This window comes from Hakea prostrata, chromosome 3, assembly GCF_041222555.1.
Source record: "Hakea prostrata isolate BN-2017 chromosome 3, UWA_Hpros_2, whole genome shotgun sequence".
In the NCBI taxonomy this organism is placed as follows: Eukaryota; Viridiplantae; Streptophyta; class Magnoliopsida; order Proteales; family Proteaceae; genus Hakea; species Hakea prostrata.
This window is the reverse complement of record NC_142602.1, coordinates 66177600-66321778: the sequence shown is the minus strand read 5'-3', so window position 1 is coordinate 66321778 and position 144179 is coordinate 66177600. Positions and strand designations below refer to the sequence as shown.

The 144179-nt window shown below is 38.5% G+C and overlaps 2 protein-coding genes, 2 non-coding genes and 8 pseudogenes across 5 annotated transcripts; 8 read left to right on the top strand and 4 right to left on the bottom strand.

The window, feature by feature from the left end:
* Window positions 1-1106: 1106 nt before the first annotated feature.
* Window positions 1107-7494, bottom strand: LOC149022811 (putative CoA ligase CCL11; annotated as a pseudogene).
* Window positions 7495-7840: 346 nt separating this feature from the next.
* Window positions 7841-26482, top strand: LOC149022810 (uncharacterized; annotated as a pseudogene).
* A 5645-nt stretch (window positions 26483-32127) lies between these two features.
* Window positions 32128-36692, top strand: LOC149022809 (glutathione transferase GST 23-like; annotated as a pseudogene).
* A 4091-nt stretch (window positions 36693-40783) lies between these two features.
* Window positions 40784-47360, top strand: LOC149022808 (glutathione transferase GST 23-like; annotated as a pseudogene).
* A 4923-nt stretch (window positions 47361-52283) lies between these two features.
* On the top strand, window positions 52284-56732 carry LOC149022807 (glutathione transferase GST 23-like; annotated as a pseudogene).
* Window positions 56733-79860: 23128 nt separating this feature from the next.
* LOC149022805 (uncharacterized) lies at window positions 79861-106355 on the bottom strand (annotated as a pseudogene).
* On the top strand, window positions 86152-86258 carry LOC149022806 (small nucleolar RNA R71). The gene has a single exon (XR_016172573.1). It is a non-coding gene; the product is annotated as a small nucleolar RNA R71 (small nucleolar RNA).
* Window positions 106356-107315: 960 nt separating the features above from the next.
* Window positions 107316-107414, top strand: LOC149022804 (U6 spliceosomal RNA). Its single transcript, XR_016172656.1, has one exon. It is a non-coding gene; the product is annotated as a U6 spliceosomal RNA (small nuclear RNA).
* A 1682-nt stretch (window positions 107415-109096) lies between these two features.
* On the bottom strand, window positions 109097-115128 carry LOC149022803 (LOW PSII ACCUMULATION-like protein). Of its 2 annotated transcripts, none has more exons than XM_089147348.1 (5): window positions 114857-115126; window positions 111684-112256; window positions 111558-111608; window positions 111100-111269; window positions 109097-109632 (listed from the first exon to the last, which is right to left on the bottom strand). In XM_089147348.1, the coding sequence occupies exons 1-4, from the start codon at window positions 115051-115053 to the stop codon at window positions 111128-111130; spliced, it is 963 nt and encodes a 320-aa protein (XP_089003474.1). In that variant the 5' UTR covers window positions 115054-115126; the 3' UTR covers window positions 109097-109632; window positions 111100-111127. The 2 variants fall into 2 exon arrangements, with proteins under 2 accessions (XP_089003474.1, XP_089003475.1); XM_089147349.1 differs by lacking the exon at window positions 109097-109632 and adding an exon at window positions 109647-109800 and having other exon boundaries at window positions 114857-115128.
* Window positions 115129-120042: 4914 nt separating this feature from the next.
* On the bottom strand, window positions 120043-120711 carry LOC149022802 (uncharacterized). The gene has a single exon (XM_089147704.1). It carries the CDS (start codon window positions 120709-120711, stop codon window positions 120043-120045), a length of 669 nt encoding a protein of 222 aa, XP_089003830.1.
* A 13592-nt stretch (window positions 120712-134303) lies between these two features.
* LOC149022801 (putative glutathione S-transferase) lies at window positions 134304-140170 on the top strand (annotated as a pseudogene).
* A 2596-nt stretch (window positions 140171-142766) lies between these two features.
* LOC149022800 (putative glutathione S-transferase) lies at window positions 142767-143612 on the top strand (annotated as a pseudogene).
* The last annotated feature ends 567 nt before the right edge of the window (window positions 143613-144179 follow it).

The following is a 144179-nucleotide window of genomic DNA, read 5'->3' as shown; positions in this document are numbered from 1 at the left end:
GTAGGAAATTTGAGAATAAATAGTGAGTAAAATAGGGGATAGCTATCAATGTAGGGTTGCTAGAGTGGTAAAATCCATACTTCTTAGTGGAGAGGTCATGGGTTCAACCCTATTGATGACAAAGCTCCCTCTGAAGATGTAATCGAGGTGCGCACAAGCTGGCCGGATGAACCTCAGACCCAAAAGAAAAATAGCGGATAGCTTGGGCATGTTTGGCTTGAGAGATTGAAAATTTCTAACCAAAGAAATTTTTCAAGCAAATGTGATCTTACAATTTTTTTATTTTTATTTTTTATTGGTAAAAATATATGCAGAGAAATATTTTAGCTCAACCTAGTTCTCTTTGCAAATAATTTTTTTTTTTTCATATATATTTTAGATAGTTTTCATTGGATGTAGATCCTCTATAGCAAAGTGGTTGGGAGGCCATGTATCAGACATATAGTTATGCATCCTTATGTATGCGATTATTTGACTACTTCCCCCCCCCCCCCACTTTTTCACTACATTCATGACAAAGAATTCACAATGGTTACAAAATGGGTGAATTTAATTCATCTTATGATATGCATTATAGTAGAATGGTACAATTTGGGTTCAATCAAATGAGCCAATTTCATGTATAGTAGTCTCTTTTTTTTTTTTTTCTAGGTTGGGTGGGGTGTTTAATTAAAAAGCAAATTGCACTGGCACCCCAAAATGGAGGCCTGAAAGCATTGATACTCTACTTTATGTTTAAAAAGTATAAATACCTCAAAATTGGATTTTTATTGGATACATTTGTCAAATTTATCACTAAAAATAGTTAAATCATTGTTTATTTTAAAAATATCACTATAATAAACAGTGTCTGAAAGGTTTTCAGTAACAAATTGGACAAATATATCCAATGGAAGTCCAATTTTGGGGTCTCTGTGCTTTTTAAACATAAAGTGGGGTATCAGTGCTTTAAATCCTCCATTTTGGGGTGCTAGTACAATTTGCATGCTTTTAATTAAATTGATGATCAACCATAATTAAAACTCTAGTATGTCTTTGCGTTACACACTAATCATTTAGCACCTTTGAGAAGATCATTAAAACACAAAGCCACAATAGAATGACAATTACATCTTACTCACAAGAGAATAACCTAAAGCCTTGGCCATGTCCTTGAGCACAAACTTCTGTATCTTCCCAGTAGATGTCTTGGGTAGCTCAGTGATGAAAACCACAGTTTTGGGCGCCATGTAATGTGGCAACTTTGATCTGTAGAACTCGATAATGTCTTTCTCTGATGGCTTTTTTTATTGTAACGGCTTCAAGCTTACAAAAGCACAAGGTGTTTCACCCCAAAACTCGTGCGGCCAAGCCACCACAGCCGCTTCACTAACTCATGGATGCGAATTTAATATCGATTCAACCTCAACACTACTTACATTTTCTCCATCACTTATAATTACATCATTCATCATGTCCTTGATCTGATACCCATCTCGGAGTGTATCACGGCCATGTCACCCATATGGAAATAACCCCATTTCTTAGCCTCAGCTATTGCACTCGGGTTTTTCATGTAACCTAATGTAATGCTCCCACCTCGCAACACAATTTCACCGATTGATAACCCGTCTTGTTTCACACTCAATCCAGACTCACGATCCACCACATCCAACTCTGACAGTCCAGCGGTTCGCACTCCTTGTCTTGCCTTCAACCTTGCCTGGTTTACCAAAGGCAACCGATCTCACTTGGGTTTCCATGCACACGTAATCACGGATCCACCTGTCTCTGTCATCCCAAACCCATGGGTCACAACAAACCCCAAAGCTTCCCTTGGAAAGGATACTTGAGGATGGCGGTGACCCGCCGGTGTTAATTTGGATCGGGTTTGGGAGCGGTTCTTGGTTTGATTCATTTGCCTTCATGTAGAGAACAACGGGTGCACAACACATATGAGTAACCCGATAACGACGGATCGCAACGTAAATTGTTGCTCCATTGAATTTGTGAAGACAAACATTAATTGCTCCAACAGCAGCCAGGGCCCAAGTATAGCTTCATAATCACAACTTTTATGATGTTTATTTTGGAAAGGAAAGCTATGAAACATTATACATATATATATATATATATATATATATATATATATATATATATATATATAATAGGTAGACAACACAACTACCCATTTTTCTTTAAAATCCATCTCCAAAAGAAGCTTTTTAGAAAGATTAGGAAATTAGTTGGATACGTGCTGCATAATTAATCATCAAAACCTGCAGCGAGCTGTCAAGATCAAGATCCTAACCTAGATTTCAATATCGACCGTCGCTGTTCAAAAAGTGTGTTTTCACACTTTTGAGAAATGAACAGTAGTCGAGATCTCGATCTCAATTGTTCGCAGTATAGTGTTGCACATTAATTGCACAATACTGAAGTCAAACTCAGAAGATTACTTGTTCATTTTAATGTTTCTTTCATCGTATAGGAGACTAAAGAAAATATTTTGATGCATTTCATCTTCAATAGATCATAAATAAGGTATATTTCATCATCTTGTATTATTATTATCTTAGGGTATCTTTTATTAATCTATGTGATTCTGGCTAGATTTAATCTAGCATGTGGTATCAGAGAATACATAGAATTAATTTAAGACCCATAAAGATGTTGATTGATGAATTTAGGGTTCCAAAATTGAACCTATGAATTTGTAAATTTTCTCCCTTAGATTTTCATCCAAATTGTATGATTTTTGCTATATAACTGTTTTTGTACAACGAATCTTAATAGACGCATCAACCTTTGATGATCCACCTTCAATGGTTTTCACTGGCATAGACGCTTTATCGTCTTCAACCATATACACAGATCTTTATCCATAAGTAAAGCCTCCATCTTTAGTTTTCATAACTCGAAACCCTTTCCTCTGCACTTTTCTACCTTGATTCGTGATTGACCAGTCGACATCTTTCACAGATTAGATCTGCGGATTATTAGTTTTTACCAAGAATACCCTATCATAAATCCTAATTGCAAAAGAAAAGTAGCCTAATCGATGAACCTAGCGCCCACATGTGTCGGTTCCGGTACCTGATACATTTTTGTTGAAGGTCGTTCAAGCTTTTCCTGGGAGTATGGCATGAGTTACTTTTCCTGATCTTAGGCTCTAATACCAGATAGTAGGATTAGAGTGATCAATCAAACACAATCAAATAAAAAATAAGAAAGAAAATAGACACGGATTTTACCCCAGTTCATCTCAATGTGAGGCTACGTCCAACATTATGTTTCTCACTAAATTCTTCTCAAGGCAACTATATCAGATGTTCTAGACCCCGTGTCTGTCGATAATACAATGTGAAGCATGAGCCGTAGTTAACACTAGCAAACAATCCAAATCAAGCTGTCATGATTGGAGTGAGATCAAGAGATCTCTTAGAATAATAAGAGATAGAAATTAGATTAAATCTAAAGAACAAGCTCCAATTCGGAAGTTAATTTTTTGACATTGAGAAATGGCATTGTGGAAGAGAGAGTAAATGCAAAGCTCTGCATTTTTCCCCTCAGTCGCGAGAGAGAATTAATTCGCATCAAATCATTCATTCGAAGTAAAACTTTAAAAATAATATTATTCAAACCAATCGATCAAACTAACATTTCTAATTTTAACGTCTTGAAAACACCCAAATCTTACTGAAAACAAAACAACTACAGATTATGGTAATTGTGATTATAAACTCTAATGGAAGCAATATTAAACTTTGCAAGTTTTAGGGATTAGAAAAAAAAAATTGACTTGTCAATGGTGGGTTAGTAGAGCGGTTAAAAGCTTAGACTCCCATGGGGAGGTCTTGGGTTCGCACACATCCGGACGTTTCATTAAAGCTAGCTAGCTACAGTTCGTACATTACCCTTCCTGATTTAGCTCATCATCATCATCATCAGGTAACTTATCATGAGTAGGATTTGCTTCAACACCATGCACCGGTGATTCAACATTTTTATGCTTCGCTTGAATGTCGTAATCTAGGGCGTCCTATGTTTTGAGACTAATCCTTGGACAATGCAGATAGGGGTAGAAGAAAAGCCTAAGGGCCTCTTTTGCTCATTTTTACTTTCCCTTTCCCCATCGTCCAACTGCAATAAAATATGCAAATCAATTTGAGTAAAAAACGTCATTTAAGTAGCAAGGAAAGGAACATTATCATAGATCATACCAAACAAAAATATAGAAAACTCAAACCAAAGCTTGGAATCTGCTTGTAACTTAAACCATTTCTATGTGAAACTGACAGAGAAGTTATCAAAATTCAAAGGTCAACATGATAATCTTATTTTCATTTAGCATTTTATCTAACACGACAAAAACAATTCTCCCATTGAAAAGTGGATGCGCAGGTCTGGTGGCACTAAAGTTTTGGGGGAAAATCAACCTAAAGCTAACACAATGATTTAAATGATGAAATTATTAAGACTGAAGAACATAGTGTATTTCATTAATGTGTAGAATAGATACAAATACAGTATTTATAAGTGTTGCAACACTCAAATACCTACACATGTCTCTATATTCCCCCCCCCCCAAACTAGGCCAAGGTTGAAGACCGAGTTTATGACACAAAGCATGAGATTCCTTGCGAGCAAGAGGCTTAGTAAAAATGTCGGCAAGCTGTTGCGAAGAAGGAACAAAATGTGTAATCAAGTGACTGAGCACCTCCTTCTCTCGAACAAAATGGTAATCCGGCTCGATGTGCTTGGTGCAAGCATGGAAAAACGGGTTAATCGTCAAATGCAAAGCACTCACGGTATCATTATATAAAATAGCAGGACACGGCTGTGGGATCCCAATATCATGAAGTAGAAAACTCAACCATGTTAACTCTGTTGTTACCGATGCCATAGCAAGATACTCAACTTCAATAGTTGACCGAGACACCGTTGGTTGTTTCTTTGCACTCCAAGATGTACAATTGCTTCTTAAGAAGGTACAAAAACCAGTTGTGGATCGCCAGGTAGTTGGACATCCAGCCTAATCTGCGTCCCAAAAACAATACAACCGAAAAGAACTATGTTGATGAATGTGGAGTCCATGATCAAGAGAGCCTTTGACATATCTCAGAAAACGCTTTAACAAAGCATAATCACCCATAGTCGGTTTGTGCATAGCCTAACAAACAGAATTCATCGAATACGAAAGATCTGGTCTGGTCATTGTAAGATATTGAAGCACACCTACTAAGCTTCTGAAATTCTTCACATCTGAATATAATACATCATCAATAACATCTGTGAACCGAGATACCATTGGAGTCGGCATAGGTTTAACATCCTCCAAATGAGCTTTGGAAAGAAGATCATGAGCATACATGGACTGAGATAAAAAGAGCCCAGTCGATGTGGAAGACACTTTGAGACCCATAAAATAATGTAATTGGCCCAAATCTTTTATTGCAAATGGTTCGCCAAGTTTTCCAATAAACTTCAAGATGAACAAGGTATCATTACTAGTTAATACAATATCATCCACGGATAAAAGCAACAACAAGATTTTACCATTGGCTCGATAAATGAACAATGAACTATCAAATGGACACCACGTGAAGCCAAACTCAAGCAAGAAACTGCTTAACTTATTAAACCAAGCCCGAGGAGCTTGACGGAGCCCATATAAAGACCGATGTAACTGACACACAGCAGCAGGTTGAGGGACGTCTACAAACCCAGGTGGTTAGGTCATATACACTGGTGTCGTTAAAAAACCGTGAAGAAACGAGTTCTTAACATCTAACTGTCGAATAGTCCAATGCATTGTAGTAGCAATATAAGTACCAGCAGAACAGAACCAGGCTTGATTACGGGACTAAAAGTCTCAAAAAAATCAACCCCTTCTTGCTGAGAAGAACCCCGTGCTACTTAACGAGCCTTAAGACAGGGACCCTTCATCCTGTAATTTGGCTTTAAAAATTCATTTACAGCTAACTATGTTCATGTCAATAGTACGTGGGACTATGGACCAGGTCTTGTTTAGTTCTAATGTCTTCATCTCTTCTTGCATAGCAAAAAACCAGCGTGGATGAGCTAATGCTTTTTTTTCTTTTTCAGATGAGCTAATGCTTCTTTAACTGATTAGGCTTAACAACACCGGCTTGAGACCTTGTAACCACAGAATGGCTTGAACTAGGATTTAGATTGAATGGGTTGGGTTGGAACAGTTGTAGTGGAATCAGTAAGTCTTTGTGCAGACAAATCACAAGGCCCATTATTAACATTTGTAACCAACAACCCATCAGATCCCAACCATGTACAAGACTCATTTAAATTTAATCTACTAGGCCCAGAATTATTTGCAAACACTAAAGTACCCAGTCCTCTTTACAACAACTAAAGCATTTGTCACAAAAGCTGCCGCCGCTAGAGATCATATTGGAGCTTGGTCACTCAAATCATCAAACCAAGGCTGATTACACAGAACCAACAGAATTAACAGTAGACTCCATCGCAACAACAGAAGTAACATGATCATCATGATAAGACACCCATCCATCAGAATTACTAACATTGAATCCCAAAACATCTAAACCAGAGGTAGAAGACTGAAATGGAAAATGAGTTTCATCAAACACCACACTATGTGAAACATACACCAGACCTGAAGCACGATGATAACACCTGTCGAGCGAGGATCAAATTTATTAGCAGCATATAGCCTTAAATAAGGATAGCAAACTCCAAGAACTCTCAAAGCAAAGTATACAGGATCTTGTCCAAACAACAACTTCATAGATGTTTGCGTACCAAGAACTTTAGAGGGCAACCGATTTATTAAAAATACTGATGTTAGAAAAGCTTCAACCCAAAAACTTAATGGCACAGATGCATGAAGTAGCGTAGCTAAGCCCAATTCAACCAAGCGCCTATGCTTCCTTTCAACAATATTATTCGGAGCTGGAGTACCACTACAGCAGGATATATGATGGACTATACCAGTAGTAGCCAAATGAGCTTTGAAAGCACCTAAGTTAAACTCACCACCCCCATCAGATTGAACAACCGTTTTTCAACCATTGCTTGAATTGAAGAAAGCATGAATAAAAATCAGACTTATGATGCAAGGGTATAACCAAGTATAATGAGAATAGTCATCTACAAACAAAGCATAGTAACGAAATTACTGTTGACTACCTACCGGAGCTTTCCCTCACAAATCACAGTGGATTCTATCAAGAGGTGCTATAGACCTGGTAACTGAACTAGTATACGGAAGCTGAGCACTTTTACTCATTTGACAACTACCACATACATGTTTTGATTTACAAGTTACAGAGATCAAACCATGAGATTTCTAAAAAAAGAAGTAATCCGAGTAAAAGGATGTCTTAATCTTTGATGCCAAATATTTTCTACAGCTGAACAAAACTGAGAAGAATAGAAAACTTGAGAACCTGAACCAGTATCACCATCATCAAATACATACAATCCATCAACACTCTTTCTCTCCGATGCCAACATCATCCAAGTGTGAGCATCCCTGACAGAGAACCCAGAATCAGTAAACTCAAATTTGCGAGTGCAAATATTTCTAGAGAACGCCTTAAACCCTCACATAATGCAAAAAGCAAACTAGGCTAAAAACAATTAACTTGATCCATTGCACAAACTAGTGTCAACATTAACCACGTCAAAATCAGTCCAGCAACTGGTTTGAAACCTCGTTGAGCCGAACCAAAATATCGGTTTTACTTCACTTAAAACAACCACAATACCACAAGAGTTTAATCAACGGTTACTCGGTTTTTGGACGACGTGGCTTCATTGCCACCGTTCGCAACTCAATGCCGTGCTTCAAAATTGAAATATGACAGCTGCGCTGGAGTCTAAAGAATCACGTCAATCCAAGAAATTGCTGACTTTTGTCAATGCAGGGTTGGTAGAGTGATAAGATCCATACTTCTCAGTGGAGAAGTCATGGGTTCGACTCTTGAGGATGACAAGCATCCCCCTGAGGATATAATCAAGGTGCGCGCGAGCTGGCCCGGATGAACCTCAAATAGCCCCCCCCACCAAAAAAAAAAAAAAAAAAACTACTGCTGACTTTTGGAATCAATCAAATGGATTCAAATACAAGTTTGAAGTGCATGAACCTATCCATCTTATCATACACTTTCAAGGAATTTGCATGCTTTACCTATCCTGAATCTCTATAAATTGATGAAGGGAGAGAGACAAAGATTAATAAAACGGATTCGCAAAAGGGTTTTGGAGATGGGAAAGGTGAAGTTGCTTGGGACTCCTAGCTACTAGCCTTCCTAGCCGTAGGATTGAATGGGCTTTAAAGATCAAAGGTGTAGAATATGAGTACATAAAAGAAGACCTAGCAAACAAAACCTCCCTTCTTCTGCAATTTAACCCGATTCATAAGAAGGTTCCTGTCCTCATCCATGATGAGAAAACTATTGCAGAATCACTTGTAATCCTTGAGTACATCGATGATACTTGCGAAGGGTATCCTTTACTGCCTGCAGATCCTTATCATAGAGTTATGGCTCGTTTCTGGACTAAATTTGCAAATGAGAAGGTAATATATTATTAGTGTAGCTCTTCGTCTTCCATGAATCATTTTTAGTTATTGTTTTGGATGAACACCATGATGGATCATTTTTAGTTATTGTTTTACTGATTAGGATCAAGAGATTCATCTGAACACCATTGTTCATTTACCATTTACATACATGATGCTTATTGATCTTTAGCTACTCGATCTTGCTGAAATTCAAAATAAAATTAAAAGAAGTTAGAGTTGGAAAAGCTTGATAAGAAATCATTTAAAATACAGAGAAAGGAGTTCAAAATAGACTTGATTATTTAAGAAGAAAAAAAACAAACATAGCCTTGATTTTTCTTGTACCAAACTCTGTGTCTGGGCCAAATAATTTTTGTTTGCTGCAGCGCCGGTATTAGGTGATACCAATATTTACATTTTTTTTAATGAAAAATAATAGTTACATATTTACAACTGTTTGGTGATATATGCTGGCATCCAAAAATGTATACTACGGAGAGTTTAATTGGGGGCCCTTTTGTCATGGATATATTAACCAAAAAAAAAAAATGTCATAGATATAATAAATTTTTTCAGTTTATCAGTCTAAGCTAGAAATAATATGTTAAAAAACTTGATATTCTCTAGAATTCTTTGAGTCAAAGGATCATTCCTTCTGGATTGAAAAAGAAAAAGTCAGTGTTATTGTAGTATAGTGGCGAGAATTCCTGCCTGTTACCCGGGTTCAATCCCCAGCGACAGTGATGTTAAATGTTTTTAAATTTTTGAGGCAAACCTTTGAACTCCAACAACCCCCCTTCCCCTTTGTAATGCCAGTTCATTAGTATGCTTATTCCTGGCCAAACTTCTTCATTTGGATTACCCAATTACCAGAAAATATGAAGTAGTTCTTATAATTCAAAATCTCCCGGAAACAACGCTTGATTAGTGACTAGTTCAGCAAATATGACGCCCCACAAACCACATAGCCACTGGTATTGAGTAATGTGCGGCGTAAGAAGCACTTCAGGTGCTTAATGCCAGAGGGTCAACATTTAGTGTGTGTACTTCTTGAGTGGAACCATGACTGCTCGAGCAAGTCCAAGGTTTGCTATTTTAAGCATCATTGTTTTATGATCCATTAGGACAGCATTTGTTTTCTGAAATAAAGGTGGGGGTGGGAAAATTCTTGAAAAAAAAAATTCCTATTTTCCTTTAAATCCTAAAAGTGTTGATTGTTTGAGTGTTTGGGTGGAAAAGATAGAGACAAATTTATTTAGATTAAGGAAACTTGTTTGGTGAAGTGGCAACTCAATTTCCCACCTCAAGCTTTTTTAAAACGCTGATAAGTTGATTTCATGCATATTATTTTATATGATTAATTAACTATATTTCCATGTATTTACAATTGTTTTATATCAATTTACCCTAATATGATATGAAAATGAATATGTTGCACCCTTCCCTTTAATTTCTATAATTTTGGTGATTTTATATATTTCCTAACAAATTCTAATAAAGATTTATTACTTTTACATGTAGGAAATTATCAATCAAATCTGGGTATTATTGCAAGAGTCCTACTTCAAGTCAAAAACATAAAGAGAATGAGTCCTTGCATGCTTCTACGTTTTATTTCCTATTTAGGATTTGATCAAAGAAGGGAAAAGAGGAAGAAGAATCCAATTCAAATAAGAAGGATAGAAGAATCCCGATTTTGAGTGTCTCTGTCCAGTTTTGATCAAGATATTAATCGGATGGTCATATGGTGTCCGATCGAGCTGATTTTTGGAGGAGAGCTTCATGACGTCTTGGTCTTCAAATCCAACGGTGGGATTATGCATTGGAGATCTCTAAGTTAGTCCGATTTATACTAAGGGTGTCGATTCGGTACGGTAACGGTAATTCGGTACGGTATGGTACGGTATTGAATTTGAAAACCTCAAACCATAACCATACCGTACCATATTTATACGGTACGGTATGAAAACGGTAATTTAAAAAACGGTACGGTATGAAAACGGCATAAAATCGGTATGGAAAAACGGCACGGTTCGGTATACGGTGCGGTTTTGTTACGGTATTGTCTTGCTTCTCTGTTGCCCTCTTCTTCTTGTTTTGTCACTTGTAATGGGTTTTTTATATGGGAACAATTCTTGCTTTTTTTAAAGTCTAGATATGTGATGGTGGAAGAAGCCACATATGCTGATATGCAATTGCTAAAGCTGCTGAAATGCTTGAGCTCAGCATTGCCATGATCTACAAAAACCCATAAAAGAGCAATCATTAAATCTATCCATTATTTTCTGTCTTTGCTTGTCAACCAAGGGAGAGGGAATTCTTCTCTCAAGACTTCCAATTCATTCACTAGATTTGCCTATTCCATTGCCCCTTCTGACTATGTCTACTTCAGTTTACTTGACTACAGTCCATGTCCACGTTTTCAAACAGAATAAGAAAGGGTAGTTAATAATTAATTAGATCTATAACATTTGATTAGTTACTTACCTCAAGCATTATATAATATCACTCTCTATGCTCCCAACACTGGCAGTGTTCTCTATCTTTGTGACTCTTGTCCTTTGATTCTTCGAAGTGAAGCATGACTCTCTGACATAAGTTTAGGGTTTAAACTTTAAAAGGGTTAATATCTTTACGGTATATGGTACGGTAAATGGTAATCGGTAATCGGTAAAACGGTATTTACCGACGGTATGACACTGTTTACCATAACCGTACCGTACCGAATCACCAAATTCGGTAACGGTAAAAACCGTACCAAATTTGGAAACGGTACGGTACGGTAAGGTTTAAACGGTTCGGTACGGTACGGTTTAACGGTTTTTTAACCAAATTAACACCCTTAATTTATACATCAAAACACTCCTTGGTTAAGTCAAATAAGAACTCTGAGTTTGATTTAAACTGTTTGTTTAATTAATCTATAAAAGGATAGCAAAGCCAAGGAACTGGAGGAGGACGTCTTTGGGAGCTTTGGAAGAGCGTGGAGGTTGAACCAGAAGACGTTGGATGGCTTTGGAGATCTGAAGCTTGGGAATAAGTTTTTCTTCATCTTCTTTCAATGTTCTTGAACTCCTCTGTAATGTTTTTAGTTTCGAGTATGAACTAATTTAGTTTTTCTAGGGATCAAATGTAGCCTATCTTTGAATTCCCACTCTTGACTTCATCAATATAATTTTGAATATTGTTTCCCTTGATTGAGTTTTTACTTCTATTCTTCATGCTTTTGATTAATTGGCCACTAATCAACTGATTTGTTAATCATAATGAACTGAGAGGGGATTTATGTGTTTAGTTCCTTGGAGTAAAAGCCATGAATTACATGTAGGATAGAGATATACTTACATGGTTTGTAGTTGTTACATGGGAATCCACAGAATTTAATGATTTCTCAGTTGTTGTAACCCACATAGAAATATAGTGGGTTAGCAATTGAGGGAATTTCTATTAGTACTCCAGAGAGACTAATAGATAGGAAAGGGAATCTCGACTATCAATCAGGAAAATATTTCTCAAATTATAAAGAGGGAGAAAAGGGTGGGAATGCTTAGTTATGGTGAAATCTGACCCCTAGGTCTTTAGCAATTAATAATCTCAATTTAACTTTCAATTTGCAATATAGTCTAGAATAATTATCTTCCTTATTATTTGTTCAAATAAAATTGGTATAATTAATTTGGTACTTAATCTATAGTCTTCGAGGGATCGATCTTTTATCATTATATTACTTGTTACGACAGCGTACACTTGCATTGTACTTTTTCACAACAAGTTTTTGGAAATATGTGGGACTTGTGAAAAAGTAAAAGTATGAGACACAATTAACATTTTTCCACATTTACCTTTTCTTCTCCCTCACCCCATTACACATAGGGCCCACATATTTATCTTTCCCACCCCACCTTTGCAAACAAATGCAGCTTAGAAGATTGTGAAGCTTCATATCCCTATGTAATACTCCACGACAATGGTAGAAATTTTATTAAAAATAATAAATGTAAATTACTGCATTGACCTCACTTATAACCATTAGAGCCACTGAGTCACATGTCCTTTAAGAACAATCGCAAAAACAAATGAAAGCTATTTTCATGGAAAAATAAAAAACAGGTGGAGCCTTGTTTTTTACTTTTGATTATGTTTTCAACTTTTTAAGTAGAAATAAGTTGTATAAATTATACTAAACACTGCTATTTCTATTTATTTGGATAAAAATAAAAAATAAAAAATAAAAATCATGCCAAAGACTGCCAAATGAGAATTAGAAAAGATAATAAAAGTGATGTTTTACCTTGAAATGCACAGTTCCGTGTTTCCTTTCGAATTGTTCTTGTCACACCCCACCCAGCAGGATCCGGTCATTACCCGAATGCCCGTGGGGGTGATGCACCGCAAGATCTAGGTTCAATGACAAATCCAAACAAAACATGATATAGCATAATTAAATGGACAAGAATAAATCAAGTTTATCATACTAAGTTATCAAAACCGAAATAATAGTTACAATCATCCATTACTTCAAAATAAAAGTATAACATCAGAGTTTTGAAAAGAAAAGAGAGTAGTTTTCAACGTAGCAAAAAACTAAACTAGACTAGTTCTCTAATGGAATCCCACCTAAAAGAATAGCCTTGATACTGGCATGAAGCTCCATGTGCGTCCACTTCTTCTTCGGTCACTCCTTCAAGAAGATATACTAGCAACGAATCCTCCATTTGGAAGAAGTCCTCATAACCTGCAGCATAATTTAATAGAAAAAGACATATAAAAGGAATGAGTTCAACAGATATCAGTGAGGTCAACTCAACATCATATCACACATTCATTCTCAAGATTCCACACCACATATATAACCTGAATATCAATAATGTAATTAATGACAATGATATGATATGTGAATGATTATGCTCATAACTCTATCCTGAAGTCTCTATGGTAAATACGCATTAAGTCACACACCAGTCTTCTTTGGGCGGTCTCATCACTCTTCCCTCATGGCTCTGATGCACGTCTGTTGGGTTCTCCGCGGTTGTTGTGTAAAGTCCTGTCAAGCCATGGTTGGGGATTAGGTCACCACTCTCTCACATCACCATTGGTATAAGATCTGGCGCGTGTCAAGGATTACTCTAAGCCCAATGCAAAGTTATACGGTCTCGTACTACATATGGTCCGGATATCTCCCCTCACGCCTAGTGCTCTGTTGGTTCAATACCTTCCCACCTATGAATGAAATCCTCAACGGGAGGCATCTGTTGGACCCCATTCATTAACCCAGTGGTCATCCACATATAATTGACAGGATGATCTCCATGTCTTCTCATGGGTCATTTCACCGGTCTTGAGCGTCCATGAGCCCTTATCTATTATATGCAACTCTACCTCTCTATGATGATAGTGAGCCCTGCTTGACACAAGGACCTAGCCACCAACATCACGGGTTAACCGGCTTCAATACCCCTGTCAAAAGGGTAGTAGTACTCATGAGGTCACCTAACCAAACACTTCTAGACATGCCCTAAATATGTAAATCAATAATCGGGAAAGAGCCAAGGACACCATAGGAATGCGTCCCATACCGCCTCCTCTGGTATCCTATGGCAGAAATGCCAAAAGGGCATTCTCCATTCCCAACCACAATACAAGCAATCATATAATGTCACTAGGACAATGGGTGAACTCACAACCTTAGTTTGCAACATGAAATAAAATGAGAAATTTAATTCAATATCATCCATATATTTTCATAACAATAATTTAAGTAAAAGAAAAACTCAATCCATTCAATATCAGCCATCTTATACACTCTCATGTCACTATTCAAAGATATTGAAAGATAGAATATATAATCACAAAATAACACTAAAGCAAACCAAGATATTAATAATAAAAATTAATTAACATAATTAAACATGCAAGATAAGGTTAAGTATATTCCTCACCTTTTACATTGTTCTTCCTCCAAATCCAAGAATCCACTCCCACAAATTAGTGATTAAAGATATATTAACCTATTTATGCAAAGAAATAATTATCACAAATTAGAGCCAATTTGGATTTCAAAGGATATCCTAAAATCTTCCCACGAAAACCAAAATCTGAAAAACTAGGTTAAAAAGGGTAATTCTCAACCTCACTAGTGAATGATCTCTAATTCGCCACCAATTCAAAGTCTAAACGAAACGAAATTTTGGGAATAGTTAATTGACAACAAAAGGATCTTACGGGTACCTTTAATTTTATCCAATTTGACCAAAATCAAAATGCCCCAAATTTGGCTTTCATAAATCACCCGTGGGTGAACTGGGGAGTCAAATTCTAAAATCTTTTGCAAGGGAATAAAGCATTACTCCCAAGCTCAAGGGGAACCTTAATACAATAAAAGAGGATTATCCAATGTACCAAACATGCATTCCTTTAAGATCTCTCAAAAGGAAAGAAGAGAAAATACTCACAAAATTGTGAATAAGAGAAGGATTAAAGAAAACTAGCATTTCCTAATGATTTTGCGAAGATTCGGATCATAAAAACCTTCGGAAGGATGGAAGTCGCTCCTCTCTTTCGTTTCTCCTTTTCCTGCAGCCTCAAAGTCGTTCTTGTAAAATAAAATGCGGCTACGGATGAATTAAAACATAAAATAGGGTTTAAAAATCCGAAATTTCGTTTTTGCCCTTAAATAGAAAATAGGGTGGAGGTTGGTTCACCCAAACGGCCCAAACTTCTGTCAATGGTTGGACCCCCAAACAAACTCCGATTTCAATGATTTTTGGCTTGTTGGAAAGGTCTTTTGACGATCTTCAATTTGATATCTTATTCGCGTCAATCGGATTCTCCATCACTGATCTACAGATATTCCAAAATTACCCTTTTTACACTATCAAGACTAATCTTCTCTCTTCACTTAAACTCTAGGAGAGTTTTTGAATCATTATAAGGGTCATCTACCAACATTGATTCAATTTTCAATCCTTCGTGATCGAATTGGATGGTCCACGATTGTCGCCGAATCAAGGCCCAAGTTCTCGGTCTTAAAACCATGGGTTAAAGGGGTAGAAATCTGGGGGATTTCACAGTTCCTCTCTTCTTCTATAACAATCGTTAAATTAATTTTTTTTCTTCTGATTTTGTTATTATCAATTCCAAATCCAAATGATGAACTCTTTATGTTCCCTTTACACTTTTTAACCACAAAATCATGTAAGGCCCCGCAAATAAAAAATTATTAAATAAAAATGGGACCTAAAATGGTATTCTATGCCCCCCCCCAAATATTTGTGGTCAGCAAGTGTCGCTTCCCATCAGGGTCGTTGATCCAGACTTCTCAATTCTTTAGCGTTGGTTTGAGAGTTGTGAGAATATTAAGGAAAATGCAACAATGGCAGGGTTCCTAGAATATTGGATTGCTTTTAAATCGAGACTGCCAATGACCCAAAAATCGTTCAAAACGCTGGTTTGACCGGTTGAACCAGCAAATCACAACCCAAGAAAACAAACCCATTAGCCATTGACATAGCACTCAAGGTCTGCAATCTAGATCATCATTTCACCAAAAATAAAATAATGTCCAGACTATAAAACACTAACTTCAATTTAATTCGATATTAATCCATAATCTTTAATAAAAGCCTCCATCATCTCAACTTAATCTTTATAAAGGGTTGTCATTAAACTCGATGGCACCTACCCATTATAGCCTATTACGTATTCGTGAAATAAAAAAAGTCAATTAACAAGCAAAACAATGCAAAAGAAATACTGTAGATTACATAATCTAATCAATTACAACTTTTGGTCACAAGAAATTGGACTCTTTAGAAAAACAATGTCAAGGAAAAATTAGTCATTTTACATTAAAATAAATAAGCGAAGTTTAATACATGATTGACTTTGTTGATCTCATAGAGTATGTAAGGGACATCGATTACACTCAAATGCAGGACCGGCTCACAAGAAACTGATGATAAATATGTATTTTGAAGGAGGGGTGCGGAGGGAGGTAAAGGTGAGAGGAACTAGAACGCCCCAGGTGCATCAATATGTAGAAGTTAATTGGGTTTTCAATGTGATGGAGGTGGAGGTGAGAGGAAATAGAACGCCCCAGGTGCAGCAGATTCTAGAGGTTTATTGGGTTTCGCCTGTGATGGAGGTGGAGGTGAGAGGAAATAGAACGCCCCAGTTGCAGCAGATTCTAGAGGTTTACTGGGTTTTTCCTGTGATGGAGGTGGAGGTGAGAGGAAATAGAACGCCCCAGGTGCAACAGGTTTTAGAGGTTTAATGGGTTTTGCATGTGGAGGTGGAGGGGAGAGGAAATAGAACGCCCCAGGTGCAGCAGGTTTTAGAGGTTTAATGGGTTTTGCATGTGGAGGTGGAGGGGAGAGGAAATAGAACGCCCCAGGTGCAGCCGATTCTAGAGGTTTATTGGGTTTTGCTTGTGATGGAGGTGGAGGTGAGAGGAAATAGAATGCCCCAGGTGCAGAAGATTCTAGAGGTTTATTGGGTTTTGATTGTGATGGAGGTGGAGGTGAGAGGAAATAGAACGCGCCAGGTGCAACAGGTTTTAGAGGTTTAATGGATTTTGCATGCAATGGAGGTGGGGGTGAAAAGAAATAGAATGCCCCAGGTGCAGCAGGTTCTAGAGGTTTAATGGGTTTTTCATGTGATGGAGGTGGAGGTGAGAAGAAATAGAATGCCCCATGTGCAGCAAGTTGTTGAGGTTTATCGAGCCCTTCATGTTTATGAACTGGGTGATTAACCAAGGTCGGACGGATGCAAAAGAGCATTGAAAACTGAAGAAAAAGGATGAGAAAGAGAAATTGAAGACCACACTTCCCCATCATTGTAAGGTAAGGTTCTATCCTTGATGCCTCTACAAATGGGAAGGGGAGAGAGAGATATATTTATAGAGTTGTAAGGTGGAGAAAATAGGAGTTTGTGGTTCTATTAATATACCCAATTTCACCACTTCACAACTACCACCAACACTAATCCACTAATGCAGTTCTTCTTTTCTATCAATAGGTAACCTATAGAGTCAGGAAACAGTTCCAGCTCACAAGATTCTCATAACCATTTTAAAGAACAAGTTTAGCAAAGAAATACAAGCTTTCATCTTTTATTTAATTATTAGACCTTAGCACATAAACATAATGTATAAGCTAAAGTCCTAGGCGAAGCTTTGTCCTGAATGACATTTACAGTTATTTGATCTCAAGAAGTCCAGCAGTATCAGTAGCGTCTTTGTTCTCCTGGATCCTTTGGCTTCGCTTGAGATTCTTCAATTTCTTGAAACATTTTCACAAAACTGTTGCAATCTGCAACATAGGAAGAAGGAAACCCACATCAATAATCAATGAAAAGAAAATAATATTTTATAAACCAAACAAAGCCAGAGAACTCACCCTGATAAAATCATTGTATTCATTATGATGACATGGAGAAGTAGAAGTGCAAATAAGAAGAGTTTTATTTTTCCTTCCATTTGGCATTTTTAATTCTCACTGAAACTTTCGGTTTGGTGTGCAAAATCGTTCCAGCAATTGGTTTGAAACATTGTTGAGCCAAATCAAAATACCGGTTTTACTTCACTTAAAACAACCACAATATCACATGGGTTTGATCAACAGTTACTGGAGTTTTAGACGACGTGATTTTATCGCCGCTGTTCGCAGCTCAGTGTTGTGTTTCAAAATTGAAATAAGACAGCTGCACTGGAGTCTAAAGAATCAGGTCAATCCAAGAAATTGCTGAAGTTTGAAACCAACCAAATGGATTCAAATACAAGTTTGAAGTCCATGCACCTTATCCAATCCAAGCTCCAGTGCATGAACCTATCCATGTTATCTTACACTTTCAAGGAATTTGCATGCTTTACTTATCCTGAGTCTCTATAAATTGATGAAGGGAGAGAGAGAAAGATTAATAATACCGATTCACAAAAGGGTTTTGGAGACGGGAAAGGCGAAGTTGCTTGGGACTCCTAGCTACTAGCCTTCCTAGCCGTATGATTGAATGGGCTTTGAAGATCAAAGGTGTAGAATATGAGTACATAGAAGAAGACCTAGCAAACAAAAGCTCCCTTCTTCTGCAATCTAACCCGATTCATAAGAAGGTTCCTGTCCTCATCCATGATGAGAAACCTAGTGCAGAATCACTTGTTAACCTTGAGTAGATCGATGATACTTGGGATGGGTATCCTTTACTGGGTGCAGATCCTTATCAGAGAGCTATGGCTCGTTTCTGGGCTAAATTTGCAGATGAGAAGGTAATATATTACTAGTGTAGCTCTTCTTCTTCCATGGATCATTTTTTAGTTATTGTTTAACTGATTAGGATCAAGAGATTCATCTGAACACCATTCTTCAATTTCCATTTATATATATGATGCTTATTGATCTTTAGCTACTCGATTTTGCTGAAATTGAAAATAAAATTAAAAGGAAGTTAAGAGTTGGAGAAGCTTGATGAGAAATCAATTTAGCTAAATTAATCAGTTAGATGTTCTAGTAGATGAAAATTGGCTACGGAATTAGGGGTGGGGAGGGGGGGGGGAAGGGGGGTGGGGGGGGGGGGGGGGGAGAGAAAGGAAGGGGGGGGAACCTTGGCCGGGACTTTTGGTTGAATTTCTTTTTTTTGTTTTTTTCCCTCCCCCCTTTTCTTTTAAAGATTTCCCCTCAAATTTTTCCACACCCTTTTTTTTTTTTTTTGGGTTTTTTTTTTTTTTTTTTAAAACCTTATAAATATAAAAAAAAAATATATATGGGGGTTTTTATTAAAATCTATATTATCTATATATTAGGTTTCAAAATTAGTTTTTGCATGTCTTTTATTTAATTGTTTTGTTTGTGTGTGGGACCCTTGAGGTAAGGGTGGTAATGAGGCACCATGATTAAAGAAGGCCCTTCATGACCATGGTTAAAGGAGGCCCTTCATGACTTTGGTTATGAGGCTCTTCATGACATTGGTCATGGGTCTTAAAGGTCTTGATCATGGTGATGAGGTGGGCTAACTTAAATGGTGGAATTACTCAAATTCTAACTCTTGACCTTTATTTCTCATTTCAACTTCATGACCATTCATGACCATTACCATGAGTGGGGGTTAAGGTCTTTGAATGGGTTAAAGCCTATTCATTCCAAAGAAGTGAATATGAGAGTTACTTCCCCAAGTAGTGGGGAGGTTAGGTCAAGGGGGTTTATTCACATTAGTGGAGGAGGGACAAACCATTGATTCTCCATTAGTGGAGAATTGATTCTCCCCTTGTGAGGAGGTGTGGTTTGGGCCTATATAAACCTAACCCTTCCTTGCATATTGTGTGCTATTGTGACTCTCCTCACTCACATTATTTGTTTTACAAAGTTCATTTCTTTCTTGAGTTGTCTAAGTGTTGTGCTCTAGCTTTTGGTTCCTTTAAGGGACTAGAAGAACTACCTCATCTTCTAGTTGGAGGTTGCTTTATCTTGGAGGTGGTGGTGCGAAGAACCCTTGGTAGTAGGGTGCATCAATTACCTTAAAGACAGCATCAAGGTGTGACTCAACCTCATCGATCGGTGGTTCATTAGGTTGCAACTTCAAGCTTTCCGGATTTGCTAAAGACGATCTTCATCTCTCAATTGTATTGCGATTTCATCTTTGTACGTTTGAAGAATTTGTAATACAATTGCCCCAACAAGTTTAAGGTAATTGATTTGGAAGATCCAATGGCAAGTCTTGTAGATGGCGACTTCAACAAAGACGGAGACAACAACATTGAGGTTGTTGATGGAATTAACACCGGAGGAGATCCTTTAAACAATACCGTTGAAGGTAATGTCAACAAACAAGGTGACGACACTTTCGTTGCCATAGATGGTATGAGATATCCATTCCTTGCTACTCATGATTCAATCCCCACTAATGTAATTCCAACGAGTGCAGATCTTATCCCGGATTTGGGTAAGATGAGGATTGTCACTGAGTTCGACAAAATCGAACAGTTTGGAGGTCAAAACTTCAAAAGGTGGAGGCAAATGTTGCTATTTGCCTTAGCCCAAATTGGGGTGGCATTTGCCTTGACTGAACCCATGCTAGAAAAAAGTATTGATCCTGTTAAGAAGGGCAAAATGATGGCTTGGATTCAAGCGGACTACCAATGCAAGAATCGAATTCTGAATGCATTATCTAATGACTTATACCATGTGTATAGTTCATTAGAATATGCTTATTCGATTTGGGATGCTTTGGTTAAAAAGTATTCTCTTGAAGATGCTGGTTCAAAGAAATACTTGGTGGCTAGCTTTCTAAATTTTACTATGAAAGATAGTGACACAATATCAACCCAAATTGATTTATTTCAAATTGTGATTGGGAAGCTAGCAAAAGAGAAAATGGTCTTACCTGAAGAATTTGTAACCGGTGCCTTGATTGAGAAACTTCCACCTTCATGGAATGCTTTCAAGATGTCTATGAAACATAAGAAGACAGGATTGACCTTAGACCAGTTGGTTGTAAGGATCAAGATTGAAGAAAGGAACCGGTTCAAAGACAAAGGTGAAAAAGACCTTGGAGAAAGTCGCCTAAAAGCGAACTTGGTGGAAACCAACAAGCAAAACAAAAAGAGGAAAAGTCATCAAAAATATGATGAGTCTTCTAAGAAGAAGAAACTGACTTGTTTTGTTTGTGGAAAGGTTGGCCATTTTAAAAAAGATTGTAGGTTCAAAAAGAAAAAAACTGAAAAGGTGAACCTAGTTGAAGATGATGTGTTTGTAGCTATGATCACAGAAGCCAACCTGGTTGAAAAACCAAAGGATTGGGTGTTGGATAGCGGTGCTACAAGACACATCTGTGGTGATCTCAATATGTTTTCCTCTTATTCCATGGGCACATGGGAAATTCCCAAAGTGCCCATGTTATGGGAAAAGGTAAGGTGACTTTGAAACTCACTTCGGGGAAGACTATTGTTCTCACCAATGTCCTTCATGTGTCGGATATTAGGCGAAATTTAATTTCAATTCCTTTGCTTAATAAAGTAGGAATGAAGTTAGCTTTTGAAAGTGATAAGGCAATTATCACTAAAAACAATGTATTTATGGGAAAAGGATATCTTAGTGAGGGATTGTTTGTACTTAGTATTTCCAATGTTGTAATTGAAAAGGCTAGTACCTCTTCTACTTACTTTGTTGTTTCGTCTAATTCTTTTGATTTGTGGCATGGTAGGTTAGGTCATAGTAGTGTAAAATATATCACCAAACTATGCAAGTTAGGGATGATCACCGAAAAAGGTGGAATCTCCCAAGGACAAGTGTAAAACTTGTGTGGAGGCTAAGTTAACCAAAATGCCTCACAAGACTATGGATAGAAAGAGTGATCTCTTGGAATTGATCCATAGTGACTTATGTGACTATAAGTCATATGAGTCAAGGGGAGGAAACAATTATGTTATCACCTTCATAGATGATTATTCTAGATATACCATAAGGATGAGGCTGGAAAGGCATTTATATCTTACAAAACGGAAGTTGAAAATCAACTTGGCAAGAAGATTAAAAGACTTAGAACCGATAGAGGGACTGAGTATCTTAATCTTGATAAGTTTTGTGAGGAAAATGGAATTATCCATGAAACGACCGCTCCTTACCAACCGGAATCAGATGGGGTAGCGGAAAGGAAAAATAGATCTCTTAAAGAGATGATGAACTCCATGTTGTTGAGTTCTAGTGTACCACTTGATATGTGGGGGGAAGCCATGTTGACTTCATGTTATCTATTAAATAGAATCCCACATAACAAGACCGGTATGGTTCCATTTGAAAAATGGTTTGGTAGAAAACCAAGTATAAAACATTTACGTATTTGGGGCTGTTTGGCCAAGGTGTTATTACCGGATTCCAAGAAAATGAAACTAGGTCCCAAAACATGTGATTGTGTGTTCTTGGGGTATGCGATAAATAGCACGGCATGCCGATTTATGGTAATTAAATCCATGGATGATGTTATTGAACCAAATAGCATCATAGAATCAAGGGACGTTGAGTTCTTTGAAAGAATATTCCCCTTTAACTCCGCCTTACCTATAAGTAAGGAGAGCCAATTGATCAATGGGGAGTTGGATCCAATTGAAGAGACTATCAATCAATTGGGTATTAGTGATGGAAATCAGTCAAGAACAAGCAAACGACTCAAAAGACCCAAATATAAGGATGATGAGTGGCTTGTTTACTTGGTAGATAAGGATCCTCTTAATTATAAAGAGGCTATCACATCACTAGATGCCATCTTTTGGAAGGAGGCAATCAAGAGTGAACTTGATTCAATCTTGGCGAATAATACTTGGGAATTGGTAGATTTACCAATTGGCTCTAAAACTTTGGAGACCAAGTGGATATTTCGAAAGAAGTTAAAAAGTGATGGGTCCCTTGATCGTTTCAAGGCTAGACTTGTTGTCAAGGGATTTAGGCAAAAATCAAACATCGATTATTTTGACACATTTGCCCCTATGTCAAGAATCGCCTCAATAAGAGTTATGTTGGCAATTGCGTCAATACATAACTTGGTCATCCATCAAATGGATGTAAAAACTGCTTTTCTAAATGGTGATTTAGAAGAGGAAATTTACATAAAACAACCAGAAGGTTGTATTATAAAAGCACAAGAGCAAAAAGTTTGCAAGCTTAGAAATCCTTATATGGATTGAAGCAAGCGCCTAAGCAATGGCATGAAAAATTAGACAAGGCTCTAATTTCAAATGGCTTTATCATCAACAATGCCGAAAGGTGCTTATATAGCAAGTTTCACGGTGGTAAAGGCATATTTATTCTACTATATGTAGATGATATGTTGATAATGGGGACGAGCTTGGAAGTAGTGAATCAAACTAAGCATATTTTGATGTCTAATTTTGACACAAAAGACTTAGGGGAAGCTGATATGATTCTTGGGATCAAGATCATCAAGCAAGGGAATTGTATTTCACTATCTCAAGCTCGTTATGTGGAAAACATACTTACAAAGTATGGCTACCATGAACTTTCAGCAGTCAAAACACCTTTTGAGGTGGGATGTCATTTGAAAAGGAACTTGGGTGAACCAAAGGAACCAGAAAAGGTATGCACAAATCATTGGTTCAGTTTCATATCTCATGAATTGTACACGTCCAGATATTGCTCTTGCGGTAGGAAAGTTGAGTCAACATACTCAAAATCCATGTAAAGCGCATTGGAGTGCAATCGATAGATTACTAAGGTACCTAAAAGGTACTATAGACTATAGTTTACACTATAGTGGTAAGCCAACAGTTTTAGAAGGGTATTGTGATGCTAATTGGATTTCGGATACAAACGAATCCTTAGCCACTAGTGGGTATGTGTTTACACTAGCAGGTGGTGCAATCTCTTGGAAGTCCACAAAGCAATCATGTGGAACAGGTTCTACCATGGAAGCTGAGTTCATAGCTTTAGAGAAGGTAGGAACAGAAGCCAAATGACTTAAAAGTTTAATGGCGGATATACCATTGTGGGAAAAACCGACGCCATCGGTATCACTACATTGTGATAACCAAGCAGCTATTCACTTAGCCAAAAATAAGATGTACAATGGTAAAAGGAGGCATATACGCCTTAGACACAATCTTGTGCGACAGTACATAGATGAAGGAATGATAGCTATCGATTATGTAAAGTCAAAAAGGAATCAAGCTGACATGTTCACAAAGGCTATGTTTGTCAAAAACTTGTGTATTGCATCTACAAGAATGGGGTTAATGCCTAATCCTCAGGTCACATGATGGATACCCTACCTATGTGAAGAGGCTAAATACCTGAATTAGGTTCAAGGGGTACAAACGAAGTCATGGGAAGACCAGTTCAGTACTACCATTTATAGTTATTCCATTCTAGGGTGTAGATGAAGGTAATAGTACTACCACAAGGGTAAGGTTGAGCGAAGCTCTTAATTAGTCTAATCCCAAGGAATGTGGGGGTGTGTTAGTTGTGGTGCACATCAGAGACTAACCTAAGTGGATGTAGGTGGTTTGGCCGCCACTAATGAGAACTTATAGGCGAGTGCTCTAAACATTCATGAATCCAAGATAAGGGACATGGCCGGTTCAAAAGTCCAATGTGTAGTGTAAAAGGTAGCTCCAAAAGTCGACCTTTAGGACATGGATGATGGGGCGGTCAGCTACACTAATGAGGAAAGGTTCAAGGAGTCTGACTCTACCCGTACTTTGTAGCGCGACTCATTAGACCTAGTGTAGGTTCAAGTCCGAAAGACACCTACAACGATGTGTCCTTTAGTGTCTAATAAAGTCACAACACGAGTCCTTTTTTGCAATTTTGAAACTTGTGGGGGATTGTTAGGTTTTTTATTAAAATCTATATTATCTATATATTAAGTTTCAAAATTAGTTTTTGCATTTCTTTTACTTAATTGTTTTGTTTGTGTGTGGGACCCTTGAGGTAAGGGTGGTAATGAGGCACCATGATTAAAGAAGGCCCTTCATGACCATGGTTAAAGGAGGCCCTTCATGACTTTGGTTATGAGGCTCTTCATGACATTGGTCATGGGTCTTAAAGGTCTTGATCATGGTGATGAGGTGGGCTAACTTGAATGGTGGAATTACTCAAATTCTAACTCTTGACCTTTATTTCTCATTTCAACTTCATGACCATTCATGACCATTACCATGAGTGGGGGTTAAGGTCTTTGAATGGGTTAAAGCCTATTCATTCCAAAGAAGTGAATATAAGAGTTACTTCCCCAAGTAGTGGGGAGGTTAGGTCAAGGGGGTTTATTCACATTAGTGGAGGAGGGACAAACCATTGATTCTCCATTAGTGGAGAATTGATTCTCCCCTTGTGAGGAGGTGTGGTTTGGGCCTATATAAACCTAACCCTTCCTTGCATATTGTGTGCTATTGTGACTCTCCTCACTCACATTATTTGTTTTACAAAGTTCATTTCTTTCTTGAGTTGTCTAAGTGTTGTGCTCTAGCTTTTGGTTCCTTTAAGGGACTAGAAGAACTACCTCATCTTCTAGTTGGAGGTTGCTTTATCTTGGAGGTGGTGGTACGAAGACCCTTGATAGTAGGGTGCATCAATTACCTTAAAGACAGCATCAAGGTGTGACTCAACCTCATCGATCGGTGGTTCGTTAGGTTGCAACTTCAAGCTCTCCGGATTTGCTAAAGACGATCTTCATCTCTCAATTGTATTGCAATTTCATCTTTGTATGTTTGAAGAATTTGTAGACAAACCCCAACAAAACTGTGGGGGGGGGGGGGTGGGGGGGGGGGGGGGGGGGGGGGGGGGGGGGGGGGGGGGGGGGGGGTTTTTTATTATTGTTGGGGGGGGGGGGGGGGGGGGGGGGGGGGGGGGGGGGGGGGGGGGGGGGGGGGGGGGGGGGGGGGGGGGAGGGGGGGGGGGGGGGGGGGGGGGGGGGGGGGGGGGGGGGGGGGGGGGGGGGGGAGGGGGGGGGAGGGGGGGGGGGGGGGAGGGGGGGTTGGGATATGGTAATGGGTTGGATACCTTTATGGCTCATTGCCTTGGAAGAAGTTTGGAGGAATGAAACTACTTGATGCTGAGACTCTTCCTTTACTCCATGAATGGTCTCAGAATTTCATCCAAGTTCCTGTTATCAAAGAAAACCTACCACCCAAAGAGAATGTTGTCAGTTACTTCCAGTTTGGCCAAAAATACATGCTTTCATTGGGAGCCAAAAAAAATGATGCTTTTCATTGTTGTATTTATGCTTTGTTTTTTTTTTTTTTTTTGCTCTATTTATGCTTTCATTTTCTGTAAGAGAATGCTAATAAATTATCAGCCAATTTTCTATATAATTAGTAGAAAATTTTTGGGAGAAGAGGAGATGGGTTCTCTTGATATAATTGAGAGGGATTACAAGGAACAATTTAATGCTATTTACAGGAATGTAGAGGCTAAAGAAGCTAGAATGGTTGAGATGAGATAATATAAGCTTTTGAAGCTTGCCAAACTCATAGAACAGCAAATGGGTTCGTGAGTTCTTCATCATCACTTGGGCACCAACACCATCGTCACCATAACCGAGTAGCAAACCATCACTGCAACACTAGAACCCAAATCTTCTCTGCTCCTTTATTCTTCTCGCTGCTTTGATATTTCCCAAATTCTTTTCCTGAAAAATTTGCCTTTCAACGTTTATTGAATAAAATAATATTTAGGAGAATGTATTTTGAAATCCAAGAATGCTTTTCAAATTCCATTTAACGATTGGGGGGAGGCTTTTTATTAGTTTTGTCAACTATTACATTACATCGTTTTATCCGAATCAACGTGGAAGAGATACAAAAGATGAGAAGGTATGAGAGAGACCAAATCAAACCGACTATCAGGAAGAAGACATGGAGGAAACAATATTGATCGACGCCGGAGGCACTCACTTCACTCTGCATGATGAAAAGTTAAAGGATTGTTCTCGAATTTCGTCTGAAGATTCACCACAGGAGGATATTTTACCCACCAGAAGTAGAAGAGAGCCTCGATTAGCATGCGAGAAGGCCGCCGTCCCATGAAAGAAACTAAAGAGAAAACGTGTGGGGAAGGAAGAAGTTGAAGAAGATTGAGTATTTCGGTTTTAACAATAAAATTAATGGACAATAATTTGTGATTCTCAAGAAAATACTTTTTTAATTGAGGGTACTTTGGGTTTTTAAGAAAATATTTAACAGTAAATAATTTTACTAGAAAAGTTAATAGAAGGGAAATGTTTGATATATTTGTTAGGTAAGAGGAGAAGTAAATGATATTATCCAATTAAGAAGGGCCTAAGTACCATTTGGTCAGATAAGAGAGGAGGTAAGTGATATTTACCAAATTTTCTAAATTTTCATTTTGAAACTCCTATCCATAAGACGCATTTGGCTAATTGCGCAACACTAAAGCTGCCTACGCGTTTTGTTTTTGTTTTTGTTTTTTGGTTTTAGTGGCGTTTTTTAAAAAAAAAAGGGTAACTCAAGATTGACAGAATTAATCTAGATCATAGACAACTCAGTGTTGCACATTAATTGCACAGCACTGAAGTTCAACCCCAATAACACACCCACTAGAATCCACAGAAATGCTTTTACTTTGCCAACTGGTAAATAAAAAAGTTTCTCTCTTCTTCTTCTTTTTCTTTTTTCTTTTCTTTTTTTTTTTATTGGTTTCAACGCCTTCCCCCTTTCATTCTTGCTTCTCTTTTCTGTTTGATTCGTTAGTTGCTTTCTAAGGTTTTCTATAGATCTGTTGATCTATTCGATTTTTTTCTCTTTGTTCTTTCCACCCTACATTCCTGCTTATTACTGAAATTCTACCATAGGTGTGTTTTCCTCTATGCTTTTTATTTTTATTTGGTATATTTTGCAATAAAAAAAATTGGTAAATAATCTGTAAAATAGCATTAATTTTTTACAAAATAAATTTTCTTGTAAGTTTTAAAAATTTAATATCAATCAACACAAAATACAAACTTATAGGTGTGTCAATCGGGATGTCATCTTGAGTAATAATAACAAAACATTAATACATAACAAAACCCAACTCCTAATGATGATAAAGAAACTGATAAAGAGTCAAAGAAAAGGTCTCAAAAATCACAAGAAAACCTCAAAAAAGATGCACTCTACAAATATCACCCAACTTCCTTGGATCTGAGGCAAACCTTTGAACCCCAACAACCCCCCCCCCCTTTCCCCTTTGTAATGCCAGTTCATTAGTATGCTTATTCCTGGCCAAACATCTTCATTTGGATTACCCAATTACCAGAAAATATGAAGTACGTAGTTCTTACAGTTCAAAATCTCCCGGAAACAACGCTTGATTAGTGACCGAGTTCAACAAAAATGACGCCCCACAAACCACATAGCCACTGGTATTGAGTAATGTGCGGCTCTAAGAAGCACTACAGGTGCTTAATGCCAGAGGGTCAACATTTAGTGTGTGTACTTCTTGAGTGGAACCATGACTGCTCAAGCGAGTCCAAGGTTTGCTATTTTAAGCGTCATTGTTTTATGATCCATTAGGACGGCATTTGTTTTTACGAAATAAAGGTGGGGGTGGGAAAATTCTTGAAAAAAAATTTCCTATTTTTCATTTAATCTTCTAAAAGTGTTGATTGTTTGGTTGCTTGGGGTGGAAAAGTTAGATACAAATTTATTTAGATTAAGGAAACTTGTCTGGTGAAGTAGTAATTCAATTTCCTACCTCAAGTTTTTTCAAAACGCCACAAAATATGTGGGACTTGTGAAAAAGTAAAAATATGAGACACACAATTAACATTTTTCCACATTTACGTTTTCTTCTCCCTCACCCCATTACACATAGGGCCCACATATTTATCTTTCCCACCCCACCTTTGCAAACAAATGCAGCCTAGAAGATTGTGAAGCTTCATATCCCTATGTAATACTCCACGACAATGGTAGAAATTTTATTAAAAATAATAAATGTAAATTACTGCATTAACCTCACTTATAACCATTAGAGCCACTGAGTCACATGTCCTTTAAGAACAATCGCAAAAACAAATGAATGCTATTTTCATGGAAAAATAAAAAATAGGTGGAGCCTTGTTTTTTACTTTTGATTATGTTTTCAACTTTTTAAGTAGAAATAAGTTGTATAAATTATACTAAACACTGCTATTTCTATTTATTTGGATAAAAATAAAAAATAAAAATCATGCCAAAGACTGGCAAATGAGATAAAAGTGATGTTTTACCTTGAAATGCACAGTTCCGTGTTTCCTTTCAAATTGTTCCTCTCTTATTCTATAACAATCGTTAAATTAATTTCTTTTCTGATTTTGTTATCATCAATTCCAAATCAAAATCATCTCCCCAAATGATGAACTCTTTGTGTTCCCTTTACACTTTTTAACCACAAAATCATGTAAGGCCCCGCAAATGAAAAATGATTAAAAAAAATGGGACCCAAAATGGTATCCTATGCCCCCCCCCCCCCAAATATTCGTGGTCAGCAAGTGTCGCTTCCCATCAAGGTCGTTGATCCAGACTTCTCAATTCTTTAGTGTTGGTTTGAGGGTTGTGAGAATATTGAGGAAAATGCAACAATGGCTGGGTTCCTAGAATATTTGGATTGCTTTTAAATCGAGACTGTCAATGACCCAAAAACCGTTCAAAATGCTGGTTTGACCGGTTGAACCAGCAAATCACAACCCAAGAAAACAAACCCATCAACCATTGACATAGCACTAAAGGTCTGCAATCTAGACCATCATTTCACCAAAAATAAAATAATGTCCAGACTATAAAACACTAACTTCAATTTAATTCGATATTAATCCGTAATCTTTAATAAAAGCCTCCATCATCTCAACTTAATCTTTATAAAGGGTCGTTATTAAACTCGATGGCACCTGCCCATTATAGCCTATTACATATTCGTGAAATAAAAAAAGTCAATTAACAAGCAAAATACTGCAAAAGAAATACTGTAGATTACATAATCTAATCAATTACAGCTTTTGGTCACAAGAAATTGGACTCTTTAGAGAAACAATGTCAAGGAAAAATTAGTCATTTTACATTAAAATAAAATAAGCGAAGTTTAATACATGATTGACTTTGCTAATCTCATAGAGTATGTAAGGGACATCGATTACACTCAAATGCAGGACCGGCTCACAAGAAACTGATGATTAATATGTATTTTGAAGGAGGGGTGTGGAGGGAGGTGAAGGTGAGAGGAACTAGAATGCCCCAGGTGCATCAATATGTAGAGGTTAATTGGGTTTTCAGTGTGATGGAGGTGGAGGTGAGAGGAAATAGAACGCCCCAGGTGCAGCAGATTCTAGAGGTTTATTGGGTTTTGCCTGTGATGGAGGTGGAGGTGAGAGGAAATAGAACGCCCCAGGTGCAGTAGGTTTTAGAGGTTTAATGGGTTTTGCATGTGGAGGTGGAGGGGAGAAGAAATAGAATGCCCCAGGTGCAGCCGATTCTAGAGGTTTATTGGGTTTTGCTTGTGATGGAGGTGGAGGTGAGAGGAAATAGAACGCCCCAGTCGCATCAGGATGTAGAGGTTTAATGGGTTTTGCTTGTGATGGAGGTGGAGGTGAGAGGAAATAGAATGCCCCAGGTGCAGAAGATTCTAGAGGTTTATTGGGTTTTGATTGTGATGGAGGTGGAGGTGAGAGGAAATAGAACGCGCCAGGTGCAGCAGGTTTTAGAGATTTAATGGATTTTGCATGCGATGGAGGTGGGGGTGAAAAGAAATAGAATGCCCCAGGTGCAGCAGGTTCTAGAGGTTTAATGGGTTTTTCATGTGATGGAGGTGGAGGTGAGAAGAAATAGAATGCCCCAGGTGCAGCAGGTTGTAGAGGTTTATCGAGCCCTCCATGTTTATGAACTGGGTGATTAACCAAGGTCGGACGGATGCAAAAGAGCATTGAAAACTGAAGAAAAAGGATGAGAAAGAGAAATTGAAGACCACACTTCCCCATCATTGTAAGGTAAGGTTCTATCCTTGATGCCTCTGCAAATGGGAAGGGGAGAGAGAGATATATTTATAGAGTTGTAAGGTGGAGAAAATAGGAGTTTGTGGTTCTATTAATATACCCAATTTCACCACTTCACAACCACCACCAACACTAATCCACTAATGCAGTTCTTCTTTTCTATCAATAGGTAACCTATAGAGTCAGGAAACAGTTCTAGCTCACAAGATTCTCGTAACCATTTTAAAGAACAAGTTTAGCAAAGAAATACAAGCTTTCATCTTCTATTTAATTATTAGACCTTAGCACATAAACATAATGTATAAGCTAAAGTCCTAGGCGAAGCTTTGTTCTGAATGACATTTACAGTTATTTGATCTCAAGAAGTCCAGCAGTATCAGTAGCGTCATTGTTCTCCTGGATCCTTTGGCTTCGCTTGAGATTCTTCAATTTCTTGAAACATTTTCACAAAACTGTTGCAATTTGCAACATAGGAAGAAGGAAACCCACATCAATAATCAATGAAAAGAAAATAATATTTTATAAACCAAACAAAGCTAGAGAACTCACCATGATAAAATCATTGTATTCATTATGACGACATGGAGAAGTAGAAGTGCAAATAAGAAGATTTTCATTTTTCCTTCCATTTGGCATTTTTAATCCTCACTGAAACTTTCGGTTTGGTGTGCAAAATCGTTCCAGCAATTGGTTTGAAACATTGTTGAGCCGAATCAAAATACCGGTTTTACTTCACTTAAAACAACCACAATATCACATGGGTTTAATCAACGGTTACTGGAGTTTTAGACGACGTGATTTCATCGCCGCTTTCGCAGCTCAGTGTTGTGTTTCAAAATTGAAATAAGACAGCTGCACTGGAGTCTAAAGAATCAGGTCAATCGAAGAAACTGCTGACGTTTGAAACCAACCAAATGGATTCAAATACAAGTTTGAAGTCCATGCACCATATCCAATCCAAGCTCTAGTGCATGAACCTATCCATGTTATCTTACACTTTCAAGGAATTTGCATGCTTTACTTATCCTGAGTCTCTATAAATTGATGAAGAGAGAGAGAGAGAGAGAGAGAGGAGAGAGAGAGAGAGATTAATAATACCGACTCACAAAAGGGTTTTGGAGATGGGAAAGGCAAAGTTGCTTGGGACTCCTAGCATCTAGCATTCCTAGCCGTAGGATTGAATGGGCTTTAAAGATCAAAGGTGTAGAATATGAGTACATAGAAGAAGACCTAGCAAACAAAAGCTCCCTTCTTCTGCAATCTAACCCGATTCATAAGAAGGTTCCTGTCCTCATCCATGATGAGAAACCTATCGCAAAATCACTTGTTATCCTTGAGTAGATCGATGATACTTGGGATGGGTATCCTTTACTGCATGCAGCTCCTTATCAGAGAGCTATGGCTCGTTTCTGGGCTAAATTTGCAGATGAGAAGGTAATATATTACTAGTGTAGCTCTTCTTCTTCCATGGATCATTTTTTAGTTATTGTTTAACTGGTTAGGATCAAGAGTGTTCAGAATGAATAAGATTTTAACGTGGTTCGATCTTCAATGTGAAGTCTACGTCCATAGTGAAATCCCCAATCAACTATGTTTTGGGGAGAACCTTTATTATCTTTAAATAGAGATGGTAGTGTACATGATGTAGTATTTTACAATGAGTGGAGTTCTATAGAGAATGAGAACTTTTACAATGCTTAGGACTTTTAGTCTTTCTGTTATATTGAAAGACTAATATCCGATAACACTCCCCCTCAAGTTGGATCGAAGATAACATCTGAGGTCAACTTGGATAATAATTTTTGGAATGTTCCCTTGGATAAAGCTTTTGTGAAAATATCTGCAAGCTGCCCTTCACTTCTTATGAATGGAGTTGCAATAGTTCCATCTTGGACTTTCTCACGAATAAAATGACAATCAATCTCAATGTGTTTGGTTCTTTCATGAAATACTGGGTTGGAAGCAATGTGAGTAGCTGCTTGATTGTCACAGAAGAGCTTCATAGGTTGACTAAATTGTCAAATCCTAATTTGAAGAAGAGATCTGATCCATACCAATTCACTAGTTGCAGATGCCATTGCTCTATTCTCAGCTTCAGCACTGGAACGTGCAACCACACTTTGTTTTTTACTTTTCCAAGTGACTAGGTTTCCTCCAATAAATACGCATAAACTAGTAGTTGATTTTCGATCAATAGGATTACCCTCCCAATCAGCATCAGAGAATCCTTCAATAATAGTGTTCCCATTTTTCTTCATCCATATACCTCGTCCTGGAGATGACTTCAAGTAACATAGAATACAGTCTACCAATTCCATGTCCTTTGGTAGGAGCATGCATGAATTGGCTCACATAACTCACTGAATATGCAATATCAGGTCTAGTAATAGTAAGATAAATTAGCCGTCCTACTAATCGTTGGGAACAACCAATATCTTGCAGAGGAGTAGAATCACTGACCACTTTGCTATTATAGTCCATGGGAGAATTAGCTGGTTTCACACCCATTTTTCCAGTTTCTTTTAGAAGATCAAGAGTATACTTCCTTTGACAAATGAACAATCCCTTATTAGAGCTTGCAACTTCAATACCAAGAAAATATTGAAGTTTTCCCAGATCCTTGATGTCAAAAGTTTTACCCAAATATTGCTTGAGAGTAGTATTTCCTGATGATTATCTCCAGTTCCGGATAACTAAGTCATCAACATAGACTAAGACAACAAGCTGGTACCTTTAGTAGTTTTCTTGACAAACATTGAAGAGTCTGATCCACTTCTTTTGAATCCAAAAACTAGAAGGGCTGGTACTTAACTTCTCATACCACGCTCATGGTGGGGGAGGGGGGCCCCGGGGGGGGGGGCACCGGGGGGAGGGGGAGGGCGGGGGGGGGGGGGGGGGGGGGGGGGGGGGGGGGGGGGGGGGGGGGGCCCCGGGAGGGGGGATTGCTTAAGACCGTATATTGCCTTCTTCAACTTACAGGCAATACCATCTTGATGTTTCAATGGATGACCTGGAGGAACTTCCATGTATACTTCTTCTAGCAAATCTCCTTGTATGAATGCATTCTTTACGTCCATTTGAAAGAGAGGCCATTCACAATTGACGGCTATTGACATTAACACTCTTACAATGTTCATCTTCACTACAGGTGCAAACATTTCCTTATAGTCCACTCCATATGTTTGGGTATATCCTTTGGCAACAAGCCTAGCCTTGTATCTTTCGATTGTACCATCACTATTGTATTTTGTCTTATAGACCCATCGACAACCAACTGGGTGTACACCATTTGGAAGTGAAACAATATCCCATGTATGATTCTTATCAAGAGCCTTTAGTTCATCTTCCATAGCCTTCATCCATACTGATGAATTCTTGGCTTCAAAATAATTAATTGGTTCCTTATGATCCTCAATGGTAGTTAAAAATGCAAGGAATTGAGGAGAAATAGGATCATAACAAATATGAGATTGAATGGGATATTTTACTGCATGATATGTTGAGAAGTCATGCAATCTAATGGAAGGTTTAGAGACTCGAGTTGACCTTCGAACTTGTATAGATGATGTCTGCCCATTCTCGAGGTGGAACCAATATTTGTGGTTCTTCTTGAGTATCAAGATTGTTTTGTTGTTCAATGTCGATTGATGAGCTATCTGACATACTTGGTAATGGGATAGGAGCAAATTCCTGCACAACAAGTTCGTTATAATGATCCATATTCTCCCCCTGAATTTGACTCCTGTCGGGATAAACTTGTGAGTTTCATTAAAGGAAACATCACAAGAAATAAAAACTTTCTTGGTGGAAGGATTATAACATTTATAGTCTTTTTGTGATGTAGAGTAGCCCAAAAACACACACTTCTTCTGTGAGCGAGGATCAAGTTTGCTACCATGCTAAAAGTGAACATAAGCAACACAATCAAAGACTCTAAGATGAGTCATTGTAATTGGACGATTATAGAGAACCTCCAGTGGAATCTTGAATTGTAACACACTACTTGGAAGACGATTAATCAAATAACAACTTGTAAGAACAGCATCATACCAATAAATTTTGGGAAGATTTCCATGGAAAAGTAAAAAACGAGTCACCTTAAGCAAATGCCTATTCTTACGTTCAGCAACTCCATTTTGTTGAGGTGTGCCAACACATGATGTTTGATGCAAGATTTCCATATTTCTGAGATAGGACTGAAAATGAGTATTTGTATACTCTGTGCCATTATCTGTTCGCAAGGTTTTAATACTAGTCTGAAATTGAGTGTGAACCATATTGCAAAAGTCTTGAAATATTTGCAAAACTTCAGTTTTCGATCTCAATAAATATAACCACGTGGCTCGTGATTTATGATCAATAAAAGTAATGAAAAATTTAAAACCATCTCTAGAATCCACAGGAGAGTGCCAAACATCAGAATGCACAATCTCAAAACACGTACTGGAAACATGAGTACTGTTTGGAAAGGGCAACCTATGTTGCTTAGCAAAATGACAAGCATCACAACAACTGGAATCAAAAGAAAATGATGAATTCAAAAAATTTAGAATCCTATCAGAAGGATGGCCCATACGCCAATGCCAAAGTTGGGATTCCTCAGGGTTTCTCAAAGAAACCAAAGCACTATTTGGAGAGTCCAACACATAGAGACCATGTTGCAGGCGACCTTCACCAATCGTCATTCCGGTTCTACTGTCCTGAAATATTACTTTGTCCTTGGAAAAGATCACATGGCAATTCAAACTTTTAGTGATCTTGCTAACTGATAGTAAATTCATAGACAAAGATGGTACAAACAATGCATCTAAACACCATTCTTCAATTTCCATTTACATATATGATGCCTATTGATCTTTAGCTACTCGATCTTGCTGAAATTGAAAATAAAATTAAAGGAAGTTAAGAGTTGGAGAAGCTTGATGAGAAATCAATTTAGCTAAATTAATCAGTTAGATGTTCTAGTAGATGAAAATTGGCTACGGAATTAGAGTGGGAGAAGGAGTGGGAATACGTGATAGGAGATTTGGGATGGCAAAAACAGAGAGAAAGGAGTTCAACCCTTGACAGCGACATATGTTGAACTTCTTTCTTTGTGTTTTTTTCCAACCCACATCTCTTATAAGGTATTCCCACTACAATTGCAACTCCAGCTCTAACTCTTAATTTGGGATTCATTTTCATCTACTAGAACCTCAACCGATTAAACAACAATATATCTGTTCCTTGGGAGAATCTACAAGGGTTTAGGGAAAACAGAAGCTAGGTTAAGGGTAGTGTTCGTTTTTAATTATTCATGTGTTGTTGTGATGAGTGTAGGCTTTGGTAGGTGTATGGCAAGCGTGTTGTGCCCAAGAAGAGGAACAAGACAGAGCTGTAGAGTCTGCACAAGAGAAGCTGAGGATTCTTGAGAAGCAGGTTGAAGGGAAGAAATTCTTTGGAGGAGAGAAGACTGGATTTCTAGATATGGTAATGGGTTGGATACCTTTATGGCTCATTGCCTTGGAAGAAGTTTGGAGGAATGAAACTACTTGATGCTGAGACTCTTCCTTTACTCCATGAATGGTCTCAGAATTTCATCCAAGTTCCTGTTATCAAAGAAAACCTACCACCCAAAGAGAATGTTGTCAGTTACTTCCAGTTTGGCCGAAACTACATGCTTTCATTGGGAGCCAAAAAAAAATGATGCTTTTCATTGTTGTATTTATGCTTTTTTTTTTTTGCTCTATTTATGCTTTCATTTTCTGTAAGAGAATGCTGATAAATTATCAGCCAATTTTCTATATAATTAGTATAAAATTTTTGAGAGAAGAGGAGACGTGTTCTCTTGATATAATTGAGAGGGATTACAAGGAACAACTTAATGCTATTTACAGGGATGTAGAGGCTAAAGAAGCTAGAATGGTTGAGATGGGATCATATAAACATTTGAAGCTTGCCAAACTCATAGAACATCAAATGGGTTCGTGAGTTCTTCATTATCACTTGAGCACCAACAGCATCCTCACCATAACCGAGTCGTAAACCATCACTGCAACACTAGAACCCAAATCTTCTCTGCTCCTTTATTCTTCTCGCTGCTTTGATATTTCCCAGATTCTTTTCCTGAAAAATTTGCCTTTCAACGTTTACTGAATACAATAATATTTAGGAGAATGTATTTTGAAATCCAAGAATGCTTTTCAAATTCCATTTAACGATTGGGGGAGGCTTTTTATTAGTTTTGTCAACTATTACATTACATCTTTTTATCCGAATCAACGTGGAAGAGATACAAAAGATGAGAAGGTATGAGAGAGACCAAATCAAACCGACTATCAGGAAGAAGACATGGTGGAAACAATATTGATCGACGCCGGAGGCACTCACTTCACTCTGCATGATGAAAAGTTAAAGGATTGTTCTCGAATTTCGTCTGAAGATTCACCACAGGAGGATATTTTACCCACCAGAAGTAGAGCATGCGAGAAGGCCGCCGTCCCATGAAAGAAACTAAAGAGAAAACGTGTGGGGAAGGAAGAAGTTGAAGAAGATTGAGTATTTCCGGTTTTAACAATAAAATTAATGGACAATAATTTGTGATTCTCAAGAAAATACTTTTTTAATTGAGGGTACTTTGGGTTTTTAAGAAAATATTTAACAGTAAATAATTCTACTAGAAAAGTTAATAGAAGGGAAAGGTTTGATATATTTGTTAGGTAAGAGGAGAAGTAAATGATATTATCCAATTAAGAAGGGCCTAAGTACCATTTGGTCAACTAAGAGAGGAGGTAAGTGATATTTACCAAATTTTCTAAATTTTCATTTTGAAACTCCTCTCCATAAGACACATTTGGCTAATTGCGCAACACTAAAGCTGCCTACGCGTTTTGTTTTTGTTTTTGTTTTTTGGTTTTAGTGGCGTTTTTTAAAAAAAAAAGGGTAACTCAAGATTGATAGAATTAATCTAGATCATAGACAACTCAGTGTTGCACATTAATTGCACAGCACTGAAGTTCAACCCCAATAACACACCCACTAGAATCCACAGAAATGCTTTTACTTTGCCAACTGGTAAATAAAAAAGTTTCTCTCTTCTTCTTCTTTTTCTTTCTTTCTTTTATTTTTTTTATTGGTTTCAACGCCTTCCCCCTTTCATTCTTGCTTCTCTTTTCTGTTTGATTCGTTAGTTGCTTTCTAAGGTTTTCTATAGATCTGTTGATCTATTCGATTTTTTTCTCTTTGTTCTTTCCACCCTACATTCCTGCTTATTACTGAAATTCCACCATAGGTGTGTTTTGCTCTATGCTTTTTATTTTTATTTGGTATATTTTGCAATAAAAAAAATTGGTAAATAATCTGTAAAATAGCATTAATTTTTTACAAAATAAATTTTCTTGTAAGTTTTAAAAATTTAATATCAATCAACACAAAATACAAACTTATAGGTGTGTCAATCAGATGTCATGCTGAGTAATAATAACAAAACATTAATACATAACAAAACCCAACTCCTAATGATGATAAAGAAACTGATAAAGAGTCAAAGAAAAGGTCTCAAAAATCACAAGAAAACCTCAAAAAAGATGCACTCTACAAATATCACCCAACTTCCTTGGATCTGAGGCAAACCTTTGAACCCCAACAACCCCCCCCCCCCCTTTCCCCTTTGTAATGCCAGTTCATTAGTATGCTTATTCCTGGCCAAACATCTTCATTTGGATTACCCAATTACCAGAAAATATGAAGTACGTAGTTCTTACAGTTCCCGGAAACAACGCTTGATTAGTGACCAGTTCAGCAAAAATGACGCCCCACAAACCACATAGCCACTGGTATTGAGTAATGTGCGGCTCTAAGAAGCACTACAGGTGCTTAATGCCAGAGGGTCAACATTTAGTGTGTGTACTTCTTGAGTGGAACCATGACTGCTCAAGCGAGTCCAAGGTTTGCTATTTTAAGCGTCATTGTTTTATGATCCATTAGGACAGCATTTGTTTTCTGAAATAAAGGTGGGGGTAGGAAAATTCTTGAAAAAAAATTTCCTATTTTTCATTTAATCTTCTAAAAGTGTTGATTGTTTGGTTGCTTGGGGTGGAAAAGTTAGATACAAATTTATTTAGATTAAGGAAACTTGTCTGGTGAAGTAGTAATTCAATTTCCTACCTCAAGTTTTTTCAAAACGCCACAAAATATGTGGGACTTGTGAAAAAGTAAAAATATGAGACACACAATTAACATTTTTCCACATTTACATTTTCTTCTCCCTCACCCCATTACACATAGGGCCCACATATTTATCTTTCCCACCCCACCTTTGCAAACAAATGCAGCCTAGAAGATTGTGAAGCTTCATATCCCTATGTAATACTCCACGACAATGGTAGAAATTTTATTAAAAATAATAAATGTAAATTACTGCATTAACCTCACTTATAACCATTAGAGCCACTGAGTCACATGTCCTTTAAGAACAATCGCAAAAACAAATGAATGCTATTTTCATGGAAAAATAAAAAATAGGTGGAGCCTTGTTTTTTACTTTTGATTATGTTTTCAACTTTTTAAGTAGAAATAAGTTGTATAAATTATACTAAACACTGCAATTTCTATTTATTTGGATAAAAATAAAAAATAAAAATCATGCCAAAACTGCCAAATGAGATAAAAGTGATGTTTTACCTTGAAATGCACAGTTCTTTGTTTCCTTTCAAATTGTTCCTCTCTTATTCTATAACAATCGTTAAATTAATTTCTTTTCTAATTTTGTTATCATCAATTCCAAATCAAAATCATCTCCCCAAATGATGAACTCTTTGTGTTCCCTTTACACTTTTTAACCACAAAATCATGTAAGGCCCCGCAAATGAAAAATGATTAAAAAAAAATGGGACCCAAAATGGTATCCTATGCCCCCCCCCCAAATACTCGTGGTCAGCAAGTGTCGCTTCCCATCAGGGTCGTTGATCTAGACTTCTCAATTCTTTAGTGTTGGTTTGAGGGTTGTGAGAATATTGAGGAAAATGCAGCAATGGCTGGGTTCCTAGAATATTTGGATTGCTTTTAAATCGAGACTGTCAATGACCCAAAAACCGTTCAAAATGCTGGTTTGACCGGTTGAACCAGCAAATCACAACCCAAGAAAACAAACCCATCAACCATTGACATAGCACTAAAGGTCTGCAATCTAGACCATCATTTCACCAAAAATAAAATAATGTCCAGACTATAAAACACTAACTTCAATTTAATTCGATATTAATCCGTAATCTTTAATAAAAGCCTCCATCATCTCAACTTAATCTTTATAAAGGGTCGTTATTAAACTCGATGGCACCTGCCCATTATAGCCTATTACATATTCGTGAAATAAAAAAAGTCAATTAACAAGCAAAATACTGCAAAAGAAATATTGTAGATTACATAATCTAATCAATTACAGCTTTTGGTCACAAGAAATTGGACTCTTTAGAGAAACAATGTCAAGGAAAAATTAGTCATTTTACATTAAAATAAAATAAGCGAAGTTTAATACATGATTGACTTTGCTAATCTCATAGAGTATGTAAGGGACATCGATTACACTCAAATGCAGGACCGGCTCACAAGCAACTGATGATTAATATGTATTTTGAAGGAGGGGTGTGGAGGGAGGTGAAGGTGAGAGGAACTAGAATGCCCCAGGTGCATCAATATGTAGAGGTTAATTGGGTTTTCAGTGTGATGGAGGTGGAGGTGAGAGGAAATAGAACGCCCTGGTGCAGTAGATTCTAGAGGTTTATTGGGTTTTGCCCTGTGATGGAGGTGGAGGTGAGAGGAAATAGAACGCCCCGTGCAGTAGGTTTTAGAGGTTTAATGGGTTTTGCATGTGGAGGTGGAGGGGAGAGAAATAGAATGCCCAGAGCAGCCGATTCTAGAGGTTTATTGGGTTTTGCTTGTGATGGAGGTGGAGGTGAGAGGAAATAGAAAGCCGACGCCGCAGAGGATTGTAGAGGTTTAATGGGTTTTGCTTGTGATGGAGGTGGAGGTGAGAGGAAATAGAATGCCGCCAGGAGAAGATTCTAGAGGTTTATTGGGTTTTGATTGTGATGGAGGGGGGGGGGGGGGGGAAAAGAGGGGGGGGGGGGGGGGGGGGTTTTAGAGATTTAATGGATTTTGCATGCGATGGAGGTGGGGGTGAAAAGAAATAGAATGCCCCTAGTGCAGCAGGTTCTAGAGGTTTAATGGGTTTTTCATGTGATGGAGGTGGAGGTGAGAAGAAATAGAATGCCCCAGGTGCAGCAGGTTGTAGAGGTTTATCGAGCCCTCCATGTTTATGAACTGGGTGATTAACCAAGGTCGGACGGATGCAAAAGAGCATTGAAAACTGAAGAAAAAGGATGAGAAAGAGAAATTGAAGACCACACTTCCCCATCATTGTAAGGTAAGGTTCTATCCTTGATGCCTCTGCAAATGGGAAGGGGAGAGAGAGATATATTTATAGAGTTGTAAGGTGGAGAAAATAGGAGTTTGTGGTTCTATTAATATACCCAATTTCACCACTTCACAACCACCACCAACACTAATCCACTAATGCAGTTCTTCTTTTCTATCAATAGGTAACCTATAGAGTCAGGAAACAGTTCTAGCTCACAAGATTCTCGTAACCATTTTAAAGAACAAGTTTAGCAAAGAAATACAAGCTTTCATCTTCTATTTAATTATTAGACCTTAGCACATAAACATAATGTATAAGCTAAAGTCCTAGGCGAAGCTTTGTTCTGAATGACATTTACAGTTATTTGATCTCAAGAAGTTCAGCAGTATCAGTAGCGTCATTGTTCTCCTGGATCCTTTGGCTTCCCTTGAGATTCTTCAATTTCTTGAAACATTTTCACAAAACTGTTGCAATTTGCAACATAGGAAGAAGGAAACCCACATCAATAATCAATGAAAAGAAAATAATATTTTATAAACCAAACAAAGCCAGAGAACTCACCATGATAAAATCATTGTATTCATTATGACGACATGGAGAAGTAGAAGTGCAAATAAGAAGATTTTCATTTTTCCTTCCATTTGGCATTTTTAATCCTCACTGAAACTTTCGGTTTGGTGTGCAAAATCGTTCCAACAATTGGTTTGAAACATTGTTGAGCCGAATCAAAATACCCGTTTTACTTCACTTAAAACAACCACAATATCACATGGGTTTAATCAACGGTTACTGGAGTTTTAGACGACGTGATTTCATCGCCGCTTTCGCAGCTCAGTGTTGTGTTTCAAAATTGAAATAAGATAGCTGCACTGGAGTCTAAAGAATCAGGTCAATCGAAGAAACTGCTGACGTTTGAAACCAACCAAATGGATTCAAATACAAGTTTGAAGTCCATGCACCATATCCAATCCAAGCTCTAGTGCATGAACCTATCCATGTTATCTTACACTTTCAAGGAATTTGCATGCTTTACTTATCCTGAGTCTCTATAAATTGATGAAGAGAGAGAGAGAGAGAAAGATTAATAATACTGACTCACAAAAGGGTTTTGGAGATGGGAAAGGCAAAGTTGCTTGGGACTCCTAGTATCTAGCATTCCTAGCTGTAGGATTGAATGGGCTTTAAAGATCAAAGGTGTAGAATATGAGTACATAGAAGAAGACCTAGCAAACAAAAGCTCCCTTCTTCTGCAATCTAACCCGATTCATAAGAAGGTTCCTGTCCTCATCCATGATGAGAAACCTATCGCAAAATCACTTGTTATCCTTGAGTAGATCGATGATACTTGGGATGGGTATCCTTTACTGCATGCAGCTCCTTATCAGAGAGCTATGGCTCGTTTCTAGGCTAAATTTGCAGATGAGAAGGTAATATATTACTAGTGTAGCTCTTCTTCTTCCATGGATTATTTTTTAGTTATTGTTTAACTGGTTAGGATCAAGAGTGTTCAGAATGAATAAGATTTTAACGTGGTTAGATCTTCAATGTGAAGTCTACGTCCACAGTGTAATCCCCAATCAACTATGTTCTGGGGAGAACCTTTATTATCTTTAAATAGAGATGGTAGTGTACATGATGTAGTATTTTACAATGAGTGGAGTTCTATAGAGAATGAGAATTTTACAATGCTTAGGACTTTTAGTCTTTCTGTTATACTGAAAGACTAGTATCCGATAACACTCCCCCTCAAGTTGGATCGAAGATAACATCTGAGGTCAACTTGGATAATAATTTTTGGAATGTTCCCTTGGATAAAGCTTTTGTGAAAATATCTGCAAGCTGCTCTTCACTTCTTATGAATGGAGTTGCAATAGTTCCATCTTGGACTTTCTCACGAATAAAATGACAATCAATCTCAATGTGTTTGGTTCTTTCATGAAATACTGGGTTGGAAGCAATGTAAGTAGCTGCTTGATTGTCACAAAAGAGCTTCATAGGTTGACTAAACTGTCAAATCCTAATTCTTGAAGAAGAGCTCTGATCCATACCAATTCACTAGTTGTAGATGCCATTGCTCTATTCTCAGCTTCAGCACTGGAACGTGCAACAACACTTTGTTTTTTACTTTTCCAAGTGACTAGGTTTCCTCCAACAAATACGCAGAAACTAGTAGTTGATTTTCGATCAATAGGATTACCCGCCCAATCAGCACCAGAGAATCCTTCAATAATAGTGTTCCCATTTTTCTTCATCCATATACCTCGTCCTGGAGATGACTTCAAGTAACATAGAATACAGTCTACCAATTCCATATGTTCTTTGGTAGGAGCATGCATGAATTGGCTCACATAACTCACTGAATATGCAATATCAGGTCTAGTAATAGTAAGATAAATTAGTCGTCCTACTAATCGTTGGGAACAACCAATATCTTGCAGAGGAGTAGAATCACTGACCACTTTGCTATTATAGTCCATGGGAGAATTAGCTGGTTTCACACCCATTTTTCCAGTTTCTTTTAGAAGATCAAGAGTATACTTCCTTTGACAAATGAACAATCCCTTATTAGAGCTTACCCAAATATTGCTTGAGAGTAGTATTTCCTGATGATTATCTCCAGTGATAACTAAGTCATCAACATAGACTAAGACGACAACTGTACCTTTAGTAGTTTTCTTGACAAACATTGAAGAGTCTGATCCACTTCTTTTGAATCCAAAAACTAGAAGGGCTGTACTTAACTTCTCATACCACGCTCATGGTGATTGCTTAAGACCGTATATTGCCTTCTTCAACTTACAGGCAATAACATCTTGATGTTTCAATGGATGACCTGGAGGAACTTCCATGTATACTTCTTCTAGCAAATCTCCTTGTATGAATGCATTCTTTACGTCCATTTGAAAGAGAGGCCATTCACAATTGACGGCTATTGACATTAACACTCTTACAGTGTTCATCTTCACTACAGGTGCAAACATTTCCTTATAGTCCACTCCATATGTTTGGGTATATCCTTTGGCAACAAGCCTAGCCTTGTATCTTTCGATTGTACCATCACTATTGTATTTTGTCTTATAGACCCATCGACAACCAACTGGGTGTACACCATTTGGAAGTGAAACAATATCCCATGTATGATTCTTATCAAGAGCCTTTAGTTCATCTTCCATAGCCTTCATCCATACTGATGAATTCTTGGCTTCAAAATAATTAATTGGTTCCTTATGATCCTCAATGGTAGTTAAAAATGCAAGGAATTGAGGAGAAATACGATCATAACAATTATGAGATTGAATGGGATATTTTACTGCATGATATGTTGAGAAGTCATGCAATCTAATGGAAGGTTTAGAGACTCGAGTTGACCTTCGAACTTGTATAGATGATGTCTGCCCATTCTCGAGGTGGAACCAATATTTGTGGTTCTTCTTGAGTATCAAGATTGTTTTGTTGTTCAATGTCGATTGATGAGCTATCTGACATACTTGGTAATGGGATAGGAGCAAATTCCTGCACAACAAGTTCGTTATAATGATCCATATTCTCCCCCTGAATTTGACTCCTGTCAGGATAAAACTTGTGAATTTCATTAAAGGAAACATCACGAGAAATAAAAACTTTCTTGGTGGAAGGATTATAACATTTATAGCCTTTTTGTGATTTCGAGTAGCCCAAAAACACACACTTCTGTGAGCGAGGATCAAGTTTGCTACCATGCTGCAAGTGAACATAAGCAACACAACCAAAGACTCTAAGATGAGTCATTGTAATTGGACGATTATAGAGAACCTCCAGTGGAATCTTGAATTGTAACACACTACTTGGAAGACGATTAATCAAATAACAACTTGTAAGAACAGCATCAAACCAATAAATTTTGGGAAGATTTCCATGGAAAAGTAAAGAACGAGTCACCTCAAGCAAATGCCTATTCTTATGTTCAGCAACTCCATTTTGTTGAGGTGTGCCAACACATGATGTTTGATACAAGATTTTCCATATTTCTGAGATAGGACTGAAAATGAATGTTTGTATACTCTGTGCCATTATCTGTTCGCAAGGTTTTAATACTAGTCTGAAATTGAGTGTGAACCATATTGCAAAAGTCTTGAAATATCTGCAAAACTTCAGTTTTCGATCTCAATAAATATAACCACGTGGCTCGTGATTTATCATCAATAAAAGTAATGAAAATTTTAAAACCATCTCTAGAATCCACAGGAGAGTGCCAAACATCAGAATGCACAATCTCAAAACACGTACTGGAAACATGAGTACTGTTTGGAAATGGCAACCTATGTTGCTTAGCAAAATGACAAGCATCACAACAACTGGAATCAAAAGAAAATGATGAATTCAAAAAATTTAGAATCCTATCAGAAGGATGGCCCATACGCCAATGCCAAAGTTGGGATTCCTCAGGGTTTCTCAAAGAAACCAAAGCACTATTTGGAGAGTCCAACACATAGAGACCATGTTGCAGGCGACCTTCACCAATCGTCATTCTGGTTCTACTGTCCTGAAATATTAATTTGTCCTTGGAAAAGATCACATGGCAATTCAAACTTTTAGTGATCTTGCTAACTGATAGTAAATTTATAGACAAAGATGGTACAAACAATGCATCTAAACACCATTCTTAAATTTCCATTTACATATATGATGCCTATTGATCTTTAGCTACTCGATCTTGCTGAAATTGAAAATAAAATTAAAGGAAGTTAAGAGTTGGAGAAGCTTGATGAGAAATCAATTTAGCTAAATTAATCAGTTAGATGTTCTAGTAGATGAAAATTGGCTACGGAATTAGAGTTGGAGGAGTGGGAATACGTCATAGGAGATTTGGGATGGCAAAAACAGAGAGAAAGGAGTTCAACCCTTGACAGCGACATATGTTGAACTTCTTTCTTTGTGTTTTTTTCCAACCCACATCTCTTATAAGGTATTCCCACTACAATTGCAACTCCAGCTCTAACTCTTAATTTGGGATTCATTTTCATCTACTAGAACCTCAACCGATTAAACAACAATATATCTGTTCCTTGGGAGAATCTACAAGGGTTTAGGGAAAACAGAAGCTAGGTTAAGGGTAGTGTTCGTTTTTAATTATTCATGTGTTGTTGTGATGAGTGTAGGCTTTGGTAGGTGTATGGCAAGCGTGTTGTGCCCAAGAAGAGGAACAAGACAGAGCTGTAGAGTCTGCACAAGAGAAGCTGAGGATTCTTGAGAAGCAGGTTGAAGGGAAGAAATTCTTTGGAGGAGAGAAGACTGGATTTCTAGATATGGTAATGGGTTGGATACCTTTATGGCTCATTGCCTTGGAAGGAGTTGGAGGAATGAAACTACTTGATGCTGAGACTCTTCCTTTACTCCATGAATGGTCTCAGAATTTCATCCAAGTTCCTGTTATCAAAGAAAACCTACCACCCAAAGAGAATGTTGTCAGTTACTTCCAGTTTGGCCGAAACTACATGCTTTCATTGGGAGCCAAAAAAAAAAAGATGCTTTTCATTGTTGTATTTATGCTTTGTTTTTTTTGCTCTACTTATGCTTTCATTTTCTGTAAGAGAATGCTAATAAATTATCAGCCAACTTTTTTACAATATAATTAGTAGAAAATTTTTGAGAGAAGAGGAGACGGGTTCTCTTGATATAATTGAGAGGGATTACAAGGAACAACTTAATGCTATTTACAGGGATGTAGAGGCTAAAGAAGCTAGAATGGTTGAGATGGGATCATATAAGCATTTGAAGCTTGCTAAACTCATAGAACATCAAATGGGTTCGTGAGTTCTTCATCATCACTTGAGCACCAACACCATCCTCACCATAACCGAGTAGTAAACCATCACTGCAACACTAGAACCCAAATCTTCTCTGCTCCTTTATTCTTCTCGCTGCTTTGATATTTCCCAGATTCTTTTCCTGAAAAATTTGCCTTTCAACGTTTACTGAATAAAATAATATTTAGGAGAATGTATTTTGAAATCCAAGAATGCTTTTCAAATTCCATTTAACGATTGGGGGGAGGCTTTTTATTAGTTTTGTCAACTATTACATTACATCTTTTTATCCGAATCAACGTGGAAGAGATACAAAAGATGAGAAGGTATGAGAGAGACCAAACCAAACCGACTATCAGGATGAAGACATGGAGGAAACAATATTGATCGACGCCGGAGGCACTCACTTCACTCTGCATGATGAAAAGTTAAAGGATTGTTCTCGAATTTCGTCTGAAGATTCACCACAGGAGGATATTTTACCCACCAGAAGTAGAAGAGAGCTTCTGATTAGCATGCGAGAAGGCCGTCGTCCCATGAAAGAAACTAAAGAGAAAACGTGTGGGGAAGGAAGAAGTTGAAGAAGATTGAGTATTTCCGGTTTTAACAATAAAATTAATGGACAATAATTTGTGATTCTCAAGAAAATACTTTTTTAATTGAGGGTACTTTGGGTTTTTAAGAAAATATTTAACAGTAAATAATTTTACTAGAAAAGTTAATAGAAGGGAAATGTTTGATATATTTGTTATGTAAGAAAAGTAAATGATATTATCCAATTAAGAAGGGCCTAAGTACCATTTGGTCAGATAAGAGAGGAGGTAAGTGATATTTACCAAATTTTCTAAATTTTCATTTTGAAACTCCTATCCATAAGACGCATTTGGCTAATTATGCAACACTAAAGCTGCCTACGCATTTTGTTTTTGTTTTTGTTTTTTGGTTTTAGTGGCGTTTTTCAAAAAAAAAGGGTAACTCAAGATTGACAGAATTAATCTAGACCATAGACAACTCAGTGTTGCACATTAATTGCATAGCACTGAAGTTCAACCCCAATAACACACCCACTAGAATCCACAGAAATGCTTTTACTTTGCCAACTGGTAAATAAAAAAGTTTCTCTCTTCTTCTTCTTTTTCTTTCTTTCTTTTTTTATTTTTTTATTTTATTGGTTTTCAACGCCTTCCCCCTTTCCTTCCTGCTTCTCTTTTCTGTTTGATTCATTAGTTGCTTTCTAAGGTTTTCAATAGATTTGTTGATCTATTCGATTTTTTTCTCTTTGTTCTTTCCACCCTACATTCATGCTTATTACTGAAATTCTACCATCGGTGTGTTTTCCTCTATGCTTTTTATTTTGATTTGGTATATTTTGCAATAAAAAAAATTGGTAAATAATCTGTAAAATAGCATTACTTTTTTACAAAATAAATTTTCTTGTAAGTTTTAAAAATTTAATATCAATCAACACAAAATACCAACTTATAGGTGTGTCAATCAGATGTCATGCCGAGTAATAATAACAAAACATTAATACATAACAAAACCCAACTCCTAATGACGATAAAGAAACTGATAAAGAGTCAAAGAGAAGCTCTCAAAAATCACAAGAAAACCTCAAAAAAGATGCACTCTACAAATATCACCCAACTTCCTTGGATTTGAGGCAAACCTTTGAACCCCAACAACCCCCCCCTTCCCCTTTGTAATGCCAGTTCATTAGTATGCTTATTCCTGGCCAAACATCTTCATTTGGATTACCCAATTACCAGAAAATATGAAGTACGTAGTTCTTACAGTTCAAAATCTCCCGGAAACAACGCTTGATTAGTGACCAGTTCAGCAAAAATGACGCCCCACAAACCACATAGCCACTGGTATTGAGTAATGTGCGGCTCTAAGAAGCACTTTAGGTGCTTAATGCCAGAGGGTCAACATTTAGTGTGTGTACTTCTTGAGTGGAACCATGACTACTCGAGCGAGTCCAAGGTTTGCTATTCTAAGCGTCATTGTTTTATGATCCATTAGGACAGCATTTGTTTTCCGAAATAAAGGTGGGGGTGGGAAAATTCTTGAAAAAAAAATTCCTATTTTTCCTTTAAATTCTAAAAGTGTTGATTGTTTGGTTGTTTGGGGTGGAAAAGTTAGAGACAAATTTATTTAGATTAAGGAAACTTGTCTGGTGAAGTGGCAACTCAATTTCCCACCTCAAGTTTTTTACAAAACGCCACAAAATATGTGGAACTTGTGAAAAAGTAAAAATATGACACACAATTAACATTTTTCCACATTTACCTTTTCTTCTCCCTCACCCCATTACACATAGGGCCCACATATTTATCTTTCCCACCCCACCTTTGCAAACAAATGCAGCCTAGAAGATTGTGAAGCTTCATATCCCTATGTAATACTCCACGATAATGGTAGGAATTTTATTAAAAATAATAAATTTAAATTACTGCATTAACCTCACTTATAACCATTAGAGCCACTGAGTCAAATGTCCTTTAAGAACAATCGCAAAAACAAATGAATGCTATTTTCATGGAAAAATAAAAAATAGGTGGAGCCTTGTTTTTTTACTTTTGATTCTGTTTTCAACTTTTTAAGTAGAAATAAGTTGTATAAATTATACTAAACACTGCTATTTCTATTTATTTGGATAAAAATAAAAAATAAAAATCATGCCAAAGACTACCAAATGAGAATTAGAAAAGATAATAAAAGTGATGTTTTACCTTGAAATGCACAATTTCGTGTTTCCTTTCAAATTGTTCCTCTCTTATTCTATAACAATTGTTAAGTTAATTTCTTTTCTGATTTTGTTATCATCAATTCCAAATCCAAATCATCTCCCCAAATGATGAACTCTTTGTGTTCCCTTTACACTTTTTAACCACAAAATCATGTAAGGCCCCGCAAATGAAAAATGATTAAAAAAAAATGGGACCCCAAAAGAAATTGGACTCTTTAGAGAAACAATGTCAAGGAAAAATTAGTCATTTTACAATAAAATAAAATAAGCGAAGTTTAATACATGATTGTCTTTGCTAATCTCATAGAGTATGTAAGGGACATTGATTACACTCAAATGCAGGACCGGCTCACAAGAAACTGATGATTAATATGTATATTGAAGGAGGGGTGTGGAGGGAGGTGAAGGTGAGAGGAACTAGAACGCCCCAGGTGCATCAATATGTAGAGGTTAATTGGGTTTTCAGTGTGATGGAGGTGGAGGTGAGAGGAAATAGAACGCCCCAGGTGCAGCAGATTCTAGAGGTTTATTGGGTTTTGCTTGTGATGGAGGTGGAGGTGAGAGGAAATAGAATGCCCCAGGTGCAGTAGGTTTTAGAGGTTTAATGGGTTTTGCATGTGGAGGTGGGGGGGAGAAGAAATAGAATGCCCCAGGTGCAGCCGATTCTAGAGGTTTATTGGGTTTTGCTTGTGATGGAGGTGGAGGTGAGAGGAAATAGAACGCCAAAGTCGCATCAGGATGTAGAGGTTTAATGGGTTTTGCTTGTGATGGAGGTGGAGGTGAGAGGAAATAGAATGCCCTAGGTGCAGAAGATTCTAGAGGTTTATTGGGTTTTGATTGTGGTGGAGGTGGAGGTGAGAGGAAATAGAACGCGCCAGGTGCAGCAAGTTTTAGAGGTTTAATGGATTTTGCATGCGATGGAGGTGGGGGTGAAAAGAAATAGAATGCCTCAGGTGCAGCAGGTTCTAGAGGTTTAATGGGTTTTTCATGTGATGGAGGTGGAGGTGAGAAGAAATAGAATGCCCCAGGTGCAGCAGGTTGTAGAGGTTTATCGAGCCCTCCATGTTTATGAACTGGGTGATTAACCAAGGTCGGACGGATGCAAAAGAGCATTGAAAACTTAAGAAAAAGGATGAGAAAGAGAAATTGAAGACCACACTTCCCCCATCATTGTAAGGTAAGGTTCTATCCTTGATGCCTCTGCAAATGGGAAGGGGAGAGAGAGATATATTTATAGAGTTGTAAGGTGGAGAAAATAGGAGTTTGTGGTTCTATTAATATACCCAATTTCACCACTTCACAACCACCACCAACACTAATCCACTAATGCAGTTCTTCTTTTCTATCAATAGGTAACCTATAGAGTCAGGAAACAGTTCTAGCTCACAAGATTCTTGTAACCATTTTAAAGAACAAGTTTAGCAAAGAAATACAAGCTTTCATCTTCTATTTAATTATTAGACCTTAGCACATAAACATAATGTATAAGCTAAAGTCCTAGGCGAAGCTTTGTTCTGAATGACATTTACAGTTATTTGATCTCAAGAAGTTCAGCAGTATCAGTAGTGTCTTTGTTCTCCTGGATCCTTTGGCTTCCGCTTGAGATTCTTCAATTTCTTGAAACATTTTCACAAAACTGTTGCAATTTGCAACATAGGAAGAAGGAAACCCACATCAATAATCAATGAAAAGAAAATAATATTTTATAAACCAAACAAAGCCAGGGAACTCACCATGATAAAATCATTGTATTCATTATGACGACATGGAGAAGTAGAAGTGCAAATAAGAAGATTTTCATTTTCCCTTGCATTTGGCATTTTTAATTCTCACTGAAACTTTCGGTTTGGTGTGCAAAATCGTTCCAGCAATTGGTTTGAAACATTGTTGAGCCGAATCAAAATACCGGTTTTACTTCACTTAAAACAACCACAATATCACATGGGTTTAATCAACGGTTACTGGAGTTTTAGACGACGTGATTTCATCGCCGCTGTTCGCAGCTCAGTGTTGTGTTTCAAAATTGAAATAAGACAGCTGCATTGGAGTCTAAAGAATCAGGTCAATCGAAGAAATTGCTGACGTTTGAAACCAACCAAATGGATTCAAAAACAAGTTTGAAGTCCATGCACCTTATCCAATCCAAGCTCTAGTGCATGAACCTATCCATGTTATCTTACACTTTCAAGGAATTTGCATGCTTTACTTATCCTGAGTCTCTATAAATTGATGAAGAGAGAGAGAGAGAGAGAGAGAGAGAGAGAGAGAGAGAGAGAGAGAGAGAGAGAGAGAGAGAGAGAGAGAGAAAGATTAATAATACCGACTCACAAAAGGGTTTTGGAGATGGGAAAGGCAAAGTTGCTTGGGACTCCTTGCATCTAGCATTCCTAGCCGTAGGATTGAATGGGCTTTAAAGATCAAAGGTGTAGAATATGAGTACATAGAAGAAGACCTAGCAAACAAAAGCTCCCTTCTTCTGCAATCTAACCCGATTCATAAGAAGGTTCCTGTCCTCATCCATGATGAGAAACCTATTGCAGAATCACTTGTTATCCTTGAGTAGATCGATGATACTTGGGATGGGTATCCTTTACTGCATGCAGCTCCTTATCAGAGAGCTATGGCTCGTTTCTGGGCTAAATTTGCAGATGAGAAGGTAATATATTACTAGTGTAGCTCTTCTTCTTCCATGGATCATTTTTTAGTTATTGTTTAACTGGTTAGGATCAAGAATGTTCAGAATGAATAAGATTTTAACGTGGTTCGATCTTCAATGTGAAGTCTACGTCCATAGTGAAATCCCCAATCAACTATGTTCTGGGGAGAACCTTTATTATCTGTAAATAGAGATGGTAGTGTACATGATGTAGTATTTTACAATGAGTGGAGTTCTATAGAGAATGAGAACTTTTACAATGCTTAGGACTTTTAGTCTTTCTGTTATACTGAAAGACTAATATCCGATAACACTCCCCCTCAAGTTGGATCGAAGATAACATCTGAGGTCAACTTGGATAATAATTTTTGGAATGTTCCCTTGGATAAAGCTTTTGTGAAAATATCTGCAAGCTGCCCTTCACTTCTTATGAATGGAGTTGCAATAGTTCCATCCTGGACTTTCTCACGAATAAAATGACAATCAATCTCAATGTGTTTAGTTCTTTCATGAAATACTGGGTTACAAGCAATGTGAGTAGCTGCTTGATTGTCACAGAAGAGCTTCATAGGTTGACTAAACTGTCAAATCCTAATTCTTGAAGTAGAGATCTGATCCATACCAATTCACTAGTTGCAGATGCCATTGCTCTATTCTCAGTTTCAGCACTGGAACGTGCAACGACACTTTGTTTTTTACTTTTCCAAGTGACTAGGTTTCCTCCAACAAATACGCAGAAGCCAGTAGTTGATTTTCGATCAATAGGATTACCCGCCCAATCAGCATCAGAGAATCCTTCAATAATAGTGTTCGCATTTTTCTTCATCCATATACCTCGTTCTGGAGATGACTTCAAGTAACATAGAATACAGTCTACCAATTCCATATGTTCTTTGGTAGGAGCATGCATGAATTGGCTCACATAACTCACTGAATATGCAATATCAGGTCTAGTAATAGTAAGACAAATTAGCCGTCCTACTAATTGTTTGGAACAACCAATATCTTGCAGAGGAGTAGAATCACTGACCACTTTGCTATTATGGTCCATGGGAGAATTATCTGGTTTTACACCCATTTTTCCAGTTTCTTTTAGAAGATCAAGAGTATACTTCCTTTGACAAATGAACAATCCCTTATTAGAGCTTGCAACTTCAATACCAAGAAAATATTGAAGTTTTCCCAGATCCTTGATGTCAAAAGTTTTACCCAAATATTGCTTGAGAGTAGTATTTCCTGATGATTATCTCCAGTGATAACTAAGTCATCAACATAGACTAAGACGACAACTGTACCTTTAGTAGTTTTCTTGACAAACATTGAAGAGTCTGATCCACTTCTTTTGAATCCAAAAACTAGAAGGGCTGTACTTAACTTCTCATACCACGCTCATGGTGATTGCTTAAGACCGTATATTGCCTTCTTCAACTTACAGGCAATACCATCTTGATGTTTCAATGGATGACCTGTAGGAACTTCCATGTATACTTCTTCTAGCAAATCTCCTTGTATGAATGCATTCTTTACGTCCATTTGAAAGAGAGGCCATTCACAATTGACGGCTATTGACATTAACACTCTTACAGTGTTCATCTTCACTACAGGTGCAAACATTTCCTTATAGTCCACTCCATATGTTTGGGTATATCCTTTGGCAACAAGCCTAGCCTTGTATCTTTCGATTGTACCATCACTATTGTATTTTGTCTTATAGACCCATCGACAACCAACTGGGTGTACACCATTTGGAAGTGAAACAATATCTCATGTATGATTCTTATCAAGAGCCTTTAGTTCATCTTCCATAGCCTTCATCCATACTGATGAATTCTTGGCTTCAAAATAATTAATTGGTTCCATATGATCCTCAATGGTAGTTAAAAATGCAAGGAATTGAGGAGAAATAGGATCACAACAAATATGAGATTGAATGGGACATTTTTCTGCATGATATGTTGAGAAGTCATGCAATCTAATGGAAGGTTTAGAGACTCGAGTTGACCTTCGAACTTGTATAGATGATGTCTGCCCATTCTCAGGTGGAACCAATATTTGTGGTTCTTCTTGAGTATCAAGATTGTTTTGTTGTTCAATGTCGATTGATGAGCTATCTGACATACTAGGTAATGGGATAGGAGCAAATTCCTGCACAACAAGTTTGTTATAATGATCCATATTCTCCCCGTGAATTTGACTCCTGTCAGGATAAAATTTGTGAGTTTCATTAAAGGAAACATCATGAGAAATAAAAACTTTATTGGTGGAAGGATTATAACATTTATAGCCTTTTTGTGATGTAGAGTAGCCCAAAAACACACACTTTTGTGAGCAAGGATCTAGTTTGCTACCATGCTGCGAGTGAACATAAGCAACACAACCAAAGACTCTAAGATGAGTCATTGTAATTGGACGATTATAGAGAACCTCCAGTGGAATCTTGAATTGTAACACACTACTTGGAAGACGATTAATCAAATAACAACTTGTAAGAACAGCATCAAACCAATAAATTTTGGGAAGATTTCCATAGAAAAGTAAAGAACGAGTCACCTCAAGCAAATGCCTATTCTTACGTCAGCAACTCCATTTTGTTGAGGTGTGCCAACATATGATGTTTGATGCAAGATTTCCATATTTCTGAGATAGGACTGAAAATGAGTATTTGTATACTCTGTGCCATTATCTGTTCGCAAGGTTTTAATACTAGTCTGAAATTGAGTGGAAACCATATTGCAAAAGTCTTGAAATATCTGCAAAACTTCAGTTTTCGATCTCAATAAATATAACCATGTGGCTCGTGATTTATCATCAATAAAAGTAATGAAAATTTTAAAACCATCTCTAGAATCCACAGGAGAGTGCCAAACATCAGAATGCACAATCTCAAAACACGTACTGGAAACATGAGTACTGTTTGGAAATGGTAACCTATGTTGCTTAGCAAAATGACAAGCATCACAACAACTGGAATCAAAAGAAAATGATGAATTCAAAAAATTTAGAATCCTATCAGAAGGATGGCCCATACGCCAATGCCAAAGTTGGGATTCCTCAGGTTTCTCAAAGAAACCAAAGCACTATTTGGAGAGTCCAACACATAGAGACCTTGTTGCAGGCGACCTTCACCAATCGTCATTCCGGTTCTACTGTCTTGAAATATTACTTTGTCCTTGGAAAAGATCACATGGCAATTCAAACTTTTAGTGATCTTGCTAACTGATAGTAAATTCATAGACAAAAATGGTACAAACAATGCATCTAAACACCATTCTTAAATTTCCATTTACATATATGATGCCTATTGATCTTTAGCTACTCGATCTTGCTGAAATTGAAAATAAAATTAAAGGAAGTTAAGAGTTGGAGAAGCTTGATGAGAAATCAATTTAGCTAAATTAATCAGTTAGATGTTCTAGTAGATGAAAATTGGCTACGGAATTAGAGTGGGAGAAGGAGTGGGAATACGTGATAGGAGATTTGGGATGGCAAAAACAGAGAGAAAGGAGTTCAACCCTTGACAGCGACATATGTTGAACTTCTTTCTTTGTGTTTTTTTCCAACCCACATCTCTTATAAGGTATTCCCACTACAATTGCAACTCCAGCTCTAACTCTTAATTTGGGATTCATTTTCATCTACTAGAACCTCAACCGATTAAACAAGAATATATCTGTTCCTTGGGAGAATCTACAAGGGTTTAGGGAAAACAGAAGCTAGGTTAAGGGTAGTGTTCGTTTTTAATTATTCATGTGTTGCTGTGATGAGTGTAGGCTTTGGTAGGTGTATGGCAAGCGTGTTGTGCCCAAGAAGAGGAACAAGACAGAGCTGTAGAGTCTGCACAAGAGAAGTTGAAGATTCTGGAGAAGCAGGTTGAAGCGAAGAAATTCTTTGGAGGAGAGAAGACTGGATTTCTAGATATGGTAATGGGTTGGATACCTTTATGGCTCATTGCCTTGGAAGGAGTTGGAGGAATGAAACTACTTGATGCTGAGACTCTTCCTTTACTCCATGAATAGTCTCAGAATTTCATCCAAGTTCCTGTTATCAAAGAAAACCTACCACCCAAAGAGAATGTTGTCAGTTACTTCGAGTTTGGCCGAAACTACATGCTTTCATTGGGAGCCAATAAAAAATGATGCTTTTCATTGTTGTATTTATGCTTTGTTTTTTTTGCTCTATTTATGCTTTCATTTTCTGTAAGAGAATGCTAATAAATTATCAGCCAATTTTCTATATAATTAGTATAAAATTTTTGAGAGAAGAGGAGACGGGTTCTCTTGATATAATTGAGAGGAATTACAAGGAACAACTTAATGCTATTTACGGGGATGTAGAGTGTTGGAATTTATTAATTTGATTAATAAATTAAATGCCCAAGGGCAATATTGGAAACTCACTATTAGGGCGGTTACAAAATAGGGTTATATATTTTGGTAACCACCGCATTAGTGAGTAACTAACTGAGTGATTCATTCGCATGAGCGAATCTCTGAGAAACGGCGGCTCCTTCTCTCTCTCCCTCTCTCTTAGATTCGCAGGCTTAGAAATTTTTCTTTCCTAGTTTTTTATCTTCATTCCATTAATCCACGGCATTTAGGTTGTGGATATTATTCCCTTTCCCAGTGATTGTGGAATCTCGCCGGTAAATCTTTGGTGGTGGAACGAGAACGTGGATCTAGACTTCCGCTGCGAATACTTCAAGTAAGGGAAAGCGAATCCAGGTAAGAAATCTTTCCCCCATCAATTAATTGAATTGAATTACTTTTGAAGTATTACCAACATTGGCATCAGAGCCACAAGTTCCCACGGTTCTTTGTTCCTCCCCATTGTTTATTTTAATTGTATGGATCCAATGGGAGGATCAAGGGTTTAATACGAAACCCATGGGAGAATTGATAGGGTTTTTGGAAACTCTTAATTTTGATTCGGATCCGAGTAGGAGGATCCTTGTGAATTTCCCTAATGAAGATTTGCATGAATTGATAATCCATGATGATAATTATTTTTGTTTAATAATTAATGCTGGATTTTTTTTTTCATGTATTTTTTGGATGATTTTTTGGGTGAAAAAACGTGTTTTCCGTTTTTTTTGAAAAAAATTTCGTTCAAGAAAAATTGAAAAATCGCCGTTTTTTGGTCACTGTGGACCAGACGGACGACCGTCTATTATCAGACTAGTCACAGTGACCCAGACGGAATTTCCGTCTGGGAGACGGTCATTCATCTGGGCCAGACGGTCGACCGTCTGGGCCAGACGGTCGTCCGTCTGGTCACAGAATGCAGACGGAATTTCCGTCTGGGCGGACGGTCATCCGTCCGGGCATAAAAAGGCGACGGAATTCCGTCTAGGCGGACGGCGTCCGTCTGGGAGATGGATTTTTTTTGGATATTGGTCTGTCCAGTTCAAAATGTGTTTCTAACTTACTGGACACCAATGGCCCGACAATCTGTGTGGTGTTTGGGCATTGAGGGCCTAATGGGGCCTTGTGGGAGCTAATGAGGTAGAAGTGTTACGTGTGAACCACCTCATAGCTTGAACATGATTGCATGTTTTATTTTAATAAAACTAATTTTTATTTATGGGTCTATCAATCATGTTTCTTGCACAGAATGAAGCTAGTGTATAAGTCTATGTGGGTTTGCATGAGAATTTGATTGAATGTTTTTTAAGCATCTCTTTTGGTTTAAGTGCTTATCCCATAGGTTGACTATGCTAGTGTGATTTGTTGTTGCATGAGTTGTGTTTTATGCTAGATTTATTGAACTCATTCTTGTATTTAATATCTCTAGAAAAATGGGAAAGAGCAGGAACTAAAGGAGATAAGTGAGGAGAGAAAGAAAAGGTGATATTGAAGAGAGGAACGGAGACCAAAACGAAGAACCAAGAAGGAGATAGGACCGATAATAAGCTTAAGAGGAAAGGGGTAGCGGATACAAAGAAGGAGACGATGCCGTTATGAGAAGCATAGGACTGAAAGTCTTTGTGGGAGGTGGAAGTTCCGGATGGAAGGACTTCACACAGAGACACACTGGTTATAAGATGGAACATGAGGAGATAAACCACAGCAACATGATTAGTGAGTTGACATGTGAAGGATGAGGAGAAGTCGAGAAGCAGAAGACTGGGAGCATATGAAGATCTTCTGACTCATGCGATGAGGTAAGATTGATCAAGGAAGCACGAGCTTGATGAGGAGGATGTTGGGATACCCAACGATGTATGCGGAGCAGCACTAGTAAGGGTGAGGCTTAAGTGCAAAGAGGAAAACCTCGTCAAGGAAAGAAAGGTGGGAACAAAAACAAGAGTGAACTCAAGGGGACTAGTGGGCAAGAAGAAACGATTTGCTTAAGTGGAAAGCGGTCATTGCCGGATTGAGAGCAAGAGGTATGCGTGTGTTATACCCATCTGTTATGTAACAAGTTCACATGCGGAACTAAACCTGAGATTGTTGATTGGGAGAAACAAACAAGGGAACGCGAGCCGTGGAATAGGTATTCAGAGGAAGCAAAAGAATAATATGGGGAACAGCAAGGTGGAGGTTCATGGCATAGGCACATGCAAATTAGTTTTGGAGGTGGCGGACGTTACTCCATGATGTGCTATATGCTCCAGGACATTGGGAAACGTGTTATTTATCTTTTAAGACATGGTTTTAGAGTTGTATTTGAAAACAATTTGGTTTGATCGGGTGATACGGTTTAAGGTTATGGTTTTCTTGATAATGGTTTCATTGTATTGGATACAATTGATTATTCATTTAATTCTAGTAGTGCTTTTGTTGCCAAAATACGTGGGAATTGATTCTAATTTGTGGCATGCTAGACTAGGACATATTGGCTTAGATAGGATGAACAGGTTGCAAGAGAAGGTCTCTTAGGCCAAGGTTCACTATCTGATTGAACTGTGAGTCATGTCTAGCGGGAAAAGAACTAGAAAACCATTTAAAAGCTTTGAGAGCCTCTCTTCCTTTAGAACTTATCCATTCAAATGTGTGTGGACCCATGAATGTGCATACTAGAAAAGGACAATCTTATTTCATCACATTCATAGATGACTATACAAGGTATGGTCACATTTATCTAATTTTCATAAGTCGAAGCCTGGAATGTTTTAAGAAATTCATGAGCTTGGTTGAGAATCGGTTAGATAAAAGGATTAAAATCTGAACGGATAGAGGAAGAGAGTATCTCTGATATGTTTAAAGGGTTATGTGATGAAAATAGGATATCTAGACAACTTACTATTCCAGGGACTCCACAAAATGGGGTTCAGAGGAGGAATAGAATTGCTAGACATGGTGAGATCCATGATGGCGAGAGCAAATCTACCCATCTCTTATTGGGGACATGCTTTGGATGGGCCTATATCCTCAACGAGTTCCAACCAAACGGTTCCTTTCACACCATATGAGTTGTGGACCGGAAGGAAGCAGATTTGAGTTACTGGCGCATGGGGATGTGCAGATATGTTCACTCTACTTCTCACCAATATGGAAATCTTGGACAGAGGAAGAAAGTGTATCTTTGTGAGATAAACCCTCAAAGGGCCAGTCTTCATTGGACTAGATGAGAGTGAGAGGAGAATGGAACTTGAGTCTAGGGATGCAACATTCTTGGAGAATGATTTTCCATCTCTTTCAGGAGTTAACAAAGAATCATGGAATTCTTTGAGATACAAGATAGTGGTCTTGTCACTCCAGGGATTAGATGGATAATGAACCGGGGTTCATCCGGAAGATCTAGTGGGAGTGGGAGTGCAGATGTGATAGCTACCTTAGATGGTGAGCAACGACATGCACTTGCGGTAGTGGGGGGGAGTTCGTCGACGTTTGACATAGAGGATGAAGCCTACATGGTAACTCCTGAAGAGATCGACTGTGAGATGATTTCAGTCAATGAGCATGAACCAAAGAGCGTGCATGAAGCTCTTGCGGGGTCAAGCTCAAAGGAATGGTTAAAAAATAAAGGAAGAGTTGGAGTCGATGAAAGTTAATCATGTCGGGACTTGGTTGACTTGCCAAGAAAGGCAATTGGGAACAAGTGGGTTCTCAAGATCAAAGAAAAGTGGATGAATCTATTGAGAGATTCAAGGCTCGTTTAGTGGCTAAGGGCTACACCCAACGAGAGGGCGTTGATTATGAGGAAACTTTTTCCCCGTGGTTAGGTTTGCCTCAATTCGCCTCATACTAGCCAGTTGCTCAATTGGACTTGGAGCTTTATCGATTGATGTAAAAACGCTTTTCTCAATGGAGAACTTGAGGAAGAGATCTATATGGATCAACCTCAAAGCTTTGAAGCACATGGACTTGAGCGCAAAGTGTGCAAGCTTAAGAAGTCCATATATGGCTTAAAGCAAGCATCTAGACAGTGGAATGTGGACCAAGCTATGATGGAAAATGGTTTTTCCATGCTTGAGGAAGACCACGTGTTTACACCAAGAGATTTGATAATAATTATGTCATTCGACGCGATGTAGATGACATACTTATGGTAGCAATAGCAAAGAGCTATTGGAAACCATTAAGAAATGGTTGTCTTCCGTATTTGATATGAAGGACATGGGTGAAGCAAGCTATGTGCTTGGTGTCAAGATTGTCGAAATAGGCAAAAGAGATTACGGGTTTATCTCAAGAGACCTATATTGACAATGTCTTGAGAGATACGGATGACAACGCAAACCAATTGATACTCAGGGAGAAGGGTTTGCATTTGAGCCTTGATATGGGTCCTAAGACTTGAGAGGATAAAACCAAGATGGAAAGAGTTCCATATTCCGGGCAGTGGGTAGCCTTATGTACGCTATGATGTGTACTAGGTCGGATATTTGTTATGCAGTGGGTTTGGTTAGTCGGTACAATCAAACCGGCATAGAGCACTGGAAAGCAATCAAGAGGATATTGAGATATCTCGGAGGAACGAGTAACTACATGTTGTGTTACCAAGGATCGGATTTGCGGTTAGTTGGCTATAGTGATGCGACGGGCTGGAGACATCGATGAGCGCAAATCAACCTCTAGATATGCTTTCTTGCTGAATAGCGGGGCCATTTCGTGGTATAGCAAGAAGCAGGCTTGTATATCCCTCGACCATGGAAGCGAGTATGTGGCATGCTCAGCTGCGGTTCAAGAGGCTGTTTGGTTGAGGAGATTCCTTCGACATACTGGGATTGTGATGACATCCAAAGAGGCTGCCCTTGTCTACTGTGATAGTACGGCAGCTCTTAGCTATGTCAAGGACCCCAAGTATCATGGGAAGACCAAACATATACAGTTGATATATCACTTTGTTAGAGACATTACATCAAGGAAGAAAGTTGTACTTAAGCACATATCTACTAGCGGATGGTAGCGACCCTCTTACCAAACCTATAGCCAAGGATGTTTTTATTTCTCATGTAAAATCCTTGGGCTTGCGTAGATTGTGACTTATTTTTGTACTGAGACTTTCTTATTAATGAGTAATATGAGTTCATTCCAGCATTTATTCTTATTCACTTTCTGTGTGATTGTGTTTCTTCTAGCATAAAACAAGATATGTCAATAGGCAAGAGAATGGCTCACCACAGAGCATTGCCTCGGCGCCTTGGAGGCGAGCAGAGATGAGACGGATTGTGAATAACTTTGTGTAGGTCAATTCATAATCATGATGTCGCCTTGATTTGGAATCAAGATGAGTTTCTCTATTGTGAAGAGAATCGACATGAATGTTCCCACTATTCATGTTGCCTATAAGAGCAAGTGCGAGTACTTTATGTGGCGCTAGGGTGGCGACAATAAAGAAACTCGGGTTAGGCGCAAGAGGTTGCGACTAGACTAAGACCTATATGGTGTTGAGATGGACATACGTTCTATTGTATATAGAATGCTCCACCATAGCACATATATCATACTATGTGTGCTTAGCGATCATTGGAAATGAGAGGATGGATCCCTGCTCCTCTCATTGTGTGAGTCCTGGACCTTATGGTCCATTAGTGTTCTTAGTGACTTTCGACGACATCATGAAATGAAGGGTTGATGTGGCTACTTTGGGGTGTTACCTATGGTCATGATTGATTCGACCTAAAGGGGCACTACCGGGAAAGGAGTCAATCCTAAGTGTAGTGATGGTCTGGGGGAAAAGGAAAGGTTTGATTCAACCGCACCCTAAAAAGTGTTTCTGGCGCCAACTGTATGTGTTACAGTAGTGAACATTTTAAGGACAAGAAGGTGATCTCTCAGAGGGATCGAGATACCTTTAGTGTGGTGAGTTTGAATAAACCTAGGACATCGTGTTATACTAATGCTTATTTGATTTGTTTCTATGAGTGATGTGCCATTGGCCTTTCGGGAAGGTTTCTAGTTTGGGGCTCACGCGCGTGTGTATATCACCGGTCGCACAACCCATTTTGCCGATGACTTGTGGATATTAGTGTCTGGGACACAGGTGGTCTATGTATCTGGGACACATAGTGAAGAGATCAATATATATATATATATGTATATCTGGGATATGCATGTGTGTCTAGGACACAAGAAGTCTATGTATCTGGGATACATAGCAGAGAGATTGAATGTGTATATCTGGGATATACAAATGTGTCTGGGACACATTGAAAGATTAACACTTGCCCTTGTGCAAGTGGGAGCTGTTGGAATTTATTAATTTGATTAATAAATTAAATGCCCAAGGGCAATATTGGAAACTCACTATTAGGGCGGTTACAAAATAGGGTTATATATTTTGGTAACCACCGCATTAGTGAGTAAGTAACTGAGTGGTTCATTCGCATGAGCGAATCTCTGAGAAACGGCGGCTCCTTCTCTCTCTCCCTCTCTCTTAGATTCGCAGGCTTAGAAATTTTTCTTTCCTAGTTTTTTATCTTCATTCCATTAATCCACGGCATTTAGGTTGTGGATATTATTCCCTTTCCCAGTGATTGTGGAATCTCGCCGGTAAATCTTTGGTGGTGGAACGAGAACGTGGATCTAGACTTCCGCTGCGAATACTTCAAGTAAGGGAAAGCGAATCCAGGTAAGAAATCTTTCCCCCATCAATTAATTGAATTGAATTACTTTTGAAGTATTACCAACATAGAGGCTAAAGAAGCTAGAATGGTTGAGATGGGATCATATAAGCATTTGAAGCTTGCTAAACTCATAGAACATCAAATGGGTTCGTGAGTTCTTCATCATCACTTGAGCACCAACACCATCCTCACCATAACCGAGTAGTAAACCATCACTGCAACACTAGAACCCAAATCTTCTCTGCTCCTTTATTCTTCTCGCTGCTTTGATATTTCCCAGATTCTTTTCCTGAAAAATTTGCCTTTCAACGTTTACTGAATAAAATAATATTTAGGAGAATGTATTTGGAAACCCAAGAATGCTTTTCAAATTCCATTTAACGATTGGGGGAGGCTTTTTATTAGTTTTGTCAACTATTACATTACATCTTTTTATCCGAATCAACGTGGAAGAGATGCAAAAGATGAGAAGGTATGAGAGAAACCAAACCAAACCGACTATCAGGAAGAAGACATGGAGGAAACAATATTGATCGACGCCGGAGGCACTCACTTCACTCTGCATGATGAGAAGTTAAAGGATTGTTCTCGAATTTCGTCTGAAGATTCACCACAGGAGGATATTTTACCCACCAGAAGTAGAAGAGAGCTTCTGATTAGCATGCAAGAAGGCCGTCGTCCCATGAAAGAAACTAAAGAGAAAACGGGTGGGGAAGGAAGAAGTTGAAGAAGATTGAGTATTTCGGGTTTTAACAATAAAATTAATGGACAGTAATTTGTGATTCTCAAGAAAATACTTTTTTAATTGAGGGTACTTTGGATTTTTAAGAAAATATTTAACAGTAAATAATTTTACTAGAAAAGTTAATAGAAGGGAAGGGTTTGATTTATTTGTTATGTAAGAGAAGTAAATGATATTATCCAATTAAGAAGGGCTAAGCACCATTTGGTCAACTAAAAGAAGAGGTACGTGATATTTACCAAATTTTCTAAATTTTCATTTCGAAACTCCTCTCCATAAGACGCATTTGGCTAATTGCGCAACGCTAAAGCTACCTACGCCATTTGTTTTTCTTTTTTTTTTTTTTTTTGGTTTCAGTGGCGTTTTTCAAAAAAAAAAATTAACTAAAGATTGACAAAATTAATCTAGACCATAAGACAACTCAGTGTTGCACATTAATTGCACAGCACTGAAGTTCAACCCCAATAACACCCCCACTAGAATCCACAGAAATGCTTTTACTTTGCCAACTAGTAAAAAAAAAGTCTCTCGATCTTCTTTTTTTCTTTTTCTTTTTCTTTCTCTTTTTCATTTTTTTAATTGTTTATTGGTTTTCAACGCCTTCCCCCTTTCCTTCCTGCTTCTCTTTTCTGTTTGATTCGTTAGTTGCTTTCTAAGGTTTTCAATAGATCTGTTGATCTATTCGATTTGTTTCTCTTTGTTCTTTCCACCCTACATTCCTGCTTATTACTGAAAATTCTACCATCAGCGTGTTTTCCTCTATGCTTTTATTTTGATTTGGTATATTTTGCAATAAAAAAAATGGTAAATAATCTGTAAAATAGCTTTTTTGCTGAAAAATTAAATTTTCTTGTAAATTTAAAAAATTTAATATCAATCAACACAAAATACCCACTTGTAGGTATCAATCAGATGTCATGCCAAGTAATAATTACAAAACATTAATACATAACAAAACCCAACTCCTAATGATGATAAAGAAACAGATAAAAAGTCAAAGAAAAACTCTCAAAAATCACAAGAAAACCTCAAAAAGATGCTCTCTACAAATATCACCCAACTTCCTTGGATCTGATGGAAACCTTTGAACCCCAACAACCCCCCCCCCCCATTCCTGGCCAAACTTCTTCATTTGGATTACCCAATTACCATAAAATATGAAGTAGTTCTTACAGTTCAGAATATCAAGGAAACAACGCTTGATTAGTGACCAGTTCAGCAAAAATGACGCCCCACAGACCACATAGCCAATGGTGTTGAGTAATGTGTGGCTTTAAGAAGCACTTCAAGTGCTTTATGCCAGAGGGTCAACATTTAGTGTGTGTACTTCTTGAATGGAACCATGACTGCTCGAGCGAGTCCAAGGTCTATGCTTTTAAGCGTCATTGTTTTACAATCCATTAGGACTGCATTTGTTTGCAGAAATAAAGGTGGGGGGGGGGGAATTCTTAAAAAAAAAAATTCTTATTTTTTCTTTAAATCCTAAAAGTGTTGATTATTTGGTTGCTTGGGGTGGAAAAGTTAGAGACAAGTTTATTTAAATTAAGGAAACTTATCTGGTGAAGTGGCAACTCAATTTCCCACCTCAAACTTTTTCAAAACCCCCCAAAATATATGGGAATTTGTGGAAAAGTAAAATATGAGACCCACAATTAACATTTTTCCACCTTTACCTTTTTTTCTCCTTCGCCCCACTACAAATAGGGCCCACATGTTTTTCTTTCCCACCCCACCTTAGCAAACAAACGCAGCCTAGAAGATTGTGAAGATTCATATCCCTATGTAATACTCCACGACAATGGTAGAAATTTTATTAAAATAATAAATGTAAATTACCGTATTGACCTCACTTATAACCATTAGAGCCACTGAGTCACATGTCCTTTAACAACAATCGCAAAAACAAATGAAAACAATTTTCATGGAAAAATAAAAAATAGGTGGAGCCTTGTTTTTGACTCTTGATTCTGTTTCCAACTTTTTAAGTAGAAATAAGTTGTATAAATTATACTAAACACTGCTATTTCTATTTATTTGGATAAAAATGAAAAAAAATAAAAATCATGTCGAAGACTGCCAAATGAGAATCAGAAAAGATAATAAAAGTGATGTTTTACCTTGTGGATGCAAAAAATCCCCGCTAGGAGAATCATCCACCACAACCAGGTGTGCAACCCGGGTCAAACACTGGATTAGTCAAGGCAAAGCCTTGGAAAACGGGGTTGGCAAACCAAAAAAAAAAAAGAAGTGATGTTTTACCTTGAAATGCACAGTTCCGTGTTTCCTTTCGAATTGTTCCTCTCTTCTTCTATAACAATCGTTAAATTAATTTCCTTTTTGATTTGTTATCATCAATTCCAAATCCAGATCATCTCCCCAAACGATGAACTCATTATGTTCCCTTTACACTTTTTAACCACAAAATCATGTAAGGCCCCGCAAATGAAAAATGATTAAAAAAAAATGGGACCCAAAATGGTATCCTATGCCCCCCCCCCCCTCCAAATATTCGTGGTCAGCAAGTGTCGCTTTCCATCAAGGTCGTTGATCCAAACTTCTCAATTCTTTAGTGCTGGTTTGAGAGTTGTGAGAATATTGTGGAAAATGCAACAATGGTAGGGTTCCTAGAATATTTGGATTGCTTTTAAATCGGGACTGTCAATGACCCAAAAACCGTTCAAACGCTGGCTTGACCGATTGAATCAGCAAATCACAACCCAAGAAAACAAACCCATCAGCCATTGACATAGCACTCAAGGTCTGCAATCTAGACCATCATTTTACCAAAACAAAATAATGTCCAGACTCTAGAACACTAACTTCAATTTAATTCAATATTAACCTGTAATCTTTAATAAAAGCCTCCATCATCTCAACTTAATCTTTATAAAGGGTTGTTATAATACTCGATGGCACCTGCCCATTATAGCCTATTATGTATTTGTGAAATAAAAAAAGTCAATTAACAAGCAAAATACTGCAAAAGAAATATTGTAAATTACATAATCTAATCAATTACAGCTTTCGGTCACAAGAAATTGGACTCTTTAGAGAAACAATGTCAAGGAAAAATTAGTCATTTTACATTAAAATAATATAAGCGAAGTTTAATACATGATTGACTTTGCTAATCTCATAGAGTATGTAAGGGACATCGATTACACTCAAATGCAGGACCGGCTCACAAGAAACTGATGATAAATATGTATTTTGAAGGAGGGGTGCGGAGGGAGGTGAAGGTGAGAGGAACTAGAACGCCCCTGGTGCATCAGTATGTAGAGGTTAATTGGGTTTTCCGTGTGATGGAGGTGGAGGTGAGAGGAAATAGAACGCCCCAAGTGCAGCAGATTCTAGAGGTTTATTGGGTTTTGCCTGTGATGGAGGTGGAGGTGAGAGGAAATAGAACGCCCCAGTTGCAGCAGATGCCAAAAATCCTTGTAACTGACCATGGTACACAATTTGACAACCCACAATTTGAGCAGTTCTGCAACACTTACCTGATTGAATATCGAATGTCATCAGTAGCATATCCACAGAGTACCGGGCAAGTGGAGGTTACGAACCGAACGCTACTTGACGGAATAAAAAAGAGACTCGAGTCTAATAAATCCTTATGGGTTGAAGAATTGCACAATGTTCTATGGGCCTACCGAACAACGATTCGGACTCCCACAGCAGAAACTCCATTTAAATTGGCCTATGAATCTGAAACATTGGCACCCGTTGAGGTAATGGCTGGAACTTTTCGGGAAAGAGAATTCGTGGAAAAAACAAACGAACAAGGATTGCTAGACAGCCTTGAGCTACTAGATGAAGTTTGAACAAAAGCAATTGCTCGAACTCAACATTATCAGGGGAGGATAGCATCGCACTACAATTCCCGAGTAAAGCGTCGCCAATATCGGGCGGGAGATCTGGTTCAAAGGAATACTGTAGCTTCAGATCGACGCCATCAGAAGAAACTAGATCCTTCATGGGAAGGACCATATATGGTAATCAAACCGGTCGGCTCGGGGGTGTACGAGCTGAAGAACACAACAACAGGCAAAGAGCTAGATCATTTGTGGAATCCTAGGCACCTGAAGAAATACTATCCCTAGAAGTATTTCACTTTCATTTATGATGTAGAGAATTCAGCTTGATCAATGCAATTTCCGGTTCTCAACACGATATCTTTTGATTGGGGGCAACACACATTATTCAACAAAAAGAGGTCAAATAAAAAGGCATCGGTTTAAAACCCGAGTGGGACCTTGAAAGCTTAATGAATTTCAAAGGAAATTCTTAAGTAGGCATAGAGGCATCGGTTTAAAACTTGAGTGGGACCTTCGAAAGCTTAATGAATTTATAAGGAAATTCTTAAGTAGTCATAGAGGCATCGGTTTAAAACCCGAGTGGGACCTCCGAAAGCTTAGAAGAATTCTTCTGAAATTCCTAATTAAAGGCATCGGTTTAAAATTCAAGTGGGACCTTCAAAAGCTTAATGAATTTCTAAGGAAATTCTTAGAAATTCATTAAGCAGTCATAGAGGCATTGGTTTAAAACCCTAGTGGGACCTCCGAAAGCTTAGAAGAATTCTTCGGAAATTCCCAAGTAAAGGCATCGATTTAAAACCCGAGTGGGACCTTTGAAAGCTTAATGAATTTCTAAGGAAATTCTTAAGTAGTCATAGAACATCGGTTTAAAACCCGAGCGGGACCTCCGAAAGCTTAGAAGAATTCTTCGGAAATTCTTAAGTATAGGTATCGGTTTAAAACCCGAGTGGGACCTTTGAAAGCTTAGAAGAATTCTTCGGAAAATTCTAAGTAAAGGCTTCGGTTTCGATTGGCTAAGACCTACTAAAGCAAAAAACTTTGTTGATTGACAAAGTTTAAGGATAAAGTTAATTCTTTATTTATTTAAACGACCAGAAGGGGCCAACCTTTACAACATCAAAAAGTTCCCAAGAAAAAACATGTGAAATAACAAGTGTTGAGGTCAAGTCTTTGTTCGGTCGAGAAATAGCGAATTCTAAGTATCATCATCGGTGATTGCGAAGAATTCCATAAACTTTCCTTTGTTGAAACAGAATCGGAAGAAATACCAAAGTAGCTTTCTCAGAAGCAACACAGAGTCAAGAAGAAAAATTGAAGCGGCTCCCATATGTTGAAACAGAGGCGGGAAGACATAACTAGACTATTGGCCGTGGAGACATAGGTCCTCTCATCATTTGACCAACCCCTCTCATCCTTGGTGATTGCGAAGAGTTCCGTAAGCTCCCACCTACAAGACAAAATCCTCCGCAATTCATACCCTTCATCGGGCTTTTCCAGGGCAAAACAAGGAACTCTAAGCTTCCTTGCCCTTTTTGACCGATGAAGAGGCCTGGCCTTTAGTCAGACCTGCATTCAAGGCAAGCTCTTCATAGCTGAATCCTTTGAGGGGGGACAAGGGAGGAGAGTCATCAAAATAATGCATTATATCCGGATCTGGAACGGGCCGGTCCACCATATCCTTAGCCCAAGTAGGGAAGAGGAAGTCACAACTTTGCAAAGACTTCGGGATGACAACTTTTATGGTGGGGAGCCGTGTTAAAATAAGGATTCCTCCTTAGGATCGACTCCCATACCTCGTTCTCGCCATCCCGATAAGCCTGCAAATTATAGGTGTTCAGCATATCAACAAATGGCTTACTCGCATGTATTTGAAGATGCAAGCCCTGCGAACATCAGTCGGAAGAGTTTCGGGCAGAGGAGTAACGGCTTGCCTTTGAGGCGTAGGGGCTTTAGCTTCAAACCCCTTCAGCTCTCCCGAAAGCTTCTCAACTCCCGCTCCAGCTTTTGGATTCTCTCCCTAGCACCATCCAAATCCTAAGAAAGTCGCCCGATTTCAGAATTCTTCACTCGGGCAACTTCCCAAAGATTGTCCCGAAGGCGAGCAATCTCGGCGTCTTTGGCTTTGGATTCTTCCCGAAGCTGGAAAAGAGCATTTTTAAGCTACTAAGCTTTAAATCTGATTCCACTTGCTTGTGGAAGTTATCAACAAGGCTCCTGCAATACCACAAGAGTTAGTCGGAGCAGAAAATTTTTCAAAAAGAAAAACAAGGAAGAAATACTTACATCACAAATGACTTTATAAAGGCCTCGTCTGCAACAACATTGAAGGCTTTGTTCTTGGCGGGCATCTGAGCAAAAGTGCACCATTCTAGCGCCTTTTCAAAATCGCCCGTCACCAAGTCAGACCTCTTCAACGACCAGGAAGGCATGTATACTTCATCATCTGACCGAGGACGCTTTCTTTTGGAAGCAGCACCCTCGGCCTCTTCGAAAACCTCCTCCACTATCTAAGGAGGAACCTCCATAGCTTGTGGAAGGTTGGAGGAAGATGCCAACGAGGCACCAGCTGAGGTTTCAGAGGCCCGAACGACAACAGAAGGAATCACATCTTCCTTAGCAGGCCGAACGGTCTCCATCATGGAAGAAGACGCAAACAAGGCATCAGCAAAAGTTGTGGGAATCTGAACTTTAGGAGAATCACCAACATCAACCTCTTTGTGTCGAGAAACCTTTTTCACTACTGGAGTAGTCTTCTTGGTAGATTTTGCCCTAACAACATCCAAGTTAACTTTTGGAGGCACTGCAAGGAAAGATGAACATCGCCAGTTACGGAAGGTCAACCAACAAAAAATAAAAAGGAAAACCCTAGATGTCTAAAGTTCAGATATCAGAAAAGGATATTCCAACAAAGAGCTTCCGGAATGAATAACCCCCAAGTAAACTACTTTGAAATTATTTAGGGAGGAGAAGGCTAAAGAACCAAACAGAAAAGAATGAGAAAACTTACTTGTTCAGGTTCTGATCAGAGTATCGTCTTAAGATAGAAATACAAAAGCAACAAAGGACGAAGGCAAGTTTCGCTAATAGACGAAGGCGGAGAGAAAGTATTCAGATGAAGGAACAATTGTTCTAGCAAAGGACGAAGGCAAGTTTGAAGCATAACTGAGGGATTTAAATAGCCCCAGGGGGTGATACGACGGTTTAAAGCTCTTACGGATCAAGGGTCAAGGATGAGGGATGGTTCGAATTTCGAAAAACAAATCCAAGATCAACGGTCAGGAGATAATGACGTTTCAAATTCGAACCTCAAAAGCTAAGTTGGTCCCAAGCCTCCACGTGGAGCATTGTGCACCTGATACAAGGATGCGTAGTAAAAAACCAACCATCGCACCAAATATTAAATGAAAATAATATTTTCAATTTCTTGGGAAGGACAACTTATATGCAAATACGAGGAAACGTTTGGTTTTCGTCATAAAGTGGGTGCAACTTGGAGAGAAATGCTTCAAGTAAGCCACAGGGGGTTTGGATTGAATCGAATCAACTCAAAGGTAGGGGTATGTCCCAAGGTTCCCGAACGTCAACTTTGACCAAGGTACAAGGTTATTTAAAAAAAAAAGCCTAGTTCATTTCCGAACATGGCTCTGAAAGAGGATAAGGAGCAAATTCTCTAAATACGCCATAAGAGAATCCTACTAGTTCATCACAACAACTATTGCAAGAGTTCAAGGATAAAGAAAGCAAAGATTCATTTCATTTTCAAGGGCCATAGGGGCCAACCCTTACAAAAAAAAAAGAGATAATTTCCTATTTTTCTTGGACGGGTTTTGTAGAAGGATCCGCGACTGGAGTAGGCTGTTGAGGCTCCTTAGGAAGAGGTGGCGAATCATTAAGAAACTCCTCGATGTTCGGATCCGCTAAAATAGGATCCTCATTTTCTTGAGCCCAATCAGGGAAAGGTAGCTCGAGCTTTTCGAAGACTTCTTTATGGCAAACACCCTGAAAGGAGTCGTATTGAAAGAAGGGTTTGTCTCAAGGATAGCCTTCCATACATCGTTTCGTCTCGCTCGGTAGGCTTGAAGGTTGTATGAAGTCATTAGCTCGTTGAAGGGGACGTTGTTCAGATACTTTCGAATGCAGTCCCTCCGAAGATCTTGGGAAAGATGTTCGGGTTTACAGGAACGATCGTCTTCTTAAGACGATCATTTTCAAGGGCCAAAATCTCAACCCTATCACTACACTCAGAACGAGCATTTTCTGCTTCTTCACTTCACGTTCCAAAGCACCAACATGGCTAATGGACAAGTCAAGATCCTTCTTCAAAGTGTTGACTTTGTCATTCTCTTCCTTCAACACTACAGCTTCCTTCTTCAACCAATCCACTTTGGAATTAACCAGCACCAATTGCTCCTCACAACTTTGGAGTCGGAGCCACCATGACCAATTTGGTTCAAAGCCTCAATATGCTAGTAGAAATTCTCCATAGCGGTTTAAAGAAAGCAGACAATTATTAAGAAGTCCTAAAAAGAATTACAAGGTAGACGACAGAAGATCAAGGAAACACAATACCTTGTAGAGAGACGAATGAGTGTATCATCACTCAAAGACTCAAGAGCTTGACGGTTGGTGGGCATCAAGCTAAGAGAGCTCCACTCAAGCATCTTTTTCATGATCTTGCGTGACCCGATCCGACACGCTCAGCTTCCATTGTGGAACGAAAACCTCCTCAAAGTCTTTACTCTTCTAAGATTTCTTCGAGACAAAAACTTTGGTCGGGTCATGCTTCCTTTTGGTTTGGGCTGAAGAGGGAACTTATGCCTCTTCTATTGGCCTTTTCCCCTTCCTCGAGGCTTCAATCACTGGATTCAAATTCCTTATATCCTTGTAAGAAGGGTTTGGGGGAGGAATAGTAGCTATCTCATCTGACGTCAATGTCCGAGGAGACCTTTTCTTTGCAGCCACAACTGCCTTGGCCGCCTTAGCCCAAAGGGTTTCGAGTTAATTCTAGAAGGCATTGCGTAGAAGGATAAAGTTAGAAAATCAAATAAGGCTGTAGTACATTCAAAAAGACAAATGCAACAGTTAGGAAACTCATAACGAGCCAACCCCCAATATTGAAGAATCAGGGTGTATTCCATCTCAAAACCATGAATCTCTTAGTACCATGGAATTGACTTGATCTTCTTGGTAGCTGCTTTTTCGGCTTTGGATAGGGGAAGGACCCGGTTACCCTCAGAATATGAAGTAAGCAGCTTCCAGGTGATCGGGAAGTTAAGATCTGATTGAGGCGCTCGGCAGAAAAAATACCGTTTGCGCCACTCTTTGTGATTGGAAGGACAGGTTCCCCTAGCAAGGATACTAGCCCGACCATCCAAGCTCAACCTAATTGGGCTTGGAAAGAAAAACCCAACCCGAAGGGTGGGAAAGAGACAAAGCATGAAAATGTACAAAGAGAGGGAGAGAAGGTTCGATACCAAGTTCAAAACACAAACCTAAAAAGCCAACGATGATACGCTAGCTATTGGGGAGAAGCATTCCGAGACAAATATCCTAATGATTTAAAACAGCAGAAAACATAGAAACAAAGAATGGAAGAATGGAAAACGGACTCCACTCTCCAAAGTATCTATATACAAAGAAAACTCTTCGGGCAGGTTCGAATTGGCCCTTTCATCAGGATTGGGAGCTCTGAAGATAGTACGCGGGAGGAAAGTCAAAACGTTCAACCACCGAAGGGAGTTCAACTTCGGTGAACGAGGAAGGAACAAAGCCAAGTTCCTCCTTGGGTCTGTGTTGCTTGTGTACCAAGATGTTACGCAAGTGCACGTGTCGCAATCAAGTAATAAATGATAAGTAGAGTATCAATCCCACGGAGAATTATATCATTAACTTTCAATGTAAAAGTAAAATTGATTTAAACGAGATTAACAAGGTTGATTTGTGATTGACTAACTAAATAACCAAATGATAAGTAATAAAACTAAGGAACTAAAATGGAGATTAAGCAATAGAGGGAATTTAGTGAGTGAAAAGAGTGTTGGGAATCAAGTTTCCCCTCCCTTGAATTGTATAATGCAAATACTAAAGTAATACTACAACCCCAAATTATATCAAGAACCTGAAATGAATGGCAATATGGTATTTTCCAATACGCATAAGCTAGCATCCTAAATCAACATCTGCATATTCCTATGAAAAATTGAATTATGAATGCAATTTAAACCCAATCCCAATCATGGCCATGTGAGGTAAATGGGTATTCCTACCCAACCTACTAATTAACACAAACTAATTAAAGATTATGTTAACTCACACAATTCAACATGCATCTAGGATGCATTAACTTTCTAGTTAACTCAATCATAGCCTTCGTTCATGAAAGACCATGCAAGAACCGAAATTAATCAATATATATCATGCTGAATTCATTGACAAAAGGTTGTATTGTAGCAAGACTAAAGAACACATGATAAGTACATCTCAAAATTCAGGTTTAGGTACTACTATCATCCCAACACAACACAAGTTTAGCCCATAACAGACATTAAAAACACAACAGTAGTTATAGTTAACATTCAGCTAGAAGATGAGAAGATAAGTTTATAAAAATGAAAAGAACTAAAGCTTCAATGCTTCCACAAGAGCTCCAGCCTTCTTCTTGCTTCAAATCAACTTCTCCAGCAACCTTCCCTTGCTTCCGCAATGAGTCCAGCTCTGGTTCTTCCTCTCCTTGCTTCAGCCGTGTCCTCTATTCCCTTTCTTAGCCGTGTGTTGCAATCTCCCCTCTCTCCTCTTTTCCTCTCTTCTCTTTCTTCCATAAATGCCTTCAATCATTAGGTTAGATTCTGGCCATAGGATTAGAACATTCCTCTTGAGATCAAGGGCTGAGAACAATCATATATTTACAAGAATAATGTCCTCTTAAGTTAGCCCCTTTTTGTCATTTCCACTTGTATTGGATCTAAGAATATTCTACTCCGAATTGCTACAGCAAACTTCACAGCAAAGTTAGAGGACAACTTCTTCTCCTATTATGGCTCTTTACCTACATTTTTCAAGAGAAAGAGAAACAGTCAAATTCATCCACAATTCTGAAGAGAAATTCATTTAAGAGTGACAATAATGAACTAAACAAGATGCAACATGTTAAGACTAAATAAGACAACATCTAATGAATACTATCACTAAAACAAAGACAAAATACTCCTAAATCAAGCCATTTCAAGTATAAAGTTACCAATCTTAACTCTATTTCATAGAGTTATCACACCCCCAAACTTAAGACATTGCTTAACCTCGAGCAATAAAGACAAGTGAAAATACCAACTAACTACTAATGAAAGCATTAAGAGATCAAAAGAAAAGAAAAGCACATAACTTGGCTTAATCATGCAATAGGATGGGTGTTAGATAGAAGTTGCCTCTCAATCTTTTTCTAAATTTTTTCGATCCAACACGTCTGGCCAATAACTCTTAGATGTCGTACTTTACTCATCAGGATGCTCGCAAGTGTGTGTGTGAATGTTAAGAATCTTTCCCCAGAGTACCCTAGTCCAGTTGAATCATGGTCCTCAAGTTTAGTTCATTGATCTAATATGTTGACCAAATGATTACCTCTCCACTAATTAGGGACCCATATCCTTTTACACCCCCAAGAACTTGATGCATACTATTTAGAGCATTTGACCCCCAAACTTAATCTTTATGAACCTTTTTTTTTTTTTTTTTTTTTTTAAATTGTTGTTGTCATCCTGCCTTTTTACATGAATATCACTCATTTGTGATGAAAATATCCGGTTACTCAACAAGATCACAAACAAGAGTGCCTTTGCATGCTCATATTCCAGGCCACTGTTGACGTAAAAAATATACATGGGTTACATGCATATTCCTGGTTACTAGGCGGCCCAAATCAACGGAGCATTATTCTTTCTTTCTTTTTTTTTTTTTTTCAATATATATGTGCTCATATTCCAGACCACTGTTGACATTAAAAATATACATGGGTTACATGCATATTCCTGGTTACTAGGCGGCCCAAAATAGCGGAGCATTATTCTTATGGGGTAAGGGAGGGGTCAAACCTCAGCCAACTTACAATGAACAAAAATTACTGGAAACACCCAAATGGGGACCCCTAATGTGTAAGTCTCAAGGTTCTCATTCAATCAATTCTAAAAATCCTAAACTCTCACATTGACCCAACTTTTCCTAGGTTCTTTAGAGCTTGAAACATCACTTGGTGCATCAATAATATGACATCATAGAAATAAGTAAATGCAGACATTAGATCATTATAGCAGACTTGTGCTAAGATCTCCAACAAAATCAAATTAAGAGGCACTGACATTCTCATTCATTAACAACCATCCAAATTACATGACAAGCTAGAGTGACTACACAAAACATTTTCAAAACAAATATGTACAAAAAAGATGACAAGATAACATAAGCAAGCATAGTACCCCCAAACTAAAGAGGAGTAGTGTCCTCACAGTGAAAGAAAGGAAAAGAAATTAAGGTAATAAAAAGAAAAACAAAGTAAAAGAAGAAAGAGAACAGGACTTCCCTGAACAAGCTAGGCCACATCATCATCATCAGCTGCATCAGCTTCATCTTCATCATCCTCATCTACATTAGCTGGAATGTAGTTCCCTTCTAGGCCACAAGGATTAGCGAAGAGTTGGGTGGGAAAAGCGGGGATAGATTGGAACCTTGTGCTATTCATCCTTAAATTAGACTTAAGGGCGCGGTCATGGGCAGCCACATAATGCAAATAATCAATGAAGAGGTCACGAGTGATTTGATGTTCCAACATCATTTGAAATTGGGTGACTTCCATTTGACTGAGGCGCTGTTCCAATTGAGTGTAAATAGAAGGTGAAGCACCAACGGTGAAGGAAGTGGGGGGAATGGCTATGGCAGCAGCAGGAGGTGGTGCACTGGAGGTGGGGGCTGGACTAGGAGTAATCATGCGAGTGATACTGAAATGTGTAATGGCACCTTTGTTAGGTGCATGGACATCAGAAGCCTGCACATGAACATGGTTAGCCAAACACAAAGCAGTAATTAAAGATGGAAAGGCTAAACTACCACCCTGCCTAGCAGCACAAGCACAAATGGCCTCATGAATGCAGCGACCCACATTAATCCGACACCCCTCCAAAATAGAGTGGAGGACCAAAGCTTTATCCACTGAAACAGTCTGGATATGCATGGAGGGCATTAAGCGGGTCTGTAAGAAATGGTACCATATTTTGGCCACTGGTTGCAAGGACTGGCGGGCGATAGTTAATGCACCTTGGGGGGATGATGACCAATCCGTGCCAGGAGAACATAAAGCAGGGAGAATGTTATGCAAGGCAATGGGGTCTGTCGAAGCAAGATGGGCATTGTGCTCATCCTCCACATTTTCCAAACCATAATAGGCATTAAGGGTTGGACCATCTATAGGGATCTATACCCCCCAAACATACACCTGGTCCTGAGATGGGGCAGTGAGATTGGCATAAAATTCATATACAAGGGAAGGGATGTAGGCACCAAGATGGGTGCAAAATTGTTCCCAATGATGCCCAGCTATGATGGATTGGATGAATGGAAAGGCTTATGCTTCAATGGGTTTTAATTTGAACCCCTTCTCCTGAAGAAAATTCTTGGTGGAGATGGATGTGAAGCGGGCCTCAGCCATGGGAGAGGCAAAATAAGGGGTGACCATTGAAGCACTAGAACTAGGGTCTATTCTGCTCTTTTTCTTAGGGGCCATTTCTAAGGGAATGCACAAGGTTGGCCCCTAACAACCAATACTGAACTCAAACACACAACTAAGACAGGGATAATCAAACAAAAACAAACACAGCAGACTGCATAAAGGTAAGAGACTATAGAAAATAACTACAACTAATCAAACAAACATATGGCATATAGGGAATGAAGGGGGAAACAACAACAAAAACAGAGTAGTGCTGAAAAGAACAAAAACAAATGAGACAGTAAGTATATGGAGATGAACAGAAAGGAGTGAATAACCAAAATCACAAAAATATACCTAGGAGAGGCAGAAACAAACACATATAAAACAAAAGAACAAAATTTGAACAGGGGAACACAAGCAGACGACACAAAGGGAAAAGACTAGAGAGAAGAACTACCACTAACAAACAAACACATTAGATGGGAAATCCCAACACTGTGATACTAGCAACTGACAGGAATCAGAAATTCTGGGTTGTTGTTTGCTAGTGATTGTGGCTACAAAACAATAGCCTAAAACAAATAACCAAATGCAAATAGCCTAAAGAAAACAAACATTTAGACAAGACAATAACAAACACATCAATCCACAGAAAAAGAAAAACACAACCATAACGGATTGACAACAAAGAAAATGCACAAACGATTCAACCACAGCAAAGTAAGAATGTTAAAAATAAGTAATGAAAGAAAAGGAAGGGAGAAAACACATAGCTGATGTGGTGTAGTGAAAATGTATGGTGGGAACACAACCAAAACTTTCTTGAAGCCTAGGACAGCACCGGTAGACCACTGAGACGCGATTCGAGTGTCAAATGGGAAACAAAAATTAGGGTTTTTGGGAGATGGACTATCGGTGAAGAAGAAGGTGCATTGATGGGTGAATGTAGGAAAATGGAGGTGGGAAAGTATTTGAGAAGCAGAAAATGGAAGAGGAGAGGAGGAAGAGTCGTAGTGGAGAAGACGATGGTTCCGTTAGGTTTGAATAATTGTTCTGAGTATTTTTGGGTTTTGGTTTGAAATAAGAGGTTTAATGGGTTTGGGTTGGTATTGGTTTAAAAGTGTTTAAAAATGGGTTCGAGACAGTATGGGTCAACAATGGTTTAGGAGAGGTTTAGAAGTGTAGAAACGATGGGTTGGTTGGGTTTGAGGTTAAACCGGGTCAAGTGAGTGGTTTTATCCTTGCTGTGGTGTTGCTGCAGCATTTCTACAGCAACGAACACAAAATGTAATTTTCAACAAAGAATGTAAGACCCGTAGCTGAGGATCAAAACTTTGTTGCAGCAAAGCTATGACAAAGATAGTGAAATCTGCTGGGTACTGAAACATGCTCTGTTCAGCAGTTTGGTTTATTGCCAAATTTGGCAAAACAACCATTTAATCTTTTTTTGGTCCCCACACTCCCTGCACATCAAAAATACATGTCAGCAAGTCATATGTCAGTTTTACATCACAAATTGTAAACTACCCATGACTTTATTAAACACCTAATGAACTAATAGCCAACAACTAAACTAAAAATAATGAAATCTGGGTGGCCTCCCTTCTTTTTAAGCATCTTGAAGGATGATTGAAGATTTGTCCCGCTCCAATGGTGCACCCCAATAATGCTTGATCCGCTGCCCATTGACTAGAAATTTCCTGTTAGAGATGCCCTCTTGCAACTCCACTGTTCCATGTGGAAATACTGTCATTATTGTAAATGGACTTGACCATCTGGATTTCAGCTTTCCTGGAAATAGTTTGAGTATAGAGTTGAACAGCAGAACTTCCTGGCCTGGTTCAAATACCCTATGCAAGATTCTTTTTATCATGCAATTTCTTAACTTTATCCTTATAGAGCTTGGCATTCTATATGCTTGGAGTCTGAACTAATCAAGTTGATGGAGTTGTAGCATTCTCTTTTCACCAGCCAAAGTAGATTCAAAATTGAATTTCTTAATTGCTCAGTATGCCTTATGCTCTAGTTCCAATGGTAGATGGCAAGCCTTTCCAAACACAAGTTGATATGGTGACATTCCAAAGGGGGTTTTGTAAGCAGTTCGGTATGCCCAAAGGGAGTCATCTAACCTTATAGACCAATCCTTCTTTGTAGGGAAGATTGTTTTCTCCAAAATCAACTTGATCTACCTATTAGAAACTTCAGCTTGACCATTTGTTTGGGGATGATAGCTTGAGGCAACCTTATAACGAACTCCATATGTTTGCACAATAAAATAACCGCAAGCGTACAGTATCGTGTAGCTAACGGGTCGATCTCAGGGAGATATGCCACCTAGAATTCAACTTCTTAATAGTAATGCGAGAGAGGAATGATTCAATTTTTGTTAACTAATTACTTAAACTAAACCAACGATCCTAATCCATACATCTAATGCAATTGAATTGAAACGAAAAATAAGGTAAACATAACCAATGCATAAATAAAAGACAGAAAAAATAATGCGAACAATAAAAATAAAAGGGATGTGAAAACCTTAATCAAAGAGAGGCACGACTGTAGGCATCTTTGATCAAGGATCCAGGGGGAATGGATAACAATAAATAAATGCGAGAAAAATAAATTGCAAAAAGTAAATAACAGAAAATAAATAACAAAGCAATAATAAAGCAATAATAGCAAAAGGGAAACCTTAACCAAAGAGAGGCACGACTGTAGGCCTCTTTGATCAAGGACCCAGGGGAAGGGAGAACAGTAAGTAAATGCTGAAATTTAAATCCTAAATTAAGAATATGGAGGGGAAGATAGAAGCGGGAATGGAGGGGGGAGAGAAGATTATTGAAGAATCTTACTTACTTGCATCCTCCAAACAAAACTTGAATAAACGATTCGAATCTCAACCAACCCTAACAACCAGATCTAGAATAAACTAGATTTGCAATTGCTAAACCCAGAGAGAAAGCGAATCCTCTTGAAACTTGAATTTGAACTTGAACTTGAAATTGCATTGATAAAACTAAAGGAATTACACTTGCATAAAAGAAAAATTACACAACTTCAATACTCCTAAACATTCAATCTAAAAAACTAGAACCCACAAATTAATCAAAGAACTAGAGAAAACCTAGAGCACATTAAAGAGAATAGAAAGTGCAAGACTAAAGTAAACTAGAGAGAAAATAAAGTGTAAGACTAAAGTAAACTAAAGAGAAACTCAAGTGTAAGACTGAAGTAAACTAAAGAGAAAATCAAGTGTAAGACTAAAGTAAACTAAAGAGAAAATCAAGTGTAAAACTAAAGTAAACCAAAGAGAAAATCTAGTGTAAAACTAGACCTAAGAGGGAGGTAATATTTATAGAAGAAGGAGAATAATTTACAAACAAAGAAATAAAATAATAATACATAATAATAATACTAATAATAATAATAATAATAACAAAAGAGTAAAATAGAAAAAGAAAACAAATTCGTTAGAAATAAAGAGAGAGAGAGAGAGAGAGAGAGAGAGAGAGAGAGAATGTGGGGAGAAATAAAATAAAATAAAATAAATAGAAATACGTTAAGAGGGAAAGTGGAGAAAAAGAATAAATTAAAAAAAAATAAAACTTAAGATTGAGTTACACGTAGAAAAGTTGGAGAAGAAAGAGAAAGAGTGGAAGAAGGAAAGAAGGAAAAAATATATATAAACTTTTAGAAAAATGATTTTGGGTTAATTAAGGAAAAAGAATAAAATAAAATAGTGAAAATAATAGAAAGTGGGAAGAGAGAGAAAAACTAATTAGAGAAATAAATAAAATCTAACAAAATAAAATCTTCAAAAAAAAAATAGAAAATCCTAGTCTTTGACTACTTGTGGGCCCCATACAATTTTCAATTACAATAAAGAAAAAAAATAAAATAAAAATCCTAATCTAATTTTACAAGATATTCTGGAGTTGGCCCATAATTGCATCTCTAGCCCATCATGCTCCAAATTAGGCCCACTTTCGCACTTGGGAATTTAAACGGACCTCTTGACGTGTAAAATCGCATGTTTTATACCCAAAACTCCAAATATTCACTAAAGTCCTAGAAATTCATAAAATTTGCAAAAACAACATAAAACCCAAGGTACCTCCACTCAAAGTGTGTAAAACGCATGCTTTATGCCCTAAGATTTCACACATAAATGTGCTCATCACCATACTTAGACAATAAAGCTCCAAGATATTTGTTGCAAAAATGTGAACCTCAATCACTGATTATGGCTCTTGGAGTACCAAATCTAATGAAGATGTTCTTCTTCATGAATTCAATAACCACCTTGGCATCATTAGTTGAACAAGCAACAGCCTCCACCCACTTGGATACATAGTCCACTGCTACTAAGATGTAAAGATTGCCATATGAAGGAATAAAAGGCCCCATGAAATCAATTCCCCAAACATCAAACAATTCTACTTCCAAGATATTGGTTAAGGGCATTTCATTCCTTTTAAAGATGTTTCCCACTCTTTGACATCTATCACATTTTTGAATGAATTGATAGGCATTTTTGAACATACTTGGCCAATAAAATCCCGATTGCAAGACCTTAGCTGCAGTCATATCACCTTGATAATGTCCACCATATGGGGAGTCATGGCATTGCCTCAACACATCCTCTACTTCTACTTCAGGGATACAACGCCTCAATATTTGATCTGCACATAGCTTGAATAAGAATGGTTCATCCCAGAAATACCTTTTAACCTCATGTAAAAATTTCTTCTTTTGTTGAGTGGTCATCATAGGGGGTAGAATTCCGCTGGCTAAATAATTAGCAAAATCAGCATACCAAGGTGTTTGTGAAAGGGAAACAACAAAGAGTTGTTCATCAGGGAAGACTTCTTTAATTTCAAATTCAGTTGCTTGGTTTGGATTTTCCAACCTAGACAGATGGTCAGCCACTTGATTTTCAGTCCCCTTCCTATCTCTTATCTCCAAATTGAACTCTTGAAGCAATAAGATCCATCTAATCAGCCTTGGTTTAGCATCATTCTTTTGTATCAAATATTTGATGGCAGAATGATTTGTGAACACAATGACCTTTGCCCCCACTAGATAAGCTCTAAATTTGTCAAATGCAAACACAATTGCCAAGAATTCTTTTTCAGTGACAGTATAATTCAATTGTTCTCCTGATAGGGTCCGACTAGCATAATAGATTTAATGGAATACCTTATTCTTGCGCTGTCCCAAAATTACTCCTACAGCCCAATCACTAGCATCACACATGACCTCAAAGGGAATAGACCAATCCGGTGCCACAATGATGGGTGTAGAGATTAGCTTCTTCTTCAACTCTAAAAATGCTGTCATACATGCTTCATTAAAGCTTAATTGACTTTCTTTTTCAAGCAGGCTACACAATGGTTTAGATATTTGCGAAAAATCTTTTATGAACCTTCTATAAAACCTAGCATGGCCAAGAAAACTTCTAATCCCTTTCACACTTGATGGTGGTGGTAATTTTTCTATAATGGCAACCTTGGCTTTATCAACTTCTAGACCATGTTTGGAAACCTTATGTCCAAGAACAATCCCTTCTTTAACCATAAAATGACATTTTTCCTAGTTGAGGACTAAATTGGTCTCTTCACATCTTTGTAGAACTTTTGCCAAGTGAGTGAGGCATTCAACATATGTTTCTCCAAAAACTGAAAAATCATCCATAAACACCTCAACAAATTGTTCCACCATATTAGTGAAAATGACCATCATACACCTTTGGAAAGTGGTTGGGGCATTACATAGACCAAAAGGCATTCTTCTAAAGGCAAAGGTACCATAAGGGCAAGTGAAAGTGGTCTTATGTTGATCTTTAAGAGCAATGGCTATTTGATTGTAACCTGAATATCCATCTAAGAAGCAATAATACTCTTTTCCAGCTAATCTATCAAGCATTTGATCAATGAAGGGCAGAGGGAAATGATCTTTCCTTGTAGCCTTGTTGAGCTTTCTATAGTCCATACATATTCTCCACCCACTCACTATCCTTGTAGGTATCAGCTCCTCGTTATCATTCTCCACAACTGTCATTCCTCCTTTCTTAGGGACACATTGTACTGGACTCACCCACTTGCTGTCTAAAAGTGGATATACAACCCCAGCATCTAACCATTTAATGATTTCCTTTTTTACCACTTCCTTCATAATTGGATTCAGTCTCCTTTGATGCTCCACATAATTATTACAGCAGTCTTCCAACAGAATTTTATGCATGCATATTGATGGGCTGATTCCCTTGATATTTGATATGGTCCATCCTAATGCTTTGTTGTATTTTTTTAGCACTTCAATTAGCATATGTTCTTGCTTTGCTGATAGCACTGCTGAAATGATAACAGGGAGTGTCTTGTCTTCACCCAAATAGGCATACCTAAGGTGTCCTGGAAGAGGCTTCAATTCTAACACAGGAGGCTCTTCAATTGATGGCTTAGGGGATTTAGTTTCAAGCTCAGATAATACAAGAGGATCAAATCTACTCCCTCTCAATGTCTCAGCTGGTCTCGCATCTAACCAAGCCATGTAGCTACTTGCTTCATCACCTACGTGTGAAATTTTGGAAGCCAATGAAAGCTCTAATGGATCTTTAATGCCCTTTGTCTCAACTTCTTCTAAAACCAGCTCTTCAATAATATCAACAATTGAGCATTGCTCTATCTCATTTGGAGATTTCATTGCCTGGAGAAAATTGAAAGTAACTTGCTCTCCATTTACCCTCATAGTTAATTCTCCTTTATGCACGTCAATCAATGTCTTTCCAGTGGCCAAGAAGGGTCTTCCAAGAATGATGGGCACATCTCTATCAGCTTCAAAATCAAGAACAATGAAATCAGCAGGGAAGATAAACTTATCAACTCTTACCAAGACATCTTCAATTTTTCCTTCAGGATGAGCTAAAGATCTATCAACCAGCTGAAGTTTTACTGTAGTTGGCCTTGCTTCTCCCACACCAAGCTTCTTGAAGATTGACATTGGCATAAGGTTAATGCTAGCTCCAAGATCACAAAGGGCTCTCCCAATATAATTATCTCCAATAGCACAAGGAATAGTGAAACTTCTAGGATCCTTTAATTTTTTAAGAAGCTTGTTCAGCAAGAAGACACTACTCTCTTGTGTCATGGCTACTGTCTCAAACTCTCCAAATCTCTTTGTCTTAGAAAGGATGTCTTTCATGAATTTCACATAATTTGGCATTTGTTCAAGTGCTTCTACCAATGGTATGTTGATGTGGAGCTCCTTCAAAACATCCAAGAATTTCTTGAATTGATGGTTTTTTTGCTGCTGCCTATGAAATCTTTGAGGAAAGGGGGGTGGTTTATAATTCAGTTTTTCTGGAGAACCCTGTTGCAATGGTGCTGTAGCTGTGGGTTCAGCAATCTGTTTTTCCGAATCAGGTTGGTCCTTTTGAACAGCCACTGGATCTTCCTTTTCCCCTTCTTCTTGGACAGAAATAGGCTCCTTCGGTTGACTGGACTTAAAATGAGGTGGCTCTAGAGGTTTTCCACTCCTTAATGAAATAACCTTGCAATGCTCTTTGCCTTCACGCCTAGGATTTTCTGTGTCACTTGGCAATGATCCATGAGGTCTGTTGCTTAAAGCATTAGCTAGCTGCCCAACTTGATTCTCCAAATTTCTCAATGAAGATGCTTGACTCTGAATAATTGCATCATTCTTTGCCATATATTCTTTCAATAGAAGCTCTATTGATGAAGAAGGTTCCATAGGCTAAGTCTTCACTTGTTGTTGAGCACTTGGAAGCTGATAAGGTCGAGTTGGGATAGAAGATGGGCCTACATTTTGTCCTTGACCATTCCAAGAGAAGTTAGGGTGTTGCCTCCAACCAGGATTATAGGTGTTGGAATATGGGTTATTAGCTTTGCTGAAATTACCAACATAATAGGTTGATTCTGGGTTAGATGGACAACTATCAAAGACATGCTCCCCACCACAATATATACAAGAGACTGTTGGATTTTGTTGAGTTTGTATAGCTGCAGCCAAATTTACCAATTTTAGCACACTAGTTAGGGATGATACTTGTGCAGTTAAGGCTATCACTGCATCCAACTCATAAATTCCTGCCACTCTCTTATTTGCAGCAGCTCTTTCAGCTGACCATTGGTAGTTGTTGTTGGCCATCCTCTCCAAAATCTCATAAGCCTCATTGTAAGACTTTGCCAATACAGCCCTATTTGCTGATGCATCTACTATGGACCGAGTTTGTCCACTTAAACCATTATAGAAAGTCTCCATCTGAATCCAATGAGGAATGCCATGATGAGGACATATACGCAAGAGCTCCTTAAATCTTTCCCATGCCTCATATAAAGACTCACCATCAAACTGTAGAAAACCAGTGATATCATTTCTGAGCTTAGCATTCTTTGTTGGAGGGAAGTACTTCATCAAGAACTTCTCCACTAAATCATTCCATGTGGCTACTAATTGTGGAGGTAAGGAGTTCAACCATGACCTTGCTCTATCCCACAATGAATAAGGGAATAGCTTCAATCTCAAAGCTTCTTCAGTTGCTCCAGGTATCTTGAAAGAATCACTTACTTCCATAAAGAGTCTAAGATGGAGATGATGATCTTCTGTTGGCAACCCACTGAATTGTCTCACAGTTTGAAGCATTTGGAACATCACCGGCTTAAGTTCAAAATGTAGTGCTTGAATATCTGGCCGTACTATGCTTGGATTCAGCTCATGTAACATGGGGACAACATATGCTCTGATGGCCCTATCTCTATCATCACCCTCAGCTGCCATATTATTCTTAGTATTATTCAACCCATTTCTCACTGCTTCAGCCATTGTTGGAACTACTGCTAAGCCTCGCTGCTCCCTTCTTCTAGCTTGAAATGTCCTTTCTATTTCAAAGTCAAAGGATACCAACTCTTGATCAGGCAGCATGTTCATACAAGGGTAAAAGCACCTAGGAATACAAGAAAACTAATATCAAAGAAAAGAAATTTCAGTAGATAACTAAAACTTACTTCTACACTAATTATTAATAACAAAATTCCCCGGCAACGGCGCCAAAAACTTGTTGCTTGTGTACCAAGATGTTACACAAGTGCACGTGTCGCAATCAAGTAATAAATGATAAGTAGAGTATCGATCCCATGGAGAATTATATCATTAACTTTCAATGTAAAAGTAAAATTGATTTAAACGAGATTAACAAGGTTGATTTGTGATTGACTAACTAAATAACCAAATGATAGGTAATAAAACTAAGGAACTAAAATGGAGATTAAGCAATAGAGGGAACTTAGTGAGTGAAAAGAGTGTTGGGAATCAAGTTTAACCAAATTACTTCTACACTAATTATTAATGACAAAATTCCCCGGCAACGGTGCCAAAAACTTGTTGCTTGTGTACCAAGATGTTACACAAGTGCACGTGTCGCAATCAAGTAATAAATGATAAGTAGAGTATCGATCCCATGGAGAATTATATCATTAACTTTCAATGTAAAAGTAAAATTGATTTAAACGAGATTAACAAGGTTGATTTGTGATTGACTAACTAAATAACCAAATGATAAGTAATAAAAGTAAGGAACTAAAATGGAGATTAAGCAATAGAGGGAATTTAGTGAGTGAAAAGAGTGTTGGGAATCAAGTTTCCCCTCCCCTGAATTGTATAATGCAAATACTAAAGTAATACTACAACCCCAAATTATATCAAGAACCTGGAATGAATGGCAATATGGTATTTTCCAATACGCATAAGCTAGCATCCTAAATCAACATCTGCATATTCCTATAAAGAATTGAATTATGAATGCAATTTAAACCCAATCCCAACCATGGCCATGTGAGGTAAATGGGTATTCCTACCCAACCTACTAATTAACACAAACTAATTAAAGATTATGCTAACTCACACAATTCTACAAACATCTAGGCTGCATTAACTTTCTAGTTAACTCAATCATAGCCTTCATTCATGAAAGATCATGCAAGAACCGAAATTAATCAATATATATCATGCTGAATTCATTAACAAAAGGTTGTATTGTAGCAAGACTAAAGAACACATGATAAGTACATCTCAAAATTCAGGTTTAGGTACTACTATCATCCCAACACAACACAAGTTTAGCCCATAACAAACATTAAAAACACAGCAGTAGTTATAGTTAACATTCAGCTAGAAGATGAGAAGATAAGTTTATAAAAATGAAAAGAACTAAAGCTTCAATTCTTCCACAAGAGCTCCAGCCTTCTTCTTGCTTCAGATCAACCTCTCCAGCAGCCTTCCCTTGCTTCCGCAATGAGTCCAGCTTTGGTTCTTCCTCTCCTTGCTTCAGCCGTGTCCTCTATTCCCTTCCTTAGCCGTGTGTTGCAATCTCCCCTCTCTCCTCTTTTCCTCTCTTCTCTTTCTTCCATAAATGCCTTCAATCATTAGGTTAGATTCTGGCCATAGGATTAGAACATTCATCTTGAGATCAAGGGCTGAGAACAATCATATATTTACAAGAATAATGTCCTCTTAAGCTAGCCCCTTTTTGTCATTTCCACTTGTATTGGATCTAAGAATATTCTACTCCGAATTGATGCAGCAAACTTCACAGCAAAGTTAGAGGACAGCTTCTTCTCCTATTATGGCTCTTTACCTATATTTTTCAATAGAAAGAGAAACAGTCAAATTCATCTACATTCTGAAGAGAAATTCATGTAAGAGTGACAATAATGAACTAAACAAGATGCAACATGTTAAGACTAAATAAGACAACATCTAATTAATACTATCACTAAAACAAAAACAAAATACTCCTAAATCGAGCCATCTCAAGTATAAAGTTACCAATCTTAACTCTATTTCATAGAGTTATCAGTCTACTAGGTTGCTTAAATTGCCGAGAGGCCTCAACAGTCGTCTTAAGAGTTCTGGACGATCTAGACTCAAGAGGCAAGGAGGGAACTTCAATATCTTTCTCTGCTTTTTTCTTTTGGCTCACTTCTTCGAACTCACACCAAATGACGATTAAAGTTCGCTTGTAACTATTTGACTGCTCGACGGGGACAGAGACAGAAGCCTCACCGCCAGAGTCTCCCTTACCGGCGCTATGTTCAGAAGAACCTTCATTAGAAGCCCTACCACTTTCCATTACTGGGAAGGTCTGGTTCTGGTTTTTAATAGAAAAGATAGCAGAGACGAAAGCAAAAGGAAAGATCGAGACAAATAAAGGATACAAAAGAGTCAATGAACCTAATGATTCACCAAAGCAGAGAGCGTAAAAGCGAGAAGACTGTTAGGGCGCAAGGAAGACGACGAAGTTTCAAACTCCAGACAAAGAGAATGAAACATGCAAAGACAACGAACAGCTTTTAAGCACTCAGATAATCAAGGACATGTACGAGCAGGATAAGTTCAGTATCGACGACCATGATCGGGAGACGTTTCAAAACAGTTTGAACGAATCGAATCAGTACAAACGTTTTGAGAAACTGTCGTTTCGATTTCATGAACAATGATGATTTTGGCTGCAGAGGACACATGGTGTCACCATAGTTCGAAATTTTGAACCGTGTCGCTATGTCGCTCCTTGGTGACACGGCGACACGGCCGAAATTTCACCAAAAGTCGGGCAACTTTTGGTAGGGGTTCGATGAAAAATCGAACCCCTGTTTCGATGGGTTTTTTTGGTCATTTTGACCTGAAATTTGATGTGTAGCCTAATTTGAGGCCAATAAACACATTGGTAGTGTTATTTTGATCTAAAACATTACCTAAACTAATGTTCTTAATCAACCCATGTCCTACTATACGCGGACGAAAGCCCCGAAACTAAAAACCTAAAAACTCATAAAACCAAATCATATAAAGTCTACAATTCATTGTACAAATACTGTAATACATAAAGTCATCCAACCATATAAAATCTGAAACTCTCAGTACCAAGTACCGTGCCTAGGTGGATCGAACTCCTCTGACTCAGACTGTCTCCAGTGATGCCCCCCCAACAAATTCACATACTCATCCCATCTCATACGATATTGAAAATTGTCTAAGTAATCATTAACTGCAATTCTATAGCGGTCATCTTCCGCTACCATGAGAACTCCAATTTGAGGGAAGTGAGAATAGGGCCAAGGAAAGTACTGCATGCCATCAGATGCCCTTGTTGGTACGAATGACTCTGATTGTGAAAGAGGGAGAGGGACACCATAGCTCCCATGATACGAAGAACTAGAGGGGACACCATAGCTCCCATGATACGAAGAACTAGAGGGGTTACTAATTCCCATATCATACTGTCCATCTGAAGGAGGGAGAGGGACACCATAATTACCCGTAGGCCAATAACCTGGTGTGGAGCCTACAGACTCATCCAAGCTCATGGACCCCATTGACGCAATCACCGCATCCCAAGGATTAACATAGTCATGGCCAGCTCCCCTCTGATGGTGGCTCGGCCTCGTATCAAGATATTGACGACCACGCTGATAATCACCACCATGATCATAATCCTGAGTGGCATGATCAAAATGACTCTCCCAAGTGTATCTGAGTGGGGGCTGTTGTGTCTCTGGTAGTGGAACATGTATACGCTCTCCAATGCCTCCACCACCACCACCACCACTACCACCACCACCACCACCACCACTACCACTACCACCACCACCACCATCATCATCTCCACCAATCTGACTAGGCGAGAGTGTGTCATCGGGATTGTCGTCCTGCGGCTCCTCCGTGCCTGGTGCCATCATCCAATCCTCATCAGCAGTGGCAGCTGCCTCTGCATGTGCCTGACCCTCTTCGGTGGCCATATACTCACCCACATTAACCCCTGCAGCTTGAGCTAGTTTTGGGTCAGGCCTCCCTCCAGGTTGGTCCAATACCGGCTCACCCCTGTCCAACATCCACTGGGTGAGGGGATCTTGGTCATCTTCGGCAACATCAAATATATCATCGAGATTGATGTATTGCCTTTCATTCTGAGCCTGCTCCCTGGCATATTGCAGCTTCAACCTCATATTATAGTGAATAAATACAAGGTCATTTAGACGTTGGCTTCCCAACCGGTTCCTCCTCTGGGAGTGGATCATGCTGAATGTACTCCAATTCCTCTCACATCCAGAGGCAGAGCAAGTCTGATACAAGATCCTGATTGCCAATCTTCGCAAGTTTGATGCACTATTGCCATAGAGATACCACCATTCAGCTGCATTATCACAAAAACATTAAGTTAGAAACTCAAAAGTCAAAAGACTCAAAACATTTATGCATCTAAGCCCTAAGGATCTAACTATATAAGTATCTAACCTGGATCCATGGTTTCTCCGCCCGCACAAAGACACAAGCTCCACTAAAAGACCCAAATGCATCTCTAAACAATTTGATCTGCAATAATACAATCATTAGTATTGATTGGTTATCTAAATTATTTAAACAATTAATACAACTCACTAATCGTTTGAAATTCCCAATGTCTCACCTCATTGTGGCAAAATGATTGGACCATCTCATCTGGCTCCAACTTCGTTATCACCTGTATCAGGGCATCCAATAGGTTTGTGTCCAACCCTAAATGTTGACTATATTGATACTTAGGGTTTAGAAAATATGATGCATAATTAAAAAAGCTTAAAATTAGTACCAACTACCAAAGTACCAATACCTACAATGCTACAAGCCCACAAGTCTACAACTACAAATCATGCATGCATGCAAGAGTCAATAGACAATAAATATCATACAAGTCTACAACTACAAATCAACAACCCAGAATATTTACTTACCGGCCCTATGAAGAGGATGCATCAGATGAGCTGTCCATCATGCATCGACAATATCTAAGAAAGCCCGATGTCCTCTAGGGTTCTTTGCCTTTATAGCATCCTTCATACGCTCAAGGGATGCATACAAGTGGGGCATAGTGGGTCCCCTCAAGGAAGAGTCCACCATACGCAAGACCTTTACTATAGGATCTATGGTGCCGCAATGTCTACAGATAACACATCTCCGTAAATCATCGGATGATATTGTGTCTTTGTGCGGCACGCCCATTGGTCGTGCTGAATTGTCACAAACTCATTAAGTCAATAGACAATAAATATCATACAAGATAATCATAAACTCATAATATAAATATAATAATTTATAAGATGAAATAGTAGATAGTTATCTTACTTGGATCCAGCCCAATCAAACCACTCCTGCAATGCAAACATGGATCTGAGGCCCGACTTCTTATCTTGCATGCTGCTCAAGGCGACGAAATTTGTCGCAAGTCTTGTCAGACCAGGTCACACCAACTCACCTCCACATGATCTCTGCATCATTGCCAAAGCAACGTTATGATTGTAGATGAAGTTGGTTACCTGTCTTGCACTCTCAACGGTGTTGTGGACAATGCTGATTTTTCTAATGTCCTTCAGCATTAGGTCAATTGAATGTGCAGCACAAGGTGTCCACATAAGGTTATAATCAGGTGAAGCCATCAACACTTCACCGGCCTTCTTATAGTTGGATCCATTTTCAGTGACAATTTGCACCACATTTTTCCTACCAACCTGGTCGATCACATCCTGCAGGAGACCCATGATATATCTGTGGTCTTTCGTATGACCAGTAGCATCCACTGATTTCAAGAAGACAATTCTCCAATCACAGTATACCATGAAGTTGATGATGGACTTTCTCGTCGGGCCGGTCCATCCATCAGACATGATGGTGCATCCATAAGTATCCCAAAAGGGTTTCATACTATCAATATACTCCTGCAGCTCTTGCTTCTCCTCTTGAAGGAGGGTGGTCATCAACTCTGTAGGGTTGGGACCACTATATCCAAGGCCTGCCGCTGCAATAGTATCAATCATATTCATATAGTATGGACCTGTCGTTGTGTTTGTTGGGATGTGATTCTAATAAATCCACTTTGACATTGCTTTCTTTACCTTCTTTGCCATACCTTTCCATGCACCAGATATCTTGGGCTGCTTGGCCCCTTTTCTCCTGAATGTATCAGGATCCTGCTCCATGGTCGGGTCTGGACGGCGTGGATAATCAGATGGTTGCCGTGGTAGTGGCACTGAACGGTCTGAACCTGATGTATGAGGGGCCCGCTGACTCTGTGATCTGCCAAACATGCCAAATACACCACCCCTCCCCCCAGAATCAGAAGGTCTAGACCCTGTAGGCCTAGATGGACCAGCTCCTGTAGCTCTAGCTCTGGCCATATCCTCGCTCCCCGATGGTGCAATCGTCGCTCTCTCGCCATGGCCTCGCCGCATATCCCTCTCCTCCCGATCTCTCGTCCACATCAACGGGATCAACATCCCTATCATCATCTGAATCATCCACATATGATGACGGTCCCCGCACTACATCATCTAGTGCTCGTTGACTTTCCTCCGATCATCTTTCTTCTTCCCCTTTTGTTTTTGTAAATCCACTCGAGTAACTTGATTACATCCGGATGAGCCTCTGTGCATTTAGTCACATCCTTTGAACTCCCAGTGATGTGACCCTTGAACCTACTGATGCCACCTGAGTATATTCTTTTGTGACAAAAATTACACTCAGTTTTATTTTTGTCTCCATCAATAGCCGTACAATATTGCCATGCTTGGGTCGGTCCTCCTCCCTCCCTCTGCTGATCTCTCGGGTTGTCCCCGACCCTCGTCCCTGTCCCTGTCCCCGTCCACCACCGGGAAGACCCGGTTCCCCTCGACTCCCACCAGCAGACATGATGATCGTTGCATTCAAATAACATTAACAAATAACAACATCATTATAATTGTTTATACACATATAAACAATCATATATGAAATTATGAATATTGCATGTATGATATAATTATAAAAATAGCTGCCCATATCAAAACCGGCGATGAAGCCACATGGGCAACACAACCAACAGTTGAAAAATACTTATATAATTATTCCATAATTTTCAAAACATCTCCCACCATTTTCCCCTATTTTTTGCATTTTTCATAATTATTGATATTTTTATTAATATCAGGATATTTTTTGAAAAATAAAATAACTTTTTTTGGGTCAAAAATATTTCGACTCTGTGAGTCCGTAGATCGGCTCACGGAGTTCCACATATGTTTTTTCTATCATCATACAACCACTGTATCACTTAAAAAGTAATCATACAAGATAATCAAAATATCATTTTTTACCCACAAAAATAAAAAAATAAAATAGTTTGCGGAAAAAAATTCCGACTCCGTGAAATCGTAGATCGGCACATGGTATTCAACATATATTAATTTCAAAATCATCCAACATCATATAGCATGCATTTTGTGAAAAATTACTTGGATAAGAATGGTTACCTGTTTGACGAAAAAACTCTCAGATCTGTGCGAAACGGCTACTGATCGACAGAAACAATGTGATATCCGGCAACAAGGAAGCAAGATGTACCCGTAGATGTCGATGATCGGACGAAAATATAGTGAAAAGTGCGAAAAATGAGAGAGAGAAGCTCTGGAGAAGAGAGAGAAGAGAGAGAAATTAAAAAAAATTCGAACGAAATTCGGGCGAATTTCGCCCTTTTATCGCGAGAAGTCGGCGATTTATCGACCGACTTCTCGCAATGTTGGTGTCACTGGGGGGTGTCGTGTCGCCCCCCAGCGACATGGCGACATATCGCCCTGTGTCGGCGATATGTCGCCGACATTTTGTACCATGGGTGTCACCCCCATAAAAAAAAAAAAGGAAGACATTCGCGAAACTCGAGAAAAAAGTGATGCAGCAACATTAAATGTGATTCGACATTTAATAAGCAAGGAAACATTCAAAATCCTCCTTTGATAAGCAGGTCCAGTTCCAACCAAGCCCTCGGAGTGACCCGAACGCTTGGTCTGGGGGGCTCGTGATACAGGAAAAACTATTGTCGAACTAGATCCACCCTTGGTTCGACCCTCAACCCCGGTTGGGAAGAAACGAACCAACCCGCATCTGAGCGGGCTGGGTTTAAAGATAGCTTGCTGAGGAAGAAACCTGACTCAGTCAACAAGCACGCCCAAATCCGTAATTTTCGGAGTTGACAAATTGTCAAGGAGACGGTTAACGACACTTACGGGATCAAACAATCTAGCTTACTCGGATAATTGCCGCACTATGATCGTGCTAACAAAAGAAGTTATTCATTATCCCATCAACAAATGGATCTATCATCAACGGATCTAATCGTTAAGATTGGACTCCAACGAAGGAGATTAGAAGGTAAACACTATATAAGACATAACCTACATACAAGAAAGGTATCTGAATCGTATTCCCAATATTCGTATTCATACTTTTGCTCTGTACTCAAGAAGAGCCTTTTGTGATCAGTTCATCAACTGACTTAGCCTTCGGAGGTGGATTCCCGACCCCCACGGTCGGGCCACATCTGACGATTGTTTTGCAGGTCATTCATCAGTGATCTAAGGGCTGAGCAGATTTTGGACGCTTCAGAAGCATGCAAGGACTCTTTTTCTCCATGTTCTTCTTTATTTGTAAATTTTTTGGAGTTGGCCCATATTCACATCTTTAGCCCATCCTGCTCTAGACCAGGCCCATTTTCGCATTTGAGAATTTGAACGGACCTCATGACATGTAAAATTGCATGTTTCATACCCAAAACTCCAAATGTTTGTTTAAATTTTGAAAAGTCCTAAAATCTGCAAAAACAACATAAAACCCAAGGTAGCTCCACTCTAAGTATGTAAAATGTATGCTTTATGCCCTAAGATTTCACACATAAATGTGCTCATCAGATTCTCCCACACTTAGACTAAGCTTGTCCTTAAGCAAGAATAAAAGAAAAATACAAATGCAGGTAAAAAACTAATGCAACAAAATAAAATCCTAACTCACTTTCGTAGGAATCACAATTACATTTAGTATGTACAACAAGCCTTTACCACTAGATTACACCTAGATGACGAGTTTTGTCTAGTAGATGTTTGCAGAGAATATACATTCAAAATTCCAATTTAGCTCAAAATAAAACATTGCAAATTCCAACTTTAACAATTGGTAAGTACTTATACAGAATCAATAGCTATGACAATTTTTCTCACCATTGATTTAAAATTCCCTACACTTGAACTTTATTACCCCATATTGATTCTTGAGACTAACCATATATCTTAATCAAAGACTCACCTTATATCTTTCAAGTACACCTCTCCTTTAAGCAAAACCACTCATAGAGTAAGGGGACCAAAGACTAAGGTTTTGAAGTATTTTTTACCAAATATTTCTGCCAAGGCATTGATGACACTTGCATTTATTTCTCCCTTCTTCTTCTTCTTCTTCTTCTTTTTTTTTTTTTTTTTTTTTTTTTTTTTTGAGTAGTGAACTCTACTTTACTCTACTATGGTTGGTTTGAATGACATGGTGTAGCAAAACACCAGAAACCCAAGTTACTTTGTAGCTTTGCTTTGTGTATGCCCACATAGACAATGATGCAAGAGTTCTTGTCAATATCAATCTTCTTTTTTTTTTCTTTCTTCTTTTTTTCAATTTTTTTCTTTTGTCATGCCATCACAATATTGATCTCAACTCCTAGCCAAAGAAACAAGAACCCACAAAACCCATAGATGGTCCAACAACTTAAGTTAAGGGCCTCTTATTTTTTTAAGAAAATTCTCATCCCAACATGCATACAAGTTACCTTCCTCTCAACAGGGTTTTTATGTATTCACAATGGATACTAAAATCACTCTCATTTCACACATCTAGCAATTGAAATGGTATGTGCACTAACCAAAAGCCAAAGTTAAAATTCACAAAGAAGGTATCCCCCCCCCCCCCCCCCCACACACACACACTTAAGTAATGCAATGTCCTCAATGCATGCATGCATGAAAAGATAAACAAGGAAGACAAATTAGGGGTATACCTTTCAATCAAGATGTGCTTATCATGGGAAGCTTTAGTCTTATTTTCAATATCAATGTATGATGGGGAAGACACTCCAAATAAGAAAACCCATGAATAGAAAAGTCATCCCTAAATACTTCAAGAATAACCTTCACCATGTAAGAAAAAATTCTCATCATACGTGGAGGTTCTCTAGAAGGGTTAGCATCCTTCATAAGAAGAATATGATGTTGTACAATGGAAGAGCTTAGACATTTGATATTAGTGATAAACCAACCGAATGCTTCTCTATTATCATTCAACAGTGTGATCAATTCTTCTACTTTGTCAGAAGTTAAATTACAGACAACAATGACAGGAAGAGAATTATCTTGTCCCATGAAAGCATACTTCAAATTAGAAGGCAACTCTTTCAATTCTAGCTTGGGGGGCTCAATTATTGAGGGCTTGGGAATGGAGATGGAGATGGATAGGGGTTTAATAGGCTCCAAAGGTGTATGAAAATTTAAGACTTCAGAAAATAAAGGTTCACTATCATCATCCAACATATCCATATATTCTTGAAATTCAGTGGTGTCTAGAACCAGCCTTGAAGTGAATGAATTAGAAAGAACGAAGAAAGTAAGGAAATGAGACGACTCTTTCTTGAACTATTTCATAAACAGATCATCAAAATCAATCTCAAAGTTGGTAATCAAATCATTAGGAAAATCCAAAGACTCCTCAAGTGATCTCTTCTTCTATTTGTGATTGTTTCCCTATCCTGAACATATTAAACTCCACAATTTGATTTCCAAAAGACAATCGTAAGATGCCATTTCGACAATTGATTAATGCATTACTAGTAGCCAAAAATTGTCTTCCTAAAATTATTGGGATTTCATCCTTGATTGAAAAAAGGTTTAGTATCGAACACAATGAAATCAACTGGAAAATAAATTCTCCTAATTTTAGTAAAACATCTTCAACCATCCCTTTAGGAATCTTAACTGACCTATCTGTCAACTAAAGAGTAGTTCCAATTACTTTCAATTCTCCCAATCCTAGTTGCTTATAAACATAGTAAGGCAAAAGATTCACACTTGCACCAAGATCAAGTAAAGCATGTTCAATGTGTGTATTGCCTATGACACAAGCTATGGTAGGGCTCCCTAGATCCTTATACATGGCTGCTACAGGTTGAGTAATTATGGAACTGATGTTACCTGCCAAGAACGCCTTTTTGGGAACGCTAGTAATTTTTTTATGAGTGCATAAATCTTTCAACACTTTCGCATATGCGGGGATCTGGGATATAGCATCTAAAAGAGGGATATTCACTTCTACCTTTTTGAAAACATCAAAAAAATTCTCTATTTTTGCAGTATTTTTCTTATTAACTAAACGGCTGGGATAAGGGGCCTTAAGAATATAAGGACTCTCATTTGAAATTTTCTCTTTTTTCATAGTTTCAGATAGTGTCAACAAACTTAGGTACTTCTAAAGCAACTGGCTCATCCTTAGCTTCTATGGATTCCTCAGACAAACCCTAATTAGGAGATACTTGAACATTCTCCTCATCATAGTGGTCACTAATTTTTTTATTTTCATTAATATGTGACTCACCTGTTAAAATACCCTTTCCCACTTCTCAATGCAGACACATAATTAATTGAAGCTAAAGAAGAAGGGGAGGATTCAACTTGGTTGACTTGATTTGGTAAATTTGATGATCTTTGTTGAATATGGATCTTAGGATTTAACTCAAGTTGGCTAAGCATTTTACCTTTTTCTCACTTAGACAACATTTGCAAGAGTGGAAATTTGTTTTTCCATAATATGGATAGAAGTCATAAAGGTGCTGGAAGTATAGAAGTCATAAAGGTGCTGGAAAGAACTTCCATATTCTTCTCTAAGGTAGAGAGACGAGAAAACTCCGGATTATTACTTATATTGAAACCAAATGATGATTGATTTTGTACAATGAGAGGCATATGAGGCACAATAAGTGGATTGACAGGCCTAGCTAAATTGGCATTCTAAAAATTTGGGGCTTGAGGGAACTAGACATTTTGATTATAAGAAAATTGGGCACTTTGTTTTTTAGGGGCACCAAATTGATTTCGTGTGGAATAATTGCTTAATCTATTTTGATTTTGCCCTTGAGACCATGAAAAGTTAGGATGGTTCTTCCACCCAGGATTGTATGTGTTACTTTACGGGTTTGAAAACATTGTACTGACATTTTCATTTTGACCTCCAAAATAGCTAGGGCATTCATCAATTACATGTGTAGGAGACTAACCCCATGCACATATAGCAATAGATTTGTCAATAAAATGTGCTTGATTTGGTGGTAGTGGTGCAACTTTTACTACCAAAGTCTCTAACTTTTTCAAAAGACTATATATTTGTGCATCCTTATAAACTTGGCTATCAACAAAATATCCCCTACTGGTCCTTTCAGATTCTTGGGTTGACTCCCATTCTCTAGTTCTATATGCTAAGTCTAAAAGAAATTCCCAAGCTTTGGAATCATCGGTGAACGATGTAAATTTGTGGGGCACATGGATTTCAAAAGTTGTTTAGTTTGATAATCGATACCCTCATAAATTATTTGGCATAAATGCCATGATTCTATATCATGGTGAGGACATTCTTGGAGAAGGCTTTGGAACTTCTCCATTACCTTAGCAAAGGACTCATTGGGTTTTTGACGAAATTGAAGAATATCATTTCTTATTTTATTCATCTTGGGAAAAGGAAAGAATTTCTTCAAGAATAAGACAGTGAATTGTTCCCATATGGTAATGCTATCCAAAGGTAAGCTATAAAGCCACTTTTTGGCTTGGTCCTTTAATGCAAATGTTATAAACCGTAGTCTTACAGCATCTTACAGCATCATCAGTGAGGTGTTGTGCATTCATAAGGACACAAACCTTCTCAAACTCCCTAAGAAACAAATATGCATCTTGATTAGGTTAACCATGAAATTGAGGTAACATAGATAGATAATGAAATTTAAGTTCAAAATTATTACCCCTCACGTCAGGTAAACGTATACAGGAGGGTTGTGCAAATCGAGTTGGATAAAATCTATCTCTAAGACTCTTAGGAGGAGGTAGGTCTTCCATGGTCAAGGTAGATACTCGGACAATTCGATTTGTGGAATCAAGAATCCAGACACACATGCACTAACCACCTAATGCAATTAATGGCTCTTATGAAAGAATGAGGTTTTTTTTTTTTTTTAATAAAATAAAGTAACTAAAGAATAAAATAAAATAAAACAACACAAACAAAAGGGAAAGTAGTGAATTTCCGACCACAAAGATTGAAACAATGATTCCAAAACCGTAAGATTGTCATATAGCTGAGCGTTGTATAGGTTTGACAGCAAGGGAATCTGTATAGTCTTCGAAGTCACCTACAATCGAATCCTAGGAATTCTGCAGTAGAGTGGAGACTACTATATGTTTTTGTTTATACTCTAGTAAAGACTAATATCTTTGATTTTTTTTTTTTTAATAAACACTTCGATTTACCTAAGAATGAGAAAATAAATGGACTAATACCTCCCTGGCAATGGCACCAAAAACTTGTTTGCAAAATAAAAATAACCGCAAGCACACGGTATAGTGTAGCTAACAAGTCGATCTCAGGGAGATATGCCACTTAGAATTTAACCTCTTAATGGTAATGTGAGAGTGCATTGATTCAAATTTGTTAACTAATTAATTAAACTAAACGAGTGGTCTTAATCCATACATCTAATGCGATCGAATTGAGATGAAAAATAAAGCAAACATAAAACAATAAAAGGGAAAGGGAAACTTTAACCAAAGAGAGGCACGACTGTAAGCATCTTTGATCAAGGAACCAGGGGGAAGGGAGAACAATAAATAAATGCTGAAAAAAAATTGCATAAAGTAATTAACAAAGTAATAAAAGGAAAAGGGAAACCTTAACCAAAGAGAGGCACGACTATAGGCATCTTCGATCAAGGACCTAGGGGGAAGGGAGAAAAATAAATTAATGCTGAAAAATAAATCCTAAGTTAAGAATATAGAGGGGTATATAGCTGATTCAATCAGTTCACATACCACGGGATCCTCCAACTGACTCCTAAAAATGGTGGATTTATTTCCAGGGGGTCATATACAATGTTGTCGGTGTGTTGTCAAGCCCTGAAGCCGAGGCCGAAACTATCTAGTTTTTCCACATCAGACGTAGCCAAATCTAAGGTCTAAACATAAGCAACTGATCCTGACCTATCCTATGAGACCACGTTCGCTAGTGCCGTCGAATTATCAACTTTTACACGAATTTTCAAGTGGATGAGATCGGGCTTGTGTGCAAGGAATAATGGACTTACATCACGATATCTCTTTCTTCCTCATTCTAATTTTGGTTTTCCTATCATGGATGTTGGTTCACGCTCTATGGTGCAAATTTTGGATTTGTGAAGAGCGAGCCCCGAGCACCGTGGCCTGAGGAGCTACACGCGGACAGGCCGCCTCCCCGATCCAGCACTACTGCTGGTTGATACTCCTCTGACTAGGTGGCAGACTACTTGCTACTCCCGAGGTTAGTTCTCCCGGCCTTCCACGTACTCGTTGTGAGAAATGGCGCCACCCATTGCTCTGTACCCCACCCTTTCTTTTGGCCTAATAGCCCTACCTAGGTGACCTCTTATTTAGTTTAGACGGTTCCTTTTCCCCTAGATCAATGAAGAAGGAAGAAGTCAGTTGATTCTTCCAAATAACCGGAAGCGAAGGGCTATGCCGAGGTAGGGGGATGGGAAAAGAAACTGCTCCAAAGAAAGAAATTGGGGTTCCCAATGCTTCTCCACGCCCAATGAGATGCACCAACCTCGGGATGCTTTACACCTAACCCCACAAGGTTCCAAGATGGGCCCTAAGCATGGGCTACTGTTGTGTGTTCCGATCCTTCCAATGAGAGCTTGTGACCATCGCAGTGACCACAGTATGCTTAATCAACTATCTCTCTACCTTCTTGATCGTTGCATCACAAGTTCGTACTACAAGCCGCATTGTGCACTAAAGCTTGGATGATGGATGCCTACGGAGTTCACTAGGTCCTTCCACCCACAAGTTGCGGATCTCTCTTCGCGCTGAATGGTAGTAGTCTCGCCGCATCTCGACCAGTGCGACCATTCCGAGGAGTAGGCTTTCACGTTAGCAACAATCAAATGCGTGTGCTAACGTGCGTGGAAGGAGATGAAATCATCCTCGCGGTGGCCTTCCCTTATACACCTAACGGAATCCCTGATCATATTGAGTCTTGTGGCTCCGTCCCGATTATTTTATCTTGTGGCTCCACCCCTCTCCTTAAAAGTCTCCGCTCCTCTCGTTTCCTCATACCTTATGAAGCTAGTTCTGGGGGCGGCTAGGTCCAGCAAGCCTAAGGAAAAGAGTATCGAAAGAGTCGTCCCTCCGAATCAGGCTTGCAACACTTACAAAGCTAGCTTACTAAGGTGACAAAATTTGTAGTTGATTGCACGAGCTAGATAGTCAATTCAGCCGTTTTCTTGATTGGTGCGCTAGTGCGCCTAACTTATATATAAGTAGGCGTTTTCTTGCTTCCATCCGCCTATCAGCCTTTCTTTTCTATTCTTCTTTTTGAGTTTTCACCATTGGTTACTGGTCAAGCCACTGGAATGGAATAAGATAAGAATCCCTAGTTTTGAAAAAGCCTCTCCACTTACTCGTAACAAGCTTTCCCTCTGTAGAAGACTTCTTCCGAATGGCATAAATATTGTCTACAAATGCGCCTCAATCTTCAAAGAAGATTGATTCCTCCTTCTCCTTTAGGATAGGTCTTTCAAAGCCTTCTTTCCTGATCGTAGACCACCCTCTCTTGGTGGTCGAGCAAATAAAAGTAACCCGCTTTGTCCTTAGTGACTTATGACCTAAGTAAACTAATATTGTCACGGGTTCGGGTCAAGGCGCTCAGGTGCAAGTCTTATAGACTACACCAATACACAAGATTCGAGAGAGGAGCGATGAAACCAAAGTGCTCCAGCCAAAACCATGTATCAGCCATAGCACTCTACATTGGATGTAAAATCTTATCTACCCACTAAGTGGATCGAGACCAAAGTCTACAGGACACCACATCGAACATAACTCACAGTGTACTAGCGCTTAAAGGCTGCGGCTCGCTCCTAGTCCTTACGAGATCATAACACTGAAACATAAGACCATTCTAGGACGCCATCCAGTCGAAGTCCCTGCTCAAGTGTTTACCACAAGATGGTACCAGGGATCAGGCTAAATGGCCCCGCTCTCGCTTAGATAGAACAAGAGCCCTGCCAAAACTAGAACAAGTACAAGGGCGCCCATTTTATCACTTCTACAGACCTTGACTGTCACAAATCCAGTTTTATATGCCTTATAGATATAGATGAGTAAAAGGGAGCACCCTACTCTTTTTTTGTCGTCCATAGGAAGAGAGGGGTTAGCAAGCTGGTCTTCCCCATCTTTGTCAAAGGCAAACAGCCCCCATGTTATTCAGCGTGGGGATCCTGCATGACAAGAGCAGGGCGGCTGCAGCTGGAGTTGCTGTGTGTTAGTGGCTTTAGCTGAGCCTGACATGCTACCACCTAACATTAGGGAAGTAGGACTAGAAGGAGGCCTAGGACGATGTTGGAGACCATTAGCTTTGGGGGCTTGGTGTATCCAATCATCGACTACCTAGGCTACAGCTTATAATACCTTCAAGTAATCGCATTAGGGAGATGGACGGATGAAAGAGAGCAAGGGAAGGCTTTCACTTTTCTTTTGATTGAAGGATGAATAGAAAATGCCATGTCGGGAATAGGGGCCTTCTCTCATGAAATCTTGGGCTGCTTCAATCAAGGAAGAATTCCTTTTCCTAAGAGAGAATACAATAGTTGTCCAACGGTTGCAAGCCAGTAGCCAGTCTCTCTTTCTGGAAGCTATCTTGGAGTAGTAGGAAGGAGAGTTCATAAGCCCACAGAAAAGGCCTAACTTTGGAAATGAATCTGTCACTGGGTCTTGTCTCTGTACAAGCCTATATCAAGGTGGGCCTAGCAATGGAGTTTCCCTGGTAAACAAAGAAGCCCATTTCACCCCTATTTGAGTAAGGCGGAAATGGAGGGGTGAGAGAAGATTATTGGCGAAGGTTACTTGCATCTTTGAATCTTGAATAATAAAAAAAAAAAAACTTGAATGAACGATTCAAATCTCAACCAACCCTAACAACCAAATCTAGATCATTCTACATCTGCAATTGCTAGACCCAAAGAAAAAACGAATCCTCAACCTTGAATCTTGAACTTGAACTTGAACCTTGAAATTGAAGTTGCATGGCATAGAAAAATTAAACCTAAACATTCAATCTAGAAATTATAATCTCACAAAAGCAATCAAAGAAAACTAGAGAAAGCCTAAATAAACTAAAGAAAAAGAAAGTGTGCTCCTCCTAAACTCTAAAACACGTTTTCCCTTGCTAAAGTATGCTCTCCTTTTATAGAGTTTACATGGGATATGATTCTTGACAGAGTTTGAATTGAACTCAGAGTTCCTATCTAACTCAACCAAGGAATCAAACTCAGAGTTCTTATCTGACTCAACCAATGAGGGTTTTGGTGTACTAATAAGATTGATATAAATATAATATATATATATATATATATATAAAGAGAGAGAGAGAGAGAGAGAGAGAGAGAGAGAGAGAGAGAGAGAAATCAAATGCACAATTCCACCATTGGATTTGAGGATCAAGAAGTTGTAAACCTCTCCTCCAAAAATCAGCTCGATCGGGCACCGAATGACCATTCGATGAAGGGTTTGATCGAAATTAAACAGAGACACTCAAAAACGAGATTTTTCCCTCTTCTTTCTATGAATAGGATTCTTTTTCCTCTTTTTCCTTCTTTGATCAAGTCCCAAATAGGAAATAAAATATTGAAGCGTATAAGGACTCTTTTTCTCCATGTTCTTCTTTATTTGTAAAATATTTTGGAGTTGGCCCATAATCACATCTCTAGCCCATCTTGCTCCAGATTAGATCCATTTTTGCACTTGAGAATTTGAATGGACCTCTTGACGTATAGAATTTCATGTTTCATATCCAAAACTCCAAATGTTGTTTAAATCTTGAAAAGTCTTAAAATCTGCAAAAACAACATAAAACCCATGGTAGCTCCACTCTAAATGTGTAAAATGTATGTTTTATGCCCTAAGATTTCACACATAAATGTGCTCATTAAATACCTTAGCCCAGCTCCCAACGGATAGAAAACGGACATATTTTAGTTCAAATTTTAATCCAGAAGGAACGTCCGTCTGAATCAGACGGAGCTTTGTCTAGAAAATATCCATTAAAAAGTAGTTGTTGAGGCATACTTCAAACCAGACAAACATCCGTCTAGCTTTCAATTGCTAGATGGATTTCTGTCTGGCGAGACAAAAATTCCGTCTAACACTCTGCACTAGATGGACGATCGTTTGGCTCAGATGAACAACCGTCTACAACACAAAGTGCACAGTAATGTGCATTCAGGGACTTGATTGGGTTTTTGGGATTTTCTATCCAATCCTAAGCCTCATACACTCTCCTAACATGTCCTAGGTTAGTTTAATGACATGATATGTGAATAATTAAATGCAATTACATATGAGTGTACATGAAGTGACTTAAGTCCTAATTTGCCAAGTCTTCTTGCTTGAGCTTGAGTTGATGATCATTGATGTTATTGAGTTTTCTTGTACTACATTCTTCATGCTCATCTTGACTTAGACTTTATGTTTATCTTGGCTTGGTCTTGGCCTTGGCCTTGACTTAGGCTTAGGCATTTGGCATTGAATTGGATTTAATCAATATCATATTGAACTGGACAAATACAACTTAGTATAGCCATTAGTAATTCATGTTTGTTATCATCAAAACTAATGGAGGCTGATGTGACAATGCTAACATGGCATTTCCCAACAAATTCCCCATTTTTGATGATGACAAACAAATGAATGATTGAAAATATTAATAGTCATTAATAACAATAAATCATCATTTATATGCATGTTATCACATGTTTTTCATGAATTACCTAATTCTAATTGTAATTCACACATTATATCCCCCTTTTGTCATCAACAAACATGAGAAAAGTATGGAATGTTCCCCCTAAACTTATGCTTCCCTTCACATATGCATGTTCCCCCTAAATGGATGCATATAAATGATGACATGCTCTCCCTCACGTACGTTCCCCCCTAAAATTAATACATAAAAGAACATTCTCTCCCTCACATATGCACTCTCCCCCTATATGAAAGCATATAAACAAATCTCTCCATCACATATGCACTCTCCCCCTATATGAATGCATAAAGGAAAAAATAACACCACACTCCATTAATAGTCTTTTTCAGGGTCCTTAATTATTTTGAACAAGACTCCAATTAAGTTGTCCCTATCAATGTCATTTGTTTCATTTAAATCACCATTACTAATGGATTTTAGAATAAATGAAGAATTTACCTCAAAGTCTTCTTGTTCTTCCTTTGATTTTGCCATAAGAGCCAAGTTAATTATTTCTTCATTAGACTCATCCTTTTCTTCATCATCATCACTAGCAATGTAGGATGTTTCGGCCATATAGGCTCTCTTCTTTTCTTCATTCAAGCACTAGGATTTGGTATGACCCGGTTTCCTACACGTACAACAAGTAACATTTTTGTTAAAAGCATGAATTATTTTCTTAAAAATATTTTTACCTTTGTGTTCCTTAAAGGATTCTCCTTTGTGAAGGTGCTTTCCTCTTTTCTTTTTGAGAAGTTCCTTGAATTCTTTGGCAATTGAGTATATCTTTTTTCAATGTCCGAGTCTTCTCCTTCACTCTCACTTTCTTCTTCTTCCTTGGTGGCACTCTTTAAAGCTATGGACTTCTTCCTTCGATCCTATTGCACTTGCTTGACACTTGCTTGTATTCTTCAAGCTCTGCTTCATAAGCAAGCAAATACCCCATAAGCTCATCAATGGTGGTTTTTTATAACACCCAGTGCAGGTTTACAAGAAAATTATTCCATGGAGGATTAGTGTCTTCGTCCTCTTCGATGATGATGATGAAGAAATTAGTGTAATATGATTATAATTTAATCTTTCAGGACCAAATAAAATTTACATGTTGACCTTGTTAAAATGAAAAATATACATATATATGTTTGGAAACAACATGTCTTAAACTATATAAATCAAAGGAAAACGTGAAATATTATGATGGAATCTATGATACAGGCCCATCTATGATGATTCCATTTTTGGTTTTTTTTTTTTTTTTTTTTTTTTTTTTTTTTGGGTCAAACTGATGATTCCATCTAGATGGCTCAATCTAGTACTATTGCCCATTTTAGGAAAGGGAGAACCCTAGGTGGAAAGGCACTTTTCTTTTGTCACTCAATGTTTAAACAAGCCCATTAATTAAACTCAAGCCCAGCCCAGAAGACACGGACCACTAGAGTGAGTTGTTTTAGAGACTATTGGCGATAAAGATAGTCCCATACTGTTCAGCTTCAAAGTTTTCTTCCGCTTAATAAGCTGCAGACCCCTTAAATGTTTGTCTCTTCGGAGACATCCGATAAAATTGGAACAATACAGAGAAGATTATCATGGCCCGCAAGGATGACACGCACAAATCGAGAAATGGTCCAAATTTTTTTGGTATTTTTTTCCCCAATTTTCCCTTTACACGTGTTTTCTGTTCTTCTTCTTTTTTTTTTTTTTTCTACAAAAACTTCATTCATTAACTGAAAAGAAAATACAGACACAACAAAGAAAAGAAAGAAATATAAAAGATAAATGATAAATGCATGAAAACACAAAGTTCGATCCGAACCAGGGAATGAAAAGTGACCAAATGTCATACATGCAATAGACAAGGTGATCCAGGCCAAGGAATGGGTCGAACCCAATCTCTTAGAAAAGTGGTTGTAACAACCACAACTACAATGAAGCACAAGGAATACGACACACGTATCCTCCATAAAAAACGCCAAAAGAGGTCACACGCCACAAAGGCGGAAATAGACATACCACAAAGGCGGAAATAGACATGCCACAAGGACGGAGAGAAAACACGCCACAAGGGCGGAGAGATAACACGTCTCAAGGGCGGATACAACAGCCACGGCGAAGACACAAAAACCGCTACCAGCAACATGAGACTCTCATAGTAGCAAAGCTTCCAGATCCATGGGAGATACTTTCAGCTCCGGCGTAAAACTTTCAAACCTGCGGAATGCACTACCGAATCTCGCAACAACCTGGACTTTTTTTCTTTTTTTTTTCCTTCTCTGAAAGGTCATGAGAGAGACGGAGTAGAAACAGGGGTGGGGTAGAGATGGACAAGGCAAACAGAGAGGCGGAGAGGGCAGACGGGTGTTCCACTGATTAGAGAAAAGGAGAAATCAACTGTGGAAAAAGAAAAATGAGAGAGAGAGAGCCGAAGAGGATGGGAAACTGAGAGTTTCTTTTTTCTTTTTTTTCTTCTTCTCTAAACTGGTCACAGAAGAGAGGGAGAGAGGGAGGTGAGGCAGCAGAATAGGGGTGGGGGTGGAGATGGAGAAGATAAACAAAGAGGCGGAGAGAGCAGACAGGGAAAATGAGAGAGATCTGCGATGAGAGAGTTCGGACACTAGATATCGAAGTGAAGAAACTTCTGATCTCGTTTTTGAAACCAAAGAAAATAGAAGAAAAAAGAAAGAAAAAAAAAGTCCGATCAGATGCGAGCAGAGGAGGGAGGGGAAGAAGGTGGGAAGAGGAGGAGAGGAGGAGAGGAGGAGAGGAGGAGAGAAGAGAAACGGAGGCGGAGAGACTGCAAAGGCTGAGTCTCTCCGCCTCAAACGGCGGAATGGTGGAGGGTGTTCAGCGTCTTCTGTTCATATTCTCAAATAGGGTTTTGATGTAGCTTTCTCAGAAAATCTACTGGTTATCTTCTATCTCACGCTTAAGTAGACTATATGCCACGGAAATAAATTTATGTAGCTTCCTAGGCCTGCAGTCTACCGGGTTTGTGTAATAGTTTAGGCAGACTATATGGGTAGCACAAAGGCCTCTCAATTCTAGGTTCACCGGCTTTGGATGATGTTTTAGTTAGATTATATGCTACGGAAGCCATATTCAGTAGCAAATTGGCCCATTGATGCTATGTTTCCTGTTTTGTCTCTGTTTTCTGTTTACCATTCAGGTGATTCTCAAATAGGGTTTCCAAAGTTAGGGTTTTGATGTAGCTTTCCAGGATAAGGGTTTCTCAGCTTCTATCTTCTGGGATTTGCACTGGAAAACAATGAAGCTAATATGGGATAAGAATCAAATGTCCTTATACCTTGAAATGCCAAAACTGCTGTAAAAAAATGCTTATGCCTTTCTCTTGCTATAATTATCTTCATTGTTTTCCATTTCTGATGGGAATCCTCTACAGGTTAATAAACATTCAGACAAGAAAATCAGCAAAATGATAAGCATGCCACATTAGGGAATAAAAGTGACAGCTCATTAGATTCTAAGTGAATTCTGAATTGGGCTCTGTTTGTTTTTTGGAGAAAGACAGCAAAGAACAACAGGGAAAAAAGATAAAACTTCAAATGATCACAATGTTGGGATTCATTTTAAGATAAAAACACTCCATAGCAACCCCTAAGTACTATTTTCATTGTATCAGTTTATTGTGATTCACCAAACTAAAGAAGCTGGAGTTCAACATTTTCCTTTTCCATACCCATTTGCTACAAATGATTACAACATTAACCAAAGAAAACAAACTAATAGTTTGAAACTATACAGATAACTCTAAGAACTCAGCATACAAAAAATGCTTTCATTAACAATTCTCTTGTGGTTGCAACTGTCTTTCCTGTCGAGGTCCAAATGAAGGATCCTGTAAAATTAGTTCAGAAATGAAGAACAAATATAAAAATAGAGAACCAGGAGACTGATAGTCCTAGGATCTGCAACATTGTTTAGAAGTGTAAAGGACACAAGTTGATATTGTTGCATGGCATACAAGAAATTTAGAGCCTGTTTCCATCAAGAAGGACATAGGTTCCTGCATTTTGATTTCCAAGCAGAAGTGGCATAAACATTGGAATGACATTTATGGAAACTAAAATGCAAGATTACCACAGGAGAAGGAAAATTATGTAACTATGAGCTGACAATATCTCTTAAGAATATCAATGAAAATAGCTCCTCCCTTGAGCGCTTCAATTTGAGGGTGAGGATGTTGTCTAATCTGCCACAACAGCACCAGCCCTAACCCCCTCCCCTCCCTGGCGCCCCGGCCTTTTTTTTTCCCCTGTTGGTGGGGAATCTGAAAAAGGCAGCATTTTTCAGTTCAAGAAGCCTTATCATGTTAGATATGACAAGGAAAAGGAGAAGAAGATGGTCTTTTCACATGATTCAAGTAATTGTTGCAGCCAACGTATCTGCAGTTTTTTGCACCAGCAGGTAGATCAGTCGCTAAGTGCTTGTGGGTTAAACTTGGGCTTTAAACCTCAGAGGAGAATTTATAACTGAAAAAACTTTGTAATGGAAAACCAAAAATAAATCTGAAATTTGAGGTCATGGCAATGTGAAGAATATTGCAGAAAAGAAGATACGGATCAGCTTATAATTTTCAAAGTCCAACTATGAACTTTATTTTCCTTCAGCTCATTGACCTCTATCAGGTCAAATACAAATTTGATGAAAAGTAATAGAGAATATATTAAGCAGAAAAAAGATATTACTGTAGTAGCACAATATAAAGTAGCTATTATTTTTAATAGTAGGTAAGAAGTAAAAATTCCCAATTGTCATACTTCTGAACTGTTATCTGGGCCACTTTATTTAATTGTTTTATGATGAACAAGAAATTAGTAAGTTCTCATGATAGTTAAATAAATTAACCGAAGATTCGAAAAGTTGCATTCGTTTCCTTTTTACCATTTGCCTTACCACACACATCCAGCCAGAGCGAGCCATAGATGAATGAAATGCAAAGAGGGACTTCAAAACCAATTTTGAGATCCAAAAACAGTGACAACACAGTGACAATGAGAGCTGAGAGAGCTGTAATACTAAATCTAACTCCAGAAATGAAAACCATATAAAAGTATACACACACTGACAATGAGAAAGCTGAGAACAAAGCACATTTAGTCATTGATGACAATTTCCTACTTATAACTTAGTCATATTACTTTTAACCTTATTTCTATTGGATGAGGAATCTCCAACTAGAGGTCCCAATACCAATTTTGGTATCCAAAAAGAGGCTAGGTCAAATAAGACAAAAAGGTGGGATTGAGAACAGAATTTAACAGAAACTCAGATAGCATATTTAAAGTTGACAAGAAACTCTGACCTTCAGAGAACAAAATTAAGGACATCTCCTAAAGAACTCTTCCATCCATGCCATCCAGTAGACCTGTCCAAAGTCCCTTTACTGGCGGTAATTGTGCAACAAAAGCATTCCAGGGAGGATAACCAATGCCACTCCCACGAACACGACCATCCATTCGTAGAGACATATACCTTTAAAACGAGCACCAATCAGAGAGAGCTTCTTGGTAAAAACACATGATATTTTCATCCAATGCATGCAGAAATTCTGTATTACTAAAGCATTTTTGGATCTTAGATACTTAATAGTACATTTTTTTAATGGACTCAGAGATTATTTCAATTTTTAATATCTAACTCTGAACCTGCATGCAAGGTATGAATTAGAAAAAGGAAACAACTATTCATATATAGGCTTATTCCTTGACCTTTTCGAAGTCAGTAAGAATGGTTTACATATCAGCATATCAAGACACTTACACAGGAGATTCAGGTGACACCTTAGCCAGTTTCTTTTGTTCATCTAACCACCTGCCAATAAAAGAGAAAGTCAAGAATAGCAGCAAAAAGTAATTGACAATTTATTCTCATAACACTATCTCTTACTTGGACCACTCAGAAATATAAACAGGAACCAGCTGCCAGAGTCTCTTCCTTTTAGTAGTCAACTCCTTCATCTCCTCACTCTCCTCAAAGTCAAATTTGGGTAGATTCCCATCTCTGGCAAAAGGCACCACAAGCACCCCTCGATCAAGAAGGCTCTCAGTGAAAGGTTCACTAAGTCTGAAGGACTCTTCAATGAAGGATGCAGGACCGGCAAGGATTACAAGACGGGCAAATCCTCTTAAAGAACTGACAGGAATAACCTTATTTTGACTCACTTTCAGCTTAAGATTTGAGAGGCTTTCCTCCCTTGAAAGCCTCGCTAATTGTAAATTCTTAGCACTATTCTCCCTTGAGTAAAGAAATGCAAAGACAGAGAAGGCCCCAACGTCAATGGCCAGACCTTTCACTATCTCAGGGACTTCTGCTGCTCTTGATGAATTTGTCAGTGCAGCAATCAATTGTGTTGTGGCAATTAACCCTCCCAGGGCACTACTGGCAATGAAAGCCAGATAGAAGAACATCCGAACTGTGCGGAAGGGAGAAAGAACTTCACTCCGTATCTTGGCTGCAGAACTGAAGCACAGAGAAAGTGGTGATTACAATAAAGGCAGTGCTTCAGATGCATTAGATAAACAAGGCTAACAGTTTATTGGACTTCAAACAAAGTTGCAAAAATATTAATTCCATATTCTGAAATGTTCACAAAAGCAAAAACAAAAACATGACAATATACCATATTTGTATGAAAGATAGATTGGATTAAACAAAACCAGAACTCCAAATACTTCATGGCCGAACAATAGCTTCTTCCAGGAGAAAAAGTGAGAATCCTCTATCAACAACAGAGTTCTAGTGATAATGGCACATGGATGATCTTATGAACTGGATCTTGTATCAGGTGTACAGCTGTAAATTTTTCAATCCCCAAAAATCCTTATCCCTTTGTGCATGTACAACCTTATCTCTAGCTGTTAATTGTCCGTAAATATGGTTCCCTTGAATTGAAGATCCAATTATGAGATTAAGGTGAAATCTTCTCCTTTTCTTTGTACAAATATACACATTGTTAGCGAATTTGATATTGACTTCAGTATTAGTGCCAAATCAGCATGACCATGGTCATCACTTGCATTCCTACAATTTCTCCTCATCCCAATCAAGGTTTTCATGTTAATCCTAACATGAGTTCTTGTGGATTAAATACAGGCTACCACTGAACCCTAACCAGGGTTTCATTTTCCTACCTCCTCCAATGGATCCACACTATGCTGACTGTCTTAGTATCAACAAAATTATTCTAATTTGGCTACTGAACTCCATCAATCAAGCTTGGCATTCTCCGTCTTGCATGCTGATTCAGCTGCAACAGTTTGGAAGTATTTAGATGATATTTTCATCATTAAATGGTCCTTGAATTGTTGCCCTTGAGAGCACCATTATTACAGGCAACAAAAACTTGACTACTGTTGTAAAGTATTGTAATGCTTTGGAAAGCTTACTTTTCTTGAATATGCACCAATATTGCACCTTCACCTAGCACAACTAAAACTACCAATTGATGCAATTCTCAAGGGATTAAGTGATATTTTTATGCACCAAGTTGCAGCCAGAATCCTACTCTATGGATCCAGTGTCCTCTTAGAGTCATGAATACTCTCTTGTTCTTCAGGACGAGTCACAGCAACTACTTAAGGTTGCATGAGCTGAAATTATGGGCACCCCATTTATGCTGTGATTAGCAGGTTGCAGGTTGCACATCCGATCACTTTCAATCCCTTCTTTCCTGAGAGAATGATGAACATCAAGATAGATGGCCACCCCATCCAGCACAAGATTCAGTCAGCCAGTATGAGAATTGCCTAGATAAAGCTTCAACTTGTGGATGCCTTCATCAAGGCTTGGCAAGTTGGTTTATGATCTCCATTCCCCAACATGTGGGGGAGTATTGACAGTCTGTTGTATGGGTTAAAAGCAGAATATTCTTCAATTCTTGGGTGTGCAGCCTTATCACAATCTAATCTAGATGTTACTTGATTGTAAATACCGTCCAATTGAATTAAGCTTCTAATTATCTTAGATTATAAAGAATATTTTCCTGCTCTTTGTAAAAGTATACATGTTGATGGTGAATTTGATACTGACTTAGATCACCAAATTTAAACCACCACAGGTCTAAATGGCAAGATTAATCACACATCCATAGTTGCTCAAAATAGGTAAGCTATTTCAATTTCACATAATCAGCATAAGATCATGCATCTAGATCTGAAATCATATGAAAATTAACATCATTTGCGAGGACCGAACACTGGCAGGCAAAATGGAAATGCTGTTTCTAGAAGCCTAATCTACAAGGTTAAGAAGTACAAACGGATAACATCAACACATGGAACTATATTTTGGATTTTCCCTTTGACATTCAAGTTAGAAAATATACTCATCTGCGTGCAACATCATATTGGAAAAGTAGGGCAGATGAGGGGTAGAAAAAAGAGTCTTGCTGAGATTTATAGTTGTAACTCAAAAAGAAGGGTATAAAACAACAGGTTGCATCTACTCTATATGCACAATAACATAACTTGAATCCAAGAAGGCCCCCGAAGACTTTTACATATAACTGATATTGTTCTCTGGTTCTGACTGCAGGATATTTAATCAATTGAAGCTAATTGGAACTCTGGTATCCTCAATTTTTAATTGGTATATGCTTCCTGTTAGTGCATTAGGTTGACTAGTTTTATAATTTATTGTTTCAAAGTGTATGTAAACACCCATTTTATCCATTGTCAGTATTTATACGGTTTAAGCATTTCTTCATAAAAATGATACACGTCTGTGTAGAAAATTGATGGCACCTCTTCGAAGAAACTATCATCTCTCATTTTCTTTCGGAAAAGAGAATCCATTTTGATCTATAATAGTGGCGGCAAGAAAAATAACAGCAATGATCAAGACAATAAAGGGCGATTATTATAAAGTGAAATTAATTTGTGGCTTCATCCACTTCTCATTGTATGAATAAATCTGGTTTCTTTACAGCTTGAAGAAAGGTTGGAAGACTATGCCTATTACAGCTGAAATCAAGTAGAACGAAGATGGGAAAAGAAAATGAACTTCCCTGAAGAAAGCATCACTCAAATAAGGAATTAATTTAAGAATCAAAGAAAGCAGACCTGATTTCAGGCGAAGAAGGGTCGTTGGCAGTACAGCGAACAACGATGGTGGAGGCTCTGTTGTGAAGTTTTCGACAGGTTCTGTGGACTGAAGCGGTAGAAATTCTGTGAATGGGAAATTGGCGGGAAAGCGTCAAGCCATTTCTATCAGAAGAAGGGTAAGCGACGATGCAGGAGAGGTGCGCCAAGGCAGCCATTGAAACACAGAGAGACTCTGGAAATCAAACCAGAGGATTTCAGTTGTGTCTGTGAGGAGTTGGATGAACACGGTGGTGCCACGCTTCGTTTCCATGGGAGGCCAGGGTCCATTCGGGTCGACCGGTTTGATCAGTGATTCACATGGTCCAAACTTCACACATTACATTTGCGATGTGACTTGTATGCTGCGCATTTGACCGTTATCCCGAAGTAGGGAAAGTTTATTTATTTTTATTTTTTTTTGGGTAAAAGGTGCTTTGAATTAGAAACTGGAAAGAAAAGAGAGATTACATCCTCTGATAACACTTCCCACGAGTGTCCTCTAAAACTAGTTCGGACAAGCCACGTGGGAGGTTACAAGGGTCCAAGACAGTTTCCGAAGAAGCCGTAGCAAAGCTAGCAAGAAAATCAGCACACATGTTAGATTCACGGACATGATGGACGAACACAACCCTGTGAAATCTCTGTTTGATCTCCTGAATATCATCAAAAATATTCTGCACCACCCAAGGAGTGCTTAGTGATTCTGTAACAATGCGAATGGCTATTTGGGAGTCCGATCAAATTTGCCGTTTTGACACACCATGACGATCGGCTTGAGTAAGGCCACACATAATTGCTTTTAATTCCATCTTCAGAACATTAGCTTCCTCTGACCCACCTGCAGCAACAAATATTACCTGGCCAGTTGAGCTTCTTCCAATCATTCCATACCCACCTCGATTACCCCTTACAGAGCCGTCAAAACTTACTGCTATCCAGTCATCAGCAGGTTTACCCAATGATATAGAGTGCTTTGTTTGTGTTTCATCTTCACTCTAATTCCCCATTTTCGAAGAAACTCCGGATATTATAGTTGTTTTCGATAAATTCTTGAGATTTAGTGAATCGTTGACGAGTATCGGCAATGATGTGCGCAAGAACAGCCACTGCCGTAGAGTTATCTCCCTTGTGGATACGATTATTTCTAGCATACCAAATGCGATAAATAGTTGTTGTGCATGCAAAGCATTTCATCTTGCTTTTGAGATTGGCTCCTGGCCAGTGAGAGGAGATCCAATTTAATTCATCAGTCCATGTTCTCAATGGAGAACAATGGTATCCACAGAGTGCAAGCACCCCTTGCCAAATAAACTTGGTGAATGAACAATTGAAGTACAAATGGTCCATGGATTCAGCTGCTTGATGACAGAAAACACATGTTGGATCAACTTGGATTCCCCATGACAGTATGATGTCTTTAGTGGTTAGGCGTTTATGGCATGCAAGCCAAGAGCTGAAGGCATAACGGGGGTGAGTACCATGATTCCAAACTAGCTTTGACCATGAGACTTCATCGTTGCGACGATGAAAGGCATTCCAGGCAGACTTAATAGTAAATTCCCCATTCGCCACAGGGGTCCAGATGACCTTGTCTACTGCAAGATGGGGATGAAACCGAATAGATGAGATTTGATTCCAATAGTTAAAAATAGCAGTGTCAGTGATGTTTTCTCTCCAAATCCCAGGGCTTGAACATAATGATGCCACCTTGTCCGCAAGGTTTCGACCGAGGGCTTCTACAATGAGTGTGTCATTCCGACGAATAGGGCTATCTTGTATCCAAGGATCATCCCACAAAAATGTTGAGGTCCCATCTTTCAACAAAATTTTAGAGTTGGATAATACCTCTTTTCGAGCTTTAATAATGCATCGCAAAGTGTATGAGCATTGATTTGGTTGTTGTAGGCCCCAAATCGATTGATTTGCCAACCATCTATGATGAATATAAGAGGTCCAACATCAGGTACGGTTAGTTGCTAAACTCCAAAAATGCCTCATGAGAAACGCATGGTTCCATTCACGTAAATTTTTAAGACCAAGGCCCCCCTCCTTTTTTGGTCTACACACCATCTCCCAAGCAACTTTATAGCTGCCAGATTCAAAGGCACCTTTCCACAAAAATTTAGCTAGGATGCTGTCCAGTTTCTGGATTATGCTAATTGGAATGTAAAAAGCATTAGCCCAGAAAGAAAAGATCCCCATTAAGACAGACCGTATCAGTGCCAATCTTCCCGCATATGATAGTACACGATTTCTCCAAGAATTGATGCCATTGTTCACCTTTTGAATGAGCAGATCATAATTCATATTGTTGGGCTTTGTTGCTGTAATTGGCACACCTAGATACTTGAACGGGAAGGTACCAGTTGGAATATGCAAGGTATTTTCAAAGGTCTCCATAGTGGTGAGAGAGCAATTTCCATAGAAAATAGAAGACTTCTCATGGTTAATGTAGAGACCAGTCTGAAAAGCAAGACCTTGGAGGGCATTACGGAGGTAATCTGCATTTTTGCAAGTGGCAACACCTAATACAAAAAGATCATCCGCAAAAGCTACTGTCGTGATTTGAGCGGCCTTGCAGTGAGGGTGATAATCAAAGTTACCCATGGTAGCAGCATAAGTGATATCATCAGTGAACACCTGTAGGATTATATTGAAAAGTAGTGGTGACATGGGACACCCTTGACGAAGACCTCTATTTGCCGTGAATTTTGGCGAATAGGCACCATTTACAAAGGCCACATACCCTGGGTTAATGGTGCACTGATATATCCAATTTATAAAAAGAGGTGGGAAATTAAGCTTACCAAGCAACTTAAGGAGGAAATCCCACTGGACCGAATCATAAGCCTTTCTAATATCGAGTTTGGCCGCGAATCTGGGTGTACCCATATTATTCTGATATCCATAGAGAAGTTCTTGAACTAGAAGAATATTATCAGAGATTTGTCTTCCTTCGATAAATGCATTTCGACTAACGCCCACAAGTTTAGTGACCACCTTCTTTAGTCTGTTAGCTATGATTTTTGCAACAAACCAGTAGATAAGAGGGGAGACTGCAATAGGTCTATATTCTGCAAATGAGTTCTGTACATTACCCTTGGGAACTAGAGTGAGGCAAGAGAGCTTTACTTGGTCAGGCAGCCAAGGTCTTTGAAAAAATTCCCTAATCACACAACATAGATCCTTGCCAATAATGACCCAACTGCTTTTCTAAAAACCTGCGCCGAATCCATCAGGGACTGGGCAACTGTTGTCATCCATGCCAACAATTACAGACTTGATTTCTGAATCAGTGGCAGGCTCAATTAACAAGGCTGCTTCATCCGGTGGGAGTGACCGATCAATAGATATATTAAGATTTTCACAAATTATGGGGGGAGTGCCAGAGTAAAAGGACTCAAAATACTTTCCAGCTTCAATACGAATGAGGTTAGGATCGGTTAGAATATTACCGTGCGAGTTAGAGATGGAAGAGATCGAATTGCGTTGCCGCCGATCCTGTATTTCTCTATGGAAGAAGCCTATATTATCGTCTCCTTCGTTCAACCATCGAACTCTAGCATGCTGGCGGTACTCTGACTCCCTAGCAAAGTATAGGGATTTGAGAGCTTCAGTCTCAACTTTCTCCTTCTGAATGTCGACAGAAGTAAATTGATTAAAAGCAATGTGATTCTGAATTTTCTTTACTTCCTCCTGTCTCTCAATAATTTGTCGATCTAAGTTTGAAAATGTTCGTCTACTCCAAGATTTAAGACACTTCTTAACCTCCTTGCACCTTAAAAGAAAAGCAAAAATTGGAGAGCCAAGCTGGTCAAGGCTCCAAGCTTCCACAACCAATGGGAGGAAGTCAGGATGGGAAGCCCAATGGTTGTAAAAGGAGAAGTGCTTTCCATGTGGGTTTGGCAGGAATCCAGTGTCAAGAACCATAGGCGAGTGGTCGGATACACCAGGGTTAGAGAATCTAACCGAAGAGTAGGGGAAAATATGCTGCCAAACTGGGTTTGTTACCACACGGTCCAATTTGGAATCAATTCGTTGTTGCCCTTGATGCTTATTACTCCAAGTCTTTGAGTATCCTGTCCACCTAAGATCCTGAAGGTCACAATCAAACATGCATTGCCAAAGGGGTTGTGTCTCCTGGAAAGAAAGGGTAAGACCGCCCTGCTTGTCCCAAACATGCATATATGCATTATAATTGCCAAGTTCAACCCATGGTTCGGTGACAGAGTTGACTTGATGCAGGGATGACCATAATGCTTCATGATTCACAGAGGTGTTATCTCCATATATAAAAGATGCAAATAAGCTTTGATGAGACTGCTTCATGGAGACTTTGGTGTGTATAAGCTGTGGGGTGGAGAGAATTACTTCCATATCAATGATAGACTCATCCCAGAGAACCCATATACGCCCATTAATGAGATCGCTATGATTAGATATTACTTTCCATCTATTCTCAAACATACGCATACATGAATTGTAATTGCATGCTCTTACTCTTGTTTCAATGAAACTAAAAATTGCCAAGTTATGAGATTGTGCCCAATCATATGTTGCTCTACGTTTACCTGGATCAGTTATCCCGCGAACGTTCCAAGCTCCTAACTTCATTATAAACACTTGTCAGAGGGGTTGAGGCGTTGCACAGGATTGCCCCTATCCAGACTGCGATCACAAATGAAACCATCTCCATGGTCCTCGTCAATATTTTCTCCATCATGGCCGTGATCACCGCCAGCGAACACTTCAAATCTATTACCTGGATTTGAGGTGCGAGAACGTTTAAGAAGAGACTGCCGAGGGTGGGTATCAAAATTATCCAACAGACGCCGAGCATAGTGAGGTGAGGTGGGATTCTCTATTCGTTGCACAATAGAACTGAGTATTTGATTTTTAACACTTTATTCTGTGGGTCCAGGTAGGTGGAAGAGTGTTAATTCGGATGAGTTTTGTACACCATCAATTTGACTTGGTGTTGAATTCACACCCATATCAACTTCCACGATAGAATTTGAGTTGTCCACGTTTTCAAGTGGTAGATCACTATTAGGAATTATATGGGCGAGTTTATCGCGGACTCCATGCACATTCCCGTTTGCACACGAAACCTCCAATGGAGTTTCACTGTCATCTCCCAACGGCGGCGCTGGGCGTCATCCCCTTCAACGTCGGTTTGGCTTTTGCCACTGTGGTGCAATTTGCATTGTAGAAACTACCGTCGGTTGAGCATCAATCTCTGCTTGAGTTGGTGCAGCAGTGCACGACCCCTCTGTATGCCCAAATATGTCACACTTTGTACAGAGTTCGGGCACCCACTCGTACACAATCGACAATTTTTGTTTAGAGCCATCCCTCAAGCGTATGGTGGTGGTCAGTGGTAAACCACTTGTTGCTTTTATCGAGATGCAAAACCTTGCAAAGGATAATCGTTGTCGCTGCATGGTGCAATTGTCGACGCAAATTGGGGTCCCGAGCGTACTCGCAATACATCCCAGGGTTTTAGGTCCCCAAAGATGGATATTCAGCCCGTATATGCGTATCCAAATAGGGAGTTCAGTTTCTTCTTTTTTCTCCATTGCGGTAGCCATTGACCATGGTCGGATGACAAGAGGACACGAACCAAAAAGCCATGGTCCTTCTAAGATTACTTGTTCGCATGTACTCTTTTCCTTGAATTCAAACACAAAGATGCCATTGTCAAGACCAAAAATCTTCGCTCCACCAACGTGACTCCAGTTATTCGCTACATATGTTTGCATGCTGGCATATGATGGGTTGAAGCCAAATACAAATCCTACAAGGGCTGCTTGCCATCTGCTTTCCTCCGCCATCACTTCTTCGTCAATACATTCAGCGATAATCTCGCCGTCTTAGACTGTGGGTTCAAAGAAGGGCAAAGCTGTGGAATCATTCGTCACATTCCCTCTCTTGAAAAGGTTAGCCTAGGAGCATCTCGGTGCATGCTGTCTAGAACCTTGCGCAAAAGGTTCGGCATGGTTAGGGTGTCAAGGTCCAGGAGGACGACCCCCACCTAGCATAATGCCGGCGAAGCAGAGACCGATGCTTTAGGTAAAACCCTTCGTATTTCAAACAGGGGAAAGTAATTTTTCTACGCGGTCTTACCCCAATAATATTTGTTGAAAGACTGTTTCAATACCCTAACTTCAATCTATTATAGTGGATCGGCTAACCATTGTACCAAAAGCCCACCATTTTTTCCTTTTCGGAGCTAAAGTTCATCAAGGCTAGCTTTCTCACAGTTTGACTACATCTTCAGGGGTTAGTTGTTCCCTGACCAACCCCTTTTGCATTCTCTTGAAAGAAGTTTTATGAAATATAATCCTCACATAGGGCTATAAGAGGGTTTTTCTTTTTTCTTCTACTAGACGTGCAAGTGTAAGCTAGTTTGATCCTGATGGCCTCGCATACCTTAAGCCTGGATAAGGGTTGAATTCAAAATTCTAACCTCAAAGGTAAATTAGGGCTAGAATCAAGGTGATTAATCCAAGATTAGAATTAGGGTCAAGTATTCAATTTGACTTAATCCACCCTAGCCCTATCATATTATACGGCATTTTTGGTAATTGTAGAGCAACAACAAATAAAAGATTACGGTTTGTTTTATTGTTTTGTGTTTATGATTAGGGTTGACGGTTTTGAGCCAACTCAACGTAATGCTTCTCAACTCAACAAAATTAAGTACAAGATTAGGATTCTAAAAAGCCCAACCCTAGCAAACCCTATTGAAATTGTGAAATCCCCTAGAATCCTAACCCGATAACCCGACATTGCATATCCAAGAATTCGGAGTGTTAGAAGAAGGCAGTTGTGGGCCATGCAAGTCATGACCATAGATTAGGGAGTTGAACCCGTGGACATGAATGATGAAGGAGATGACCCAACCATTTTAAATGACTTTGGGAGGAGAGATGAAAACCAACCTAAATTATTTAGGAAGTTGATTTGGCACTCATGGAAATTGAGGTTAGAAAACCCCAATGCCCAGCCAAATGTTACCATTAAACCAAGTAAGTTTAGGAGAGTCTTCCAGCTAAGGCCTGATAAAAATCGCTTTTGGATGAGAAAGTTAAATGGGCAGTCTCCCGAAGGTGGTTGGTCCTATTAACTTTGTCACATCCCCCCAGCTGATACCCTAACTGCAATACCAGGAAGTGTGTTCTTTAAGGTTGAGTAAGGATGAGAGGCAAAACTCAATTGATTTCTTGTAATTTGAGAGCTTGAGAGTACTTTGGCAAGGGTCAAGCTCTCAGATGGGGTGAATTTGGCTTATATAGATGGCATTCAAGTGCCTTAGCCGAACCCCCAGCGGATAGAAAACAGACAAATTTTGGCCTAGACGGACGTCCGTCTGAAAATATAGCCATTTAAAAATTTAGCCGTTGGAGCATTTTTAACCAGAAGGATGTCCGTTTGAGCTTCTGTGACCAAACAGAGCTCTGTCTGAAGCATAGAAGGCCTATTATAGGGAAACATAGGGACTTAAAGGGATTTTAGGCCAACCCTAAGCCTTATACACTCTCCGAACATGTTGTTGGTCGTCAGTCTAATGACATGATATGTGTACAATCAAATACAATTACATATGAGTGTACATGAAGTGACTTAAGTCCTAATATGCTAAGTCTTCTTGCTTGAGCTTGAGTTGATGATCATTGATGTTCTTGAGTTTTCTTGCACTCAATTCTTCACGTTTATTTTGACTTAGACTTCATGTCCATCTTGGCTTGGTCTTGGCCTTGACTTGGGCTTAGGCATTCAACATTGAGTTGGATTTGGTCAACTTGCTCTCATATTGAACTAGACAAACACAACTCAGTATAGCCACTAGTAATTCATGTTTGTTATCATCAAAACTAATGGAGGTTAATGTGGCAATACTGGCATGGCATTTCCCAACAATGTTGTTATTCCCATTTGAGCTTGATTTCAGATCTCAAAGATGCTCACAGGAAGCCTCTCTATTAACGAACTGAGAATGAATGCAAAGGGCTTAGTTGGGTTGTTTGGGGAGTGTTTATAGGGGCACTGTGACTATTTTATTGCAGTTCCAAACCCCCCAAAAGTTGCTGATAAAAGGAATATCTCATATGTTTTATTAAGAGTGAGTATATGTATTTATAGTACAAAGAGATAGAAGTAGAAAAATATATGCTACTGAGTCACTCGTTAAGTCATTGGTTGGGACTAAGTAAAGGACTCTCTAACAGACCCCCTCCAGTGTAACAGGATAGATACCGTAAGCTTGTCTCTCAAATGATAGAATCGAGCTCGAGAAAGACCCTTGGTAAGTAGACCGGCCAACTGATCTTAAGTAGCAATATATCGAACAACAAGCTGATGAGTGGCAACCAAATCCCGAACAAAATGAAAATCAATCTCAATATGTTTGGTGCAAGCATGAAAGATTGGATTGGCAGTCATATAGGTAGAACCAATATTGTCACACCAAATTTGAGGAGCAACAGGTAGAAAAGCCCCAATTTCTCCAAGTAAGAAAGTATCCAAAGCAACTCGGTAGCAGCTGCAGAACCAAGACAATACTCAGCCTTAGTAGAAGAGCAAGAAATAGTACGTTGCTTTCTAGATCCCCAGGAAATAAGATGTGAGCCAAGAAAAACGGAAAAACCAGTAGTCGATCGACGATCATCCAGACAACCAGCCCAATCAGCATCCAAAAAGGCAGACAAAGTCATAGTAGATGTCAGGGAGAAGAAAAGACCCATGGTTAATGTCCCATGTAAGTAGCGTAAGATACACTTAACAGCACTCCAATGGACATCCGTAGGGTATTGGATTTGCTCAGTTTATAACACTCAATGGACCCATCTGGAGTTTATAACACTCAATGGACCCATCTAGAGTTGATGATATCCCTTAGGCCTTTGCAAGAAGTCGAGCTTTATAACACTCAATGGACCCATCTGGTTTCCTTTTAACACGAAATACCCACTTACATCCAATAACATTTTGTGAGGAAGAAGAGGGTACAAGAACCCAAGCGCCATTTTGAACCAAAGCATTAAATTTTCGTGCATTGCATGATGCCAATGAGGAGAAAGCAAGGCTTTAGAATAACACATAGGAACCTCTAATTCTTCAACAAAAGAGCTCAAATTCATCCTAACTGTAGATTTAAGTGCTCCCGTCTTAGATCTTGTAGTCATAGGATGAAGTTAAGACATCATTGGAGACCCATCTTGAGATGGAACTGATTGAGCTAAAGTATTAGCAACAGCAACTGTTTTCAAGATAGGTAGTCTAGTAACCATAGTTGGAGAAAAAGTTACATCAGCCACTTGGACTGGATTACAGTGGGCCAGAGGACCTTGATGAGGTCCATTGGTAATTACCGGATCAAGACATGTTGGGGGTGGGGCATCTTCATTAGAATTAGGTGGTGGGATTGAGCCACAAATATTAATCCCATTACAACCATGATGTAGCCCATTAACAGGAAGCCCATGAATATCAAAACCATTATTACAACCTTTAGACAGATCTTGAACAGTAGGCCCATGAATATCTATTGCCTTATTACAACCATTAGATAGCCCATTAAGACTAGGCCCAGTAACATCACACCCATTGTTAAATCCTGATTTATATCTCTAGCAAAACAAGGTAGAACTACACCAGGTACAACATTAAGCCAATCTGAAGCTTCAGGCAGAGAGTCAGTAGAAACCATTTCTTTGTACGGAAACACCTGTTCAACAAATTCAACATGTCTCGAAACATAGACTTTTCCAGTAGCAAGCTCCAAACAAAGATACCCTTTATAAGAAGAATGATATCCTAGAAATACACATGGTTTAGATTGAACATCAAGTTTGGATTTAGTATAAGGCCTAAGCCATGGATAACAGAGACTACCAAAAACCTTCAAAGTATAATAATCTAGCTTGACAGAGAACAATACCTCAAGTGGAGACTTATTACCAAACTTAATCATAGGTAATCGATTAAACAAGTAGACAGTCGTTCGAACACAAGTAGTCCAAAATATTTTAGGCAAAACCAGCTTGATACATTAAAGCTAATCCAGACTCCAAAATGTGCCTATGCTTACGTTACGCAACATCATTTTGAGAAGGTGTATAAGGGCAAGAAATTCGAAAAGTAGTCCCATTCGCAGCCAACATGTTCGACATTACCTTAAACTCAGTTCCGCCATCACTTTGCAAGCAACAAATCTCCAGAGAAAAATAATTTTCTACTAAAGCTTTAAACCTCAAGAATACATCATGCAAATCAGACTTATGCTTCAAAGTATACAACCAAGTATATCGTGTAAAATCATCTACAAAAACAACGTAGTATCAAAATTTATCAAAAGAAGTAACAGGAGCAGGTCCCCATACATCTATATGTATTAGATCAAGAGGCCTACGACTAAAAGTTTGAGACAACTGAAAATGTAATCTGTGATTGTGAGAACATTTACAAGCATCACACACAGCCAAACCAGAAGTGGGTAAGCCAAGACCTCGAAGCACAACACTAGTTCTTTGAGGTGTTGAATGTCCTAACCTTCTATGCCAGTCAACCATAGAAGCTTTAGAAGAATACAATCCAGTAAGCGTCACACAATCTTGATTAGGAGACTGAGCAACAACACCTTTATGCAGCAACAAAAAAATCACTTGAAAACACCACAGTGTAAAGTCCATTAACCGCCTTCCCCTCCAACAAAACTGATTGAGTCTTCAAATCCTTTACCACATAAGAGTTGGAGAAAAATTCAAACATTGTTATCCAACAAAAATCTTGAAACAAAGAGGAGGCTATACTTAATATCTGGAACACACAATACATTTGACAAAGCAAAGCAATGACCAGATGTTGAAACACTAGCACTACCAATGTGTGAAATCATAACAGAACAACCATTACCTACAAATACATTCTCTGATCCAGTATATGGCTCATGAATAGCAAGATGAGCAAGATCTGCAGTCAGATGACTGTTAGATCCAGTATCCAAAATCCAAACCGAAGAATTCTTAGAATATTTAGCAGACAACAACTTAGAAGAAGAAATCACAGATGCACAATAAATCTCACCAACAAAAGCATGGTTGAACCTCTTCAAATATTGAGAACATAGATGTCCTGGAGTGCGACACAATTGACAGATAGGGCGATTTTCATTCATAAAAGATGGAGAATTGTAGTCTCCAGTTCTTGATTGATTACCAACACAATCAGAGTTAATAGCATACCTCCCAGAGGACCTACCACCAGAAAATCAACCATAATTCCTCCCATAGGAGCGATGAATCCTAGGCCTCCATCCTCTGCCAAAACGATTACCAGTATTACGAGCAACAAACTGAGAATCAGATGTAGAAGAACAAGAACTGCCTTCAGCACAAACAGATCTAGTGTCAGCAACATTCATAGTTGCAAGATTTGACATTAAAACTGAATTAACAGAGGTCAAAGCCAAAGCATTCAAATGAAGCTCATGAGTTAACAAGAAACCAGAAAGATCTAAAAAGGTAATTGTATTGGCACGCAGGCGAACATAAGTAAAGAAATCATTCCATGATTCTCCAAGACCCCTCAGCGTTAAAAGGACAAGATCTTCATCAGAGAGCAGCAAATCTGCCGCAACTAGAGCATCAACAAGACTTCTGATTTGAAGAAGATATTCAGACACAAAAGGAGACCCTCACAGAATATGAAACAACTGATCTTTGAGATCAAGAATTCTTGCTTTAGAATTCAATGCAAACACACGATTGAGGATCTACCTAGCATCACGAGACGACGTCACTGACACTATATGTGGTAAGGTACTCTCAGACAGAGAAGAAATCAACTTGTGAAATCCCCCGGATTTCTACCCCTTTAACCCAGGATTTCAAGACCGAGAACCCGGGCCTCGAATTGGCGACAATCGTGGACCATTCAAGTCGAGCTCTAAAGTTTGGAAATGGACCCAGTGTTGGTGTATGACCCTTGTGATGACTCAACAACTCTCCTAGAGTTTAAATGAAGAGAGGAGATTAATCACAATGGTGTAAATAAGGTGATATTAGAATGACCATATACCGATAGAGGAGAATCAGATTAATGCGAATAAGGTATCAAATCAAATATCGTTGAAATACCTTTCCAACGAGCCAAAAATCACTAAAATCGGAGTCCGTTTGGGGGTCCAACCATGTGCCAGAAGATTGGGCCGTTTGGGTGAACCAAACCCCCACCCCATTTTCTATTTAGGGGCAAAAATGGAATTTCGAATTTTTAAACCCTATTTATGTTTAATCTCATCCGTAAGCACATTTTTGGAGGCTAGAACGAGGCGGAGGCTTGGAGAAGAGGAGAAACGAAAGAGAGGAGCGATTTCCATTCTTCCGAAGGTGTCTGTGATTCGAATCTTCGCGAAAACTTCAAGAAAGGTTAGTTTTCTTTAATCCTTCTCTCGGTCACAATTTTGTAAGTAATTTCTCTCCTTTTCTTTTTAGGGATCATGAAAGGGAAGCATGTTAGGTTCATTGCTTACTCCTTAATCCTTATTTTAATGTCCCTTTATGGTATAAGAATTATTGGTGTGATCCCATGCTAAGGTTGACGCATTTCGACTCTCCGGGTCACCCACGAGTGATTTAGGAGAGCCAAATTTGGGGCTTTTTGAGCTGAGTTAAATTTGATCAAATTGAAGGTACCCGTAGGATCCTTTTGCTGCCAATTAGCTTTCCCCAAAGTTTCGTTTCGTAGACTTCGAATCGGTGGCGAATTAGAGACCATTCACTAGTAAGGTTGGGAACTACCCTTTTGTAAAGTAGTGGTAAGGATTTGGATTTTCGTGGGAATATTTTGGGATATCCTTTGAAAACCCAAATTGACTCTAATTTGTGGTTATTAATTTCTTGCATGAATAGGCATTTATGTATCTTTAGTCACCAAACTTGTGGGAGTGAATTCTTGGACTTTGGAGAAAGGAGCAAAGTAAAAGGTGAGGAATAACTAACCATGTTATACATAATAAATTATTGCTATTTTAATTTCTTTTATTGATATAAATTGTTGTAAAATTATATTTACCATGATATGCATGTGTATGATTTTACACGAATGGAATGTAAGATTTATTGCTTGAGTATTTCTCTTTGCTGTTGAATCCTATGTTATTGATATGAATATGGTATGATATTGTATGAGATGAAAGAGGAAGAACAATATTAATATCCTTACCTCGTATTTTATACTAGGGTCGTGGGTTCGCCCATTGCCCTAGTGATCTTATGCGATTGCCTAGGTTACGATTAGGGAATGGGGAATGCCCTTTTGGCATTTCTGCCATAGGACACTAGAGGAGGCAGAATGGGACGCATTCCTATGGTGCCCTTGGCGATTTCCCTGATTACTGATTGACATATGTAGGGCATGTCTAAAAGTGTTTGGCTAGGTGACCCCATGAGTACTACTACCCTTTTGGTAGGGGTATTGAAACCGGTTAACCCGTGATGTCAATGACTGGGTCTTGTGAGCATCAAGCAGGCTCACTGTCATCATGAGATGGTAGGGTTGCATATAATAGATAAGGGCTCATGGGCACTCAAGACCGGTAACCAACTCGTGAGAGGACATGGAGAGCATCCTGTCCATTATATGTGGATGACCATAGGGTTAGGGGTCAACGTAGTCCGAGTTGGTTGGTGCCATAGGATACGTTGACTCTAGGTGGGAAAAGATACTGAACAGAGTTGGTTGGTGCCATATGGGAAATATGCGGACCATATGTAGTGCGATACCGTATGACTTTGCATTGGGCTTAGAGTAATCCTTGACATGCGCCAGATCTTATACCAATGTTGATGTGAGAGAGTGGTGAATTATACCACAGCCACGGATTGATGTGACTTGACCCAATTGCCGTAGAGAACCCAATAGACGTGCTTGAGTGCTGTGAGGGAAGAGTGATGAGACCGCCCAAAGAAGACTGATGTATGACTTAATGCATGTCTACTTTAGAGACTACATTATAGAGTTAGGAACCTCATATTATCACCATGCATTTGTTGTTTATATTATTAAATACATGATTGTTTTATGAATTATGATATGGAGTATGGATGAATGTATTGACATGAATGTTAGTTACCTCACTGAGTTCTATGAGCTCATTCCTTTATTTTGTTTGTTTCTTTAGACTGCTCTATAGGTTATGAGGACCCCTCCTACATTGAGGATTCTTTGATGAATGGCTACCAGGAGGGCGTAGTCAGAGAAGAAGTGGAAGCACATGACGCTTCATGTTCATGCCAGGACGGCTCCTATGGAGCCGACTTTTAGAGATAGAGACCTTGTTGTCCTTAGGAAATCTGTAGTTTCTTTCATGTTTTTTTCTATATATATACGTTGATTTTTTTGGGGAAAGATGAGGGTATTTTCTATCTTGACTCTTGAATTTTTCCGTTGCAGATAATCTTTTCTTCTAGGACTCTGATGTTTAGTTTTGATTGAAGTAATGGATGATCGTAACCATTATTTTAGATTTGATAATTTATTACTTGAACTTGATTTATTCTTGTCCATTTAATTATGCTGTATCATGTTTTGTATGGATTTGTCACTGAACCTAGATCTTGTGGTGTATCACCCCAACGGGCATTTGGGTATGACCGGATCCAGCTAGATGGGGTGTGACAGAACCAGCTAAGAATTAGCTAATCTTGACAATTCCATAGCATAACCGAAGAGGAAATTGCAGTATAACTACAGAAGAGGAAGATTAAGGAAGAATCGGACATAGAAACGAGCCATCAACATACCCTAAGAGATCATATCCTCGAAGAAAGGGTAAAAATTGTGCTTTGCAGAGAGGAAAATTGGTGGCATTGAGTTTATGGGAAGAAAAGCAGCAACATTTGGCAACGCCACAAGCGATGTCACCGAAGGCGAAGCAGATGCGGTGGACTCCATATCCAGGATCGAAACAAAATAGGGGGCAAAGACCCTAAATCACACCATGATTTCAGGTAAACACAGAGAACAGAGCTGAAAACATAAAGCTCAAAGACACAACACCTCCATTATTTTGACCAAAAACTGTAAGCAAGCAAATGCTTAAATCAGATCTTGAAACCATATGAGAAACCGCATACTAGAAACAAGTAAACGATGCTCAAAGAAGAAGAGAGAACGCTGCTGAGATCATCTTGATAACGCAGATCAGAACATAGCTTTTCTTAAAATGCTGCTCAGATTTGAGAAGAACTGACACCTTTCCAGAAAAGCTGATTTAGTTAACAGCAACTTTAGAAGAAGAGAAAAGATAATCTAAAAGACAGAACTAGAAGAAACGAATAGTTTTAAGAGAAATAGAGGCACAAATCTCAAAGAACTAGCTTTAGATCTTTAGGATATCAAGAAGGTTCAAGAATAGTCAGTTCTTTGAACGAGAACAAAACAACAAATAAACCAGGTCAAATCCAAGATATGACTACACCTTAGAACTGATTCCATGATAAAAGGAATATCTCATATGTTTTATTAAGAGTGAGTATATGTATTTATAGTACAAAGAGATAGAAGTACATAAATATATGCTACTGAGTCGCTCGTTGAGTCATTGGTTGGGACTGAGTAGAGGACTCTCTAACAGTTGGGAATCCGAAATGAAGCAAGAGTGACCAAAGCTAGTTAGCACCCAAGGGGCAATCGATCGGCCCCTCCAGGTCCAATTGGATGGTGATGTCCGACGCTTGTCTAAATTGATTACTATTATAATTCATGTGTTCTACTTGTAATTGCTAGGTCTTAGGTGATTTTTTGGCTTTCCAATTGTGTACATTTTGGTTTCTATCTCATGTTATCATACTTGTTTGTGTGTTTATATGGATGATGGTGTAGGGCATGCATGCATGGATAGTAATATGAATTTATATTCTATTTGTTACTAAGTTATTTCTTCTTCAATTATGATTATATTTATAATATGATGGGAAATGGGTGGATAATGCATACATGTATATCTTATGCGTGGTTGTGGGTTCGTTAATTGCCCTTGCACTCCATGTAGATATTACGTGCATATGTTCTAGGTATCTAGATGCATGCTTAAAAACTCATTATCATGCCATCACTACCCCTTCGATAGGGTATTGAAACTGAGTGACCTATGACATTATTGTGGGGTTGTGGGCACTCAATAGCTTGTTAGTGTAGGTGAGGGGACACAAGCAAACCAAGTGCCATTCATGGTAGGGTTGCATATAATAAGGAGCTCATAGGCCCCTAATAGCATGTTGGAGTAAATGAAGGGACATAAGGTAGCTTGTCTATTATATGTAAATGATCATAGGAGGGATATCCGGACCTAGCATGACATGATTAAGTAGATGACCTCTTGCATTGGGCTAAGAAGTTTTCTGGCATGCACTAGTTCTCATGTCAATGGTCATGGTGAGAGAGTGTGGCACCTAATCCCCAACCATGGTCGTTGATTGGACTGTTATTTCCATATCGGGGTCATGACACCCAATTCGATTGGTGTTGTTGGAGTTGGTGTGAGACTTTCGAGAGGACGTTGTGTTATGTCTTAGTGTGTGTGTCTACCTAGATAAAACTAGCATGGTTAGATTTATAGGAACATACTTGCATTTACATTACACCTTTACATTTCATTGCACTTTATTTTTTTTATACATGTGTTTATGCATTGTATATGATATTGTTGACTGCATTGAGTTTGTTGTAGCTCATCCCTAGTAGAAACTATTTTTTTAGATTGTTACACAGGTTATGAGGACACCATTTTTCTGGAGAATTCAGCGATGATAGAGCCCTGTGAGGGACTGGCAGGAGAAGACATCGATGCACATGGAGACTTGTGCGCGTGTTTGAACTGCTCCTACAAAGTTCAACCATTTTTGAGATATGGAAAAACTTGTTTGAAAATTTGGTTGCCTTAGTTAGGATTATTTATAATTTCTATCTAGTTGTTAAGCAATATCGCTAATCACACATTTAAATGGTAACATTTTTTACTTTTGCCAATTTTGACTTTTATTCTGGATAATTGTAATAATACTTCACTTGATACATTTTAATTTTTTTCTTTTTTTATTTTTTAGATTATGTTGTTGTGTATGATGTGGTTATAGATTGGCCATAAACCGATGAATTTGTAGTTATGGATCACATCCATGGATATTTGAAAAAGTCCGATAACGGCGGGATGGGGGTGTAATAAAAACCCTACTTAGATATGTTGAAAGGTGGCCAAAAATATAAAATAGGAATTCAACCGAATTAAACCAAATTAAAATTCATTGAGAAATTGAATATAAATTTCAATAAAAGTTGAAATTTCACATGGTCCAAAATGTTTAAATAAGCTTAAGTCATATTCAAACCAAATTAAAACTCATTGAGAGGCTAAATGGAAGTTTTTTTTATTTCTTTGACAAAAGGAACCAAATACATAAACATAAGCAAGCAGTTATGCAGTGTTCATACATCACAGAATGATGCTGGGATGCAACTAGACAGTATGCTTTGTTGTATTGCCAAGAAGATAACTGATCTAGACAATTTAATCACAGTTCCAGAGTGATGCCAAAAGCTACATGCTAAGACATAGTAGTAAGTTTAAAAAGTAGGGGCATTGCATGATAGGGCTAAGGCCCAAGCGGGATATGTAAATGCTGGTTTTAAAAGGGGAAGTTTGCCCTGGTGTGCACACCCCCCCGCGGGCCGCCCCCCATGGGGGTCCGCCGGGCCACGTGAGCCCACCCGCGCAACCCCCAACCAAGATTGGATAGTTTGATTTCCTTTAGTGGTTGAACAAAATTACTAGCGGTATGATGAGATGAAATAATTGTTTCGCTATTAATAAATTTTATAAAAAAATTTCCACCAAAAAGAATTATAAATTTTTCTTCTTAAAAACCAATAAATATACAATTATACCAATTCATCCTTATACCTCTCTCTTAGAGACTGCATATGAAGAACATTCACTACAAATGGAAACCTAACCCTTCATAATCTAATGCAGGCAAGGGAAGACAAAACATTATATCCTTAAAACTGAAAAAAAAAAAAAAGCTAAAGAGCTCCAAAATCATTAGTCCAAGACCATTTAAACAACTAACAAGATTTTTTCCCCCTATATATTCTGTAATGGCGTTTGATATAACATCGTTTCTGGGAGTGAAAACCGTATCAACAAGTATTCTATTGTTGCAATCAAAGATAGAGAAGAAGAACAAGAATCCTTCACAAAGACAAGGGCTAGGGGTTCATTAGAGATAGAGAAGATGAAAAATACAAACCCTATTATTAAGGTTGAAAAAACAATGAATGGAAGAGTTCTCTTGCAGTATGAGAGAATTTTAGCAGGATTCATATGTCTAGAATGCTAAATTTTATGAATACCTCACCCTACAACTGTTTCACTTAAACTTAATACGCCTAACTTTTTTTTTTTTTTTTTTTTTGGTTGCCAACCCCCTGTTCCAAGGCTTTTGCCCTGACTAATCCAGTGTTCGACCCGGATCGCACACCTGGTTGTGGTGGGTGAGTCTCCCAACGGGGATCCTACTATTTATGAAATGGTCTCTTAACACTATTATCCTACTATTTATGAAATTATAGTTATCCCCTCAATTGTAATAGTGTTAAGAGACCATTATAATTGTATGTTTAATGTCTATTTTGTCATTTTTTTAAAAGTAAGAAGTTAAAACACTATTGTTTCCATTTAGAAAAGAAGAAAAAAAAACCGTATCAAGTTACCAATTTTAGAGTTGTATCCTTATTATTTTGAATTATAAAAAAATTACCTAAATTATTTTTTTGGCTAAAAAAAAGAACTTCCTCAAATTGATAACGCTAAATAAGATAGTAAATAAATGAAATCCTAATGGAAATAAGAATCTTTTAAAATTGATAACATTCAATTGAAAAGTAAATAACAAAAATTAAAAACTAACACTAAATTGAAAAATAAATTTAAAAAAAAAAAAACTAAAAAATAAGAGCTACCAAATCGGGGTTAATTTTTTCCCAATTACAAATTAATAATATAGTTTAATATAAAGTATACACAAATAGAATAAAACATTGATTTACTTCCTCAAGGGGAGCTTTATATTGATGCTATCGAGTTGGTGCGAAACCAAGACCTCCCCTAGGGAAGTTGAGTCTTTAACCGCTTTAACATACCACCTATGGGCGTAGTGTTTGTGTGGGCAATGTAAGCATGTACGTAATCTGGAACATTTGAGTCTCTTTCCCATTCAGAATAGCCTTCCTGATCCTGTTCGAAAATTGCTACCCAAGACAACAGAGAGATCCTGGAATCACCATAAATGAATCAGTTAGCAAGGAGGTAGTGACCAAGCCTTCCATAATCATCCTTGTGCTCTTCATTTCTCAGATCAACATGGAAGAAGAACTTAAGCTATTTGGATTTTGGAGTAGCCCTTTTCTCTAGAGAGTCATATGGGCTCTGAAACTGAAAGGGTTAGAATATGAATACATTGAAGAAAATCTATCCAACAACAAGAGTTCCTTGCTTTTACAGTACAACCCAATTTACAAGAAGATCCCAGTACTTGTTCATGGTGGAAAACCAGTTGTAGAGTCCACTATCATCCTTGAGTATATTGAAGAGACATGGCCAGAGAACCCTTTGCTTCGAAGTGATCCTTATGCGAGAAGCGTAGCTCAATTTTAGACTAAATTTGCTGAAGATAAGGTTAGGGACTCAAGAGAACTCATCTTTATAAGCCTTGTGGTTATGTTTTCTTGATCATTTTTGGGCTCTAATCAATTTGTTTCTTCTTTACAGTGTTCAAGCCTTTTGATGATGTTTCACACAGTAGGAGAAAAACAAGAGAAGGCCAAAAAAGAGTGCCTGGAGATGTGTCGGGTTATGAAGAACCCACCGAATAGAACAATCAGCAAATAAGAGAAAAGAAGAACACAATAATAACAACTAAGAGAAAAGAAAGACACAATAATATATGGGCAAGAGAGAAAACTCCACTATAAATAAATAAATATCTAAGAGAGAAGATATTTGGGATGATTAAAGAAGAAGGAAGAGGCATTCTTTTATAGCCTCTTCCTCTCCACATATTCCCACATCAGTCGATGTGGGACTAATATTACAACAATCTCCCACTTGGAGATTAGATTGAGAACCAATCAATCTCCACACCAGTCTCTATCTTGCCACCACCATGCTGTCTATGTCTCTATCAAGCCATACAAGGATTTGCACCAAATGAACTTGTCAGTATTGATTGCTTTTGTCAATGCATCTGCTAGGTTCTCTTTCGTGTGGATTTTCTGCATATCCACCCTTCCGTCTTCCACCACTTCACGAACAAAATGATATTGTACTTCTATGTGTTTTGTCCTGGAATGAAAAGCTGGATTCCTTGCAATGTGCAAGGCACTCTGACTGTCACAATACAAGAGAATCTTCTCGTGTTTGTGCCCAAGTTCTTCCATGAATCTTCTTATCCAGATTGCTTCTTTACAAGCTTGTGTAGCTGCCATATACTCAGCTTCTGTTGTAGACAGTGCTACAATTGTCTGTAGTTTAGATACCCAGCTCACAGCTCCTTCTGCAATTGTAAACACATAGCCAGTAGTGGATTTCCTTTTATCAAGATCCCCGCAAAATCGGAATCAACATATCCTCCGACAGGAAATTCAGATCCTCCATAACATAGAGCAGCATCCAAGGTTCCTTTAATGTATCTTAGGATCCTCTTCACTATAATCCAATGCTCTTGTCCTGGATTCGCCATATGCCGACTAATCACTCCCACTGCATGTGCAATGTCCGGTCTTGTACATATCATAGCGAACATCAGACTTCCCACTGCTGATGCATACGGTACTCGAGACATCTCCATCCTCTCTGCTTCATTGCTAGGACACATGCTTGAGGATAACTTGAAATTAACAGGAAGAGGAGTAGAAATTAGCTTACAGTCTTGCATATTGAAGCGGCGCAAGACTTTCCTTAAGTAACTCTTCTGAGATAGCCAAATCTTCTTGTTATTTCTGTCTCGGTGAATTTGCATCCCTAGAATCTTGTTTGCGGGTCCCAGATCCTTCATTTCAAATTCCCTAGCCAACTGAGCCTTTAATTCTATGATCCGATCTTTGTTGGGGCCTGACACCAACATATCATCGACATACAACAGTAAAATGATGAAATCATCATTACCAAACCTCTTGTAATACGCACAAGGGTCTGAAGCAAGTTTGTTGTATCCAAGGCTCAATATGAAGGAATCAAATCTCTTATACCAACATCTTGGTGCCTGTTTTAAGCCATATAGAGATTTGTTCAACCTGCAAACCAAGTTCCCCTTTTTCGGTTCTTCAAAACCTTCGGTTGGAGCATATAGATTTCTTCTTCAAGATCTCCATGAAGAAATGCAGTTTTTACATCTAATCGCTCAAGATGTAGATCAAACGTAGCACAAAGTGCCAGAACTATCCGGACAGTAGTAAGTCGAACCACTGGAGAAAAGATTTTTGTGAAATCGACACCTTCTTTTTGAGCATATCCTTTGATCACCATTCTTGCACGATACCGCTCTACTTGATCATCACTGTTTCGTTTGATCTTGTAAACCCATTTGTTACCAATGGGCTTCCTTCCGTGCGGTAAAGGTACAAGCTCCCACGTCTTATTCTTATGAAGAGCTTCTAGTTCTTCCCGCATAGCCGCCATCCAAAGTGACGCTTTCGAGCTATCAATCGCTTCTCCGAATGTTGATGGCTCACCATCTTCTCGTTAGAAGACAAGTATGCAATGTTGCTCTCCATAATATAATCAGATCGCCAAGTTGGTGTATGTCTTTCACGAGGTGACCGTCGAACTTCTACAATTGTAGACTCAACGGTACTTGTTCCTCATTTTCTCGATTCTCGCTCCCGAAGAATTTTCTGGATTGGACTTCTCTTCCTCCCCGAACTATTGTACTTTCCGGAATTTCTATTGAAATGCTACTCACATCTTCCATTTGCAGCTTATCTTCTGCAAAAATGACATCTCTGCTGATGACGACCTTGTGGGCAGTGGGATCCCACAATCGATACCCCTTGACTCCATCAAGCATTTCCCAAGAATCTCGCATTTTCTGGATTTTGGATCCAACTTCGAAATTTCTTGGGGATGATACATCACGATACACAGGACTCCCAAATGTGTGCAGGCGTGAATAATCAACCGGCTTGCCAGTCCACATCTCCATTGGTGTCTTCAAATCAATCGATCTTGTTGGTGATTGATTAATCACATAGCAGGCAGTGTTTACGGCTTCTGCCCAAAAGGACTTAGCCATACTTGCAGTTCTCAACATGGCTCTCGTTCTTTCGAGTAGAGTTCTATTCAACCGCTCCGCTACTCCATTCTCGTTGAGGAGTGTAAGCCACCGTGAGTTGTCTCTTGATGCCTTCTTGATTACAAAACTCAAAGAAGTCATCCCCCGTATATTCACCGCCATTGTCCGTCCCGAGGCACTTGATTTTCTTCTCGTTTCTCGTTCAACTTGCGCTTTGAATGTTTTGAAAACCGAAAACACATCCGACTTCTTCTTGATAGGAAACACCCAACATCTTCTCGGAATAATCATCAATGAAAGATACATAGTACCTTGCTCCTCCCGGAGATGTAACCGGTGCTTGCCATACATCGAGTGAACTAATTCCAGAATACTTTTACTCCTGGAATCAGATGCATTGAACTTCAATCTATGCTGCTTGCTTGTAACACAATGCTCACAAAAGGGTAATGAAACCTTTGTGAGACCCGGGAGTAATTTCTGTTCTGCGAGAACCTTCAACCCTTGCTCTGACATGTGGGCCAATTTTCGATGCCACACTTTTGTCATCTCTTCAGCACCGGTTGATGCAACCGATGCTTCCGCCTCCGGACATGTTTCTCCCATTACTTCGTACAAATTTGCAGCCCCCCTTTCAGCTTTCATTACAACTAGCGCTCCTTTGACGATCCTCATCATTCCATTTTGGATGCGTGTCTTGCACCCAATTTCATCTAATTGTCCCAAAGACAATAGATTCTTCTTTAAGCCCTTCACATGCCGCACATTTTGAATAGTGCGTACCATACCATCGTACATCTTCAACTTGATGGTGCCAACTCCAACAATCTCCAAGGCATGATCATTTCCCATGTACACAGCACTCGTAGAGATAGGTTCATAAGTTTGAAACCAATCTCTGCGAGAGGTCATGTGCCATGTTGCTCCCGAATCCAAGATCCAAGCATCACTATGTTCCAATCTATCCTTGGCTACCATTGCTGATTCGTCAGTAAAGAATATCTCCTTCAAGCAATGCACCCTTGAGATGTCTCTCGCCTTATCTACACCCTTTTTGAATCGACACTCTTTTTTGAAGTGTCCCCTTTTGCCACAATTGTAGCACTTGAAATTCTTCTTACCCCCGGATTTTGACCTCCCTTGATTGTGACTCCCACCGGAATCACGTTCCGTTGACCTTCCTCGAGTCATAGACAAAGCTTCTGCTTGTTGTGAGCTTGCCTGTCTATCTTCCCTGCCTTTTCGTCTACTTTCTTCTTCAAGAATTGTAGCAGCGACATCATCAAATACCAAATAATCAGAGAGGATATTACTGGTTAAATTGATAATGATTGGGTCATATGAATCTGGAAGACTTTGGAGTAGAATTTCAGCACGTTCTCGTGGTGAAACATTATGTCCCAACGTTGAAAGTTGAGAACATAACGAAATCGAGTATGTAAGTGCTCAGAATCGATGTAGATTCGACATTCGTAAGGTATACAACTTTCTCTTCAAAAAGATTTTGTTGTGAAGTGATTTGGCTCCATACAATTTGATGAGATGATCCCAAACCTCCTTAGCAGTTTTCTTCTCTTCTACGCCCGCTAAAATATCATCTGATAATGCTAGATGCAAATCAGAAAGAGCGATCGCATCTATTATGTTCCATTTTTTGTTGTCCGTGAACTCCGCCGCCGAACACCGATGGCTTCCAAGCGATTATCTTTTATCAATAATGCCTTCATCTTCATTTTCCATAATGAGAATTTCGTGCCGTCAAACTTGCCGATGTCAATTTTTGCTGCCATTGCTTCTATCACGAATCGTTGTTGGCTGCAGAATAACTCCCACTATTTCACGTGAAACTTGTCTTCTCTCAAAGTTATCTCCACCGGTATATGGTTGAACCAAAATGCACCAGGAAAATTTCCGAGAAAGACCGGAGGGACACAAGCGGTCCGCTTAAAAACCAGACTCCTTAGACAAAATTTTCCTAGACATGCACTTAATCACCCAATACACCTTTCTAGGATACCCGAAAAGAAACCACGTGAAATTGCGACTTCGCAAAGACCTCCGTAGGATGAAAAACAATATCTTACTTATTTTTCTGATGTGAAGGATCCACCTAAGTGGCAATCACAGAGCATACTATAAGTAGATACTCACACCCTAAACCAAACAAACAAACCCCCCAAGGAATTTTCCTTTTCTGATGTGGAAGCTCAGACTATGCTGCAACCACAGAGCATACTTCAGAAAAACCTCGCTCTGATACCACTGTCGGGTTATGAAGAACCCACCTAATAAAACAATCAGCAAATAAGAGAAAAGAATAACACAATAATAACAACTAAGAGAAAAGAAAGACACAATAATATATGGACAAGAGAGAAAACTCCACTATAAATAAATAAATATCTAAGAGAGAAGATATTTGGAGATGATTAAAGAAGAAGGAATAAGCATTCTTTTATAGCCTCTTCCTCTCCACATATTCCCACATCAGTCGATGTGGGACTAATATTACAACAAGATGCTCAGAACTATTGAAGAATATGGCCTTGGAGAGAAGAAGTTCTTTGGTGGAGAGAAGGTTGGATCAGCAGATTTAGCCTTCGGAGGAATTGCTCACTGGTTGGGAGTGATTGAAGATATTTTATGTGAGAAATTGGTGGAAACTCATACGTTCCCTCGCTTGCATGCTTGGATGCAAAATTTCAAGGAAGTTCCTGTGATCAAAGAGAACTTGCCTGATCATGATCGAATGTTCACCTTTTATAAGGGTCGGTTGGAGAAGTTGTCAGCACTACAGACTAGCATTCTGTCATCCTTTTTAAGTTTATTGCTGCAAAACCTTCCATGGATTCTCTTTCTATCATCTGTAAAATTTCTTTCTTTTTCTTCTCCAATAGAAATAAGGGATGAAGTTGCATATGCACTTAATGTATTGTAGCTTGATGTCCCAAATAATAAGAAGAATTATTTGAAAAAGAAGAAAATAAAAAGATCAAGATAGTTCGATGGTGCAAGTAATAAGTTTGAATCAAATTATGTGAATGGATGAGAAAAACCTGCAAAAAAATAAAGGGTAAATTGGGTATTTATATTAACAGAGAAGGAGATGTCAAGGCAGCGAAACAGTCTCTCAGCAAAAATTGTTGGGGTAATACTTATATATAAAAACGACCGGCCCCTTCGGACTCTACTTGTGTGAAAGCCTTAAGCATCAAATTCACCCTTTTAAAGGAGAAGATGCAAGACTCTAATTTTTTAGAAAGTTGGATGTAAAACTTTGAATAAGATAGTTTTAAAAGGGAATTTTCAAATTCACCCCTGAGTTATTCCTGGCTACGTTTGTTTACAAAGGTGGGGTGGGAAGAAAAAAAACATGTAAGTCCCATGTGTAGTGGGATGAAGGAGAAGAAAAGAAAATTAAAGGATTTTGTGGAAAAGTGATAGTGGTGGGTCCCACTTTTTACTTTTTCCAACTTTTCCACAAAGTTCCACCAAATATGTGGGGTTTTAAAATGGCTTGGGGTGAGAAAGTTGGGTTGCCACATCAGCAAACAAGTTTCCTTCATTCAAGGAAACCTGTCTCTCACTTTCCCACCCCACGCAACCAAATAATCTACCATTTTGGAATTTAAGGGAAAAATAAGAAATCTGCACTCTTTTCAAGAATTTTCCCACCCCTTTTTTTCACCCCACCTTTATTCCAGCAAACAAACACAGTCTTAATATTAATGTCATTCTTTCAATCACCCAAGTTATCAGTTAAATCCCCTATTGCTAACATCATTAGTCTTAATTAGTTTTTATTCATCATTACGATATTGCCCTACATCCTAAGTTTAAAAGTACCATCCATCAATTATTTCTCTCAAACTTTCTGAAGATTTATGATTGTAGGAGGAAAAATTCACAGTTTTGTCGAAGGAGACAAATAAATGAATTGAATGTAGGATTTTTCTTATTCAAGGTTATTCTTATCCTTTTAAAATATTTAAGCATTTAACTGGTGATTTCCTAACAGAAGAATGTCTTTTATATATCTTTACCCTATAGGGGTCAGATTGATAAATGAGATAACTTTATGAGTGACATTAACTTTAGGGTTAAGTCTAGGGTGGCCCTTAGATAAATTAGTCAAGTGTAAAGGAGTAACAGAAAATTTCCCCAGTTTTAACACCCTGACGAAAGCATTGGCATCTTTAAAGCTTCACCAACCTCTTCCAGTCAAAATTGCCAACTTGACCCTGTTATTCAAGATCTGGAAGATTGGCAGCCAGGAAAGCAAAGCTCATCAGTCACTCAAAAAGCAAAGAAGCTATCTAATGTTGGCTTATCTACACAAATCCAAACTCCAAGGTCAAGATCGCCTTCTTGACCCTGTTCTTCCATTTATAGTTTTCTATCATTGTGGAAATTTACTACCCCAAAAAGCAGAGTTTATCAATCACTACAAATCAATCAGTTTTGAAGGAAGCATGGAACGAAGTTTCAGTAATTTCGCCCAATTCGCTATCCCAGCGAATTGGGCAAACTGGCTCGGCGATATTTCGCCCCCCATATGGAAATTTTCACCCCCTATTTTTTTTGGTAAATTTGATACCTATCCTAATCTGATGCAAATATGTACTAAATTTGAATTATTTCCTAAAAATTATTCCATTTAAATTCTCTTATCTAATCACATTTAATATGTTACCTTATGAGGCCTACATCATTAGGACATAATTGGAACGATTATCAAATCACTCTGAAGATTCTTTTATAAGATTCATTAATAATTTAAATTGTTTCCATAAATTATTTCATGTATACATTCTTTCCTAATCACATTTGGCATGTTGACTTTGATAATTTAAATTATTTCTTAATAAATATTTTCATTTAAATCTCCTGCCTAGCCACATTTAACTAATTACCTTCTAAGGCCTAAATCATTCGGACATAGTTGGAATGATTAACTACGATTCTATTACAAAATCTCTTTATAATTTAAATTGTTTCCATAAATTATATCATGTATATACTCTTCCCTAACCACATTTGACATGTTGACTTTTGAGGACTAGATCACTAGAATATAGTTGGTAAGATTGCTCATTAATCTTGAAGATTTTGCTATAAAAAATTTTCCTATTTATAAGTTATTCTATGTAGATTCTCCTCCCAATTACATTTAGCACATTAACTTTTGAGTCTTGAATCATTGTGATAAAATTGGTAAGATTGTGATAGAATCGCGAGAGAAATCGCCTAAAAAGTGCAAGAAATAATATAAAAATCACACACACAAAAAACTAAAAAAATGGATTTTTCCGAAATATCGCGAAATCGGCGATATCTGGTAAATATCGTTTCGCCCCCTGGTTTCATTTCGCCAGGGGGCGAAACTGGCGCCAAAATTAAGTTCCATGGAAGGAAGTAATTAACAGGCCTAGCCCTTTTAGCTATCATTGTGGAAATTTACTACCCCAGAAAGCAGAGTTTATCAATCACTACAAATCAACCTTTATTTCCTCACTCCTCAAAAATGGAAAAAGATGAAGTGAAGCTATTTTTGGCCTAGCCCTTTTAGCTACAGAGTCATATGGGCTCTGAAACTGAAAGGGATAGAGTATGAATACATTGAAGAAGATGTACCTTACAACAAGAGTGCCTTGCTACTACAGTACAATCCAGTTTACAACAAGACACCAGTACTTGTTCATGGAGGAAAACCAGTTGTGGAGTCCATTATCATCCTTGAGTATATTGAAGCGACATGGCCACAGAATCCCTTTCTCCCAAGTGATCCTTATGAAAGAGCCGTAGCTCGATTTTGGACTTTTAAGCATCTAGCTGCAAAAGTTCTCTTAAGAACTCATGAGTTACACATCAGGCTATTCAATTCACTTCCCACAAAAAGCTGCTCCTAGGCTTTCTATTTTTGTTTTTCTTAATGCATCAATGTTCTTTAGTTCAGTTCTGGGAACTTCCTCTTGAGCTAAGGTGCTGCAATATCTGTTGTCTTCTTAACAGAGTTCAAGCATTTGGAAATGTTTGTCACTGTAGGAGAGAAAGAAGAAAAGGCCATAAAAGAGTGCTTGGAAATGTTGAGAACCATTGAAGAACATGGTCTTGCAGAGAAGTTCTTTGGTGGAGACAAAATTGGATTAGCAGACTTAGCGTTGGGAGGAATTTCACTGGTTACCATTGATGGAAGACATACTATGTCAGAAATTGGTGGAAGCCCATATATTCCCTCACTTGTACGGTTGGACGCAGAATTTCAAGGAAGTTCTTATTATCAAAGAGAACCTCCCTGATCATGATAGAATGAAGGTTTGGCTCAGGCGTCGCAAGGAAAAATTTTTAGCATCTGCTTCAAACTAGGGTTCTACTCAATGGGTTTTCTTTTGATCATCTATGAGCTCCTCTCTACAGAAATAAGTTAGCATAAAACCGCAACAATCCTCGTGATACCCTCTCTCGCTCATTCTTCAGCCTATGGTGAATGAACTCTCATTCTGTGTCACTGAAGGAAATGATCTTGCTGTTGCTGATAAAATAACAGAAAGAGAATAAATAGGTTCTTCTTGATTGTATTTGTCTATGGGAAAATAGATAACCATTTTATTCATTATAATTACAATGTTATTACATTACCATTCAACCCAAATGCTATACACAAATCATCAAAAATAGAGGACAGCCATATACTGACAATTGAGTCATCAGACAGAGATGAGAGTGCAACCTTAATAGAACTCTTAGATCCATCAACAGCAAACACATAAGAACTGGATTGACAGTGAATCACAATAATAGTGTCACACTTAATTGCCTTACTTTCTCTTATTGTGGCTCATATGACAATCTCAATAGGTCCCAGTTCTCGAACATAGCTGCCGTTTATGATAATTGATGGTATATGTTGGAACCTGTACCAATTTTTCCCATTTTTGGGAGAATCG

Bases quoted from the DNA above. Each gene is read 5' to 3' on its own strand.
- LOC149022803 (XM_089147349.1), bottom strand. From the start codon at position 115,053: ATGGCTGCCTTGGCGCACCTCTCCTGCATCGTCGCTTACCCTTCTTCT. The intron at 112,257-114,856 runs GTCTGCTTTCTT...TCTGTGCTTCAG, and splicing joins CCTTCTTCGCCTGAAATCAG to TTCTGCAGCCAAGATACGGA. The intron at 111,609-111,683 runs GTAAGAGATAGT...TTTTATTGGCAG, and splicing joins TATATTTCTGAGTGGTCCAA to GTGGTTAGATGAACAAAAGA.
- LOC149022802 (XM_089147704.1), bottom strand. From the start codon at position 120,711: ATGGCGGAGGAAAGCAGATGGCAAGCAGCCCTTGTAGGATTTGTATTT.